The following is a 144,179-nucleotide window of genomic DNA, read 5'->3' on the forward strand; positions in this document are numbered from 1 at the left end:
CAGTAAGACAAACCCTGTATGGTTTCATGACTCTCAGGTATTTAAAGAGTCCATGTCACTGCAATAGCATATGACAGTGCATGTCAGGGACTTGGAGAAGGAAGAAAGTGGAATTATTGTTCACTTGAGATAAATGTTCAGTGAGGCAACATGTGCACACACTCTAGTGTACAACACAAAGTACGTTCTTAGCAACAGAGTATTGTGCAAGTTAAAATGTTAGGAGGACAGATTGCAATCCCATGCCCCTCCTGCACACACATGGATCCACAAACAGGTAAAAAAAGGACTCAAGCAAATTTTTGGAGGTGATGAGTATATTGCATACTATAACTATAGTGATAGTACACTGTTTGTAAGCATAAGTACAAACTTATCAAAATGCATACACTAAACAGATGCATTTTATGCATTAATTATACCTCCATAAAATTAAGAGTGATACAAATCAAATTATTTGACTTTTTTAAACTTCACTCTTCATTTTAACCTTAATTGATAGGTTTCACTTAGCAGGCCCAAAATTGTCTATAAACCATTTTGAAAATGCATTATTTCAAAAAGAAATTGGAGAAGTTATATTCACTGGGATCTGATTTTTCAAGAACTCAACTTCCTCCTTTCCAAAGGCACACATGTATACTTCTTGTCATATCACTGCAAGGTCAAACTTAATATTGAAAACAAAATGTTTAATGTCAATGTTTCTTTTCAAAGGGGAAATTACATTACACAATATTTTATTCATTAATATTGATGAAAAATAATGCATTAAACATAATGTCTCCTCTTCTTCCCTTTCCTTTTTCTTCTTCCTTTCTAGATTCATAAAATAATCAGCTCCAATTGTTTTTGTTGCTTTTTGTTGTTGTTGTTGTTGTTGTTGTTACTGGGGATGGAATTTAGGTCCTTGCACTTGCAAGGCAGGTGGCAGAAGCACTGAGCTAAATCCTCGGCCTCTTCCAATTGGTTTTAATTCATTGCCATCCCCCTGACTCACTTAATACTGAATTATTTTAAGATACCAAATATTCCCTTTGTTTTTAATTCTTTGAAATAGAAATACCATTTTAAATTTAATTTAATCAATTTGGTCTTTTAAAATATTTTAGTAAAAAGAGTGCTGTTTATGTATGAATGCAAAGTATAAAAAACATAGTTATTGACAAAATTATTTTTGTCCTAAATGTATTAGAGTATAATATTTGTCCATTGTAGAATTCTTTATAGATACAATCCTAGATCATTTGCTTGTTTCTCAGTCCGTGGTGCAAGGAGAGGTTGAGATCCACAAATGTTCATTCAGATTACATTGCAGTATTTATATATATGGAGAAAATTTTGATCTTGTCTTTTTCTTCATGTCTTAGTTACTTTCTCATTGCTGGGACAAAATACTAGACACAGACAAGTTAAAACAGGAAAAGTTTATTTTAGCTCAAAGTTTGTAGAAGTTTAAGTCCATAGTCAGCTGGCTCAAAGGCAGGAAAGCATGGCAGAAATCATGGTAGAGGTAAAACCATCCATGGAGTGGTAGGCAGGAGGCAGCAGAAGAGCAAGCTTCCTTTCCTTTTTATTCTATTCTACTATTTTATTCTATTCTAGTCTACTGTTTGCTGCCACCCACAGCTAGGCTGGACTTTCCCATTGTCCACACACAGAGCTGTGTAATCAGTGGTAATCCAGTTACCACAAACATAATCCAGTATCACACACCCATGATTCAGCCTCCTCTCCAAAACCCCACCTATAAGTACATATGTGGGACATCTAGATATGAACCATAACATCATGTTTCTAAATTTTAAGGATATAGTTGCTAGGCTGATACCCATCAGGTTCACTGCACTGATATAGTTAGCATTTAACCTGAAGATAACCATAATAAAAAACTTTACAGATGAATCAAGAACCTCACTGCCATTCTCTCAGGCCCAGAGAGAAAACATTTCTTGAAATGGGAAGTACACCTAGTGTTCTCAGTTAAAAGTTAGTGAAAAATATTTATTTCTTATATATGTTTAGGTGACAGTTATGTCCACTGAAATGAGAACAGTTCAAGAAAGCATTTCTGATTCATATTCTCTTTGGACATCTATTGCTAATCATCTTTCACTTTCTGACAGTTTCTTTAAGTTAGGTAACTAGATTATGAGCAAAATTAGTTTCATCTTGAGAAATGTTTCATTTCATTAAGATAAAATTCAGTACATACAACGATGCCATATGTGTTGCCTTTATATTTAATCTAGCAAAATTATTCTGATTTTCTTTCTTTTCAAATCTTTGGCAGGTTATTCATTACTGCTGCCAAGCATTCCTACGCACGCTTTCTCATGATCTCCAAATCTGCAGTTCTAAATGTATATTTTAACAAATTCTCTATCTACTCTTTATGGAAATTCTCTAAGTGCTTTATGAAGTTCATCCTGTACTTCCAGGTATCATTTTGTTTGAAATTTCTATTGGTTCCTCTTTTATTAAGGTACCAATAACCATGACTATATATATATATTGTCTTCAGGGAGTTACATTCCACATTCTCAATTTCTCCTTCAAAATATTATGTGAAAAGTTACAAAAGTCTATAACTTGGGAAGAATATGGAAAAAACCGATATCTGTCAGCTGTATTTAAGTTTTTACATATTTGTAAGTATGTACTGAAAACATTTCATGTAGAAAGAAGTTGGATGTGCATTCAAGTATCTATAAGTTAGATTTGAAATATCCTTGGAAATCTTTAATATGGACTAGATAATCCAGAGTCAGTAAGTAAACTTTGATGAAACTAAAGAAAAAGAAGTAAAAGCAGCAAATAAATATATGAAAAAATGTTCAGCATCACTGGTCATTCAAGAGATGCAGATGAAAACAACACTGAGATTCCACCTCACCCCTGAAAGAATGGCTGCTATCAAGAAATCAACAAATAACAAATGCTGGCGGGGGTGTGGGGAGAAAGGAACCCTTCTCCATTGTTGGTGGGAGTGCAGACTGGTGCAACCACTGGAAATCAGTATGAAGATACCTCAACAAACTAGGACTAGAGGTCCCATTTGACCCATCTATTCCCCTGCTGGGTATCTTCCCAAAAGAATTAAAAGAATCATAGCATAGTGATATATGTGCACCCATATTTATAGTGGCACAGTTTGTAATAGCTAAAGCTTGGAAACAGCCCATGTTCCCGTCAAATAGAAACTGGATAAAGAACATGTGTGTGTGTGTGTTTTTTAATAAAATGGAGTACTACTCACCCATAAAGAATGAGAAAATAGAGACATTTTTAGCTAAATGGATGCACGTTGAGGCCATACTCTTAAGTGAAGTAATTAGCACACACGTGTAAATACCAAATAGTTTCTCTAGTGTGAGAAACTAAAAGTGTAAATTAGGATTAAAATGATTAAAACAAATGATTGATAATTTGAAATAGGAAAAGATCCAAAGCTGTAGGGGTGGTGGGAGGGGAAGGGGAAAGGAAAGAAGGGAAAGGAAAAATTATGATAAAAGAAAAAAAAATAGAAATGAAATCTATGTAAATAGGGAAGGGTGGAGGGTGTGAAGGGTGCACAGTTAATGGGGAAAAAAATAAGAACCAAGATACATCATGTACCAGTACAAGCACCCAATGATAAATGTAAACGTATTGAATACCTAAAATGTACCAATAAAAGAATTTAAGAAAAAAAAATATGAATACTTTTATAGTGAATTCAGAAACTATGCTTTATATAAGACATCATTTTGTTTCTCTCTTTCTCTCTCTTTTTCATTAGGCAGAGATATAGACACACACAAAATATATATATATCATCAAATATTAACAAGGTTATTGATCTCAGTAAACTATGTTTGTTGGTCTGATTCCTCCATTAACATAGTAACTAAATATATACCTATAGAATGGGTAAGTATGTACCTGTACTTATGAAAATATGCTCATACGGTAACAAGAAAACATGTTAGAATGTTTTCATGAAGAACTGGAAGCCCACGGCTCTATCTTTTGTAACCTGGCTATTTCCTTTTTCCAACCAGTCACAAATTTAACTTGGTCCATTCTAATCCAAGTAGTCATACTTTCAGGGAAAGATCACAGTGACTAAACTGCCATGACTCTGGCAATAATTTGAAGTTTACATCTTCGAATGCATGATTTTTATTTCTAAAGATTAAATTTAATACAGTGGTCTTGGTCTAGCTGTATGCAGTGAGACTGTAATGAAATCTTGATAGTGTGTATGTATTCCAATGATGTTTTAGAAAGGAATCATTTTCTTCCAGTTGCACATCTAATAAAATCATGTAATAAATTCTTTCCTTACTTTACTGACAGGGTCATCTTCCAGAAGATTGAGAATTTAACCAAGAAACTTCAATTTTTACTCAATTCTAACAAAAATAAGTCCTTTTTATTATAAAATTGTAATGAGAAATTTAGGGGAGAAAAGTGCCAACCTTTGGAGCATAGTTAGAAGCACATCTTACTCAAAAGTAGATGAAAAACATTTAAAAAAGACAATGGATTGATTCTGTGGCAACTGAATATAAAAATACACACATTTTAGGAGAACGAATGCAGTAAGGTAGACTAAGAACACCAAAGTTTGGGTATGTCCATTAGTAATGATTCCATCTTTACATTTTGTATAAAACCAAGTTAAAAGTAACACATATCCAAAGGGATTGTTGAATGTTTAAGTGAATTAAAATATATAAAATGTTTAGCACAATACCTGAAAAAAAATCTATGAGATTCTAATCATGAAATTCTATAACTTCACTACATGCTAAGTAGAAGAAAAGAAGTACTATAAAACAAGCAATATAGTAGTTTATGTGTATCTCTAATAAGCATTCATGCATTATTTTAGTATATAAAGACTGATAATAGACTATGGACAAGTATATCAATAGAATAACAATGTGACAGCCTCAATAGGTCTGCTATAAAAATAAGTCATATTTTATTAAAAATATCAAAGATAGCAAGAATATTTATGAATATGGGTACATTTTTGGCAAATTATAAAGAACAGAAGCAACTACTGCATTTGCTTTTAATCTATCAATGAAAACAATTTTCCATCTGTAAATTGAACATCTTCCCTGTAATAAGTGAAGGAAAGGGTAAATGATTTAAAATGTCTCAATAATAAGGATTGTAAATGAGTTTTTATAATTTAAATCATGATTTCATAACCATTGTCAGCAATTGATAGAGTGTTAAAATTAATAGAAAGAGGGTCAGATTAAAATAAATAAATGTTAGTAAACTTTTGAAAAGCAGACTGGTGATATATTTTGGAACCTCCAAGTAATAGGCACTAAAATTTGGCAAAATTGGGTATTAATTACAAGCAAATGGCCCATAAACACATTCATAATTGACAAAGAGCTGGGGTGACAAATTTCTAATAGAGTCTTTCAATTTATTATTTTTTCTTTAATGCTGTTCAAGTTGCCATGGTTTCTTAACTTTCAAGTTTTGTCACATAAAAAGACAAAATTTTATAATAAAAACTACTTGAATTCTCTTTTAAGTGGAATCTTTTATAAACCTGTGAGTGTTATTCGGTTCTTAGCATAGGCAAAATCTCTCAAACTAAACACTTTTTATTATGTATTTAAATGAAACATGATTAATATTAGAAGTAGCTGTTATGGATTAGAAGCAAAATGTCTCCCAAAGTTCTTACATTGAGAGGTGAGGCCTGATGGGAAAGAGAGTGTCACTAGAGATGCAACTTGGAGGGATTTCTTCTAGAGCTCCTCCTCCTTCTTCTTTCTGGTTCCTGGCTGCCCTGATTGAACACCTTTTGCTCTGCCATACCCTCTGCCATTTTGTTTCTTTCTTAGGGCCTTGAAACCAAGTACTGAAACTATGAGACAAAATAAACCTCTCCTCCATTAACTCCTGAGCATTAGGTATCATGCCTTATAGGTAAGAAAATGACTAATACTGGGGTCATTGCTGTGATTCTTCCTGACAATATGGTTTGGAAGCCTTCCTGGATTAGTTTGGAAATGTTTAGAGATGGAAGATACAGAAGTCCTAGAATACTGTAAGCAGAGTTTGATGGAAAAGCCTGGTCAAAGATAAGGAGACCAGCATACTAATAGAAATGCAGACAGTAAAGGCCAGGCTCAGTTTTAGTTCTGAACAAGGATTCCATTGGAATTTTGACCAATAATCTTAAACATTTTTTTCTAGAGGTTACCCATGTCTTTAGACTTTCAGGAGTCTGAGAATATGGGTAGGAGACTAATTAATCTAGCAGAGGTAATTTCAAAGACCAAGATCCAGGCTAGAGCATAGATACTGCTGGTTACTTTTGGCCAGATTTATAGTGAAAATTGGGAACAGATATTTGTGCCAAAAGGTTTCAAAAGAAACAAATCACCTGCAAAATGGGGCTATGGAGAATGTCCTTGAAAATATTAACATTAAAAAGAAGCCAAATGCTTTACATTAGGAGAAGAAGAAAGGTTGAAGGCATCTCAGTAATTAATAAGTCTATATCCTGAAAGGTGATGGGTTGAGATATGCAAAATTATAAAAGAACCTGTGGGCTTCTTGGTCCAGAAGGCCACCTAGGGAATTGTTTCCCAAGAACTTGGCTTACGTTTCTCAGCCATCAAGCCATTTATATAACTCTACACCCATGATGCAAGGGGGTTGGGCTACTGTTCATGATTACCACTGATGGGATCATCCATATGGCACATGGAATGCAAGAGTTATGGGTCAGAAAGACTTTATCCAGATGTCAGAAGAAAGTTATAGTTCAGTGATGACAGTGTGATGTGTAAAGCTGTGAGAGTAAAGTCAAAGTGCAGTGGAGATCCAAGTAATTTGGATATGCCCATAACAGGGGTCATCAGCTATGGAAACCTCCCCAAAGAGAGGTTAATAGGGCTGTAACCCATAGAGGTGGGGACATCCAAGCCCTTTGGAGCTGACATCTCAGCACAACCTGCCAAGATTGGGGCTGAACACAGAACTATGAGGTTTATGTTTGCCCTGCTAGGTTTTGGTCTTGCTTTAGTCCTATTTTCTTCTATCCTTCTATTTCTTTATTTTGTTGAATGTTTATTCTGTGCTATTGCATGGAGAAATATTTAACTTTGATTTTGATTTTTATGGGAACTCAGAGTTAAGAGATTACCTTGTGTGGCAGAGGAGACTTCAGACTTGGACGTCTCAGCAGTGCTGGAACCATCAAAACTTTCATTACTCTTAGAGATAAACCAAATGCTTTGTGCATAATAAGAAGCATATGAGCCACTGGGGAGTAGAGGTGAAATGTTATGTTTTAGATCTAAAATATCCACCAAAATTCTCATGTTTGGAGATGGGCCCTGGTTAGAAAGGTGGGTCATTTACAATGTAATGTGGAAGTCTGCATGCCAGATACAGTGAGTGATGGGCTAGCAGGAGCTAGGTTCCAGCCTCTTGTGCACAACACATAAAGAATTGGAGGTTATACACATGGTGGTAAAGGAAAAAAGGAGTTAAATTTATTGAAGTTAACCAATCTGAACTGGTTTGTGCCAGGAGAAATGGAAAAAAAAAATGACATGAGGAAGGAGAATAATGAAATGGGACTGCAGGGAGAATGGAACTGGGAGTAAACTGGACTTTAGGATTCAAAAATGTGTTCCTAGAGCACCTCTTCCTGGGTCATTCAGACGTTTGATTGACCAAGTGCTGAGTCATCTCAACTGCCTCTACTGCACATCTCCTTCCTGGTAATTGACTTGATTGTCATTGGAAGCATGAGATGCAGTCCATATACATGGCCCATTAATAAATCAATCCCAAGCAAGGAGAGGTCACTGTAGGTCATACTGATGGACATAACACGCAGGTGTCCAACTTCAGTTGGCTCACAAATCCTGCAGACCTGGGGACAGGAAAGAATTTCATGTTTGTCAGGTCTCCCTAGTCCTTGGAGAACAGACAGGTGATTCTCAGCAGAAATGAAAACACTTGTAGAGGTTTTACCCCACATGATCTGTGCAGACAATGTGGCTTAAACTCTCTAGTTAAGAGTTCCTTTCTGGAAGGAGGTTGTTTATACACTCTCCAGCTGCTGCTAAAGGGTAGGTAGGGCTGTTAGCTAGGAGGTTATGGGGCAGATAAAAAAAAAATAGACCTTTGACAACCTACATGGAGGAGGGAGCAATTACTGTATTTTCCTCCGCAGCTCACTCCATTGATAAATTCTGCATATCTTCCTTGAAAGCAGTGTTTTGCACACATAGAGTGTCTCAGCCTTTATAGCTCCCACCCAAGGGATGGAGTTCCTCATCATCTGGATGTGGTAGTTGACAAGACTTTGCAATCACAACTATCTCTGAACCAGAGAAAATAAAGAAGCTGCTTTGAAATACACACACTACTCAATGCTGTCCCTTTGTAATACAATGTGCCAGTGCATGTGATCTGGAAGAGAGAACAAGCAGTTTCAACAGATCCTTTCACAGACTTGGTGCATAGTTGGCAGGAGATAAAAACCAGGTATCAGCATTTTCCTGAGAATATAAGAAACTGAACACATAAAGCATCCCACTGACATTTTCAGTGCAGTTGCTCTTTCTTCACCTCTACTATTTCAATTTGATACATTTTTATATATTCTATCTGTGTTAAAACTTTCAATTAGTTTTTCATCGCTGTCTTGAATTCAATGAAAATACAGTCTATGATTTTGCATATTTTGTTGACTATATCTCATATCTTTTTTTTTTCCATTAGGATAGTTTTCTGGAGACTTTTGTTTTATCTGGTACACATTTTTGTTTTCTTCACTTCTTTCGATAAAGTAACCATCCTTTCCAGTCTGGACAGGCTGGCTTCACTTAGGAGTCAAACCATCCCAATGAGCCTTCTCTGAGATTTTAAGGCCTCTCAAATCTTTGTGCTTGTGTACTGTAATTTTTCTTTGTGGCTGCCTGCACAGGAAGGTGTGACAAACACTTTCAGTGCCTCAAAGAGGGGCAAATTCTGTGGAAGAGAGTGAACTAAAATTGCAGATTTCTTGCATGTAAGGGAAGCTATGTTTTAATAGTTCACCATGGATTCCCATAGCCATAAAACATGTATACATGCAATACACATAGAAGTTACAAAAGAAAAAGAAAGATCACACTTCCAAATTGTTAAGGTACATGCATTTGAGTGGGTATATTTTTGTTTTTCTCAGATCAAAATCTCTGAGTTGAATGTCTGAATTGTAGTATGTCAATGAAAAATGCTCTGCACATGAGTAGAGGGGCAGTAAATTTCATCCAGGACACTTGCAGTAGAGAAGAGAGACTCATCTCTATTCAGCAGAAACAAAAGGCAGGAGAGTCCTAAAGTGCAGGTAGAATGCTAGTTAGCAGGAATGTCTTCCTATCAGTCATGGGCTAAAGACCACTTCCTCATCAACCTTAAGGCTGTGGTCCTGCCCAGGGATCCACATCTCTAAACTCCCAAAGAAAAGCTGCAGTTGAACAGGTAGCCCATAAATCAGTTCTGGAGAAAATCCCCAACCCAGGTGCAGGTGCAAGCAAACACATCTCAAAGTGAACAGAAAGTAACCTTTCCTGATGGACAAATTCACCATGTACTCATCTGCATGGGTCACATCATGGATGAAAGTGTAACAGAGAGAATTATGGATACAGGTGTATGTGGTCAACACAGAGGACTGGACTCAGCATGAACTGTCAAACACATTGGGACAGCTGTCTGGGAGGGACTTGGACTGCCGACCAGAAATGTTGAGGGACCTCAGTCATCCTGGGTCCTATCTTATGTGCATGTGCTTTGGGTCTCTTATGACTTCATGATGGACAGACAGACTTTCACAGTTGTTTAACTGGTTTTCCCAGCCCTAATCTTCTACCTCGTATCCATGCCCTGACGGCCGGAGCCAATTTCTTTTCTGGTGTCTAAGCACACTATTGCCTCAATAAACTTTGCTTGCTTATTCTTTTGCGTCTGTGTGACTTGTCCAAGTCTTTCATGATATACAAAATCCTGGAGCCTTTGGACCCAGAAAAACCCTCTAATGAGCTCTATGGTAACACAGAGGTAGGCTAGTAAAGGAGAACTAACTTCAGGGCGGTTGCTCAATGTGCTCAAACCACATGTGTTCAGTAATTGGGGCCAAACTCTCACGAGGGAAGAGAGAGAGGCACTGTGTTTCTTCATGGTTACATTTCAAGAATGGTTCTCAAGTTCTTGAGAAAGATATTTCCTAGGCTGTAACAGTGGCACAAAGCTAAGAAAGGATTTATTACTCAGAGAAAGAGAGAAAAAATGACAACTGAAAGTTTTCTAAAATATATACTCTTTATGAAAGGAGGTTAAAGGAGTATATTAGAAAGAAATCTGTTTAAATTTAGTGTTGGTCCTAAGATATTTCCTCCCATTCTCTCCTCTTGCACACATGGCTTGCACAACTGTGCCATGATTAGATGGTACTGGTAAGAGAGAGTGGGATGGGAACAAGAAGGAAAGGAAAAAGGAAAAGCCAGGATATGTGTCCCTCTCATTCCAGAAATGAACCGAATTTTCTGTGTCTTTTTTCTTACAGTCCCTCTTTCTGTGTTCCCAGGGTTCTGTATTCTTGCTGGAAACCCCACACTGTTTCTAGTTCCTCCAAACATTCTCCTTCATGACTCAACATCACCACTTTTGTCTCCAATCATGCTGCTAACAGTTATTAATCTCTGAGTTTCCTCACAACCCCTTTCCTCACCCCTTCCCTGCCCTTGTTACTATTTGCCCCATGATAAGTTTACTCCAGTGAACTACCTGCCCCAGACTCTTTCACTGACTTGTTCTTTATCTTTCCTGATGCAGATGTTCATATAATTGTTGTTAACATAAAAGTAAGATCGCCAAAGGGGGGAGGGGGAGGGTTACAAAAATCCAAAAGTACATTTTCATTTTGTGAAACTACAAAGCTATTTGCTACAGTCTATGAAGACTTCTTGCATATATCTATTATATATGTGCCTATAAATTTAGTATTTATAGAAAGAGGGCTATAACTTAATTCTTTAGATGCTGTGGCAGTGATTTAAGAACCCATGCTCAGAATAAAATGATCTGTGTGTTTTGAGGAAGATGCTAAGATGAACTTTTGGGTATCCAAAGCAATATCTGTGAAGGAAAAAGGGAGGAAGCCATGTTGAGCAAACAAATAACTCAAACTGCAATGATGACAGAGACTTAGAAGCTGGTAGGGAAATTGAAAGTGATTACTGCCCTTCAGAATGTTCCTTACCCCAGAGGGTCTGGTCCTTGCATTCAAGCCTTACTCAACAGACACAAGCTGTCCAAAGAAGGGTGAAATGGGTTTCTGTGTCTGAAGCAGACCCAAAGGAAATTGGAAACTACACTCTACATTCCCTTAAACTCCTGCATAGGAAGACAGCCTTTGCTTGAAGGAGGATCACATTATTGCATCTTTCAGTATTCCACAGCTTGGCTTTGAGTCCTAGATCTCATTTTTCCTAATTTTATGATCTTACAAAACTTTATTTAAACAAACATCAGCCTAGATGTTTTTGAGAGACTCTTCCAGAAGTGATTAATATCTAAATCAGTACAGTTTCAGTAAAGCAGATTATATTGTACAGTGTAGCTGGATCTTATCAAATTTAAGACAAAAGACTGAAGTCTCTGGAGAAGGCAGGACTTTGCCTGTGCATTGTTTTTAGATTAAAGACAGCAAATCAACTTCTTTGGAAATTTCCACTGTGAAGCTCATCCCTAAGGATTTCAGGCAGGCTGGAGATACAATCAAATGAACCAATTCTTTAAAATAAATCTCAGTTTTGATATTTTTACACACAGCTATGTGTTTCTTAATGAAGAGGATATATTCTGAGACATGAGTCATTAGTTGATCTCATCATTGTACAAACATCACAGAGAATGCTCAGCCAATAAAAGATGACTCCAACTTCCCTAATGGTGCAATCTCAGGAGTCCGCTATGGAACATGCATTGGTGATTATGACTGTATATTCTCCTGTTTCATTTCTTCTAGGGAATTCTAACTTATACCCTAACTCAGAGTGTTGGTGTATGACTTGAATACATTGCGCTATGGCAGAGTGCCTAGAAAGTAACAAGGAAATAATGTATATTGGTGTCTACTTTGTATCAGAATCTTTCTATTCATTAGTAACTTAAGAATCTATGAATGGATTATTTTAACTATAAAAATAAAGGGTGTTATTAGACAAGAGGAAGGAAATAAGGGAAAGGAACGTAAGGATGGGAGGTAATGGGGAATTAGAGATGAGCAAAATAAATACATTATAGATTTTGGGACCAAGGTGTCGCAAGAGATGAAAATGACCAACATATGTTATGTGCATCTGTCTATGCATCTGTCAGAATTAAACCCATTACTCTATATAACCAATAAAATAGAGTGGAGAAATGGAATAGTTTGGTTGTGGTTTAGTTTTTTGTGGTTCTTACAGATATAGTTCATTATTTTGTTATGAACCATGCATATTTATAATTCTTGAATACTTTGAAGAGTTCATCTAATAAGTATTATGTCTAAATGAAGTAAAAGCTCACTTTACTATTTTTATTGTACTCCTCCAGGCAATTGGTTTTCCTACAAATTGGGAAATGCTTGAAAGTTTATCAAGCAAATTATAGTACAATATTAACCATCTTTTAGTACTAGATGTCTGCAGAACTCACTACACAGGGTTTCAATACATAAAGGTACTTTCAGAATGTTTTACATAGCAAAATCCATTTACTAAAACTTACAGTTCCCCTTGTTTTATGAGGCTCTGAAAAGATGACAGATGTTTCTTAATGTTTCACCCTGGGAATTCACCCTCAAATAAAGTTTTCTACATAGAAAACTATGGATACAGAATCAACTTTTTAGGATGAAATTCTTCCAATTATAACACTACTTATTATGAGGTTCATAAAAAATATTTATACAAAAACAAAATGTACTGGAGTACAATGACTATCTCAAGCTGTCTCTCAACTGTCATGCAGAAACATTACTGTAAAATTACTTTTCAATGCATGAATATTAAATATCTGACTGTATAGAGATATCATGGAGAGATTGTTAACACAAATTTCTCCTTTTTCCCATGCATACTCATCAGAATCTGCAGAAAGAAAGCCTCTACATGTCCCTTTCAATAAGAGATTGTGTTTATTGCACCTTGTGTATTTAAAGATTCACCACACAATATCATTATAAAATAAGACTAAATGTAGGAAATACTTAGACTCATCCATATTCTTAGAAATAAAACTTTAAAAAAAGAACTGTGAATTTTAAATCTTTAATTTCCCGTCTTATTTTTAATAAGAAATATAGTAGTTGGGCATGTTTTGTATATATTTTTATGTATATGCAATGCCAGAAAGCAAGTAATTTTTCTAAGAACAAAAGTTAAATTTATAATATCAACTATGTTATCTTAATTTTGAATCCAGACAAGCCTAGATCAGCATAAATATATTTTCTTTTGTAACTCATTGAAAGATATGATAGCTTTTCAGATTCAATAAAAAATCAACTAATTTAGAAATTTGACCATTTTGATGCGTGTGTACACTTCTGGAAATGTTTGAATTTTTTATATGATATAAATTATATCAAAATGATTAGCTGTCATTTACCTATAGGACTAAAAATCAACAGAAAAAAATTATAATTTGATGTCATGTTTGAGGTACCTTTAAAAATCCTTTTCTTATTACATACAATAAGGGAGGAGTTGAAACCACATTGAAATTATCAAGTGTTTATTAGATTCTGTGATAGTCAATTTTCCAAAGCCATGACAAAATACTTCAGAAAAACAAATTAAAAGATAACAAATTTATTTTGGCTCTTGGTTTCAGGGGTTTTAGTTCATGGTCATCTGGCTCCTTTGTTTTGTTCTGGGCCATGGTGAACCAGAAGGGCATTGTTGGAACACATGTTGGAAGAAATAGTTCACCACATTGGAGACAGGAGAGAGAGTCAGCCATGAACTGTCCAGGGACATAACATACCTTTCACGGACTTGTCCCAGTTGACCTACTATCTCCAGGTTCAGTCTGCCTCCTACCATTTCCATGATATCCCAGTATCCTATTGAGTTAGAATTAATCAGAGCCCCATGATCCAATAATCCCCAAAGCCTCTCCTCAGATCATTGTTGTACTGGGAATATTATTATTATTATTATCATTATTATTATTCTGGGAATATGAGTCTTTAGGTATCATTCTAAATCCAAATCACAACAGGTAACTATGACTTACAAGATATTCTTTGTTAGTATCAGTCACATAGGTTAATAACATTTTCCTCTATGAAATATTTTAAATATTTAATTAAAATAATTAATTCTTTATTTACTATTATTTTTCTTCTGCCTTAAGAATATGCCCACTTACAGACAATAAGGACACTTACTTTCCTACTGTTATTGTAACAAATTATCAGATACTTCTACCCTACAAGAACAAAAATTTATGTTCTTAAAGTTCTAGTGGCCAAAAAGCCAGAATCAGTTTCCTTGCACTAAAGCCAATGCATAGGCAAAGTTTTCCTGCTTCTGGAAGCCTAGGAGGGAGAATCTGTTCTCTTACTTTTCACCCCATCCTCTTCCCTATCTCTGATTCTATCCACACATCCCTTGGCTCATGGCCTCTCACCCAGTCTTTGAAACCAATAGCTCCAGAATGGCAACCATTTGTATGATCAATTATCCCTTTGCTGTGTCTCTTTAGAGAGTAACTTCACTACTGAAAGATCCTGAATTCACCCACATCTGTAAAGCCTCTTTTACCACAGAAGTAATATTCACAGGTGCTAGATGTTAAGATTTGGCCACCTTCAGAGGTCATTTTTAACCTATCATACATCCCACAACTATAGGTTAAACCAAACCAGAGGGATATTTTTCTCTTTCAATAAGTAAAAGTCTAGAATGGGAGATAAAGGCTAGGATGACAAAAGTCCAGTGTTATCCACGAACTAAGCTTATTTCAGTTCCATTCTATAGCAACCCTCTGGAAAGACCCTGCTCCAAATGGCTGCAGGGGGCACTCCGGCATTATAGCTCTTGCACCCATACTCCATGCATTGGAAATGTGGACAGGAAGGGCAAAGAAGTATAAATCCTCTTTCTTTTCCTCTTTGAAGGACTTTTCCAGAAAGACTTCATGGCCCTTCCAAGTCATACCTCCTTGTACAGGTATATAAAAAAACTTGGAATGAAAACATTTAGCTAAATATGTTGCTACCCATATAAATTTGGATTTGGGAAAGAAAATATGGAAAATGGGTGCTAAGATATGCTGCTCAACATCAATATTTATTTGGTTCTTAAGTTATTTTATAAACCTTTATTTTCCCATGACAATAATTAAAATGTATACATTCTTAAGCTACTAATTATTTTTTTCTCTAAAACCATTTGCTTAAATAGCAAAATACAAACTCTTTGCTTTTGAAATATGCCATCTTTAAATGTAATGATACTTCATTTGATTGTGCCTAAAAAAAGAAGTTTAAATATGTGGCAATTATGCTGTATCCAAAAAGCATAGCAGTTGTCATGGTGTCATGCAATACAATCCACAAACACTAAAATTAGAATGCCAGTGCTGGAAAGGAACTATACATGAAGATGACTCACTTCACTTGTCCTTCTGAAAGATGAGGGAAGTATTCTGCCAGGATTTGTGGCAGACATGTAAAATAGTTTGTCCTATTTAGCTTTAGCTTCACCCCCTAAGTAGGCAGCTAAGACCTAAGTATCAAATTCCAGCAGAGGCATAAACAGAGATCTCTCTTGCCTATTTTACTTTTTCTTCTCAAAATATGCTATCAAACGGAAACATATTCATAAATGATGTTATCAAGAAATAATACACAAAATAAGATTTTTGAATCCCTGATAATTTTTTTAAATATTAATTTTTTCAGGTTTTGTGTAGTCTCTTAAAATGCCCGGAAATTAATTTGCTCTTTTCCCCTATGTCATTAGTGCTACTTATCTTGAGTATGAAATCCAAGAATGCTGTTTCTTTAGTATATATTTTTAGACTTCTATAGCTGTTTACACTCAGAATTGCATCTACACAGAATTCCCTCCTGCAGTCCAAAGCACATTGTTTGTTTTGAGGTTTCAGACATCAGAGGGACTTTGAAGTATTCTGCTAACTGCTTTCCTCCTGCCTTTCCCCTCCCTGGCTGCTCTCTTTCTTGAGCTTCTGTGACAGCCTCCACTGTCTAAATGCTGATGTTTATCACAGTTATTTTCCTTTTGCTTTCCTTGCTCTCCCTGGAAGAATTCATTGTCTTGTTTATGACTTTGAAATCTGTGTTCTCCACCCAGTTCTCTATAGTTGAAGCTCCTGCCCTGTAGGTTTAAAGGCCTGTTGAAGTTTTCCACAGCCAGCAACCTGGGTTCCTGAAGCAGAGCCTGTTTAAAGCTGAACTCTCCCCTACAAATCCACCCTTTCCATATTGCTGGTTTACTCACTCAAAAGCGTAGGTAGCAAGGACCCCACTAGACCTTCTCTGCACATCTTCTTGTCTCTGCTCCTCAATGCTACCTCAGCACACCTATAGACTCTATTCCAGAAGCTTAGGGATCCATACCTACCCTGGACCCTCAGGCCACTGTGATTTTTGACTAAAGCAAGCCACTATTTGCACTGGCATCAAGCCCTTGCTTTTTAAAAAATTCATTCAGTTTATTGGTACATTTTAGGTATACAATACGATGACATTCTTCATTGGAAATTTGCACCTTTACATAATGTATCTTGGTTCTTAATTTTTCCCCATTCCCTGCCCTCCCTTCATCTCCTCCACCCTTCCCTATTTACAACGACTTTGTTTCCATTTTTTATTTTTCTCATATTTATTCCTTTTCCTTCTTTCCTTTCTCCTACCCCTCCCACTTCCCCTTCCCCTTTGGACCTTTTCTTGTTTCACATTATCTACTATACATTTTGATCCCACATCTCTCTTCCCACATGGCAGGGTGCTCTAGGAAGAGCTTCTATCTCCTCCTCAAAACTCGTGAATTAAAGTCCAGTTTCTTCGGAATGACTACAAAAGTTAGTCATAAGTCAGGTTTTAAATTTTTCTTCCAGGCACAATGCATTCCTCCACTGTAGGCTCCAGATGTACTAAATATTATTACTAATTTTAAAAGTCTTGAACAAGCCATTTTATGTCCTTTGATCATTCCTATATTGAAAGAACAGATGCTACAGTTACACTTGGCTTAAGACTCGGTTTAAATGTTTCCTCCTTCCTAATTTCTCTGTTAGAAAAAAATAACACACAGACAGACACACACACACACACTTCACTGTCCAATCCACTCTTGTGATACTTTCTCAGGCCTGTTTTTGCCTTAGCTGTGCTCCGGTATTTCTCTATCTTCCTTAGACATGAAGCTTCAAATACAATCTGCAGAGCTGTGCAAATATGTAAAATCAACTTCTCTCTCTCTCGTGTCTTTGAGATCCCTGTTTCTGTGCTGCCGTTGCTCTGGGGAGCAAAGCCGAGAGCCTCTGTCCTCCGCATTCCTAAGACTGGCCTGAGAGGAGGCCTGGGTAAAGGACGCCCTTTAGGGCTGTGGCTTCTTTGACTCAGGAACTGCTGGACATGACCTTGGATGCTTTCCCCACACTGCGTCGCCAGTAGTAAGCCCTGAGGAAACATCAAACCCATATGAGGTCCTTTCTTCAAAATCAGTGCTGGCAATTAGCAATGTCCCAAAGTCATGAGCATCACTGTGAGACAGTAGGAATGTTCTGGATTGCAGGGAATTTGACAGTCTAATAACAATGTAGCTGGTATCTTGATACAATAATTTATATATCAATATAAATTTCCTGACTTTATATTGATATTTTGAATACTCAAAAGCATATTTTTTGGTAAGAAATATTTATTAAAAGTTTCATAATGTTTGAAAATTTTAATCAGAAATATATTTTTAAATATCTATGGAAAAATAAAAAGAATTTTTTACTTTATATTTGAAATGACTTCAAAATAAAAATAAAATGTAAACTGTAAGAAAAAAAGAGACAAAGTAATCTTTGTTGCTAGATGGACTTGAACATAAATTTTACCTCTATCTTTTGAGAATTATGTGAATCTAAAAGTATTTCCCTAAGCTTTATTTGTGATTAAAGAAAGAATTCCCTACCTCACAGCATCATTTTGATGGCTAAATAATTTAAACCATGTTAATTTTGTAAAAACAAAATAAAATATTTTAGGAATTCAATAAGTATTATGTCTCAATTCCAATTCATCATAGAAAGTCTCATTATTCACATATTCATATTAGAAATTAATTTGAAAGTTTTTGTATATTTATGGTGCTTTTAGTCTTGTCTTTCTTAATTTATACTCTGCCTCCTTTCTGTTTCTAAAAAAATGAAGCTTTTATAATGATATCATATAGAAGAAAAGTCACATAAAAATGCTAATTTATATTTTGCAGAAGTATCGTGATATTTGATTTATTATGAATTCTGTTTTGTTAATAAGTGCTTTTATACTAATTATTTTTACTGATTGATATATGAACTGTTTCTCATTTTTGTGATGCACAAGTAGTTGACTATGATATGTGAAACATCTTTTCCTAAGTGTCTCAAGTTAATTGTGACTGCTAATCAATGAAATACAGTTCAAGAAAATTAAATTGTTGATCCTCTTGGCCTCTGTTTTATTTTTGAGAAATAGAATTAGTTTAATAACTCACAAACTTGACTCAATTCACATGGTCACATTTATAAATATTCACAATTGCATACTAGACACAAGAGTATGGACGATTCAGCCTGGGGGTGTGAGTTTTGCCATTTTCTTATGCGGCCATGGAGAGAAAAATGGACATAACTGGGGCTGAGAGACTTCAGGGTAGATGGTAATGATTATCATTCAATTTTTTGCTTTATGTTTTTAGGATCTAACCATGAGAACAACTGAGCAATAAATATTTATAAATTAACAATGAATCACCTATTCTTGATAAATCTATAGCATCATTTTCTGAACAAGAGGATTAATAATAGAAAAAACCTTAAATGTAATAAATATTTTACTGAAAACATTGTTCCAGACATTGTTCAGAGTATATATTTTAGATCAAGGGAGTTTTCTCAACAAGTTCTGTGTGAAATTTGTAAAATACATACACATTCACATTCATTCTATAAAATGACCTGTAATTCTTCAGTTTCATCCCACAATCCAGAAAGGCAGACAACATTGTATAGTATTTAGAGATTATCACTAACCCACCTAATCCCTCAATGGTTATTCTTGATTTATTGATAACCAAGTGATCATTAGTTTCTTCACATTTTAGTCTCTATTTGCATAAATATTATTACTCATATTCCTAAATCCTTCTGTACATTACTTTGTTTCCATTTCATTGATTTAAACACAGTGTTCAAGTTTAGCACTCTAGTGACATGTCTTTATGTTGGTCAAGCTGAGTGAGTAAATGAGTAAGAAGCTCAAAAATTTGCCAGCATTTTTGTTAATCCTGATATGGCTCTCTGGATTATAGTATGCCCGTTTTACCCACAGAAAAATTATTTTATCTAATAGGTACAGTATCCCACATTTTTCTACTAAATATGTTGATGTATATTCTCATTTTTTTCTTATAGAAAGATAAAAAAATCAAAGTACTTGAGACTACTGCTAATGGGTTGCAGTTGGATGTTTCTACACTGAATGCAGTGGTTCAGCTTCATTGCCAATTTTATGGCTTGGGAGTCACATATGAGGTTAGTGGAGTACACTTCTGCATTTATCTGGACGGGTCATGGATATATAGATATACTATATCTAGTCTAGTGGTGGCAAACCTATGACATGCATGTTGTCTGTTTTTCTTTTTAGACAAAAGATATTAAGGTGTGAGTTTTTTTAAACTAAAACCTCAATATTCAGGTCCAATTGTGGCTTGATAATTTGCAATAAATGAGTGGGTTTGGGGTTGTAGTTTGGGGACTCATCTCTAAAGGGTTTGCTATCATCAATCTAGTCTCTCCCTACTTCCTCTCTGGCACTGTTCTCCTGCTCTGCTTTCCTGCATCACAAACTAAGCAGCTTTGTTCCACCAAGCCCTTGCACCACAATGGTGCTGCCTTGGAGCCAGCGGACCATGGACTGAATATCCTAAAGTTGTGAGCCACATTAAACCTCTCCTCGTGTAAGCTGTGGACGTCAGGTACCTTGTCTCAGTGATGGAAAACTGACAGTACATTGAAAAGGTACCAAAATATAACGTGTCTTATTAGAGGGGTTTATGTGTATGAAATAATGCTGAAATGAATTCTTCTATACCCTGTAGTGGAAGAAAACCATTCTATTTTTTAAGTGTCATTTGAGCCTATTTTAATATAGTATGAGTTATCAATGATCATCTTTCTGATACAAACTTTAAGACCTTGTACTATATTATTGACTTTCCTTGAATGTTTGTGCCTTGCTTTTCTTTCTCTTTTATAAAGGTGGCTGAGTTGATCGCTTACATTGCATTGCAGCATTCGGTTTTATGCCTGTTCTTGTCCTTGGCATCCTTTTTGCTTCTTTATGATACCAAGAATAATCCTCTCCTCAGTGGGCTCCTGTGGGGCTGTAGCATCAAAGCTCTCGGTAAAATCTGAACAGTTCAATAATTTTTATTGAGTCTTGATTGAACAGCCCTTAGGGAGCTAAGCACAAAATCAGAGATGGGACAAGTAGTCAAGAGCTGTAATAGCATCAGTCTAAGGACATACAGTACCAGTCCAATGGAACTGGCAACATCTAAAATTTAATAGCTTGGCATCAGTGCATACCTCCTGGTGCCAAATAATGAGGCATGGAGAACAGAAATAAAAATTTCATTGAAATTACATTTCTAGCTTAAATATAAAACTCCTGAAATTATAAAGCACTGTGAATACCCTAAAGTAACATAATTTATTTTTTTAAGTGAATTCTGAACATTCAAAAAATTTTTAAAAGGGGTGCATAAAAAAGATTGAAAAATCGATTGGCACTGCTGAAGTTCCTTCACCACCACAGGCCTTCCTTTGGCTTTCATTTGCAGTCTTACTGCTCTCCTATCACCTCAGTCAAGCTGATGGTCCAGAAAGAGTCTGGGAACCGGACAGCAGTTCCACTTGCAAGAAAGGCAATCAAATAGTCCCTCAAAAAGAAGAATGCTTTGGGTAGTTACTCAGCAATAGAAACTGGTACTAACATTGTCCCTCAGGGACTCTAAAGAAAGCTCACTGAGAGATGCTAGTGGATTTGTCCTTTGTTCTGGCAATATACAATACAAGTTGTGCAAAGCTGCAAAGAAAAATCTTTTTTTGTGGTCAAGCATGAGTGAAAAAATTAGTGCTAAACTTAGTAGAACTGTATTAATTACACAGTATTACGCTTCTTCAAGATTGTGTGAAATATTTGACATTTACTAAATTATTCTTCAAGGTGTTTCATAGATAAAGCATTGAAAATTTTGGGGAAGAAAAGGTAGACTTACTTTTTTAAAAAAACTTCATCGGTATAGTACTACAAAGACCACAAAATTTAAAGATTTTCAAAAGCATTAAACCGAACAATTATCTACCTGCAGTACTCACTTTTGCTAACATATGAGAAAACTAAATCTAAAAAAAAAAAAAAAATGGCACCATGTGTGGTACCATGGGTGTGAGAAAAGGACAATTCCTACAAATATTGCCTTAATGGATAAAGTTACCTCATATTTTACCCTTTGGACAATTCCACTTTAGGAACTGTATTTCCCAATAAAGATATTAAGATATATTACCTGTTGGGAGTAACTATACCTGCTAAACATAAAGACCTACATTCTTTCTAATGAGAAAATTTGGAAGTTCCAAATGTTTATTTTGTATATACTTTATAATCCCCTTCAAGATGTCTAATTTTATCTCTCTGCCTATATATATATTTAATTTGATATTAAATTTTGTGTTTATAAATTAAATTATAAAAAAGAATATATTATGCATATATATTCATAATTTTCACACTTGAAAGATATATATTTATATATGCATATTTTAGAAATAATAATCATGAAATCTACATGAATTAGTACAATAATTTCCTTCCATTTATATATGAACAGTAAGCTTACCTTAGTGATGGGTAGGGATTATGAGGTACTATTTACTGAATTCCTTATACAGAAATGCAAATCACATTGTTCAGGAATCAAAGGTAAGATGTTAGAGAAATTTTGTAGGCTCAGCCTTTAAGGACAACATGCTGTAATTAATACAATGAGAGCTAGATGTCATAAACCTACATGAACAGAAGGATTGTCAGCTCTAGTAGACAGACCTAGAATTAAATATTTCTTCAATTGTTGAAAAGCAAAAACATCCTCTCCCCTAAGAGAGAAATGAAAAATCCTAGGCCCAGGAGGAACATAAAACTGTATATATGACTTTTTTTTCCCCATTTAAATTATAACAAGTAGAAAAAAGAATGCTTTAAATCTCTTTGGAGATCTGTGAATTACTCTGCCATCTTGTCCCTTGATATAATTTATATTTTAACATACATAATCATGTAAGAAAAGAATCTCAAGTAATAATTAATAATTGTGTATTAAGTTCATGCACTCCTTTATCTAAAGGAAATACAAAGAGGCAAATATAAATTATACAGTTAATAACAGGGTTGGAAGTATAGGATGAAGTGCTGAGTGCCCTAGAGAAAGCACCACAGGGTTGCGATGTAATTTAAATAATTCTTGATGAATCAGACACAAGATGACCATGTTGTTTTCCATCAATTTTATTTCCAACAAAGGATAATTACTATTGATGTTAATGGCATACTTGGAAGATGCAAAGAGATATTCAGTAATTTTTCCTGCCACACAGGAAAGCGAAACTGTGGATTGATTTTACAGCATAAAGCAGAGCAATTACCGTGCTGTGATTCCTGGATTTTGGTATGCCACTAGGAATAGTACAGACTGCGCTAATTGTCATTGAACTGAAGGGACCACTGACACAACCATGCAAATAGAATCTGGAGTGGCTGCCTCAGCTACTAAAGGCAAAGGTACGGAACCATGCCAGATGTTTTATGAGGTCACCAACAAATGGCCTTGCCAAATATACATTGATGTATGTAATTGATCAGTAGACTAGAAGATCAGAAATTAGAATGATCTTTTCAGTGAATAAAGGACAAGTTGACGAACCAGGGGAACAGAATTTGTCTGTTTTTACATATCATTTTAATTTGATTTTTAGTTATCAATAGAAGAAACTTCCACTATATTTTCTGCTTGTTTCTTGGTATGTAAAGAGAGAATACAAGTTAAAGAAGAGTGACAATAGGAGAATGTTCTTTTCTTTCATCCCTTCAAAATTTTTCATGTTGAGGAGTGGAAAAATTTTGAAATTTTCTTATATAAAATTTTAAAGAGTAATTAGACGTTCTGTCATATGTCTACAGAATTGATAAGGGGACTCCAAACCAAGGAGAGACACCCGACAAGGACATTAAGAACCTGAAATGCTGAGTGAGAATAGTTTATTTTGGGACACTGAGGTCTCAGCTTATCCAGACTTTTGAAAATATCAATTATCTATTCATTTTTATTTCCTACCAACACCACAGTGACACAATCAGGGATTTTTCTCTTTTTGATATTACATTGCCTGGCTGTTTGAAAATTGCAATCAATATTATGAATCTGAAGTCCATTTAACTACACATGAGATGAAATGGAATAAATTATTACATTTCTACTTAAATTAAAAATGTTATTAGAAATAATTCATCTAAATTCAAATAGTTCTCTAGAAGAAATATATTGAACTATATCAACCTAGGATATTGGAACTACATTCACATCATTTTAAAATTATGGAGATTTTCTTGAGATAAAAACTCTAGATCATTTTATGGATGGAAAGCCAAGGAAAATATGTAACAAGTAGTTCACACTTCCTGTATTTTTTCCATTTCATCTTATGTTACAGATACTTAAGTTTTATCTTCTCATTTTCTAACAAATTGTAATAATGAATCCTGTCTAAGATACAAATTATGGATTCTGTATAGCTATTTTCTGTATAGTTATATGCCAAGATGTGAAAGATTCAGTAATAATATTTTTATCTGAATCAAATGTCAATGTTAGAAAAATAAAAAATAAAAATAAAGAAAAATAAAACTATCATGAAGAACCATTAACTCACTGATAGATTTATGGCATAATTCTGAGTTGATTAATCTAAATTAGATTATACTTAAATATATATAATTATTGAAATATTTTTATTAAAATAGATTATTGGTTAGAAATATATTTAATATCAAAAATGCTATAATTATAGCAATTAAGCTATATTTATAGTTGAGGTTTTATCAGCACTTATAAACATATTTTGAAGGACAGCTATATACCAGTCATTGTGCTAAGATGTAGGAATACAACAAGTAATAAATCAGGCAAATTCTGTGTTCCTGTGTAATCTCTGTTCTAGAAAAAACACATACTAATAAACATAAATGTGTGCGCTGAGTAATTCAGTAAGAGAGAAATACAGCGACAAAGAGCAAATGGAGGAAGCCATGACTGAAAAAGATAACTTGGATTTGTTAGCAGGTCATTTTTAGATTACACAGATATAAAAGTGGAGACAGGGTGACCAGTTACAAGGCTAATAAAAGAATTCAGGTATAATTCACAGGGTAACTCAGGAAGAAAGTTAGATTTAGTAAAACAAGCAAGTGAGCAATTTTGCCCTTTATGCCTTATGTCACTATATTTTGTCTCATTATAGCAAAAGCAATGGGTCCAATAGATCATGGCCTGAAACTTTCAACCCTGAGATACAAAATAATCTTTTCCTCTTTATAAGTTAATTATCTCAGTTTTTTGTTGTAGTGATGGAAAGACAACTAACACAAAATGACATAAGTTGCAAGGAAGTTGTGTCAGATTATGAAGGGAGAAGTTACAATGGTATGTGAAGAAGCATTCATTCATATTTAAGTAATGACACAGGTCTTGGCTGGACGAATCCCTAGACAGTTGAGTGGTTGTCCTTCCAGAAATAGGAGACAGCAAGTTCAAAGGTCCAGAGGCAGAAAGGTAGCATAAGTTTGAGGAACAAGGAGGAGGAATGAGTGAGCCTTGATAAAATTGATTGAATCACAATTGATGGATGCAATTCAATTATCACAAAGACAGGTTGTTTGAAGTACAGAGTTAAGTTTTACTTGTCATGATTGGCTATGCAAATTGAGGTGTTTAAGTACATGAGTGAGACATTTGTGTTTTAAGAGGATCATTCTAGCTACAAAATGAAAATAAACTCTGATGGAAAAGAAAAAACAGGCTATTACTGTAATTTTGGCATGGCATAACTGCGTCTTGGACTAAATTTGTGGTCTTGGAGACAAGAAGTGCTTAGATTCTAGAATTTAAATAAATAAATAAATAAAGTTGGCCTTACTTTCTGATGAAGGATTTAGCGTATTCATTACAATTCAGAATTTTTTTGAGAAAGTAACAATAAATCAAGCATTATTCTAGATATTGGGCACACATCAAAGTAAAACAGAATAAACCTGTCCTCCTAGAGCCCATATTCTGAAAAAAAAAAAATCAGTGGTGACTTAAGAGATATTAATGCTCAGCAATGGAATATGGAAAAGGCTCTTTGGAAGTAGAAGGCTGTAGGTATTGCAGATTTGTCCTCACTCTGAGATGAGTAGGAGGCATGAGGACTTACAAGCCAGGAACCTGAAATCAGAGCAGAGTTCAAAAGGGAAGATGTACATTTGTAGGTGATCAGCTATGGATGACCAGAGGATTCTGAGCATAAAAAAGGTAACCGAAGTGGTGCACACAGATAGAAAATGAGCTCAGGGCTCACCTTCAGAAGCTCCATCAGAGTCTTGGGAAACTAGGATATATCAGTGTGCAAGGGAAGGAAAGCATGACCACTGGTAGCTAGAAGAACAAGACAGTGCTGCTTTCTAGAAACCAAGGGAACCAATTCTTACAAGGATGAAACTCATCGAATGCGTCCACATGTCTACAAAGTTAAGCCAGGTGAAGACTGAATATTTACTGAATGAGGTTCAAAGAAAATATGAAGATAGACATTATAGATGGTGAGAATGGAAGGTTCCTTCCAATAGTTTTACTGTACAATATATAAAATGATTGAAGAAGAACTAAATGCAGCAGAGTGCTTTGTTTATCTTTATTTGGTAAACTTTAGAAAGAATTGTCAGCATAATTTCATGGAAATAATACCATGAGAAAGAAAATTATGATACTCAGGGTAGATGGGAAATTGCTGTCCATCACGTGTTGTTGGCAGTTCTACTTGGCTGTTTCTCATACCCACCCGTTCTTCCCAAGGATGCTGCCCTAATTAAGGACCTTGTCATTTCTCATGGGAGTTAGGAAGTCTTTTGAGCTGTTTAACCAAATCATAGCTCTGTTCTCCGGGTACTTTGCAATGCTGCCCTGTGACTTATCAAAGGTATACCTCTTCAGATTTCTTCCTGGCTTACTGCCCTTCACTGCTTCCACATACATGTTATCATCTTTAGGAACATCTTCTTGGCTTATCCTCAGAGGCTCCCTACAATCTGCCACTGAGCATTTCTCAAGCTTCACTTGTTGCTTCCCAGTCCCTCTAATGTCCCCCACCCCATCAACATTCCAAGTAATCAACAAAGGCAAGGCCGGAACTGCTTGTGCTTTATCCATTCCTCTGTTTGTTCATGTTATTATTTTTTTATACAAAATGGTATTTCTCTCTGCTTTTATTTTGGCCAGATAATGTACTACAATATTTTAAGATAACTGAAGAACAAATAAAATAGTTGACCCCTTATATAAATTTCCTTCTTTGATGAAGTTATAGCACTCTAGAAAAATTGCTATTGTAATGTATGTGGTTGTATAATCAAATATTCCCTTCATTGTCTCTTCATAAATTATGTATTTTTAATAAAAATAACCATATTTTGATCAACGTAGTATCTGTATCTTATAATGTAAGAACTCGGTAATTGGTGAATGCATCAATTAGAAGATCTAAGAGCTACTAAAAAAGTCTTTCCTGGCTAGCCTGAAGCCTCAGTAATATGTCCGAGAGAGAGGAGCTGTGGCCCCATAATACGAGATGAGAAAATTCAGTACTTCTAATTAAGGTCTGTCCATGTTACCATATAAAAATGTACTCTAACAGTTGTAAATTACAGATTAATAGAAAACATCCACATTTTCATTAACATATGTGTTTTGAATTTTGGCTTATAATACATAAAATATAAAAAATGCATATATGCATACATGCATGTTTATAATTTACTGTATTCAATTTATATTTGTTTAAGTAAACAGTTATAGCTAGTAAAACAAAAAGATACTGGAGATACCAAAACTATGATATGAACACGAAAATGCAACTCCCCGAAAGAAAGACACATGCCCCAGACTAGTAAAGTGGATTAAAATGTGATTTTATTTGGAATGAGACAGAGTTTTCTAGACAGGCTAATCATCTGTGTCAACCAGAAACATTAATGTAATTTAGTGAAATGATTCTTTTAATATAGTTAATTTTCTATTCATTTTTTTTGGTTTTCCCAAATGCCATTATGTTAGGTTGTAGATTAAAATGTTTAAAGTTCATTAAAAGAAAACACTCATTCATCATAAATATCATTAAATCATGAAATATTCAGTATCAGAATTCTGAACAAGGAGTGATGGCTCTTAAAATTACTGAACCTTTTTATGAGTCCCCAATTTTCAGCATAATTCCTGTGAGTTTATTGAATTTGTGGAGTTGTTTTGTTATACTTTTTGTTTTCTTTTTAATTCTGTTTCCAATTGAGGTAATATATTTGTACATGTTTGTGGGTTACAGTGTAATGTTTTAATGCATGCATTCATTGTGGAATCAAGGTGTTTAGCATATCCATCTCCACAAATAGTTATCATTTTTTTTGGTGACATTGTTAAAAATATTCCAATTACATTAAAATACAGAGTAAAACATTGCTACCAATAGACTTTGTACTGTACAGAACAGTGACCACACTTACTCCTCCTCCTTAACAATACCATGAAACCCATTGACCTCAATCTGGCCTCTTCACAATTGGTGCAATACTACCTAAGGAAAATAGTTGAAATGATGAAGAAAGAAGAGAGAGAGAATTACAAAAAAAAAAAAAAAATCACAAGAAGAAAGAGAAACAGAAAGAAAGATAGAGACAAAACTTCAATTCGGCCTCTGCTCACCCAGGTGTTCTGTGACTCTATCTCTCTTTGTTAGGGTTTGTATCTCAACTCTCCAAGCCTCATTTGGCACAGGCTCTATTGCCAGCCTGTGACACAGTTCGTGGGTGACAGAACCTTTGGAAGGCTAGGTCTAGTGGAAGGAAGTTAGGTCCTTGGGCTGTGCCCTTGAAGGAGAGATTAGGACTCCCAGTCTTCCCTACCCCCTTCTTTTGCTGGCCACATGCCATGAGGTGAACAGACCTTTGCCACGTGCTTCTGCTAGGATATTCTGCCTTGCCATAGACAGAAATGGGGCTGTGTGCCCATGTACTGCACCCTCCAAAACTGTCAGGGTAGACAAACTCTTTCCTTGTTTAAACTTTTTAGTTTAGGTATTTCTCACAGTGATGTAAAACTTGCTAACACATTTATATAATAGAATCTATTTCAGGAATAAAGATCTATAGAAGGACTGAAAGAGCAAGATTATTAATTTTCCAAAATGGAATTTTATATAGATTAAAAATTATTTTTAAAACATTCATATAGTGTATTTCATTATAAAATTTTAAGAAAGTATAATGAGTTACAATTAATTACATTCTTTCACATTGTGTATAATCTTTTTATCACTACACGTCTTCAGCCCCACTTGGTTTCATATTATGAGATTTAAGTCATTTCTATTTTAATATTTTTACTAGATTCAATACATTCTGTTTTATAATGCTTTCAACTTTTCAATGCAATTAATTATTGCATGTTTTCAGTGTTTATTAAAATATTGATTTAGTTCAAGTCCTATGCAATCAGATTTATAGATTTGTCCATCATTATTATTAGAGAATATGCATAGTTTTGAGTTTGAGTATCTATATTCCCAAATTGTAGAGACAAATGTCATTCCTCCCAACCACCTTCTCCTATTGTTTATTTATGGAGAATAAACCCTTCACCCCTACACCAACCCCAAGTATTCTCTTCTTCCATGGGCAGTGTGTTCAAAGAAAAATAATAGCCACCATTATTTTTAATTAAAACAGGTTAAAATTTTTTTCATGATTTTTGATGTGTTTTATAAATAACTGTTTATGTTTTTCCTCAGTTTTCTAGTTGAGTAATTTTTTAAAAATTATAATTTTTATGAATTTTTATATATTAACACTAATAGCTATGTCTTAATCACTTACTTGGTTTCAAATCACAGAAAAAATTAGACTACATTAAGGAAACATTTTATGGAGTTTGAGCATACATATTTTTCCACACTGTTAAAAATCAGAAATTATACTTAGGTCTTATGAGTATGGAGCCTAAGATTTATAAACTACTACTATAAAGACAATTTAAAAAAATTTCACTCTTTTTCAAACTACATATCTACTTTCTCCCTGATGAGTGATTATTTGTTTTTGAAAAAGCTTCACCACTTCCTCAAGAGCAGAAAATGAACAAAGATATGGATCATCATTCAGTTGTGTTGATAATCAAACACGATTCTGGCTATCCTACTTTGAGTCCATCCCTGGCTCTTACAGTAAGCTGGCACTATCAAGAGAAGGTAGCTGTTGAGGTTTTGGTGGTTGACCACTTTAGAAGAAGTCACTAGGGCAAGCAATTGGTCTTAGGTGGTCTGTTTTACAGATTGGAAACATGTTCCCAGTTTTTATTTATCTTTTGGATTTTCATGTTGTTGTGCTTTTTTCCCTAAAGTTTCCAGTAGAAAGTTTTAAAAATATTACACTAGACTCTTCTAAAATTTTCATTCTTGCTTTTTGAATTATATGTCCTTTTTAAAATTTCCTTTACACTAAAAGATAGTTGAAAATTAATTTTATTCTTTCTATAAAGTTAAAAAGAGGTAAGATGACAGAATAGAAGCATCATTTACGTAAATCTGGAAGTGAGAGTAGTTAACACTTAGAAAGAAGAAACTAAATGACAAATAGAGAAAGAGCTCCAGGAATCAGGAAAGTGGTGACAAGAAAGCTAAAACTCATGGAAAATCTGGAAGGAGACGTGAAGAAAAATAAGTTTAAGTCTGCAATTTCAACTACAGTTCTTATCAGGGAGGGAACTCAACTCAACGAGCACTAAGTAAGCCTGATTGGATGGGTCTCCCCAGTTACAAACAATGAACTGGGAGCTATAGCTGCAGGAGAAACTCATGGTCATTGCAAGCTGTAAGTGACTCCTCTCAATGGCAGGCTAGCTTTGGAGAAGAAATCCACTGTAACAATTGCCATAACTTGGAGTGGTATAACCAGGAGGCATTTTGAGAGTGGGCACATTGTTTTGAGACAGCAATGCTGGGGACCAAAAGTCTTAGAACAATCTCACATTAGGGTTCCGAGGGACACTCTTCTGCAGTGGCTGGATGGGAGACAGCCACAAGGGACAGTTGTAGAAAGGAAAGCTAGTTCCAGACCACCTGAGCCCTTTAAGCAGCAGGGAACTCAGTTTGTGGGTGTCATGATAGTTGGGATCACTTCTCTGTATAATGAGAAGTAGGGCTTGTCCTCCACATTTTTCTGAAATTGCTGAGGTCCAGCCAGAAGATTTTAATTCTCTCTTACTACCTCACTTCAGCCCAGAATTCAGTGATCTGTTTCCATTCCACAATCTCAAATGTGTTGGAATCTACCTCTGCTTTAACCTTTGTCATATCCATGGGTCCATGGCTTGGGGGATGTGGTTTCTAAAGAATATAGGGGACTGCACCATCCCACATGCTGCATAGATATTTGGGGATAGCAGTCTCTCCACTTGTACAGACAGAAAAAAAAAATACAGGAAAATCCTATAGTCCATATAGCCCTAAGGTATGCAACATAGTTCAGATTTGCCTTATTTAGCAAAAACAGTGGGTCACGGATCAGCATTCACACAGTACAAACCTGATAAGTATAAAAGGAGAGCAAATAGGGAGGTCCCATAACCCTCTTGGATACTCTGTGGATTGATAACCACAGGTCCTGGAAAGAAACTTTACTAATCTAAACATTTTGATTTGCAGAGATATTTTTGGATTTTTTTTCCTTTCTGTTTCATTATTTTTTCTTTTGTTTATTTTCCCTCTTTTTTCTTTATAGTTTTGTTTTTTATTTTTCTAATTATCATTTAATTAAATATTTACATCTTTCTTTTTCTTTCTTTTTCTTATTATGCTATTTTACTTTTTATAAAATCATGACTTTTTCCTATTTTCTCATTTTATGTGAACTCTATTTTATTATTATTACTATTTTTTTCAATACTAGAGATAGAGCACAGGTCCTTTACATCAAGCTACATCATTATTCATCCCCCTTTGAACAGGCTCTCATTAAATTACTAAATTGCTAAATTGTCAAGGCTGGGCTTAAAGATATGATCTTCCTGTCTTCACTTCCCAGAGTGATAGGATTACAGGTATGTGTCACCATATCCAGCTAGAATTATTATGTTTAATTTTTTAATCACTATTTACTTGGCTTTATTTTCTATTGTCAATGGTCATTTAGCTATTGCATTGTGTTTTACTGTATTTCAATGTCTAGTGTGTTTTGGTGTAATTAGTAATACTTCAATATTTTTCTCTTCTCCACCTCATATTGGGGATAAAGCCTTCAAAACAAGGATGGTCACTAAAAAGGCCCTTATATCAAAGTGGAAGAGAGATCTTCCATTAGATGCATACATCTCAACACAGAAATGAGAAATATAAAAAAGGCAACATTACATCCGAAAAAGGACTATAGGTTGCTAGTAACTGAATGCAGAGATATTCAGGTGGAAGAATGTTAGGCAAACAATTCGAAAGATTGATTATTAAATAGATAAAATCCTTAAAAGAGCATGTAAAGAAATAGCTGGATAAACTCAGGAAGTGAATACAGGACATGTAAGAGTAACTCAAAACAGAGACAGCTTTATGAAGCAGCACCAAATGGAAGTCTTGAAAAATGGAAAATCTCTGTACATAGAATAAAGAACTAAATACAAATCCCCACTAATACATGGGACAAGCAGAAGTCAGAATTTCAGGGCTTAAAGCCAAGGTTGATGGATTGACAAACTCAGAAAGTAATAAAGAAATTATCAACAAAATACCTGGAAATACTAGGACACATTTAAAAATAAAGAGAGGATTGATGTAGAGCAGGTTACTGAGGTACAGATTAGTGATACAGAAAATCCATTCTGTGTAATTATAACAGAAATTTTCCCAAATTCTTGGAAAGGCATGAGCATGCAGGAATGGAAAACATTTAGAAACCTAAACAGCCTTGATTGCAATACAACCTCCACATTGTGTATTGTAGTTAAAATGCCAGAGGAACACAACAAGAAAAGAATATTGAAAGCTGTGAGAGAGAAATGCCAAATTGCCTATAAAGACAAACTGATCAGAATAACTACACATTTCTCTGTATAAATGTTGCAGACCAAGAGGATATAGGACAATGCATTTCAACTCTTGAAAGAAAATAATTTCCATCTTATGTTACTATATTCAGCAAAGCTCTGCTTCGTAATTGAAGGAGAAGTAAAAACAATACAAGATAAGCATAAACTGAAGGAATTCATGACCACTGAACTAGCACTACAGAAGATAATTCAAGGAATTCTACACATGGAAAGAAAGGGTAGATAGGCAAATGAGAAGAAGAAAATAAACACTAGAAAACAAAATAACAGGACTTATGACATAATTCTGTATTATACTTCAAAAAGTAAATCATCTTAATTCTCCAATTAAAAGACACGGACTGGCAGACTTGATTGGAAAACGGTTTCCAACCTTTTGCTGCCTGCAAGAAATGCACCTCATAAACAAAGACAATAGCTGACTAAATGTAAAAGGATGGAAAATGATAACCCGTACAAAAAAAAATTTTTAAAAAGAAGTAATGACACTCACATCTAAAAACTGACTTCATAACCAAATTGATGAGATAAGAGAAAGAAAGTTACTACATTTTGATAAAGGGAATAAACCACCAAGAAGATAATATATATACATACATATAATGATTATTGGTGCACCAATTTCATCTTTAAAAATTGCACAACATAAATACAATAATAGTTGGTGATGTCAATACTGCATTCTCACTTCTCTTCTTGGATTATTTTTACTTTTTACAGACCAAAAAGTAAATCAGCAAAGAAACATCAAATTTAAATTGCCCCATAGATCAAATGTATAATGAACACTTGTACAGTATTCTATCTACCCACTGCAAATACACATTGTTTTCAGCATCTTATGAAATGTTCTCCAAAATAGATCGTATTTTGTGCCATAATGCAAGTCTTCAACCCTCGCCCACACAATTTTCCTGTATTTTATCTGATTATAGTAGAATGGAACTAAAAATCGAAAAGGAGACCTACAAAAATATGTACACATGGTGATTGGTCAATTCAGTTCTGAATGATCAGTGGGTCATTAAAGAAACTGAGATGGGGAAATTAAAAAAATCCTGGAAGCAAATGAAAATGGAAATATGACATACCAGAATTTCTGGAATACAGAAAAGGCAGTTCTAATAAGATATATATATATATATCCCTATGAATGTGCCTACATCAAACATCAGTGATTGTGTCTTTGTATACTGGTGCAAGCCTGTAATTCCAGCATTCTCGGAGACAAAGGAAGGGGGATCTCAAGTTTAAACCCAGTCTGGGACACTTAGTGCCTTAGTGAGACCTTGTCTCAAAATAAAAAACAAAAAGTGCTGGGGATGTAGCTCAGGGTGAAGGTCATGGGATTAATTCCCAGTACCAACAAAAAAGAGACAGAAAGAAAGAGAGAGAGCTCTCTATGACCTAATAATGCATCTCAAGTTCATAGACAATAAGAACAACCGCAAAGGAAATCCAACAAATACAATAAACAGTAAAGATGACCACTCATACTAATGTGATAGGGACTAGAGGAAGAATACAAAAGAACAATGAAATATAATTTATTCTTTGAGAAGGTAAATAAGATCAATAAACCCTTAACCAACCTAAGTTTCAAAAAGAAAAAAACCTAATTTAATGTTATTATAGGTGTAAAAGGGCATGTTACAACAATTTCTTCTAAAACCCAGAGGATCAATAGGAATTTTATGTCTATGTTCCAATAAATTCATGAATCTAAGACAAATCTTAAATTTGTAAATACACATAACCTTAGAAAATTGAACCAGAAGAAAAAAAAAAGCCTAATAGGTCAATAACAAACAATGCCATTAAAACAATAATCAAAAAAAGAAAGCCTCTTAACAAAGACAAGCCCAGCACTCTGCAGATTCACTGCTGGGTATTAACTGACCTTTGGAGAACACCCACACTTCTCAAACTCGTCCATGAAACATATGAGGAAGGCACATTTCCCAACTCATTTTACCAGACCAACACTGCCCTGATACCAAAGCTAGATATGTGTACAAATACAAGGCAAACTATACACTAATATCATTAATGAGCATAGATGAAAATCTTTAATAGAATATCTACAAACCAAACATATGAAAAAGACCACACAACATAATAAAGACTATTTTATCTCAGGGTTACAGCAGTGGTTCAGCAAATGCAAAACAATATGTGTATAGTGCAACCACATAAGTGCAATCAATGATAAAAACCACACAATCATCTCAATTGGGAAAAAAGCCTTCAAAAAATTTAACATTCCTTAATAATAAAAGCCTTGAAGAGACTAGGCATAAAAAGATCATAATTAGATCCTCAACAAAATAGAGGGTATATATGACAATTCCACGGCCAACATCATAGCAAATGGGGATAAACTGAAAGTATGTCCTCTAAAATCAGGAATGAGCAAGGATATCCACTCTCACCACTTCAGTTCAATATAGTACAGTACTATGAACTTTAACCACAGAATTGGGCAAGCGAATAAAATAAAAGGGATGCAAACAAGAAAGGAATAAGTCCAGTCACCCTTATTTTCAAAGACCTAAGTATAAGACCTGCAAGTTTGAAACTGCTAGAAAAAAACAAAAACTAAAACAAAAAACAGAGGGGAAGCACTTGAAGCCATAGCAAAGGCAAAGGCAGCCTGCCTAGGTCTCCAATAGCACAGGAAATAATAGCAACAATCAACAAATGTAACTACATGAAGCTAAAAGGCTTCTGAAAGCAAAGTAAACAATAAGCAAAGTAAAAAACAGCCTACAGACTATGAAAAAGTCTTTGGCAGCTACTCTTCAGACAGACGATTAATATCTAGAATATGTAAAAACTCAAAACTTGACACCAAAAACAAATAGCCTAATCCATAAAGCAAAGGAACTAACAGACAGTTCTCAAATGAATAAGTACAAAGGTCCAGTAATTATATGAAAAAGATGTTCAATATCTTCAGCCATCAGAGAAATTCAAATACAATTAAATTGAGATTTCATCTCGTTCAAGTCAGAATGGCTACCTTCAAGATTACAAAAAGCAATAAATGCTGACCAGGGTGCAGGGGAAAAGCAATTCTTCTAAAATATTGGTGGAATGAAAATTAGTACAGCCACTATGGAAATCAGTATGGAACTTCTGCCAAAACACTGAAAACAAGCTACTGTATGATCCTCCCTCACTGCTTCTTGGTATATGTGGAAAGGAATTAAAGGGAGCCTACTATAGAGATATCTACATACCCATGTTCATTGTAGCACAATTCACAATAGCCAAGATATGGAACCACCCTAAGTGCCCAATAATGAGGAATGTGAGATAAATGTGGTATATTTACAAAATGGAGTACATTCAGTCATATAAAAAGCAAAACTGTCAATTGCTAGAAAATGGATACAACTGGAGATAATCATGTTAAATAATAAAGCAGACTGAGAAACACAAGTATCATATGTGTCTCTAATAAGCAGTATCTTAAGAAAAAGACATGAAAGTAGAAGGGAGACAACTATTAGAAAAAAGAAGAGAATAACGGTGAGAGGATTGTAAGGGGGCTTTAGAGGGGTTGGGTATGAACATCATGTGTTATATACATTTATGAAAATAACACATTGAAAATCTGTATTTTATGAAATTAATATGCATTTTAAACGTTAAAATATTACCATCTAGTATTTTATCTGATGAAATTGCAAGTCTTAAAAATAGCAAATACATCAAGCCTTAGCTTCAGTTTCATCCTAATTTGAGGGAAAATGCATATGTATCTTGACCAGAGAATATAATTAATGGCTTTCAGAATAATGGAATCCTTTATTCAGAGTTGTAGTTTGGCTATTGAAAAACTATTTCTAGGACACCAGAAAGACAAGACATGAACTGATTACCTCAGGGCCCATCTGTACCTGACTCTGAGTATTGTCATTTCCACAGTACTGCAAGTGAGAACCGAGCATGGTCTTTAGAAAGACTGAGATATGGTGAGGTAAGCCTTTAAGAGAAAACTTAACCGTTGAAGAAGAGCCACAACCAATACAGTTTTACGAAGTGGAAAGAAATCTGTATTGTCTGAAGAGTCAGTTGTGAAGAGAGCACCATTTCCTGCTTGCTCTAACACAATACACCCTTCCCAGTAATCCCCTGGGACTCCAGTTTAGTATCATGCATGAAAGTGGTGTACATATTGAAAGTTATACTCCAAGAAAATGTGCTTAAGGGCAGAGCATAGAATAGAATAAATCAATTCAAGTAGAAACCATATCACGTAGTCCAGCTACTGTGGTAAATTTGGAAGAGATGCAAATTTGTGAATACAGAAGTTTCTAATTGATTTCTAAATATCAAAAGAATTAAAACACTATAATCAATGTAATAATCTGTTACGAGAGAAATGTTTTGTTTCTTTTTAATTTAATCCTCTCTTCAGAAGAATACACAAGAAAAAATATCTCAGTTTGGCACATGGAATTGGCCTACAGCAACCACTAACTAACTCAGTCCTCGTCTTTGATGTGAAACAACTAAGAGAAATGTGCACATTGAAATCCATGTTTGTGGAAGGTTAAACAATGTCTGTTTTTGCAGTGCTCTGTCCTGGTTCCTGCTTCCTCACATCTGGAGGTATATTCGACCTCATGCCTGAATCCATAGCTGATAGAGGTCCTTGAACAATAACTTGTTTTTACCTTTGGGATGATAGACACAGTACTGCATTGATTACTACCTGTTCTCAATAGTACCACGGTTAATTCTGCATATTGTCCAGCTGCTCTGAAGTAATAGTCCACAATTTATCTTTCTCCTTCAGAAGGATTAATATCCCAGAAGGAATCCTTGTAGTAAATCCAGGGAAAAGAGGCCTTGTATAGCAAAATAGCCCAAAGCCGCACCTCTTTTGCGCAGTGGGAGTCAGAAAGTGGTTAGGGTATTCTGCTCTCTCACCAGAGTACGTTAGATTTACCCCATGTAGTATGAGTGGCTGAATCTGGGCACAGCCTCAGTCTTTTCTCTGGGTGTGAGGCCCTGAACAGACACTGCTGAAGGGGAGAGGACAGTCGTGGTCACCCCATGTGGATTCCTTCTGCCCGTCAGTGCAAGGTCAAGAGAACAACACGGAGCCAATGTTGTCTGGCTCTCCCTGCCACTGCTCAGTCTGTCCCCTCCTACAGGCCCCCTCCTTCCCCTTTCTACCATTTCATTTCTCTCCCTTTTCCACTTTTCCTTTCGTATTTCTTCTCTCAACACTGTTAAGAGCCCAGACTCTGACTACACAGGACAGAGCCTACGCCCCTTGTCCACAGATGCGACTCCTCTGGCAATTATAAAGCTGACTGCCCTGTTTTCTCTTCTTTAATTTGTGTTGTTAAAATTTGAGTAAATATGTAAGGTGTTTCTGCATTTTAGAATTCCGCGGAAATGTCTGGCATTCCCACAAAAGCTTGTTTCTCATTGATCCATTACAAATGGTCTTTTCTTGTCATTTTATAATAGTGTACTACAAAAAATCCAACAAAGTACTTTAGCGCACTGGCTACATAGTATAAGGATTACTTATAAAAACATATCCTAATGATATATTTAACTGTGGGATAGTTCTAGACTTGGATGATTTTATTTCTAAGAATGACTTTAAACGTTCTTTTTTTTTTCATTAAGATTATTGGTACATTTTAGGTATAAAATACAGTTACATTCATCATTGGGATCTTGTACTTTACATGATGTATCTTGGTTCTTAGTTTTTCCCCCTTCTCCTGCCCTCCCTATTTACTAAGATTTTGTCTCCTTTTTTTTCCTTTTCTCATATTTTTTTTCTTTTCCCTTCTTTCCTTTCCTCTATCCCTAACCTTCTTATTTCTATACAATTTAGGAAATAACTTTTTATATTCTATAAAATGGTTTTAGGAACTGTGGAAGCCATAGCCCTTTTCTCTCTTCCTGATTTGATGTGTAAATTCACAAGCATTGATTTTATTTCTGTGTCATTATCATTAGCTGCACAGTACAAATGTAAATAAAGCTACAGAGGAGATAGAAACACTGAAGAGAAAGAGTAGATATACAAGAAGGTGAAACATCAGGTTATGTTCCAAACTGTATCAGTGATTGCATGTAATTAACTCCTCATGGCCATTCTTTGGTTTACCACTCTGTATGGCACTTTATATACCTGGGTTATTTGTTCTTACAGCTTTTCTACTCATAGTGGATATTCTGTTAAACAGTTTTAGTCTTTATTTAAAAATTAAGTGTGACTAATATATTATAAATCATGAATGATTTTAATAAAAACCATCATGGTCAATAAAGTATAAATTCAGAAAAGTGTAACTTACTTTTTCAAATTTCACTACCTAAATCTGAGATAAGACACTATAAGAAAAATTTTGGTCATTTTCATGCGGGATTTTTTTGTTGGTATTGTTCCTACTAAACAAGTTTTCAAATGCTTTTGCATGCCATTTATGAGTAACAAAGAAATAATTGCTTTAAGTTAATATGCAATATGTGGCTTGTTTCATTAAGTAACTGAAAACTAATATCTATTCTTCACAGCTAGTACATTTACTTTGTCAACTGTATATGTACACTGAGGACTAAATGAGCATTTAAGAATTAACAGTGGATGGGCTGGGGACTTAGCTCAGTGGTTTTGCCACCTGCTGTGCAAGCGCAAGGACCCGAGTTCGATCCCCTGTACCAATAAAACAAACAAACAAACAAAACAAGAATTAACAGTGAAACATGATTGGGATGATCAAATAAAATTCTAGGGACAGGATATGAAAAGCACATGAAGACTGAAGACCTTCATCCTTTATTCCTTTTGTACTTCTGCAAAGATGCACCAGATTCTTAAGCTGTAAGCATTCAAGAGTCTTGGAAATGAAAAGGCCAACAAAAATGAAGAAGAGCATGATGAAATAATGGGGTGTTATTCAACCTTCACTTCACACTCACAAAACTATGCATTGATTCTGCTTTGTGTTTATTTCAGACACAAAATATTTGACCATGGATAAAGAGTGACAATGGCTATTGAAACATTAACTAAAGGTGTTTTTCTTCTTGTGCTTCTTTCTAATAGTTTGACTTTAAAAATTCTGACATTTCCATCAGAGTAAATAAAAATTTTTAGATAACTATTTCTCATTCAGCGTTAAGATGATAATTTTGGTTTATGTTTCCTTTACGTTTGTTTTGCTAAAGTGAAATAGTTTTATTATAATAACTTTATATTATTAATATTCTACCAGGGAGAAATTGCCTATTACTATCTGAAAGTGATATCACTGTTTTCACATAAAACTTATGAGGATGACATTTAGTGTATGCCCTTTAGAGAATATCATTTTTTGCTACAGAGTGAAAATTTGAACTGGTAAATAATTTTTTGTTGAAAGTCAAAATAGTTAAAATAGGAACCAACAATGAAATGAGTGTTGTTCTTTTTAGCAAAAGCCCATTGTGAAGTTAATAGAGTGAACATTTTTATTACATTTTGACAGTTATCTATACAGTTCAGACTTCATTCTCTAAAAACACATTTTAGCAAAGAACAGTGTAATATTAAATAAGCTCTAAGTGTTTGGGAATACATTCTTTAAACTTTCTACTCATCTCAAAACTATAGCTCATTATGACAAATACACTTTTAAGATATATATATATATATTTATGTCATATATATATGACATATATCCTATGCATATATATCCAAATACTGTAGTATCTGGTACCAAATGGAAACATAAAATGGTCTTGGCATCTCTGTTTTATCAAAATATTAGCTGTTAATTGAATCATCAATTTTTAAATTAAAATTTATTTCACTATCATATCTCCACTACAATTACTGGAACACTGTAGACACATGAATGTGTGTTTCCTGAAGAATAAATTTAACAAGCATTGTAATTTCTCTATATATTTTAGATAATTGCCAGCATTAGTTTACAGCCCTGCCCATCAGAAAATGCTAAGAAATCTGAAGAGTAAAAACTAAAATCAATCTCCATGAAATTTTAGTTCATGTATTATTTTCCATACATATAACAAAAATCACAAGTCTTTAGGTAAATCCATATTGAACTACTATTACCTGGAGACAACTCAAAAATATGTGTTCTGGAAGGAAGCCAGCCAGGAGTTTGAACACTTTGTAGCACAAACTAGTCAGACCTAGAAAAACAAGTACACCATGTTTCCTCTTCTTTGTGAATGTTTAAAGAAAAGTTGATCTGAATATAGAATAGTGGCTTGTAAAGGCTGGAGATGATGGTGGGGAAGATAGAAGGAGGCTAGATATGGGGACCCCAATACTGAAGTTGCAGTGCTCTACAGCATAGTGGTCCACAGCATAGAGTGCTCTACAGCAAAGAGTCCACAGTAACCTATTGGATATTTCAGGAATAGCTTAGATACAAGCTTCAAGACTCCAAACACAAATAAGGAGATAGAAATATTAACTACCCTGACTTGACAGTTTATTTTGTATACAGATAATAAAATAATATGCTGTACCCCATAAATATATACAAGTGTTATGTTAATCAAGTATTCAAAATGTTTTAGGAGATGGAAATATGAACCATATGATTACACACTATGCATATGTGTTGAATTTTCACACTGTAGGCCATTACCTTGTACAATTAAAAAGTTATTATTTAAAGAATTAAAAATAAAGTTTTTTGTAGCCCAGATACAGGAAATTGGCCAGAGTATACCTTGTCCTAAAAAATGTTTGCTGTTGAAATTTTCAGAAGATATGGTGAAGCTGAAGTTCTATTTGGCATAAGATACTAAATAGAGTCAGCAATAAAAAGTGTTGTTTGGACAATATCATGATAACAAGTATGTTATTGTTCAGTAGTAAGGAGCTACGTTTTTACAGGACCCACTGAGAAATTGTGAATTTTTCAAGTTGTTCTTCAGAACTTTGCTACATTCATTTTCTTTTAAGCACCAACAAGTGTAAGCCCAAAGTTACAAACCAGATTTCATTGTTATCTGATATTTCTAAATCTAAAAACCTAGTGGTTTTGAAAATTTAGGTGATAACTGATGCCTAAGTGAGATCATTACTTTCTTGTGAGGTTTTATTTTTCCATATCTATGTCAATCATATATTGAATTAGCTGGTACAGAATACAAACAATGCAATATAGGCCTGAAAGTTCAAGGAGAGCAAGATTTTCCAAAAGGCCCTCAAGTGTTTCCTTAGTCCTTCCCTCACCCTTGTTATGTGTTGTGAACAAGGAAAATCAACTCTTGTCCCCCACCTTAATTTCCAAACTTGGTGTCCCAGAGCTCAGCAATGCTGCTATTTTCAACGACCAGGTCCATACAGGGCGCTAACACGTGTGCTAAAGTGAGATGGGGAACAAGAGTATTGGCGTTGATCATTATGAGAGCAGATTAGAATCTGCAGACAGTATGTGCAGTTAGTACTGTTATGATTAAAAGAAATTATGGAAATTGGAACAAAATTAAAAAGAGTTGCAATGGACTAATAAATCTTATAATTATTAAAACATGTTTCTATGATGAAATGAGAAGAGAGCAAAATAAATTTGGAGGAAAGCAAATGGAAAATGAATGATACAAAACATTTAAGAAAGTAAGAATGAGGAGTATCTACAACCCATGGGGAAGAGAGTAAATTTCCCTACAAGTATGTAAGCATGGTGGAGGGGAGGGGAAAGGGTGAAGAGGTGGCCGCCAGCTTGTATATTTACTGTGAAGTTTAGAAGAAGAAAAATAGAAAATAGAAATATACAGCATATAAATGAGTTTTTAAATGTCAAATTTATAAAAATATGTAGTTTGAGAAATATAGAATCCAAGGACATGCCCGACTCCTTCCTGCGTGAGAACTAATCTGGAACAATGAAGTCTTCCCTCAAAAATGCTTGTATTTATTTTTCCCACAGAGCAGAGGAATTAGGACTCATATAGAAAAATTAAATTAAGTTCAGTCGAGGTGGAAAAAGAAATATTTATTACACACTTGAAATTTTTAAGTAAAATACTTAACCAAGTATCTGTAGTCAACATCTACAATCACGGTTTTCAGAATTTGAGAGGATTTCATTTACCTTCTGCTTTTTAAAAATTTAAAATAAGTCTATTTTCTATGTGTACATAAAAGTCTTACAGTTTGTGCATGTTAGTGGAGTAACTTGTGATGTGTTAAGCCCCATTTATACCCTTAAACTTCTATCATTTATACTTAAAGCATTCAAAATCCTTTCCTTTGCATTTGAAACTTACAGTACATTATTTGTTACCAATTGTTAACAAGCTGTCCAATAGCACACCAGAGCTTCTAAGTCTTCAGTTTTTTACTTGGAACCAAGCTTTCCTGTCCCTACTTCTTCTCTTCTCTGCCCAGCCTCTGGTGATCACCATTGTCCTCTCAACTACAGGATCAACTCTTAGATTCCACTATTGACTGAGATTACAGGTTACTTGCTTTTCTGTGCTTGGCATTCAATCTCCTTCCCCAGTAAGATGTAAGTGCAGCATAGTGTCTGCAACAGGGAGATTTACAAAATAGGTTTATCTTAACAGCGGCCTGGAAACTGTAACACTCCAGTAAATCTCAGGGAAAATTCTAATCTTGCTCTCGGAAAGGGAGAGTAATATGAAAGATCTCCAAACTTTCTTGCCTGCATAACACTTTTCTCCTAAGATATCAATATTTTTCTTATGGAACACATTCTACAAAAAAAATGATATCTTAGACAATCCAGCAATGAAGTGTGATCTTTAAGCTCGTATTCCACAGTTGGCCAAAAAGATGAAAATTTTAGCTGTCTGAAACAGGCTGTTTACACATCAAATGGTTACCTAGATCCCAAAGAAGTTAACAAAATGTACAAGAAGTAAGTTATGTGTTATTTTGTGAAGAAAAACCAGTTGGAGTATGTAAATATGTAATTATACTAATAGAGTTTTATTACATGTTCATGTATGTATGTATGTGTATATACATGTGCATTGAATACATGTGTTTGCTGACTCTCAGTATAGTATGTTTCTACAAAGGACAAAAATTTGCTTTTCTCAAACCTGTAACAACTTCAGTATATTATCCTTTAATAAAAGAATTCAAATTGATATGTTTCCTTGCATCCAAGTACAGATTCAATGAACACTTTTTGAGAACCTATAATACGTTTGCAGCTTTGCTGCAGGGTGATGATGAAACAATGAACAAGACTCAGCTTTTGCCCCCAGTACACTCACACCCAGTGAAATGGCAATTAAAAGATGATTTTTGTCAATTACAGAGATACTTGTCAATGATTATCTCTTTTATAAAGAGATATATAAAGAGATATATCTTTTATTCTATCCTATTTTTTTCCTTTGGTATGGAAAAATGGAATATTTGCCATAAGTTATTCTATTTAGTAATCTCAGTAATATTAGTGTGTTATTTACCTCTAAGGGACTATTTTATAGAAAGAAATAAAGTATTTTGAAACAAGCTAATATTTAGAATTATTGAAGCAGAGGACATTTCTACACTGAAAGTAGAATGACAAATTTATCGATATGCTGCAGGTTGTAGCAACAATTAAACAATCTTTGTAACACTTTCTGTAATGCAGAGAAGATCATCTATAGATATCACCAAATGAGGGACAAATCTATGAACCTTTTCGTAGTTTGGAGACTACCTCAAATATTAGTTTCCTGGTACACAGTCATTTTTAAATATCATCTTTGTTCATATTTAATTCATGTACTACAAACATCACCATTTAAAAGTGTAGAATTCAGAGCTTTTAAAATTGCTACCTTTAACTAATTCTGGAATATTTTGTCATTCTCAACAGAAAGCTGGCATCCATTCTCCCCTTCTATTTTCTGTAACTACCACTAAAATTCTTTCTATCCATATGGTTTTGTTGTTCTGGATACTTAATAAAAGTAGACTAAAAAGTTCTGAAGTATACTTGTACAATATGGTAACTACAGCAATGTATTACCTATTTCAAAAAAGTAGAAGAGGGGCTTTTAATGTTTTTACAGTGAATAAATGCTAAATGTTTAAGGAGATAGATACATTTAACCTACTTTAAACATTATACAACACATATAAGTATCAGAATATCACCTGATACTCCATATAGCCTAAATATTAATAATATTTATCTTTTATGCATCAGTTAAAATGGGTTTAAATTTTAAAATATGTAAAAATAACTAAAAGGAACATCTATATTGCATAATTTTGTAACTAATTTCTTTTACTTAGCATTATAGTTTTTACATTTCTGCCACACAGTAATGTATACTAGTATTATATTACCATTTATCAATGAATAATATTGTACTGTACAAATATGACACACTGTGTATTGTAATGTCCTTTTATTCCCTGGTGGACATATGAATTGTTGCACTTTTTGGCTCACACATCTTCACAAGCTTTTTCATGCACCATCGTTAGAATTATTTTCTTTATGCTTCAGAATTGAAGCACCATTTTCCACACACTCTGAAGCAGGAGGAGCTGCTGGCCATATGTGATTATGCTTAGCTAATGGCAGCAGTGGTCCTCTAGTTCCTATCATTGAAAATTTGTGATACCTTCAAACCTCTTTGGCTTTTTCTCTTAAGTTTATTTTATTTTTAATTTTAAAATTTCCTATTTATGTAATAGAGTGTGATGTTTGATATTATTATTAAATCAGGATATTTAACATTTCTATCACATCCAAAATTTATCATTTGTTTGTGGTGAAAACCAAAGCCCCTAACTCTAGCTATTTTGCAAAATGCAATAGTAACTATAGACGCCTCTTGTGCTAGAGAACACCAGCACTCATGGCTCCTAACTAACTGTAATTCTGCACCTGGGGACCTCCAAACATCTCTGTCCCTACATTCCCTAGCTTCTGGTAAGTACTGTTCTTCCTACTTTATACTTCTATGGGATAAGCTTTTTTAGATTCCATGAATGAGTGAGATCCTGCAGTGTTTGTTGGTGAGTGGCCGAGTTCATTTAATATGATGACTTCCAGGTTTATACATATTGTCACAAATGACAGAGTTTCAAATTTGATATCTGAATAGTATTAAATTATTTCTATGTACCACATTTTCTTTATTTATTCACAAATTGATGGATCCATCTATTGATTCCATGTCTTAGCTATTGTAAATATTACTCCAATATATATGTGGGTAGAGGTGTCTCTTTGATATATTAATTTCATCTTCTTTAGATGTATATCCAGTAGTGAAATTGAAGAATTGGGTAGAGGATCCATTTTTAATTTTTGAAGGAATTTCATAATTGTTTCTGTAATTGCTGTACTAATTTACATGTCTATCATCTGTGTGTATGGGGCCCCATTTCTTCAAATTTAGGCTACCACTTGTTACTTTTGTCTATATTCAAAATGACCATCTTAGTGGGGTGAGATAATACTGCACAATGCTTTTTTGCAGTGTCCTTATGATTGTTGAGTTTGAACAATTTTCATATACATGTTGGGAACAATGTCTTTTACTAATATTTGCATGGGAGGCTGGGCAAGGAGGTCCTGAGATTTGGATCCAGAAGCTGTGAGAATGAAGCTAAACTTGTAATGAATATAGAAATTGGAGATGAAATGTAGAACATCTGCTTATGAGAGCCAAAAGCACTAAGCAGAACCAACCCAAGAGAGAAACCACGTGGGGTGCAACCAGGAAGGCAACAGCATGGAGTCACCAAGCCCACTGGAATTAATATCTCATCCCATGTGCCAGATGCCAGACATAGAACTATAGGATTTAATGGTTTCCTTACTGGTTTTTGGTCTTGCTTTGGTCTGATTCTGTTCTATCCCTTTCATTCTTACTTCTAAAATGGTAATGTTCTTCATGTGCCCTTGCGTTTTGAGATTTAGTACCTTGCCTCATTAATATTTCAGGAGTTCACAAATGAGAGTTTACCTTGAATCTTAAAGGGTATTTTAGACTTGTACTTTTGAGCAATACTGCGAATTTTGAGACTTTGAGTGCATCTATGCTTGTATGCAGTGTTGTTACATTATGTTAGGTAGAATTATGACAGTTTGTTTACTTGGAGAATAATTGTGATTTAAGAGTATGTGTTTAGCTCTCAGATTTACAAGGGGTGGAATGTGGACAGTTAAGCTGGAATTTCCATTCCACTTGATTGCCTCGAGAACCACATAAGGGATTAATAAAGCTCACTTACATGTGTGCCTGGGTGGATCATGAAACTATCACCTTGGAAACTATCTTAAGTTCCTATCTCCTTCCTCTCTGGTGCTTCTCTAGTTTTGTGCTTGTGGCCACCATAAGGCGAGACAGATTCCTCTCTTAGGTCCTTCTGCCAGGATATTTCCATGAGGCCAGTCAACCATGCACTGAGCCCCCCGAAATCATGAGCCAAAATAAGCCGTTCCTCCATTAAGTAGTGTTTCTCAGGAGTTTGGTTCCAGTAATGACAAGCTATGACACATGTCATTTGCAAACATGGACAATTTGACTTGCTTTTAATTGTCTCAACATTGTGTGTTTCAGACAAAGTTCTTTATTTACTTACAAGCACCTGATACTAATAATTGATAAAGAGTAGTAAATTTTGACCCACAGCAGAGAAGAAAATATCATATAAATTATGGAGGTTAGTTTTATCTTATATAATTTAAGTGTCATAATTTGCAAAAAGTACATTTGCAATGTTTTGTACAATTGAGGAATACAGTAATAATAAAAGAGCACCACAACCTTTTAGTGGGAACTCCTTTTTGTTCCTTCAAGTAACCTTCAATATGGCCATAAAACAGAAAGAAGAAATTGAGATTGGGTCCATAACACTCCCAGTTACATATCCATAAAACATATGCTCAAGAACTTTCTGAGATAAAAAAATAATCAAAATTCATATTTCTATCACTAGTAACTAAGGCTGCACTATTATAACTTCAAGAATGTATTTATTAATTTGTTCTTGTTTCCCTTTTCACTTATGCATATAAAATTATCTATTATATACAACACAAATATGCTTTTTGCTTCAACAAATGCTTATTTTTGTGAAGAAAATCAAGCAGGGAAACAGAGCTGGATTTGATATATATGTTAAAAAATAGAGAATCACTGCATGGCCAGCAAAATTTCATTGAGGAACAGATATTTAAGCTGAAATCTGAAAGATACCAGTGAACTAGCCATAGGAAATTTCAAGAGAAAATAATGGTGGAGCATAATGCCAGTGAGGAATCAAGAAGCTGGAATTGGCCTGTTGATTTTTAAAAAAGTCCTGCATGGTTGAAATGTAGCATAAAAAGAGAACAGGTCACAGAATGAATTTAGAGAAGCAGAAGGGAGCATGCAGAGCCTTCTGTAGAACTCAGATTTCTCTACACATGTACTGGAAAGCACTGAAGTATTTTAAATGGGGTGAAAGACTCCACAACTTTTATGAGATAATTTGCACTGCTTTCTGAAGCATAGTTCAGATGGTGGGATGTATTAAAGTAGCTTTTAGAGTCTTCCAAAAATATTATAACAGGGCGAAGGAACATTGGAAATGAAAAATAATAAATGCTCACATCTATTTCAATACTCCTTGAAACAATGCCTCCAAAGTTTTTCTTTCATGTAAGGAACAAAAATTGGACTGTTAAAAAGATTTTCTGGAGAGAGAATCTGTCCTTTAGCTTCACAGTGTTCTCCCAATCTCAGAAGCAATAACGAAGCTGTAGAACTTTTCTCAATGATGTGCAGATCAGCTGGGACTTGGCTGGATGTCCTAGGGCATGGCTTCAAGCTTCTAACAGAGGTCAGGTTTGGTCATTGTCTCTTCCCAGTCCCTTTGAAAGAGCCAGCTACTCAAGAATTTCTCCCCATGGCAGTTGGAAGAAATTCTAGAAGCCAACTCATACCAGTTTCTTTATTCTTTCAGATGGTATAGTTTCCCAAACAAGTCAAATGGACCAGTCCAATATTCATGTGTCAGAGAAATGCACCCTTTAAGTGGGAAATGCATGGACACATGGCTACAGATATAAATACATAACCTTAATATAGACAAAAAATAAAGAATCGAAGAATCAGGATACATATCCACCCTATCACATCTAGTACTCATACCTTTTATATAATGTTTTCTATTATTTCTATAGTTGGAAAGAAAAGACATTATTTCTTTAATATCATATGAGATATGATCAAAACCCATGGTGAATATTTTAATTGAAAAATATATTACATTAAGATACATTGCCACAAGTCCCCTTTTGGTGGGAGTTAATGGTAATTAATTGAACAATTTATTTATTGTAACAAAATTTTTAAAATGTAAACTTTATTTTTATCATATTGCATAGATCCTTAGATACTCAAAACTGTTATCCCAACCTGTTTTCTGAGCAAAAATATAATCTTCCTTTAATCATTCCTTGGTGTGAGAGTACTATTAAAATACTTTGCAGTGTGGCTTAGAAGATGAATTTTCACACTGTGTTTCCCACAGTGTCCAAGTTTCTGTCCAGTCCACAATCTCACATGCAGATCGATGACACCTGATAAATTAGAACTTTTGACCCAGTCTGTCTTTATTTTTGCTGTTTCTTCTGCCTAAAATATTTCATGTCCACTAGTCATCTTGATAAAATTCTGCTTTCTGGGGCCGGGGATTGAGCTCAGTGGTTTCGCCTCCTGCTGCGCAAGTGCAATGAACCGAGTTCGATTCCTAGTACCAAAAAAAGAAAAAAATTAAAATTCTACTTTCTTTTTCAATATCACATTCAACACTCAAATTGCCTTTTATGCTCTTCATCATCCTACAAGCAGGGATAGTAGCTTCTTTAGCTGCATCTCATTTTCTTTTAATTCATTTCTGACGTGGTCAATGGATATGTAATTTCTCTTCATTTCCAGCAGCCTCATGGAGTTCATCCCTTTCAATTACAATTTTTTTCTCATTAATGGCATTAGGGGCCCGGGGATTTAGCTCAATGGTTCCGCAGCCTGCCTCGCAAGCGCAAGGTCCCTAGTTTGATCCCCAGTACAAAAAAAAAAAAGAAAAGAATTAAAATTAATGGCATTAGGAAAGATGTATCCAGGTGTGCACCAATACTAAATAATTTAGTATTCATAAAAGAAAACAGCAGCAAAGAATATTTTAAACATAAATTAGTTACAGATAAGATGAGCAAAAATTGTTGGAAGTCATGAGGCGGCCTTGTTGATCAGATGTTCAAGAAACAATGCTGGGAATGCACAAAGCTACTGGCGGAGGCCAGTTCTTCCCATCTGTTCTATCCGAAAGCCTAGGCAGGGACTGGGAAGCTGCCACTAGGGCCACGTGTCTCATCAATCTGTGCCCCAGCCAAGGCTCAGGCATCAAGAAGCTGGAAGTGTGAGGTGATCATTTCTTCTCTCACCAGCCACACACTGCAGTGGCCATTTAGCGATGGTGCAGAAGAAATGTCCACATTGCTCCTGACTGGCTTGGCAGTAAAAAAGGCTAAACAGAGCAGTGATTTTTATTTCCATTTTCATTTCACCTTTTCAACTCTACACAAGTGTATTTAGTTATAAAAGTCAACTTGCAGTCACAGACCTAATCACAATGGAGTCAAAAAAGTCATTTCTAATTGTTTAAATTGGTGCTTATTACCAAGTACACGATATATCTGATACTTTAGTCCATATTTAATCTCTTTTCACCAAAAATATAGGTGATAATTAATGGATGGATGAGCTCAAATCCTTCAAACACTGCTCCATTTTTATATGCCTGTGTAGAATTGAAGCACTAACAACAGTGAGAAGATAAAATATTCCTCTCCTTGTTTCTTGAGCACCTTCAATTTGACAGAGTGAGGCCACAGCTGGGCTGCTAAACATTTTCATGCTCTTTTCTCTTGTCCTGAGTTAGTCTCCAGTTTTGGAATCTGAATGTTCCTATTTTGTCTCATCTAAAAGCAGTGCTTTTGATCTAGGCTTTATGAGTAGGAGGGAGTAGAAAACAAAGCAAATCGAGACAAATAAACAAAATAAAACAATATACTTAAAGGAGGAATGGAATAGGGTTTGCTTCTTCTCCATTAATTCTGGGATTTATATCCTTAGAGGTCACGACCTTGGAAAAGATCAGGAGTCATCAAAGTAGAGAATATTCTTAGTGATTCATACTTGATAAGCTTTTAATTATTTTGATTAAATTTGAAAGAATGTGAGACCCACTGTTTTAAATAATTTTTAAAATTTTCATTAATACATGTTTACTGTACATAGTGAGTATAGTCTTCATAAGGATAGGGCTCATGATCATAACACCTCTTAGTTCTTCTTAAGGTCCTTTGATTTCACAGAGTAAATGAGCAGTACCCTAATGTCAGCGTCACAGTTGTGGAGAATCAGGCACACAGTGCTTCAGATTGGATTTGCTTTAATGAAATTAGTGATCTTCAGCAATTACTAAAAACATCTATAAATTAATTATTAACTCATAACTGGACATATTACCTATCATGTAGGACACTTGTGAAATCTGAAGGGAATAATGTTCATGAAAAAGTGTGATTATCAGTAGAAAAACAATGAAATATTTTTTTGTTTTTCTCCTTGTCTTTCTTCTCCTCAATATTCATATCTTTAGGCTCAATACAAGTTCAATATAGGGTGCCTAGAACAGAGCACAACACTTCAGTGTGCTTTCACTACCACATCTCTAGAGGAAAGACCACAGCAATAATTTTAATTAGATGTTCCAAAATGATCAATAGATGACTTGATAAGCAATTTATAATCTCAAAGCATATTACATGTAATCAATAGCTAAGGTTCTGCTTAAACTAAAAGTTATAGAAAGATGAATATACTATACTGGAAATAAAACTATACATTGATCTCTATTCTATCCCATTTACTCAGTTTGGTCTTCTGCCTCTACCTGTCAAGATTGTCTTTGTATGGAACCTCTACTTCTCCATTCTTGTCACATTTTAAAATTTCCTGTGATTCACAAATCCTTTTTTGGATACTATGGTTGTCTTCAGCGCAGTTTGCACAAAAACATTTTGTTATGAAAAGTCTGAGGCAGGAATTTGTGCAGTCCACTACAGTCACTTTCCACATGGATAATAAACATTCATACAGATATCCCATTTCATCCAAACATCAATTCCCATAATTATGCTCCTTCATTTCAAAGTTCTCAATCTATGTCACAAAGATGTCATGGTATATTTTGCTCAGTAATTTGCAGAGACACAAATGCATTTAACATTATGAAACACACTATTATCCCATTTGGCAAAAGGCAGAAAATCCAGTAAAATCCTAATTAACAGAATATTGATGTGATTTTGTTACTCACAAGTCTTAGGTACTTTTGATGTGGCAGAGCACAGACTTTTGTGATACAACTGCAAGGGTATAGCAATCAAACTTACCACTTTGCCTCCCATGGCTCTTCCTTATACTGTTGAATCATTTAACTTATCTTTTGAGAAAAATTATTTTTTTCCCTTATTGTTGTAACTCAGTGCCTTGGTTATTGTTTTAACTCAATGTCTTGGTTATTGTTTACATTGCTGAGGCAAAATACTTGATGCCCAAACTTAAAGGAAGAAAGACTTAATCAGCTCACAGTTTGTAAAGGTTTGAATCCATAGTTGGCTGGCTCCAAGACAGGGTAGCATGTGGGGCATCACAGAGGACGAACAGGTCATGGTGGGCAGAAGACATGAAGGAAGAGAAGTAACAAAGTAGCAAAGAAAGCAGCCAGTGACAAGCGACCACAGCAGCCTTTTATTCTGCCCTTTATATTCTGTCCAGACTACCTACCCTTAGGGTGAGAGGCATTCACACCGGAAGATGGGCCTTCCCATTATCCACACCCAAAACTTTTCCAAACCAATCAGTGGACTCATTTAGCAATCACACACCCTTGATCCCACCATCACACAGGCCAGATCCAACCACCTCTGAAAAGCCCCATCTATGACTTCATGAGGCTGTGGGAGGACATCTAGACACAAACCATAACACTCAGGATGTTAAAAATTATATAGCACCACTTCTGATGCTAGTTATAATTATTTGAATATTATTAAGTGACATGAATTTTGAAGTATTGAATTTTATGCTAAGGTTTTTAATGTTAAACAACATTAAGTATTTAATATGTGTTTCATATGCTATCAGTTCTGAATCCTATACAGTAGTATAAAATACAAGTGCAATTCAGAGCAAAATATGGTCCTCTTAATGAGTTTTAAATTAACATTTTGTAGTATAAACTCAGATGGAGCACACTAATCAATACACCCCTCACCATCTATATCTGATGAACAAGATGACCATGTGGCATTTATTTCAGTAGGGTCATAGGAACTTAAAGATCTGGATTTTAGAAGAGAATAAGAGAAGGAGAATTGTTTGCATTCCTCACATCTCAAGCTAAGCTCTAGAATATAGGAAAAACAATTAAAAGCACAACATTAACTGGCTTTTATCGCATTGTATTGTTTTGATTGTTCAATGTTTTTGCCATATGTTAGAACATGATCTTTAAGTCTACTTTTAAGAAAGCCAAGCAGCACTCTGACATACTGAGTATGCCAAAAAAATTAAAAATTCAGAGATGATTTGGCACTTTTAGAAGCACAGTATTATGTGCAAGAAACATGCGACCTTACAGAGAGCTGAAATATTGGATCAGTGCAATGATTAAGAACACTTTATACACTGTTCTGTGACCTTAATGAGATGTGTGCTTCATGTATACCCACCGGGCAACCTCACAAAATGTTCAGAAATAAGCAGGTGAGATTTTAGGTGAATCTGGAGATAACATATGAGTAATGGGGTCAGGAACCAGGAGCATTCTGAATATTGCTGTTAATAAGTGCTGTTAATATGATGTACTATTTATAAACTAGCAAGCAAGGGCAGAAGAAAGAAGGGTTTGATGTTTTCTAAATTATTATTTACCATAAAATAAAACTAAAATTGCTACATTGTTCTTTTAGTTTTCGTCTTCTGGTACCTCTTCTACTTCATATATATATATATATATATATATATATATATATATATATATATAATTTAGTAAATGGGAGGCATGCTAACACTCATTTTTTAACTTGTTAAAATCAGGAGTCATACTGCAATTACTCCTGTTTAAGCTTTGACTATACAGTATTGTAGAAGATTTTATATTCTTATAAATGTAGAATTTATGACATGAAGTTTCTTGAATTTTTAAGCCATTATGATTTACTTAGTTTTTTTTTTTTGTACCAGGAATTTTACTCGGGACCTTGAGCTTGCGAGGCAGGTGCTGGAATCACTGAGCTAAATCCCTGGCCCTTAAATTTTAATAAATATCTTTATTTACATTAAACTATTGCATGTTTATTTCAAATCTACTTTCCATACAAAATGGAAACAGAGAACCTAAGCCATACACAACATAAAAACAGAAATCCAAGCTTTTGCATATCTCAGATTTTATTTAATGTATTTAGAGATACTAAAACTATGCAGTCCAAACTCACTTAGAAACAAAACAATAGACACTTGACAATACACACTGCTTAAATTTTAATTGTATTTATACTTCATGAGATAGTTCTAGGTGCTAAAAAATACTTCTGAGTCTATTATGCTGAATTAAGTAAGAATATGGAACATTATGGGGGATGATTTTAAAAGGCCTGAACTATCTTTAGTAATTAATATCACATTTCAACACTGACAGGTTTTTGGTAGAGAAAAATAGAGTGGTTACCTTTAACTTGTAGATTTTCTAATGTACTGGATCATGTTCTATAACCCTTTTCCCAGAGGGTTGGAAATAGAAATTTTTCCTTTTTTTCATTCCCTGTATTTCTCTATGACCATGCATATTGCCTATTTCTTTTTCTTTTCCAAAGAGCAGCAGCACAGAAATAAGATATAACCCCCTTTTTCTCAATTTCCAATGAAGCCTCAAAAAGCAAGAATTTGCTAAGCAGTAATGTCACAATTTGTAAGGACATGATAAGGCTTTTAAAATATATTTTGATAAATTTGTTAAAATTTTTGATGAATGAAAAAACATAGAAAATTCTAGTAATATTCTCTCAACCCTGAAGAAACTTAAAAGTTCTGATAACAGGTCTTATTACTAAAATATACTATCCTTGAGGAAACAATGTAAAACAGAAGACAGAGAAGAAAAATATACTGGAAGCAAGACAATATGTTAAGAATATATCTGTAGTTCCAATTTGTAAGTCTGTCACCATTTTATGTGTTGGATGATGTATTCAAATTACCAAACCATCTTTTGGTAAGCTATTTTGTTTTCTGATAAATAATATACAATTATATATTAGCCCCAATTTATTAAATTGAATTTAATATTGTTGTACACTATATTTGGAAGACAAAACTCTTAAGAGTAAGAGAAAACATCTATTTGTGTTTTCAGTTGATATTGAAACTAGGGTCTCACACATGCCAGACAAACTCTGTAACATTGAGCTACATCCCCAGGCCCAAGAGTAAAAAACAAAAGTCTAATAAAGTACTAGAAGTTAGGCAATTTTTATTACCAGGATTATGTTTGCAGTGGAAAAATACCTGAACTCAGTTAAACAAGGAGAAGCCATTGCATGCATTGTTTCCAATAGTAAAAAGCATATATTAAAATTTTAAGTTATTAATCAAACTGTGCAAATTGGGAAGTTGAAAACTTTCAGATTTAGCATTAACATACCAAAGCAACTTTATGTCTGTTATTTAAAACATTATATGTTGAATTTCAGATGCACTTTCAAGTAAAAAGATTTTATTTTTATACCAAAATGTCTAACGTTTAATTGTTGTTTAAATAAAACACAAGCAATACAAATTAATCCTATATATATGCTTAATGTAAATATTAAAAGATCTCTCCTTTGTAATATCTTAGTGCTATATTCAGGTTATACTGAACAGAATTAAATTTGAAAAATCTGTTTTTTTTATGATATCCTGTTTTGATGACAGATATTATAGTTTAAAATTCAATTTCTAAAAATGTAGCCAGTGAAATAAGGGGAAAATCATATAAATATTTGAATCAGGTATAGACCTTAAGACAAAGGTCTTCATGTTTAATCTCATTACATATTTACCAATATTGTCTCACAAATGTACTATGCTTCAAATATGACACAGAGAAATTTAGAAATGAATTTGAAGAAAGACAAAAAAAATTGCTGCCTGGAACTTCAAGAAGTTCACTGCTGTCCTGCCTTGTCATAATCAGCAGTGATTAGTTGCTTACAGAGTTTCCTCAGTTAAAAAGTAATAACAGTGGATATTTTTAAAGAAAGAATGATTTAGGAACGAACAGAAGTATGAGGTTAGCAATTTCCACCTGACTCAGAAGTATTTATTTCATTAAACAGTATTGTAGAGCAGATGTGGCCACCACAGGCTCTCCCAGGCGTCCTGTACCGTGTTTCCCACTCAGGGCTGCTAAACCCTCTTGGGGTGAGGCCAATTGCGCTGATGCAGGGCTCAGCAGAGCTGATATCGTGCTTCTATCTCCTGCGCAGTGGCACAGGTTTGGGAGGACCCTGTGCGCGATTTAATGTTCTGCCGTGCCACTTTGGAATCCTTCATATTTTTGCATGAGGAACCCAAGTTTTCATTTTTGCCCGGAGTACCACATATTATGTGGGCGTCCTTGGGCCAGGAAGATGCTCTGCAATCTCTACTGCCGAACTTTCCCGACTCTCACTGCCTTCAGAGCTCATGTGGAGCAGTCGTGCAACAGCCAGCCAGACCATCCATAGCTGAAAGCGCCCCTCTTCCCTTGGTGTACACTTTACACACCTCTGCTCTTGCCTCACACACACAGTCATGGAAAAGTGCTCTGTCTGATAGGAGACCGTGGAAAGAGTGGTGCATAGATTCTTACCTTCCCTCCTTGATGAGGAAATGATTCAAGACTCAGAGTTTCCATCCGACCCTGGCAGAGGCTTCAGCTGTGCCAGCCAACTAGCTGTGTTTTCTGATGACACGAAAGATTTTGGTGACACAGTACCTTCTGTTGTTTTCCCTCCATCAAAGACAAAATTACAACAAATTCAGTTTAAAGATCTTAATTGGCTTTTATTTGATACTCTGGAAGCAGGCAACACCTCATTCTGTAAAACAGAATGAGTGCTCCAATGAGATGAGCTGAGGAATTTGGATCTACAGACAGAAAAGCACAGAGGAAAGCAGAAACAGAGAATAAAAAGAAAAGTGGTCATTTTTTAAAGGTTTAAACAGGAGGAGCTTCCAAAGCTGACACTTTAGGGGGATTTGGCTATTTTCTCTCACATTTCTCAGAAGTTCAGATAAACTAGTTGGTTTTGGCTTGAAACCTTAGTATGAGTAACTCCATTGTGTCTTTTTTAGACTGGTGTTGGAGCTCATTAAAAAACAATGGTTTAGGGCCAGGGATTTAGCTCAGTGGTGTGGCACCTGTCTTGCAAGCGCAAGGTCCTAAGTTCGATCCTCAGTACAAAAAAAAAAAAAAGACACAATGGTTTATGTATTTGTTTATGATGTTTTTGTAGTCCCAGGGATTGAACCCAGGGCCTCTGGCTTGCTTGGCAAATAACAAGTAACAGCAAAAATTCTGCTTCTAGAAATTTATTTATATCCCTGCAATAATTCCCTAGCACACATACAATATTGGGCTTCAAGCTATTTTTAAGGCATCTAAACTAAAGTATTTGGTAAGAGTAGAAATGCTTCAATAATTTTCTGTTTTTAAATACAATATTTAGATATTAATTAAAGTAAATTAATGATGTTGTGGCTTGTGCCTAGATGTCCCCTCAAAGTCTCATGCAGCCTTTATGGAGGTGGCTGTATTTACAGTGTGTGATGCTGGGGTTAAGGGCAGGTGATTACTAAGCCACTACATATGAGTGATTGGTTTGGCACGGCCCTAATCCTGGTAGTCTGGATGGGATAAAAGGGGCAGGACTCTGTTAAGTTCGATTCATGCTTTTGCTGTCTTCCATTGTCATGAGCTGTTTCTCCTTTGTGATGCCCCTCTGCCATGTGTCACTACCTTGGAGACAGCTGACTGTGGACTGAAACCTCTACAAACTTGGAGCCCAATAACCCCTTCCCCTCTAACTTTGGGTGTTGCACTTTCTGTTTCAGCAACTAGAGAAAAGTACCCAATGCAAATGATGATGAAGAATAATTTCTAATCACTACTACTCAGTGATAATAAGTCATATATATTGTCTATAAGTTCACCAAACAGTTCAGTTTCTATTAATGCTACTTGTTTTTTGTTGTTGTTGTTGTTGTTTTTGTTTTTGTTTTTGTTTGTGGTACCAGGGATTGAACTCAGAACCTTGAATTTTTGAGGCAGGCACGGTGCTGCTGAGCTAAATCCCTGGCCCCCAGTGCCACCTGTTTTTCTTCCCCCTATTAGGTTTATTGGTACATTTTCGGTATAAAATACAGTTACATTCATCATTGGGATCTTGTACCTCTACATGAGTATCATGGTTCTTATGTTTCTCCCTTTCCCTTGCCCTCCCTTCACCCCTTCCACTCTTCCCTATTTGCAAAGACCTTGTTTCTATTTTTTTCCTCTTTTCATATTTTTTTCTTTCCCTTTTTTCCTTCCCCTACCCCTCCCAATTCCCCTAGTCTTTTAGACCTTTGCTTCCTGTTACACAATATCAGTTATATATTTTTTAAATTACAATATTAAGATCTAGGAGACATTACCACAGATTTTATAGAATTTAAAAGGATATAGAAAGCATATTGCAAAAATCTTTTTTGAAATAAATTTGACAACTTCTAAGAAGTGCCTTGGAAGACAAATTAATGAAACTAACTCTGGAGGAAATATAAAATTTGAATAGCACCTATTAAAGAAAATATATCCCTAGCTTGAAAACCTACCTATATGACAACAGCAGGCTCATAAACATTTTAACTGATAAATTATATCAAACAATTAAAGCAGAAAAAAGAAGTAACACTTCTCCCCTCATTTTAGGAACTCAACAGTGTGCTAATCCTAAAACTGGATAAAGATAACAGAAGAAAAAAAGTATGAACATAGATAGAAATTTGTTTCACAAAGCAAATTATTGGAAGTCAGATCTGGCAGTATATAGAAAGTGGTTTTGTTATAGGGATGGCAATGTTGGCTCAGCATTGGAAGATCCACCCACAAAAGTCATCATTTAAACAGAGGAAAGGAAAAAGCCATATGATCCAGTCACTAGTTGGAGAAAAAGTATTGGACTAAATTCTACAGCTGTTCATGGTAAAAGCTATCAGGAGCCTAGAAGTAGAACAGAAACTTCTCAACAGATTAAAGACATGTACTCCATACTTCCAGCGACAATGCCTTATATAAATGGAGAAGATACAATGCTTTCTCTTTAAGGTGGGAAACAAGGGCAGATATGCTTACTCTTTATTTGACCATTAAACTTTGAAACCTAGGCCCAACCAAAATAGTCTGGCAATAAGATGACACAACTAGGATAGGATTGGCACTGCAGAAGCATAATCTTTATATGTAGATGAAATGATCATCTACAGAGAAAATACAAAGAAATCTCTAGGAGCCCCTAGAACTTGTACTTGAATTTAGCAGGATTGAAAACACAAGGTATATATAAAAATTCAGGTCTGTGTATACTTGCTATAAATGAAGAACTGGATATTGAAATTTAAAAGTTATATAGGAGTACAAAGAACCTAGAAAAGTTAAAAACAAAAACGAAAACAGTGTTGTAAGATGTTTAGTACCTAATTTTAAGACTTCTTCTAAAGCTACAGTAATCGAGGCAGTGTTGGTGTAAGGAAAGACATATAGATCATTGGAATAAAACAGAAAATCTAGAAATAGAGCCACACATATAGGGTCCACTGAGTTTTGAAAGATTATTTAACATTAGTATTTTATAGAATATAAACTCAATTAAAGAGCCGAGGAAGAGATAGTGTTTGCAGCAAATGACACTAGAACACCTGGTATCCGTATATAAAAAGTTAACCTCAACCCTTTTTTTTCCATACATGAAAATAACTTGAAGGGGTCCATGAACCTAAATAAGAAAGCCTAAAAGTATAAAACTTTAAGAAGAAATTATAAGGGAAAATATTTATGAATTCAGGGTAGGCAAGAACTACCTAGGATACAAAAAACATGATGTACAAGAGAAAAAAATTGATAAGTGAGATTCCACCAAAATTTAGAACTTAAAATGACATCATTAAAATGAAAAGTAGTGCTTAAACAGACCATATTTACAATACATATAACCTATGACCAGAATATATAAAGAATTCTTAGAGCTCATTAATAGACAACCCAATTAAAATGTAGACATAAGAAGATGATAAATAGTATAGCACAAGGAATGGTGTGCAAATCTAGAATCAGAAAAATACTAATCAGTACAATAATAAGATTGAATTATACACTCATTAGGGAGATGAAGTTAAAAGTTTTAAAAGCCTTGTCATGACTTTTTCTTTTTGTTAGATTCTCCCCCTTTGCATTTAATTTGTCACAGCCAATGGATTCATTCTGCTGGGTTTCCTGGGGTTGTGGTCCTCAATGTCTTTTCCTATGGTATTGGCTAAAATTTTTTGGAGTGCCGGTTTGGTATTCATGAAGTTCCTGAGGTGCTCTTTGGCATGAAAGTATCTTATTTCTCCATCAATTTTGAAAGATAGTTTTGCAGGGTACATCAATCTGGGTTGGAGGCTGTTTTCCTTTAGGGCTTGAAATACATCACTCCAAGCTCTTCTTCTTGCCTTGAGGGTTTGCATTGAGAAGTCTGCTGTGATTCTGCTGGGCTTTCCTTTGTATGTGAGTTGTTTCTTTTCTCTCACTGCTTGTAGAATTTTGTTCTTCTGTTGGATTTCTGGAATCCTAACTATTATATGCCTATATGTAGTTTTTTTGGTTTTTTTTTTTTTTTTTTTTTTTTTTTGATTAAGTCTAGCTGGAGTCCTATATGCTTCACTTATCTGTATGTCAAGTTCTTTTCCCCTGCTTGGGAAGTTTTCTGCCATCACTTCTGTGAACAGTTTTTTTATGTCATCTGCACTCTCTCTTTCTTCATTGACTCCAATCAGTCTTATGTTATTCTTCTTTGCATCCTCTAGCAGCCGCTGGATTGATTTCTCATGTTCCCTTACAATTTTAAAGCAATTTTTCTTTTCCTCCTCACTAATTGCAATCTTATCTTCTATATATGAAATTCTATCTTCACATTGGTTCATTCTGATGCGCAGACTTTCAGTGGAGTTTTTCTCTTGGAAATCTGTTTGTATCTGTTTTATGGATTCCATTTGTTTCCTATGTTGGGATTCCATCATGTTCCTCAGATCCTCTATTTTTTTATCTGTGTCCTCTCTAGATTTATTAATCATGTCTTGCACCATGAGCAAAATCTTTGCTGTTACCTGAGTAATTATTTCTTATTTCATTTTTCCCAGATCCTCTTTTGTTGCCAGTTCAGACAGTCCAGGTGATTGAGTATCAGAGTGTTACATCTTGTTTCCCTTTGTTGTTGCTGTAGGTGGTCTGGAAGTCTGTTTTTGAGGCTTTTTTATGTGTCTTCTCATTTCCATGGGGAATGGGGTGCTTCTGGCACCCACGCAGCTCACCTTCTCTGCCCTAGGAGCTTGGGATGGCAGTGGGGGAGCTTCCTTCCAGGTGCTGGGACTGGCTGAGCTTCTCTGCCCTAGGAGCCTTCTCTACCCTCAGTGCCACTTGTTTTTGAAGATGTTGGCTTTGGATACACTAACTCTGGTGCTTTTACCTATTCAAGTAAATTTAATAAATATATGTGCAGATTAATTATACTTCATAAATTTAAAATAGTTTTCATACATTTTGCATTATTTGATGAAAAATGTAAAGTATTAAATAACTTAACTGTCATGTAGCCTTACTGCAATGTATTTGTTTAGCAGAGAAATGTGTATTTACAGTTAATTAGAGGATGTGGGTGATACCTACCATGGTGGCACATGCCTGTATTCCCAGCCACCATGGTGGCTGAGACAGAAGGAGCACAAGTTTAAAGCCAGACTGGGCAACTTAGTAGTGAAATCTTGTCTCAAAATAAAATTGTTAAAACGGAAATATGTGTATCTTAGTGCTAGAGTACTTGTCTCCTGTATATAAATTCTTGGACTCAATCCTCAGAACCAGAAAAAAACACTATTTATTGTATGCAAAAGGCATAAATTTAAATTATCTTCCTGAAAAAGAAAAGAAATTGCCCATTTAGGTAATACATGTAAGAGAGTAAAAATATGAAATTTAAATCTGAACTGAAGTACTGAAATATATGCATATATTGTCAAAAATTTTGATTTTCTTGGTGCCCAAAGTGACATATGTCAATCTAAAAGAAACATTTCACAAACGAATTTCTTTTAGCAACAGCAAACGGATGAATGACATTAAGTAAAATGAAGTGAATGAAATTATGTGATCAACCAGCTTTACCACTGCTCCAGCTCTATTTTTGGGAAACATTCATTCGAAGCACAATATTTTAATAATTTTATCTCTGTTCTCATTCTCTCATGTAAGTTCTTTCCATATGAATTTCAATTCTGAATTCATCCATGGCTCTGTAACTGGAGAGTGGGATGCGTAGAGGGTGACGATTGTTTTAAAGAAGGTCTCTGTGTTCTCTCTTGCATTCCCTGCGTTCCCTAAGCAGTGGATTGGTAAATGTCCTTCCTCTCTGCATCATTTAAAAGGCATGCTTCTTACCCTCCTACACACCTCCTAGTCTCCAAAACACTGGTGTTTTACCTACTTGTTTAAATTTAACAAGTTTTTGTTTGTTTTGAAGTAGGTAACTTGGAAAGATGCCTAGATCAAAAATGAGAAGAAACAGGTTATAAGACCTGTGAGAGTGAAATAGGTCCCAACCTGGATAAACACCTCAATTTGGATAGGTTTTGATTTTCTAATTTAATCTCTGGATATCTTTCTGTCACCATGTATTTTCATAATTGTCATGATCAAAATTCCTGATATATCCTCTGTTGATTTTCTTCAATATAATATATACCATACAAATAGAATTTTTAAAGAAAAATAAACTAATAAAATCTAATCTTATTTTTATAGTCATTCTTAAATTTAGTATTCAAATGATCTTGCTGGAGCCTTCTACTTACCAGAACAATAAAATAGGCATTTCCTCTGCTATTTTGATAGGTTTAAACTTACAAATATTGAATGCTTATGTATGTGATGAAGGACTAGAAATGCAGGCCACCCAAAATTCCCTTCAATATTTTTAGCATTTATAGTGCCGAAAAGGGTGATCCTCGACAGAATATTTAAAAACCAAAAGTAAATCTCTGCATCTGCATGCTTATGCTTTCAATTATTTTATTTTCTCTTTTCTTTTTTTTTGTACTGGGGATCGAACTCAGGACCTTGCAGTTGCAAGGCAGGTACAGTGTCACTCAGCTAAATCCCTGTCCTATTGTTTTCCCATTAATCAATGATCTATTTCTACTAGAATATCTTGTTCCCTTGTTGCTAGGACCCTACCCATGTCAGTGCTCTCCACTCCACTGTTCTCTGCACTCTCCATTACCCCTTCTAGAAGCTGCATAATCAATAAAAAGTGGCAAGCTCCAGGAGACACTGTCTTAGCCAGATAAGAGCTTTGACTGTCCCGGGACCCCCATTTATGCAGTAAAGATCTCTTGTCTTTTGTTATCCTGCTGCCACACCCTTGGTCAGGTGATTGGGGGTCTGGCCAGCTTTCAATACAGGATATTTCAGTCTTTAGTTGCTGTCTTAGTTACCTTTCTGTTGCTGGGTTGAAATACCAGGCACACATAACTTAGAGGAACAGAAGTTTATTATGAGTCAGTTTCAGTTCATAGTGACCTGGCTCCAAGGCAGAAAGAGGTTGGCAGAAGGGCCCGGCAGCAGAATGCTGTTCCACTCATGGGAGCCAGGAGGTGGAGAGAAATGGAAAAGCCTGAGACAGGAACTTACAGGTGCAGGTCTTGCCCACCTGGACTCACCTCCAGCCAGGCCCCAACTTGTGAAATCACTGAAGAATGCAGTGCTCTCATGATCGAATCACCTTGCAAACACACAAGGATTTGGGGAGCTATTTTAGATTTGAAACATAACTGTCACTTTCTTTTATTTTCTATAGAATAATATTTTATTGACCATGGAGAAATTATCAAAGTCTCAAGTCTTCACAATTTTTAAAAGTGACTATTCCTCATTATTATTGACAGTGTCCACCTGGATATTTGATCAGTGCAAGATTCCTCTGGGCACCACTTCTGCACACCCAGCAGCGCACCTTCATCTGCATGGGAATCTCTATCAGCCTCATCCTAAGGCTTTTACACATGGGCTTTGTAAGCTGTGCTTTGTCTTATGCTACCACAATTTTTGTCACCTGCACCATGAAATTATCTTTAAATATAAACATAACTCTGGGGAATACCAAGCCTGGATGACATTAATTCTCATACAAATTTGGTGATAACAAAAGTCCAGATCTAGAATCAGGTCTTATCCTTCTGGTCACACCTAAATTGCCTGTGAATTTATAGTCAATGTGTAGCTTGCATGATGAGTGTGGTAATAGCTTTTAATGTTCAGAGCTCCCATTCCCATCTTGAGGTTAGGTTTGTGCCATAATTATGCTCTGTATCTTTTCAGTAGAACAATTCCTCAAATAGTTATTTGGGGGAGGTTAAGATTGCCACTCTTTGATTTTTGAATTTGTAGAGTTTCCAGTGAAAGAACTCCACATTTGTATCTTTGTCTTAGGTGGAATATTATTAAAGTTTCTTTTCCAGTATCTCATTAGAGGCTACTTTTCTCTGAAATTCACATGGGAGTTGAGTTTGAGGTGATGAAGGGAGATGTGAGTGCCACACATTGTGTAAGAAATGAAAATATTAGAACATTAAAGATAATGTGACTTTTCATCAACAAAAATAAATTTAGAGAAATAGAGAATTGAGATCAGGAATATATTATACTTGAATCAGATATTGATTCATTTTTTGTTATTTTCATTCATTTATTATTTTCTTTGATGCCATCACAAAATCAGCAACAGGAGATAATGTTTTAACGTGTTTTTTTTTTCCTAACAGTCAATGGAATGTTTGTCCTAAGGTTAAAAGAAAAATCAAAGAATATTCATCATAATTAAATGCTACTGAATAAAGAGAATGGATCTGAATGTAGAAACAATAAATGTTGGGCTGGGGATTTAGCTCAGTGGCTCCACCACCTTCTTTGCAAGCACAAGGTTCTGAGTTTAATCCCTGGTACGAAAAAGAAACAATAAATGTCTAAAGAAAGCAAAATAAATGAAGAGTCACAGTACCAGTTTACACACACTGTAAGTAAGGCAGAATACTTTGGTATTTAGTTACTGTATAATTTATAGAATAATTCTATTTTCATGTTCTGAATTTTATTACTTTCCATTTACTCAATTGTTAAGGAATTCTAAAAGCAGAATTGCATTTACTCTGGAACCAGATGAGAAGAGGACATACTGGGTCTTAAGAGAAGAAAGCATACATATAATGTCTGATTTCAGTAGTATGTCCATGATACCTGTAAAATGCTACTTAAGGAATAAAACAGTCTATGTTTCCTTGTTTCACAAAAGCAAAGCTGCTGCGTGTTATCTCGTTTACAATTGTGCCCTTGAATATTTTAAAACAAACAAAAAATAGAACAGCAGAAAGGAAGGGAGACAGAACACTGCTTGTAAGTAAATATAGGACATTTTAAGGTGATTATTATTCAAAAATCATAAACCATGATGATGAGAAAATGTCAAAATTAATGGCAGAATCAAATGAAATAGATCCCTAGAGGACAAAGACCAATCTTTTCCCTATAGGCTGCCAATTTTATTCAGCTTGCAATTGTTCTAAAAATCAGTAAAGTATATGACCAAAGCTAAAAAATAGGCTAGAACTTTTAGCTATTTAATTTGCTAGAAATTATATTTTAAATGATAACCACAAATGTTTCTTTGGAAAATTGATGTTTCTACTTGGGTAAATTGACAAGGGTTAGTACAAGTATATTAAGATTTATTAGCCAATGAAATTTGAAATATGAAGGAAAGAAACTTTACTGATGAAAAGAAAGTTAAATATTTCATTTACAGTATCACAGTAGTCTTAAAAATATTTCACTTACATATAAACAATTTTTATTAGTGATATTTATCTGTACAACTGCAAAAATGTTTTTATAAAAAATATATTTATGAGATTTAAAAATAAATCTCTGAAAGTTGCTGTGCAGAAATGAACGTAATGAAGATAAGATTCTGTAGAATATGATGCACACCTTATTTCTTTCCATTCCTTTTCCCCTTCACTCCTTCCCAGCCACTTCTCTCTTTCCATTGTTCTTTTCTTCTTCTAACCTCATTGTTCCTCCTTTTTCTTTTGAAATTCAGAATCCATTGATAAACTTTACTGGATTAATTTCAGTGTTCTGAACTAGTGACCCCAAATAACATAAAGTTTTGTGTTTACCTTTGAGTAACACAGTACTGTGGTGGAGAAAATTTGCAGAAGATTATAACAGTCTGTGTTTAATATAATTCCCTGACATAAGCTATGGGACACAGTAAACTGAAGAATGGTGAGGCCCGAAATGTTCTGGGAATGGTTACTTCAGGTGACTGAACCTGGCTCCCCATGCCCATCTAGGCAGGGAAGGAAGGCTTTGAGGTAACACTGCATATGTCCCGAGAGTTACAAAGAGCTCCACTGGTTGAAAATATTGAAAGACTAGGAACTAATGATCAACGAATATGAAATGAGAGACACAGATTAGACTAGATATGGAAGACAATTAAACAACTTTGAAGTTTTTAAAGAAGAAAATGCATTTATTGACTGAATGAAGCAAATGAATTCAGTTAAACAGAGTTAAAAGGACAAATCCTGTGGGTCCACCTCTGCTTTCTTCCTTTATAAAATGTCAATTGCTCAACACACATTTTCTTGCTAAATGATAAATTGTAAACTCAGGAAAAAAGCCTGAAAATAAATCTTCACTATGATCACTATATCACCAATGGCATTTTGCCTAATGCAGGATACAGTTGGATACTTATTTATTAAATGAAAATAAATAAAATAAACATATTACTTTAGTCTGCACCTCTAAGAGATTTGTAAATATCTATCACAGCTAAAATTTTGATAGCGTGGATGACATCAGTAATGTCAAAGGCAAAATTTTTAAGACCGCCCCCCCAAGATTTTCATCTCCTAACTCCGCCAAGCATGAATCCAAACATAAGCCCCACATGCTCACCTACTGCACCTCTGTCTCCACCCAACACTAATGCTGTGAAAGGATTCGGCAGATATAATTATGGCCTCTAATCAGCTCTTAAATGGGAGATTATTCTGGATTACCCAAGGGATACAAATGTACCCCAGGGTCCCCAAAACCAGAAGAGGAAGGCAGAGTCGATAGAGATCCGATCAGCGCAGATGTTGAGCAGAGCCCGAGGCGCATTTCCTACGCGGACCCCACGGGGAAAACGTTGTGCAGTGAGGAAGAGCAAAGCCTGGCACCTGGTTGACACGCTGCATGCGCACACCTCAGCCTTACAGCCCGAGGGGCTGAGTCTGGCCGTCCTCCTGAAGAATTTGCCAGGAACCCCTTACGTGTCTCCAGGGGCAACACAGCCAGGCCCTCACACTTTTGTAGGTCGTGCGGAATCGGAGTGAAGGAGCCACATAAGCCGTGCCGTGCCCAGACTTATGTCTCACAGAAACAAGGATAACTAGTGAGTTTTATGTTAAGCTCCAAATCTGTAATACTTTGTTACAACCACAATAGAGAACAGGAATAAGTATCATAAAATTCTTTTCAAAGTTTTATGGAAAAGTAAATTTTAAATAAAATATCTGATGTATAAATTTTCCCTCATTTCTATACATATTAGATAAAATTGAGATGGGAAAAATATTCAACTGAGAATTTTTCCCTCAGGACTCATAGATCACTGTTATTCTTCCATTTTAGCATTTTGAGCATCAAATTTCATCATGGATGTATGGCTAATATGAATATTAGAGGGGCAAAGGAGGTGGTAGAAATCTATTTACTTTGGGAAAGAGGTTAAAAATAGGAAAGCCTGTCTGTATGACTCAGTTGTATTGGTGAAATACAAGAGCTCCCAGGTTAAAATAGATATTAGTATGGAATTTAAGCAGTTTGAGAACTGGAAATACTTGACAATGGCATTTAACAAGATTGCTGAAATTTCTGAAGCATGACAGTGTGAGCCATACATTTACCCATTCTTCTAGCTGTAATCTTTTCCATCCCAGAAAATGCAGTACACATAATTTTAAGAATTCTCAGCAAATAAAAGATTGTGAATGTATGTTTGGGGCAAGAAACGCATGATTTTCTAGAAAAAGAAAATTAAATTATCTGATCTAAATTATTTTATGACATCAAAGTATAAACAAACACGAAGCTAGGATTCAACTTCTAATGCTTCACATACAAAAATTCTGACATCTAAATAATTTATGAAAATCTGCAAAACAATACAAATTCGAAAGTGGACCCCACCTACCGTCCTCACACTGATGCGAGAGATGCCGCCTGAGTGCCTCAGTCCGGGCAAAGCGCTGTCCGAAGCTTCCATGAGATTTGCCGAGACCGTGGCAAGCACCCCACGCGCTGCCCCAGGTCCCACACATCTTTCCAAATCATTGCAAAAGTTACATGGCTTGAACATAGCAAACCTATATTATTTACAAATTATCTTGTCCTCTGTCTTCTTAGAACCCTGTCGTAATTCAGTTTGGTGTCATTTTTTCCAACGTGCTTGTGAACACGAGGGCACTTTCAGCTGCATGTCCTGCACGCGTTTACACTCTCTCAGGGCCACCTTTATCCCCAAGACCTCGCAGAACGCTGGGCGTTGCTCTGAACAGGACCTAGAGGAACAACTTTTTACATTTCTGCAGGAGGAAACCCTCACTTTCCATTCTCAAGATACATATTGTTCTGGAGCAAAATAATAGTGCAGATACTCACTTTGGTCCTTTCTTGCTTAGCAAGGGACAGTAGACAGAAATGGTTCAACAATTGGCCATGGGACACTGGGTTCTTCATATACGGAGGACTAGGATTTAAATCTGTAATTATCCTGAAGAAAGGAAAGTATGACTGCCCTGTCCTGGAAGATACAAGTGGTCCATTGAAGAGCAAAAAATGTATCTCTAGGCTCTTATTTAACATATAGGATTAAATATGAGACAGAACAAAAATGAAATTAACAGATGTATAAAGGTGAAATTTTTAGTAATAAATAGTACAAAAAAGGGAAGATGGCAAATAAATATTCAAGAAGAACATTAAAAGTGAGTATGAAAATTTAGAGAAAGAGTTTTGGAATTAGATGGTTATGAAAAAGCATGAGCACATTTTAATTCTCAGCATAGGAATAATTTTTATATACTTTAAAAAATTAAATTTATGGTTTGAATTCAATATATTCCATAATTTGTATCCAACTGATGTGGGTTTTTAAATTTCCATTTCACTTATAGGTTTTTAATTTGGGCTGCAAAAATCTGCTCTCACACAAAACTTAGACCTATCAAAAGAATTTTCTTTATTCTTATATCTGTTATTGCATTCCTAGTCTATTACACATCTTGAGTATTGTTGATAGAGCTTTAGTACACATTGATATGTAGGCATTTCTTCTATGCACTTACTATATTTCCTTCCCATATACACCCAGTACTTATATACTTGTATGAAACACTAATTCTATTTTTAGTTTTTGAGGAACTTCCTTTTTATAGTTTTTCACAGTGGGCATACTAATTTTCATTCCCACTAACAGTGTATAAGGGTTATTTCTTCACAATATCCTCTCAAAATTTGACATTTATTTTACATTGTTGATAGTCATCTAAGCAAGGTGAGAAGAAATCTTAATATAGGTGTGATTTGTATTTTCCTGATGATTAAAGATATTGAGCTTTCATATATTTATTGGATATTTATACTTTTTTGAGAAATGCTTATGATCTTTTGCCTGCGCTTATTGTGTTAATCTTTTCTTTTGTTGTTATATACCTATATATATGTGTGTGTGTATATATGTATATGTATATATAGGTGTACATATATAACTAATGAACATTCTAGTGTCCTTTTTATTTCTTTCTTCAGTATTTTATAATTTTCATTATAAAAGTCACTCACATCCTTAGGGTTAGTCTGAGTTTTGTTGTCATTGTAGGTATTTTTTTAAACTGTTGCTATTGTGAATGGGATTACTTTCCTGCTTTGTTTTTCAGAGTGTTCACTATTGCTGCATACAAAAGCTACTGATTTTTGTAAGTAGAAATTTTGTCTTACTACTTCAAGGAATTTGTTTATAAGTTCTGAGTCTTTTGGTGGAAATGTTAGGATTCTCTAAGTATAGAATCATGTCATTTGCAAAAAGGGAGGATTTGACTTCCTCCTTTCCTATTTATATCACAGTTAGTTTTTTTTCTTACATAATTATTCTGGCTAAGATTTCAACTACTGTACTGAATAAGAATGGTAAAAGTTATGTGGGTGAAACACTCATATAAATCAGACTTCCAAAGAGCTTACACCCTTGAGTATATAAAATCAATGTTTTTACAGCATGCATTAACTTTACACCGTATTGGAGCATTCACCTCATTACTCTTGGTTTAATAAAAAGGTTTTATATTCTATAATAGAAAAGTATACTTATTTTGCTGTATTTTTGTATTTCCACCATTTGAGTTATTTTGCAGTTTCATAAAATGCTAAAATGTTTACACTTTTGTTTTGAATTTGTTTAAAATTTTATATTATAAATATGAATATATAGTCACATAATATATTCATGTACTTTCAAGTGTAATATGATATGTATTGTATGATATTTTCATATATAATCATAATCAAACATATCAGTAAAAGGGTGTTCATCATTAACTCTACCATTCTGGCTCTGTGATATTGGACTTCTAGCTACTATAATTATGAAAAAGATGTTTTTGCCTTAGCCACCCAATCTAAGGTAATTCGTCATAGTATCTTGAACTATTAAATTACTCATGGATGAAATCTGAATGAACAATGTGCCCCGCAAGCACCTAGCATAAACATTTAAGTATTATTCAATAGCTTCCATTTTTCCTTACAAAAAACTTTTAATCTTTGTGTAGCATTTCCCAGAGAGGTTGGTTATTTTCATTTCATTGCTAACTCCACAAAGTAACATACCAAAACCTTCCATGTTAGTCATTAATCCTCAGTTTTGAATTTCAGATACCTCTCACTACATTCCTTCATTGGTAAGTGATGATGACGATGGTACCTATATACCATGGACCATGTACCTAGGGACCATGTAAAACACTTATCATAACATCTGGCTCACAATCATTTCTCAGTAATAATTGTCAGTTGCCTATTGTATGTGGATGCACTGATAGAATTAATACTAATTCAGTCAATACAGCTGAAAACCTGCAAGCATACCTCTAAGCCATAGTAATCCTGAACTAACAATGACTCTGCAAGTCTTTTGGGAAGAAATGAAATGAATATTCTGAAAACATATTGGTTTTGAGGGTCCAGTTGTTTGGAGGGATTTTCCATGGTCTTATCTACTATACTTGAACTAATAGGAAAAAAATTTCTATCTGAAGGAAGTCATTGTGAAATTTTTCCCAGGTTTACTAAAGAAGATTATTGTTTGTGAATTAAATAAACATTAAAATGATCCTTTTAACTGACACCTAATACACAGTATCTGAAAAGAGGAGCATCTCTTATTCATTTGCCTTTATAGAACATTACCATAATTTAAGTTTTTCATGGAGCTTAAGCCTCATGAGTGATAAGTCAACTTGCAGAGTATATCAAAGAGATATAAGCAAAGATGTGTCTATCAAAGTTTTCTCCTAGTTTAATTAGTATAATGCACCATTTTTTTCTTTGATATACTGCATATTTACATGTGTAGGTTCACAGATAAGCAAAATTAATCACAAAACTACTTACAACACCAATAAAGGTATATTTACATTGAAAACTACTAGAAAATATTATGATTAGTGAAAATTAATAGAAATTAGACTTTATAAAGGAACTGTATAGAAAATTTTTTTTAATTATATCATCCTGATTATAATTTGAAATCTGGAGACCTACACTGGGAGTCAGCTCAAACTATGGACTTTTGTTAACTGATTTATGCAATATTTGAATTAAAAGAAATATAAAAATTATGAAGAAGCAATTTCTGCTTTCCAGAATTTCGTTATATAGTAAGAGAAATAAGTCAATTCCAAAACGTTTATAATTAAACTTGTGCAAAAAGAAAATTTTAGCTAAAGTCCAAGTCACATTGAAATTGTGTTAAATTAGCAGCCAGTAGGAAATATATTAAAAAATCAAATGCTGTTTGAAAAGAACCCATAGAGCAAGGGGTGGGAGACATAGACAAGAGAGACGACACAGAGAAGGGCAGAGCCCGGTGGAGAACGAAACTCTTTAGGAAGAGTCCTAACAGCACACGCAGCTGACACTAAAAGCTCAACTCTTAGAGAAGCCTCAGTGTCCAGTGAAGTTGTAAGAGCATGGTTTTTACTTCACCTCCCATTCATATTTGCTAAAACCTTTCACACCCAACTCATAAAGGATTTAATATAAAAATGGTCACCAATTAATTTTCACAGAAAAACCTATTATAGTATAATGTTTAGGTTGCTTGGAAAATTCTTTACTAGCACTGCATTACTTCTCACTAAAGCAAAAAAATTTACACATAAAATTGTCAATATATAATTAATAATCAAACACTTAAAAGCAAGTAACACTGAACCAGACACGGTGGGCTTCATGAAAGAACTCTTGACTGAAATGCTCTTATTGTCATATTCTGTTGGGTTTTTAAAGTATTATTTTCAAACAATTCTAATTTTTTGCCTGTTTATTGCTCTTTGATATGTTTCTTCTTTAACTATACAAGCTATATTTCATTACTTTTAGAAATGTAATTATTGCATACCAGTTAATCTCATTTTTTGTTACTTTAATATATTTATATACAAAAATATAATCCATCAACAAAGTATCATGAAACATAGAAAAATGTTTACATACTACAAATTAAAAGCAAGTAGCAATACTTTTGAAACTACTGAGTTTACCACCCTAATCAAATCATTCTTTTCTTGCTAATCTATATTGTGTATTGCGTATTCCTTTTCTCTACAGAAATATATTATGATTTTTAATACTTTGGAAATGCTTTGTGTACATGGCATCATAACTTCATAATGGCAACGTCTTTGGCAACCTGTGCCCTTATTCAATTTCGCATTTGTTAATTATGCTATTTTGATGCATGTAGCTATTTCCCCTCATTTTCAACCTGATAAATTTCATTTCGTAAATATAACAATGTATGCATGTTTTCCTATTGAGGCATGTACAGTTACTTTTTCATAGTTTTCTGTTCTAAAATATCACTATGTAACAGTTAAACTGGATTGGGATCTTGTCTATCTTCAGAGCCTCCTGGAGCACACTTTGTGCCTGGGTGGACCATGGAAGTGTGACCTCGCATGCTATCATCAGCCCTGTCCCCTTCCTCTCTGGCACTGTTCCTCTGGTTCCTGGCTGCTGTGAGCTGAGCAGCACTGTTCCACCATGGCCTTCTGCCAGGATGTTTCTGTCTTGGAACCAGCCGGCCATGGACTGCATCCTGTGATGCTGTGAGCACATGTCACCCCTTCCTTCTTTAACTTGCGTATGCAGTGTACCTGCCAAAAGCTGCTAATGCATGGATGCTTCCAGTACAACTGATGGAAAATATTGTTTCTCAGGTATTTGTTCAAAAATTAAATTGTGTTATTATATATTTTTATATAATTTAGAATTGATGAATTTCTCAATTTTGTGTATTATAGAGTGTCTCTCTATTCAATAGAACTCCAGTAAAAATTCATTACGAGTCAAGTTTTGTTTATATAGTTCTTCCTCTTTATTTGCAGATTTTGTATTTACAAATTCATTGCACACTAAATTTTATCTGTAGCCCCCAAATCACTATTACTGGTGATTTCATTATCATTTTTGGACATGTGTCGAACAGCAAACATTTTTCTCCTTATGTGCACTTTCCCAACTGAGTTCTCATCTGAGATTTTATACTGTAAAGGAAAGTGTTCTTTGGATACATGTTTTCTCCATTTTTGTGCTGCTTTTCAATGATTTGCCTGTCTAATACAGTCTCTGATGATCACACTAATCACTCCTAAAAGGGCTGTCTAGTGTCCAAAAATTCAAGAAGCATGTGATATGTTATGAAGAAATTAGACATCATGAAGCAAATGTGTTTGTTAAAGAAGCTTTTCCAGCCATGAGTCACAGTGTTGCTGGCTGTGAGTCCAGTGTTAAAAAATCAATAATATAAATATTAAAAGAGGAAATAAATAGAAACACACATAAAACAAGGTTATATATTGATCAGCTGAAGAAACACCATGATCAGAGGCTCTCAGGAGTCTCTATTTCCCTTATCAGTGATGGTTTAACATTTGCTAACTCAGTGTTTGAGGACTCTTTAATCTACTTTGAAAAAATTAGAATCATCTGGTTTTTTTCATTTTTTTTGTAATAAGGTATCTTAGCTTGCCTATCCCAGTACACATTTTACCAATTTACCATTGTTTTAATAATTATTGCTTTGAAATAGACCTATTAATTCATGAGGGAAATTTTTGAAGTTATTAATCTTCAGTAGCATCTTGCCTATTTTTGTTCCGTTACATTTATAGGTAAATTTTATAGGTAAATTCTACTTTTTAAGTCCTAAGAAAACAGGTGATTAACATAATATTCAATATATAGGACATGATATTTGATATATGATATACAATATATACTGTAACTATTTTATAATGATCAAATTTTGTCTTTTGGTGGGTAGGTCTTTTTAATGCATCATCAATAAAATTTCTTGAAAGCTTTTCATTTTTGGAAAGATGTAAACTAAAGTAAAGCACCAGAACTTATTTCTCCCAAATGCCTACAACTTTGTTGCTGTTGATCAACCTTTCTACTTTGCCAATACAATGAATAAAATGAATGGCAATGTACTGTATATTTCCAAATAATAAGGAAAAATTATTTTTAATGTTTCATCAAGAGAAATGGTGGGTATTTAGGTAATAGATGTGGCAACCACCTTGATATGATCATTACACACATTCAAACATCATGCTGTATCTCATAACTTAAAATAGAAATATTGTCTCAATTAAAAATAAAATAGAATCAAAATTAAGAAATAAAGTAGGATACTTTATATTTTTTAGATTTACCTTAATTTTATTTTATATTAATTTTATTGATACTCTTTTGATATACATAATAGTGACATTCATCATAAGGAATTTGTACTTGTACAATTTGTATTATTATACCTGTGCAATGTATAACGTATCTTGATTCTTTTTTCTCCATTCCCTTCCCTCCCTTCAACCCCACTTCCCTTCCTTCTTTACAAAAGCTTTGTTTCCATTTTTTCCTTCTATTCTCTATTTTTCCTTTTCCCTTTTTGCCATTCCCCTTCCCTTGTTTCCCTTCCTATTTGAATATTTTCTTCCTACTTCCCAATATCTATCATCTATTTTGATCCTTATTAAACATATTTAAACATGGGTCCAATTTATTTCACTTAAAAATATGGTCTCAAGGTGCATCAATTTACCTAAAAGTATCTCTAGTTTATCCTTCTTTATGACAGAGTGGTACTCCATTGTATATAAAAATCACATTTTTTTTCCCATTGACCTGTTGATGAGCACATGGGCTGTTTCCAAGATGTACCTATTACAAATTGTGCTGCTATAAATATAGGTGAGCATATATCATTGTGCTATGATGCTTTTAACTCTTTCTGGAAGATACCAGGGAGGGGAATCACTGGGTCAAATGGAACCTCTAGTTTTAGTTTTTTGAGGAATCACCATACTGATTTCTATATTGATTGTACCAATTTACACTCCCACCCACAGTGGAGAAGGGTTCCTTTTTCCCACAGCCTCACCAGCCTTTGTTACTGGTTGATTTCTTGATGATAGCCATTATTTCTGGAGTGAGGTAGAATCTCAGTGTTGTTTTAATTAGCATTTCTCAAATAATCAGTGATGTTGAATTTTTTTTTTAATTTTTTGCTGTTTGTACTTTATCTGAGAATTGTCTGTTCATGTCAGATGCTCATTTTTGGGGTCTTTAACTTTGGGTGGGCCTGATTATTTTGAGTTCTTTATATATTGAAGATACCAGTCATTTGTCTGACAAAAAGCTGGTAAATATTTTTCTTATTCTATGGGTTGTTAGTTCGCTCTGTTGGTGATTTCTTTTGATGTGCTGAAACTTTTTAATATGATGAAATCCCTGTGTTAATTTTTAAAAATATTTCCTGTGTGATCAGATTTTGTTCATAAAGCCTTTACCTACACCTATGTCTTTAAGAGTTGTACCTACTTTGTCTTCCAGCAGATTAGCTGTTTCTGTTTTAATATTTAGATCTTTTATCCATTGCAATTTTAGTTTGATACACAGTGAGAGATATGAGTGTAATTTAACCTAAAGTTTTGTCATTCACAGAATCATGTTTTTTCATTTGTTGCTTATGGAACAGGAAGTCTTGGATGTTGACCTTATAGATTTGCTTAATTCTTCTCTTTTTCTATATCTTTAAAAAATTTTAACCCTAGATTCAAATATGTCACCTCAAAATGACTTTTTTCTTGTTTTCTTCAAATTCTCAATACCTACATTTTATTTCTTTTCTTACTAAGTTGGTGTATATTGCAATTATGCAAGGAAATTTATTGCTCTTGTCTCATTTCTATTTAAACATTATGATTCTGTTTTTTACATTAATTATGAAGAAAAATATGAACTTTTATAGTTCCATTAAATTATTTTCAGAACACTGCCTTTAATATTCAACTGAAGAATTTTACCATTAATATTAGTTGAGTTTAAGAGCTTTAATACTTTTATTGACATCCAATATCTGTATATATTTGTGAGGTGAAATGCGGTTTTGCTTAATGTATACACTGAGTAGTTATCAACTCAGAGTAGTTACCATATCGATTTTCTAAAGCTTTTATTATTTCTTTATGGTGAGTACATTCAAACTCCCCTCTTCTAATTATACTGAGATACAGGATACCTTATTGTGAATTACACACACTCTGGTGTCCTCAAGTGCTAGACCTTACTCCTCCCTTGTAAGTGTGACATTGTACCCGGTGTCTGACTTCTTCCTCTATGCCCTGGTTAAGACAATGAATTTGTTTATCCCTTTATTTTCTAAACATTATAAATTCAATTTCTGCTTTGCTCTATATCCTTACAGTTAGTTTTATTACTATATTTTGTTTTGGTTCTCTTCTTATTATTTAGAATTGTTGCATTGAATGTGATTTTTCAGAAATTTGTGTAAATATAAACAGGATATCTTTGTCATGTTTTCTTCATATTTTTACCAATTCTGGAAAATTATCACATAATTCTTCTTAAATAGTGGCTTTTGATAGTGTTTCTACTCCTCTTTTTCTTTCTACTTTGATTGCACATGTACTAAACCTTAACAACCTATTGTCCATATTTTCTGTTTTATATTTTTCTATCTCTTACTTTGTGTAGACTAGCCCAGTAATTTTCTTAACATTTTTAGACAATTTCGTATGTTTTTATTACTTTGTGTACTCATGATTTAACACATCTTAATCTTTCTTTTTAATTTTAATTTTCAAAATTTTTATTTTAGTTTTAATTGACAATGGTTTTACATGAATACATTATGCAATTATTAAATCAAGTTTATTAACATATGAATCACCTTGCACACTTATTTCTTTATTTGTAAGCATTTGATGCGCTTCAATCAATGGCTTGAATGTGCTTTTTCCTCCAAGGGATCATATGTTGGAGGTTTGGTTTCCAATGCGAGCATGTGAGGAATCATGGAGCCTTTAGGAGGTGTCCCTAGGGGAGTATCCAGGTCGTTTGTCCTCCGGAGGGATTAATGTGTTTCTCCCGGGCCGTCACCAGCCCGTTATGGAATCGTTGTGGGACAGTGAGCTTGCCCTGACTCCCGCTCTGTCTGCTATTCACGCTGTGGCCTGTGCCTCTCACACAGTCCCACATAGTCCCTGCCCAGGGTGTGCCCCAGCTGCCAGGCTGAAACCACAGCCTGTATTACCGTGCACCATATTAGTAGACTTCCTTCCTCTCAAACTGTCCTCTAAATGAAACTCTTCTGTACAAGTCAGGTGTTTTCTCAGTGTAACGAAAAAAATGGAGCAAGATATAAATAATCATTTTATATTCCATATTTACCAATGTCAACATCCTTGTACTTTCCCTTCCAATTTTAGCTGATCTATGTTCATGATATCTTACCTCTTTGTATTTGTAGTAATTTTCACTGCTCATAATTCATTATTCAAGACGCTCATATTTGACTAAACTTATACAAGGACACTTTAGGAGTTATATTACAGATGCTTATTTCCAGAAACTAAAGGGTGCAGCAACCAATAATCATTTAATTAAGTAAGAGTATCAATATTTCTCTGATAATGTATGTAGTAGGCTAAATAACAATTGCTGCCACAAAATATATCTACATCATGATCCCTGAAATCTGAGTTTTACTTTGACTAGTGAAGAGTAATTATAGCTGTAATTAAGTATATTGAAAGCAACTTAATTTCCTCATTATATAAATGCATCCTAAATTCACTCACATGTACTCTTATTAGATGAATATATTGGGTGATTTTGTTTTGTTTTGTTTTAATAAATTTTATTTTATTTTATCCTATTCCCCCCTCCAGCCCCCTTCTCTCCCTATGTATAGAAGTTTTATTTCCATTTTCTCCTTCTATTTTCACTTTTTCCTTGTCCCTTCCCTTCTCCCTCCCTCTTCACTATTCCCCTTCCCATTTGAACACTTTCTTCCCATTTCCCAACATCCATTATACATGTCAGTCCTCATTTCCACTTTCAGTTTCTCACATCAGAGAAACAACGAGGTGTTTAAACATGTGTGTCTTATTTATTTTACCTAAGAGTATGGTCTCAAGGTCCACCCATTTAGATATAAATGTCTGAAGCTCATCCTTCTTTGTGGCAGAGTAGTACTTCATTGTATTAAAAGGTACATCATCCACTCCTCTGTTGATAGACGCTTGGGCTGTTTCCAAGATTTAGCTATTATAAACTGTGCTGCTATAAACATGGGTGTGCACACATCACCAGGCTATGATGCTTTTAATTATTTGGGAAAGATACCAAGAAGAGGTATAGCTGGGTCAAATGGAACCTCTAAATTTTAGTTTTTTGAAGAACCTCCACACTGATTTCCACAGTGGCTGCACCAGTCTACACTCCCACCAATAGTGAAGAAGGGTTCTTTTTTCCCCACACCCCCACCAGCATTTGTTATTGGTTGATTTCTTGATAGTAGCCTTTCTTTCTGGGGTGAGGTGGAATCTCCATGTTGTTTTCATCTGCATCTCTCTAATGACCAGTGATGTTGAGCATTTTACTACACAGAGAAAAGAAAAAAAAACAATGTGACTCTAAATGCAGAGATTGGAGTGATGCAACTACAAACCATGACTTGCCTGCTCCCCCAGAAAGCTAGAAAGAAATAGGAATGGATTCTTCTCCCTCACAATCCGGAGAATGAATGGCTGTAACATACTAACTTCACACCATGACAGTAAATTTGGATTTCAGGTTCTGGTGGGTAAGAAAATGAATTTCTATGTGGTAATCAATACATTTGTCACAACTGACAATAGTAGCCTCAGGAAAATAATATAAATTTGTGTACTGTAAAGTACAGTGCTGAAAAAACAAGTGTTTTTAAAAATGTGGCAGTGGAATTGAAATTGAGTAAGTGGTAAAGGCTGGAATAATTGTGAGGAGCATGAGTTGAAAAGCTTATGCTGCTTTAAAATACTGCTTTTAGAAATATGGATGTTAAAGAATCTGCCCCAGATTGGTCAGGAAGGTGAAGACCCATGACAGTTCAGCTTTCCTTACATTAGAAAATATAAGGGCAATGATGAGGAATGTGTTTTCAAAAACAGAAAGCAAGATAATCCTTGTAGTGGCAGAAAGTTTGGCTAAACTTTGTCTCGTAACTGTGTAGAAAGGAGAACATATAATGATGAGATTACCAAGGTTGCTTTCTGAAGGTGGAGCAAAATGTGGTGAAAAAAAGGTGGAGTAAAATGTGGAGAAAATATAAATTGAGAAAAGTTTTAAATTAAAAGGAATCAACAGTTAAATTAAAAAATATTCTATACAGTTTGAAAAATATTTTAACATTAATAAATCACTATTAGGAGAGCATATTTTTAAGAGAAGACTAAATGTCTTCATGGTCATTTTCCTTGTTTGCATTAGCTGTATGACTCATGGATTCACTCTTTCTTCTCAGTAGGAGCCAAGAATAGATATGGAGATTCGCCACCAAAAGAGCTGCAGAGAACACGCTTCTTTAAGTGCATGAAAATGCAGAATGAGAGGACAAGTTTTCTTGAAAATATTATATTAGCACAGATTGCATAGCTTGGACTGAAAAGATCAGGGAGAAGAAAATGGAAGGAGAATGTAGAGCCCCCACAGTCCTGTGGAGTCACATAACAGTAAACATGTGGCTCCCCTCAGAGAAAAGAAGGGCCACTCCACTCTCAGAGGGATGGGCCAGATCATGGGCTCTGGGCTCTTCAGAGTGTACAGTCTTGATTCACAGAGAATAACGATGAATTTTGCCTTTTCAGATCTTTATATTGCTGGGTGATTCTTTTATTCTTTCTATGCTCTCTCTTTTGGAATAGGACTGCCAATTACTATTATGCTGTGGCTGTTCCATTCTAATATTTTGGCCCCAGAAAACTTATTTTCCAGTCTCACAGGTCCATAGACAAAGAGAAGTTTTGTCCCCAAATGAATCATATTCAGAATACCACTGACTTCCCATTCAGATAATGATATATAATTTTATGATCTGTGACTCTCTACCTGATGACATGTAAATGAGAATTGGGACCTCATGCAGTGCTGTATGAGACTTTTGTGGATGTTGGAGGCGACTGTTTTGCCTGGAAGTCTTCAGGGCCCTGAGGAAAGACTCCGGGGGGTTGAAAAATGCCCCCCCCCGAATGATAACTATGTCTCAATTCCCAATCCCTGAAAATGTTACTTTATGTGGAATGAAAATGAGATTTTGGAGATGTGAATTATACCTGGACATGGAGGAATGTTCCTTATTATCCAGATGTGCTCTGAAAATAATCATTAAGGAGAGAAACACAAGGAGATCTGACATGCAGCAAAGAGGGAAAGTCAATGTGAACAGAGGCAGAGGTGGCAGTGATGTGGTCATAAGCCGAGGGTTGCCGCGGTCACTGGAAGCCCAGACATTAGGAAGGGATTCTCCCTGAGTCTCCAGATTAGGCAAACCCTTCCATACAGCTTGATTTCAGCCCCATTGATGCAACCTTTAGGCCTCCTTTTTTAAGAATTATAAAAGAATAATTTCCTCTTGATTTTTAGCCACCAATTTGTGGTAATTTGTTACAGTAGCCTCAGAGCACAATTGTAATTCAAACAAGCCTTATTTGCATTATGAGGAGGCTTGCAGTTAGATATCCTTGGGGAACATTTTATTATTGCTTTTTTTATTAATATTTTTCTATTTCATAGTGTACAGTTTTCACTGATGCCCTTTACTAGCTTCATATTTAAACAGCCATTATTCTATGTTGCTCTATGGAGGATGCAGGTGTCAAACAGGAAGAAGTCTCAGATTTATGTCCCCAAATGCATAAAGACCAAATTTCAGTCTTTTTGGTCTTTGCAAAAGCTGCTGATCTCCAAAAATCTAGGGCCGTATTCTGAGAATTTGTTACCAGAAGGCTAGGATTCAATACTTTGGTGTTATTCTAAAGTTAGCTTATTCCCCCCACCTAGGAAATTATCTTTCCTTCTTATGAGACTTCAGCAATGTAAATACATTACATTTGCTTTAATTTATCCATTTTCTATGACATTACATTTGAGTATGTCTAATCCAGAATTCTGGAGAAGTGGAATATATTTTCTCTTCCTTAAAGTACAATTCCTCTTCCTTAAAGGAGATTAGGGTATAATTTATCACTTTAACAATGATATAATTTAATGGAATATTTAATTTCCTTAGCAAAAATATTTAAATTTACAACTGAATTTTCAGCAAATGAAATTTTGAGATTCAAGATTATTTTGGCATTATAATTATAACACTTAAGAGAGCATTATATAGCTAGGTAATCCAAAGAAAAGTATATCACTGGACATTGTTTTATGACACAACTATTAACAAATATGTATCAAATAAAATACTAGATTATGGTGTAACTAAAGTGGGCATTTTTGATGGAAGTGAGACAATTTGGGATTGTCATAATAATATCTTTTCAAACAATCTATATGTTCATTTACTTGTTATGCTAATAAAAATAAAATATAAGTGTCATGTACTACGATAAAATTTAGGGATATCATGGGACATAAAATGCATTATTTTAGTGAAGGAGTTTACAATTCAATGCAGGTATTCCAAATTTCTTATTTTATGCAAGTAGATGGTAGTACTTATTTATTAGTTTTCCAAGCTTGGACGTTTTATTTTTTTTTACTATCCCTAAATGTACATTTTTCTTTCCCACTCAAGAAAGCCCTTGAACATAACAGAATGGAAATAAATTTCTGGCTCAAACATTAAAGAATTAATGATCTTAACTAACTGAAGACTTCAGGTGATTAAAATATATATTCTACAAAATATTTATTTAGCACAGTATGACTATTTGCTCACAAAGAATTATGTATCTGGAAAAGATCTCTGAGATCATCTAGCTCAACGATCTACTTTTAGAAATGAGAAAACCAAAGCTTAATAATATTTGTCTAAAATTTATAGCTTTATCCTGCTGCAGAATTCTATTTCAAGAAGTTTGGATCTAAATAAAACAGTTATATTTATTAATTTTGCAGATGACAGAAAGCAAAGAAAGACATAATACAATAGATAGTGGTAACAAAATTAAAACTCAGAAATTTCTTGACTGACATATAGAACTCAAGAGGACAATGTTTGACAAGAAAATGTAAATTTATTCTGTTAATTTAAAAAAAATTACAGAAGTACAAAAAATTATAAAGAACTGACCTCTTTCACTGTCATGCTTGTCAAAAAGTGGGAGAATTTTAGTCTTTCATTGAATATGAGTCAGTAAATTAAGTGACTTTCCTGTGTTGAATATATTTGTCAAAACACAGCTTCCACCATCAGAAGGGAACCATGGAAAATCTTTCTCTGAGGAGCACATCAGACAATTTGCTTCTTGACTCACAGCATTAGAGAGGCCCTGACACACTGCTTAACTTTCTGAGAAGCTTATCAATAATGAGGAAATGTCAGGCAGTTTCAAGATATTTAGGTAATAAAAGGAGTAATATATAGTTATCCTTGAAAATATTCATTGTCAAGGTAACATAAGGAGTGTTGTCAAATAATAAAGGGGATTGAAGCACAAGGGGATTTTATTATATTCTCTTTCTGTTAAAAAGGCAGAAAAAACTAATGGAGAATTCTGATTAGAAGTCAGAAAGCCTGGGGTTTAGTCTCAGCCTTCAATCGTGGGATATGGCATCTTAGAAAAGCCACAGCCTCTATCAACCATGGTTTTATCTGTAAATCAGAACCCAAAAGACATATGTCCAAGATGGTCGGAATGAGAATATTCTGCAGATTATACAGTGTATTAGGGGCATGTGAGTTCATGCTAAGTCTAAGATGATTTTATAGAAGAGAATAAGTATTTTTTTATTAAATTCTTTTATTGGTACATTATAGGTACACAACACAATTACATTTCTCATTGGGAATTGTACCTTTACATAATGCATCTTGGTTCTTATTTTTTTCCCATTCCTAGCCCTCCCTTCACCCCCTCCACCCTTCCCTATTTACAAAGACTTTATTTCCATTTTTTCCATTTCTCATCATTTTTCCTTTCCCTTCTTTCCTTGCCCCTGCCCCTCCCACCTCCCCTTTGGACCTTTTCTTCCTATTTTACATTTTTGATTATTCATTCTAATCATTGGTACATTTTAGGTATACAATATAATGACATTCATCATTGGAAATTTACACCTTTACATAGTCTCTCTTGGTTCTTATTTTTCACCCTTCCCCAGCCCTCCCTTCAAACCCTCCATTCCTCCCTATTTACAAAGATTTTGTTCCTATTTTTCCATTTTCTCATATTAATCCCATTCCCTTCTATCCTTTCCTCTAGCCCTCCCACTTCCTTCCCTTTTGCCCCTTTTCTTCCTATTTCACATTACCTATTATACATTTTAGTCCTTATTTACACTTCCAGTTTCTCACACCAGAGAAACTATTCAGAATTTATTCATGTGTGTCCTATTTATTTCACTTAAGAGTATTGCCTCAATGTGCATCCACTTAGCTATAAATGTCTCTAATTTCCCATTTGTCATGGCTGAGTAGTACTCCATTTTATAAAAAAACCACATTTTCTTTATCCAGTCTCCAGTTGATGGGCATTTGGGCTGCTTCCAAGTTTTAGCTATTACAAACAGTGCTGCTATGAACATGGGTGCACCTATATCACTGTGGTATGATTCTTTTAATTCTTTGGGGAAGATCCTCAGCAGTGAAATAGTGGGGTCAAATGGGACTTCCAGTCCTAGTTCTTTGAGGTATCTCCATACTGATTTCCACAGTGGTTGTATCAGTCTACACTCCCACCAGCAGTGGAGGAGGGTTCCTCTTTCCCCACATGCCCACCAGCATTTGTTATTGGTTGATTTCATGATAGCAGCCATTCTTTCTGGAGTGAAGTGGAATCTCAGTGTTGTTTTCATTTGCATCTCTCGAATGACCAGTGATGTTGAACATTTTTTCATGTATTTATTTGCTATTTCTACTTCTTTGACTGAGAAATATCTGTTCATTTCAGATGCCCATTTTTGGATTGGGTCTTTAAATTTGGGAGGTCTGATCTTTTTAAGTTCTTTATAGATTCAAGATAGCAGACCTTTGTCTGAGGAAGAGCAGGTGAAGATTTTTTCCCACATTGTGGGTTGTCTCTTCACACTGCTGATGGTTTCTCTTGCTGTGCAGAAGCCTTTTAACAAGAAGAGATCCCACTTGTTGGTTGTTTGTGCCAGTTCACAGGCAACTGAGGTTTTGTTCATAAAATCTGTTCCTACACCAATGTCTTCAAGGGTTCTACCTAACCTCTGTTCCAACTGGTTCAGAGTTTCTATTTCAATATTTAGATCTTTAATCCATTTTGATTTTAGTTTAGTGCATGGTGGGAGATACAGGTCTAGTTTTAATCTCTGGCAAGTTGAAGCCCAATTTTTCCAGCACCATTTATTAAAGAGGCTATCTTTCCTCCAGTGAGGGTGTTTGGCTCCTTTATCAAAGATGAGATGGCTGAGTGTGTCTGGCATTGTTTCTGCATGTTCTAATCTGGTCCACTGGTCCTCAAGTCTGTTTCTTTGCCAGTACCATGCTCTTTTTATCACAGTAGCTTTGTAGTAGAGTGGCAGGTTGGGGATTGTGATACCCCCTGCTGTGTCCGTGTTACCTAGAATTGCTTTTGCTATTCTGGGTCTCTTCTTGTTCCAGATGAATTTTTGGATTGTTTTCTCAAGGTCTATGAAGTATGCTGCTGGAATCTCAATTGGAATTGCATTAAAACTATATAGTAGTTTTTGAAGTATGGCCATTTTCACTATATTAATCCTTCCTACCCAGGAGCAGGGGATGTCTGTCCATTTTCTGATATCATCTTCAATCCTCTTTTCAGAGTGCCATAGTTTTCAGAGAAGAGGTCTTTGATTTCTTTCATTAAGTTGATTCCTAGGTATTTCAGTTTTTTGGATGCTATTGTGAAAAGAATTATTTGCCCTATTTCTCTCTCAGTGAGTCTGTCATTGGTGTAGAGGAAAGCTACTGATTTTTTGTGTGTTGGCTTTGTAAACAGTTACTTTACTGAATTTGGTTATTAAGTCTAGAAGACTTTTGGTGGAGTTCTTGGGGTCTTCTATATAGAGTATCATGTCACCTACAAATACTGACAGTTTGACTTCTTCATTACCTATCTTTATTCCTTTTATTTCTTTCTCTTGTCTAATTGCCATGGCTAATGTTGCCAGAACTATATTGAACAAGAGTGGTGATAGTGGACATCCTTGTCTTGTTCCTGATTTTAGTGTGAAGGATTTCATTTTTGACCATTTAATATGATATTGGCTGTTAGTTTTTCATAGGTGGCTTCTATCAGTTTAAGGTAGAGACCATCTATTCCAATTTTTTGTAGGGTTTTTATCTTAAATGTATGTTGGATTTTGTCAAATGCTTTTTCTGCATCTATGGAGATAATCATATGGTTTTTGTCCTTGACTCTACTGATATAGTGTATTACATTGATTGACTTTCATATATTGAACCATCCCTGCATCCCTGGGATGAATCCCACTTGATCAGGGTGTATGATCTTCTTGATGATCTTCTGCAATCTGTTTGCCACTATCTTATTAAGGATTTTTGCATCTATGTTCATTAGTGAGATTGGCCTATAGTTCTCTTTTTCAGTTGGGTCTTTCTCTGCTTTGGGGATCAAGGTGATGCTTGCTTCCAGGAATGAATTTGGGAGTACTGCTTCCCTTTCAATTTCATTGAAGAGTTTAAACAGTAGTGGCAGTAGTTTCTCTCTAAATGTCTTGTAGAATTCAGCAGTGAAGACATCAGGGCCCGGGATTTTCTTAGTTGATAAGTTTTTAATTCCATTTTCAATTTCATTGGTTGATATTGGGTTGTTCAGAATTTTTAGGTCTTCTTCGTTCAACTTTGTTAATTCATATGTATCTCGGAATCTGTCCATTTCTTCTGTGTTGTTGATCTTATTGGCATATAGCTTCTGGAAGTAGGTATTGATGATCCTCTGGATTTCTGCTGGGTCTGTTGTAATTTCACCCTTTTCAATCCTAATTGCATGAATTTGGACATTTTCTTTCCTTTTTCTGACAAGGTTGGCTAAAGGTTTGTCAATTTTGTTGATTTTTTGAAGAACCAACTCTTGGCTTCATTGATTTTTTGCATCGTTCTCTTAGTCTCCATTGTATTGATTTCTCCTCTTATCTTTATAATTTCCTCCCTTGTATGAGCTTTGGGGTTGTCCTGCTCTTCTTTTTCTAGAAGCTTGAGGTTCAGAATCAGGTTGTTTAATTGGGCTCATTCTGTTTTCCTAATATGCATATTCACTGCTATGAATTTGTCTCGTAAGACTGCTTTCATTGTGTCCCATAGATTCTGATATGCTGTATTGTCATTGCCATTTAATTGAAGGAACTGTCTGATTTCTTCTTTAATTTCCTCTGTGACTCACTGGCTATTAAGAAATGTTTTATTCAGTTTTCACGTGTTTATGAAACTTTTTGAGTTTCTTTTACTATGGATATCCAATTTCATCGCACTATGGTCTGATAATATATACGGGGGATAATTTCAATTCCTTTGCACTTACTTAAACATGTTCTGTGTGTGAGTATGTGGTCTATTTTGGAGAATGACCCATGTGCAGCTGAGAAGAATGTGTATTCTGATTTTGTGGGGTGGAAGACTCTGTATACATCTGTTAAGTTCATTTGTTCAAGAGTTTGATTGAGTTCTAGTATTTCATTACTTATTTTTAGTCTAGTTGATCTATCTATTTGTGACAGTTGGGTGTTGAGGTCCCCCACTACAATTGTATTAGTGCATATATGGCTTTTCATGTCCGTTAGTATTTGTTCTATATAGTTGGGTGCACTAGTGTTTGGTGTATAGATAGTTATGATTGTCATCTCTTCCTCTTGGATTGTTCCCTTTACAAGGATGTAGTGTCCTTCTTCATCTCTCTTAATCAGTGTTGGTTTGAAATCTACTTGATCTGCCAAGAGGATAGCTACTCCTGCTTTTTTTCGGGTTTCCGACACATGGAGTATTGTTTTCCACCCTTTAACTTTCAGTCTATGAGTTTCCCTTTGAATTAAGTGTGTTTCTTGTATGAAGCATATTGTTGGATTTTGCTTCTTGACCCATTCTGCCAGTCTATTTCTTTTGATTGGTGAATTGAGACCATTAACATTGATGGTTATAACTGAAATGTATTGACTTGTCATTGCCATGACTTTTCTTTTTGTTGGCTTCTCCCCCTTTCCATTTAATTTCTTGTCATGCCAGATGGGTTCATTTTGCTTTGCTTCCTGGGGTTGTGATCCTCAATGTCTATTCCTAGGATATTGTGTAAAATTCTTTGGAGTGCTGGTTTGGTATTCACAAGGTTCCCAAGGTGCTCTTTGTAATGAAAGTATCTTATTTCTCCATCCATTTTGAAAGATAGTTTTGCAGGGTACATCAATGTGGGTTGGAGGTTGTTTTCTTTTAGGGCTTGCAACACGTCACTCCAAGCTCTTTTTGCCTTGATGATTTGTGTTGAGAAGTCTGATGTGATTCTGATGGGTTTTCCTTTGTATGTGATTTGTTTCTTTTCTCTGACTGCTTGGAGAACTTTGTTCTTCTGTTGTGTTTCTGGAATCTTAACAATTATATGCCTATGTGTAGATTTTTTGATCAAGGCTATTTGGAGTCCTATATGCCTCACTTATCTGTATGTCAAGCTCTTTTCCCCTGCTTGGGAAGATTTCTGCCATTATTTCTGTGAAGAGATTTTTTATGTCATCTCCACTCTCTCCTGTTTCTTCATTGAGCCCAATCAGTCTTATGTTATTCTTCTTTGCATCATCTAGCAGCTGCTGGATTGATTTCTCATGTTCCCTTATAATTTTGAAGCAATTTTTCTTTCCTGGTCACTAATTGCAATCTTATCTTCTATATCTGAAATTCTGTCCTCACATTGGCTCATTCTGCTGTGCAGACTTTCAAAGGAGTTTTTCATGTCCTGGAAATCTATTTGCATCTGTTCTATGGATTCCATTTGTTTCTTTTGTTGGGATTCCATCATGTTCCTGACCTCCTCTCCAGATTTATTAATCATGTCTTGCACTAGGGGCACAATTTCTCCTGTTATCTGAGAAATTATTTCTGATTTCATTTTTCCCAGATCCCCTTTTGTTGCCAGTTCAGTGGGTCCAGGTGGTTGAGTATCAGAGTGTTCCATCTTATTTCCCTTTGGGGTTGCTGTAGGTGATCTGGAAGTCTGGTTTTGAGACTTATTTATGTGCTTTCTCATTTTGAGTGGGGCAAGGGGCTGTTAGCATCTGCATGGATTACCTCCTCTGAGCTGGGAGAAGTGGGTCAGGGGCCAGGAGCAGCGGTAGGGATGGTGACCCAAAAGCCCTTTCCTGTGGGCTGGGAGCAGTGGGAGTGATGGTGACCAGGAAGCCCCTTCCTCTGGACTAGCAGCAGTGGGATGGTGGCTCAGAAGCCCCTTCCTCTGGGCCAGGAGCAGTGGGACAGAAGGTGGCCCAAAAGCCCTTCCCTCTGGGCTGAGAGAAGCAGGAGGGATGGTGACCAGGAAGCCCCTTCCTCTGGACCAGGAGCAGTGGGACTCAGTACCTTGGTCTGGTGGTCTGGTGTCCTCTGCGTCTTTGTAGTGTGGAACCAGGTGGCTACCTGTCTGCAGCAGGGTGATTTGGCATCTTCTGTGTGACTCAGGACCTCGGTAGGGCATAATAAGTACATATTTCACAAAATAACTCCAAATATTTTTTGGACCAATGGCTCTTTTAACAGGTGATCTTGATTCTGATATTGATCACCCAGATTTCTCAGATCAAAAAAATTGTTTTGTTCACTGCTTATTTTGATCATAGCCAGTCTTCTAACCATTTTACTTTTTATTTGTGAAGACTGGTAATCATAGAAATTCAATTACTGTTTTGGGTGAAAATCTGTTCATGGTAACAATATTTGTTTGAATTTGATGATCCTTACTGTTAAAACCATTTTTATTAATTGTGGTTTGTCAAATTTATTTGGTAGTTAGTTATAATTGGAATAGGCAATCTCTGTTTTGTTCAGAAATCATCAGATAGTAGATTTTTATGCGTTATTTATTATTTGTGTATATTAAAATGTTATGTGAACCTTTACTGAAATATTTAGGAGTTTAGGATTTTTTGAAAGAGATGATGTGTATCTTTGAAAAATGTTGAACATTTATACATTATAGGTTGCTACTCCAACCACATGTGTTAGTTGTTAGTTACTTCTCTCATTGCTGAGACAAAATACCCAATGCCCAACATTAAAGAAGGAATGGTTCATTTTAAATCACAGTTTGTAAAGGTTTCAGCCCATGGTCAGCTGGCTGCAGGGCAGGGTGGCCTGGCAGAGGGCACAAAAGAGAAACAGGCAGAAGGAATGAGAAACAGCAGTGAGCCTGCCTTTTCCTTTCATCCGCTACCAGCTCCAAGCCTTTTGGGGTGCTGCTCCCTCCCACCGAGGCTTCTGTCTTCAGTAAACCCATTCAGCCACACTCAGCACCATGCTACCATGCTACTCCAGAACAGTGGACTCATTTAGTACCACACCACCTTAATCCCAGTATCACCCCTTATTCCACATTCACACACTCTAGATCCAACCCCCTCCAAAAAGCCCCACCTATGAGCACATAAAGATTTGGGGGATAATGACACAAGCCATAACAGTTTAATAATTTTTTAGAGAAATTAAATATTCTCTTCATATAAAAATATGAATAAAACATGGACATGAAGTTTTTTTAATAAAACTGTGAGGCAGCATACTATATGTCCCATGAGCACTGATTATTTGATGCCAATGTACTAGCTTTTTACAGTGACAGCCACAGTGCACTCTAAATATTTTTTAAATAATTATAATTCCATAAAATGTTATCTTCCCCCAAAATTCAAAAGTTGAAACTCCATCTTCCAGTATGATTATATGTGGAAAGGAAATATTTGGCTGTTAATTCAGTTTAGATGAAATCAGGAAGATGAGACCCATATTATGGGATTAAAATATTTATAAGAAAAGGAAAGAGACATGTTGTAGTCTTTTCCTTTTTTCCCCCATGCCTCAATGTGTGAGGGAAAGGGAACAACTCATCTATGTGAAACCAATATGCCTTTCACAAGTAACCCAATTGTCTAATGAAATGGTCTTGTACCTTGAGGTTGCATTCCACAGCTTCCAAACTGGTGAAAAATACGTGTCTACTATAAAAATCACAGTTTATCATACATTTCCAGAGCAAACCATGTAGACTCAGAAAATGATCAATAAATATATACGTCTATCGGTCTATTAGAGCTGGGTCTCTATCTGTAATACGTATATGTCTCATTTAGTCCCTCTCTCTCTCTCTCTCTCTCTCTCTCTCTCTCTCTCTCTCTCTCTCGATGGGAACTGGACCTGGGGCCTTGCACACACTAGACGTATTCAACCTACCTACCCCCCACCCTATTATTTTTGAGTTCTTAGTAAGATTATAATTTCATGAGGGAAGTGCTGTGTTGAGATTAGCTATTTTGCTTCTATTTTTTTTTTACCACCACATACTATTCCTTTTTCCTTCCTCTTTTCTTCTTCCCTTTAAGCCTCTCTCCCTTCCTTCATTTCTCCTTTCTTGTTATTTTTCTGATTTTTATAAAAATTAATTTTATTGCTGCACCTTGCAGGATACAATGATTACATTGTCAGTTGGGAGTTGGTACATGTACATAACATATCTTATTTTTTACCCCCCATCTTTTGGTACCCTGACCTTTTGCAAAAGAGCTATCATCTTTTTCTTCTTAACTATCTTTTATTTTGCTCTTTATCTATAATTTGAGTATTTTATATAAGAGAAACCATGTAATATTTAAACTTGTGTGTCTGATTTATTTTACTTAAAATCATGGTCTCAAGGTGCATCCACTTTTCCCACAAATGACCCGTTTATCCTTCTTTATGGAAGAGCAGTGCCCCATTGTTCCATTGTGTATAAATGTCACATTTTCTTTATCCATTCACCTCTTGATGGATATATAGGCTGCTTCCAAGATTCAGTTATTATGACTCATGCCACTATAAACATGGATATGTGTGCATCACTGTAATATGATGTCTTAAACTCTTTTGGGAAGATATCAAAACTTGAATAGCTGAGTCAAATGGAATTTCTAGTTTTACTTTTTTGAGGAATCGCCATATAGATTTCCATACTGGCAGTACTAGTTTATATTTCCATTCAACAGTGCAGAAGTGTTCCTTATTCCCCACAGCCTCACCAGCTTATGTATCTGATTTCTTGATGATAGTCATTTTTTCTAAAGTAAGGTGGTATCTCAGTTTATTTTAAATGGCATTTCTCAAATGGCCAGGAAGTGTTGAACATTTTTGAGTACTTCTTCAAGAACCATTTGTATTTTTTCTGGGAAGTGTCTATTCTTTCTAGTTGCCCATTTTCTGATTGGATCTTTTATTTTGGGGGTATCTAATTGTTTTTGAATACTTTATATAATGTAGATGTTAGTTATTTGTCCAAACAATACCTGACAGCATTTTGTTACCACTCTATAAGCTGTCTCTTCATTCTATTGCTGGTTTACTTTGTTACACCATTCTTGTTATTATTTTTCCTTCCATTGGGCTTCTGTTCAGAATTTTCTTTCCTATGCTTATGTCTTCAAGAGTTTCAATACTTTTATTTACCATCAGATGAAGTGTTTCTATTCAACATTAAGATATTTAATCCATTTTGATTTTAAGTTAGTATATGGTGAGAAATATGGTTCTAGATTCAATTTTCTGTGTGTGGATAGCCAATTTTTCCAGCACCACTAGTGAAAGAGACTATCTTTCCAAGGAATGTGTGTTTTTGGCCCTTTCATCATAGATCAGATAGCCGAATGTTCCTGGGCTTGTTTCTGAATCTTCTGCTCTGTTCCCTTGATGCACATGTCTGTTTTTGTGTCAATGCCATGCTGCTTTTATTCCAGCACCTTTGTAGTACAACATGAAATCAGGGATTATGATGCTTCCCGCTTTGCCTTCACTGCCCAAGTTTGCTATTCTGTGGCTCTTTTATATTTCTTTTAGCATCTTTTAGTTCCACATGAATTTTCGAATTGTTCTTTTTTGTTTGTTTTTCTAGTTCTGTAAGGAATGCTCTTGGCATTTTTTTTTTTTTTTTTTGTACCAGGGATCGAACTCACATCCTTGCACTTGCAAGGCAGGTGGGGAAACCACTGAGCTAGATCCCTGGGCCTGCTCTTGGTATTTTAATGTGCATTGAATTAAATCTGCATATCAGTTTAGGAAGTATGGCCATATTGCAATCTTCATTCTGCCAGTCTAGGAACAAGAAATGTCTTTCCATTTTTTTAATGTTCTCTTCAATCTCCTTTTTCAGAGTACTATAGATTTTATTGCACAGAACTTTCCTTGGTTAAATTAATTCCTAAGTATTTAACCTTTGTTGATGCTATTGTGAATTGTTTTCCTAATATTTTTCTCAGTGAGTTCAATATTAGTATACAGTGATGTTATAAATTTTTGTGTGTTGATTCCATATCCTACTACACTACTTTGGATATTATTTCTAGAAGATTTTTGATGGAATAGTTTTGGTTCTTCTACATAGAAGATTCTGTCATCTGCAAATAATGATAACTTCACTTTTCCTTTACTATATTTTATTTAATTTTCTTGCCTGATTGCTCTGGCTAATGTTTCACACACAATATATTGAATAGGAGTGGTGTTAGTGGACATCTTTTTTTCCCCCTGATTTTAGAAGGAAAGCTTTCAGCTTCACACCATTTAATATAAAGTTGGCTGTGGGTTTGCCATAAAGGGCCTTTATCAGACTGAGGTAAGATCCCATATCTTCTTTTTTTTGGTTTTTATCATGAATATGTGGGCTTTTCATCAAAGTCTTTTTCTGTATCTACTGAAATGATTATGTGATTTTTGCTCTTGCTTCTGTTTCTATGATGTATTATATTTATTAATCTTTGTATGTTGAACCATATCTGAATTCCTGGGATGGAATCTGATTACCAAGCAATCATCTTGGACTGGATTTTATTTGCCAGTACTTTGTTGAAGATATTTGTATCTATATTCAGAAAATAGATTGGCTCCTTTTTGTTTGGGTCCTTTTCTGGTTTTAGAATTGGGGTAATGCTAGATTCCAGACATGACATTGGGATTACTCTTCTTTTCATTTCATTAAAGATTTTCAGAAGTGCTGGGGATAGGTCTTTTTTGAAATTTTTGCAGAATTTAGCAGTGAATCCACTGTGTCCTGAGATTTTACAGGTAGTAGTATGTTTTTATTGCTGCTTTGATTTCATTTCCTGTTTTTGAATTATGCAGAGGTTTGGTCTTCTTGGTTTTGTTTTGATAATTTGTATGTGTCCAGAAATCTATCTGTTTTTTTCCTCTATTCTCCAGTTTACTGAGTACAGGTTCTCAAAGTAGTCACTTACTAGTAATCTTCTGGATTTCTATGGTATCCATTACGATTTCATATTTTCATTTCTAAATGCATTGATTTAGTTCTTTTCTTTCCTTTTCTGGTAGGATTGGCTCACAGTTTCTGTATTTTGTTTATTTCTTCAAAGTACCTGGGCTTCGATTCCTTGATTTTTTTTTTTTGTACTTTTAGTTTTAATGTTAATTTCTACTCTGATATTTATCATTTCTTTTCTTGTACTAGATTTGGATTTGGGTTGTTGTTGAATCTCTAAGAACTTGAGGTGCATCTGTAGGTTATTTATTCGGGCTCACTCTGCTTTTCTGTTATGGGCATTTGCAGCTCTGAACATCCCCTTTAGGACTGGTTTCATTGTGTAGCATCAGTTCTGGTATGCTGTACTTGCATTATAATTTGATTCTAGGAATTATCTAATCTATCTTCTATGACCCATTGATTATTCTAGAGGATATTATTTAATTTCCTTGTGTTTGCATAATTTCTCTGGTTTCTTTTGGCACTGATTTCTAGTTTCATTGCACTGTGATCTGATAATGCACATGTTATAATTTCAATTCCTTTGCATTTACATAAGTGTATTTTATATGATTTCATATGATCTATTTTGAAAAAAGTTCCATGTGCTGTTGAGAAGAATATATATTTGGCTGTTGTGAGGTGGAGCACTGTAGATATCTGTTAAGTCCATTTTTTCAAAAGTTTAGTTCAACTCATATTTTCTGTTGATTTTTTTTGTCTAGTTGATTTGTCTGTTTGCGACAGTGGCCTATTGAGTTCCCCAAATATAACTGTGTTGATGTTTGTATAAACAGTGTTTTTTATGTTCCATATTGTTTGTTTTATGCAGTTGGGTACACCTGTGTCCAGTGCATAGAGTTAGTTTATAATTGATATCTTCCTCTTGAATCATTCCATTAACCAATATGTAGTGAATTTCTTTGACTTGTCTGATTATTTGATTAGTTTTGGCTTCAAGGGCACTTTAACTGAAAATAGGTTAGTTACCCTGGCTTGATTTTGTGTTCCTGTTGCATGGAATATTGTTTTCCAACCTTTGATAACTTTACTCTATGAATTTATTTTTGAGTTAAATATGTTTCTTACACACAGAATATTGCTCAGTTTTGTTTTTTGATCCATTCTGCCAAGCTGTGTCTTTTGATTGGGCAATTGAAACCATTCATAATGATAGTTAATACTGACATGTACGACAATCTTGTCAATGCATTTTTTCCTGTTACTGATTTCTTTCTTTTTTCCCCCTTTTTGGCTAATTGGTCATCCTTCCTAGTGTACTCTTTGGTACTGTTGGCTTCATTGAGTCTCTTTAGGATATCCTTGAGAGTTTTTCAAGGGCTTAGTTTCACGGTCATGAGTTCCTTCAGATGCTTTTTGTCATAGAAATACTTTATTTCTCCACCAACTCTGAAAGATAATTTTTCAGGAAATATCAGTCTGGGTTGGAAGAGGTTTTCTTTAAGGGCTAGAAGCACTTTATATCAGGCTTTCCTGGCCCTTAAGATTTGTGTTGAGAAGTCTGCTATAATTCTAATGGTTTTAACTTTATAAATGCTTCATTGCTTTTCTCTAACAGTTTTTAAGATTCTGTCCTTGTGTCCTTGTGTTGGAATGTGACGATTTTGACTTTGACATATCATGAAGAAGTTCTTTTTTGATTGTGGCTCTTTGGGATTCTATATGCCTCACTCATCTGTATGCTCAATTCTCTTCCCATATTGGACATGTGGTGTTATTTCTATAAATAGCTTTTTGATGCCATTTTTGCCTTCTTGTGATGTTTTTGCTAATGACAATTAATCTTAGATTAGTCTTCTTTAGATTAGTCATCTAGGAGCAGTTAAATCTATTTTTCATGTTTTACTGTTGTCTTCAGTGTAACTACAACTTGTCACCAACGTCAGCCCTGTATTCTAGTTCTGACACTCTGTCCTCACGTTCCTCACTTCTGCTGCCTATATTTTCAATAGTCTTTTGAACTTCCTGGCTTTCTGTTTGGTCCCTCCTCCTGGTGGGGACTGCCCTGAGGTAGGCAGTTTTGTACATCGTGCCCTTCTGCCATGATGTTCCTGCCTTGGAGCCAGACAACTATAGCATTATGGTTTGTATCTCCATGGCCCTCAGTGCCTCATGCATTCAGAGGTATGGAGGATTTGGAGGATGATTGAACTGTGAGGAACATGGAACTACCTTCCCATCGAGAAGGGCTCTGCTCAGCAGAGTCAGGCCCCTGCCTCTGTGCCCTACAAGAGGGTGGCTCCCCGCTCAGCAACTCCTGTTTCTCCCTGCTTCCTGGTTGCCATAGCAGGAAGGTTTTCTCCACTATCTTCTTCCACCATGCCTTCCTGTCTTGGAGCCAGCCAACTATGGACTAAAAGTATTATCTGGAATTAACCTTTCCTCCTTTAAATTGCTGTATTTGACAGGTACTCTGTCCCAGTGAGGAGAAAGTGACTCAGACATATGAACTGATATCTTTGAAACTGTGACCTATATAAACATCTCCTCTTTCAAGTTGTAGGTGTTTGGTGTTTTTTCCAGCCAAGTAACAGCCTACTCAAGCAAATAATATGCAACAATAGTACTTTCAGACAGAATGGATCATCTGCTTTACATTTCAAAACACCCAAGTCAACACACAAAGAAAATAAGTAACATATTCTTAAATATCTTGCAAACAGTTATTTTTATGTTAAACAATCACACAGCTTTTTCTTTATGGAATTATCTGTGTATCTGTACTTTTTTCTATTTTAAGATATGCACAATTTTTTGTGTAATGTATAAATGTTGATGTGGAAATAAAACATTTATGAACATTACAGTACAGCATTTTAAAAATTGCCAAATTATAGATGAACTATCATAAACTAATTATGTTTTGTTTCAGTAAACATGGGTGGAATAATGGAAAAGTATGATGAAAGAGTTTTCACAACTGGATGCAAAACAGACTATGCATGATCAAAGATTAAGAACATTGCAATTAAACTATTCTGAGACAGTATTAAGAAGTGAAAAATGTAGATAATAAAGAAAGAACCAGCAAAAAGGAATAAAAATTAAAACTAAGGAAACAATATTTTATTAATATTATTAATTAATATTAATACATTAATATATTAATATATAATATACAGTGATATATTATTAATACTATTATTTTATTAGTTTAATATTTTATTTATACTTTGAAGGTATTTAATTATATTAATATTGCAGCCCTTAGGCAAAATACAACTACATTTCTTTCTTGCCTGTCAACTCTTCTCTTCACTAAAATAATGAGCACATCATTTTATACTGTCTTATGCTACTTAATTTACCTCATGAGTAGGAAGATTTAGTAAAAACAAGATAAATACATTAAAAATCACCTGCATATTTACATTGCTATCTATCTCTTCCTGTGAGCATGGCATAAACAGAATAAATTATGACATCTTTCAAATATATCTAATATAATTTTAAAGGTATTTGCTTAGTAGATTTTTAGTAGATTTTGTTGTGGCCCTCAGTTACAAATGGAAAAATTGAACTTTAATAGAACATTGCAAAAATTTACAGAACTGGTAAATTGCACACAACTAGAATACATAGCCATGCTGTTTGGCTTGGGAATTCTCACCATACGATTCTTTTGGTGTTCTCTGAATGGCCAAATGCTCCATAAGCAAGAGAACTGGTGAGAGGCTCCAACACAGCACCTGTACAGTATAAGAGTTTCCTTCATTTTCTTGTGCATAGGTCCAGTAGAGAGGTTCTAAAGTGTAGCGTGTAAGAGTGAAGCCTCCAAAACTAGACTATTTTGGTCCAAATCCTGGTTTCTTATGTAAAGCAAATTAATTAACTTTTTTGCTTTTCTGTGTTTAATTTCATCCTGCATAAAATAAAGTCAAATATAGAATCTGTAGATGAAAATAATTGAAATAAGGTAAGAAAATTTTATCTATGTCTATATCGACCTATAAAGCAGAGCTTGGTCTGATTACCCTTTAATATTTTCAAAGTTTACTTAGCACATGATAAATACTTTATATATTTTAAGTTAAAATATTGGGCTGCACATGTCACTGTTGATACATCTGGGAGCAAAACCTATTTTTATAATATGTAAATAATGCAAATGCTCAAATATCCATAAGCATTTGGTTGTCTCCACCCCACCCAAAAGAACGAGTCAGAGCAGCTCAAATGCTGATGGTAGTAAAAAAATAAGTGACTCACTTCAACCTTTGCATAGTATTTCAACTGAGTAGTGAAATTTCATTCCTGGCTTATATCTAGCTTCATTTCCCACATCCTTAGGGATATAGAACCCATTACAAATTTTGAACATTTGTACTGAATCATGTATTTGGCTTTATAAGTTGCTATACACAGATAAAGATACAATTCATCATTACTTCAGGTCTTGTTGGATCCTAATGTGTCCCTGTAACAAGTATTTCACATATAAAATGATGGCTAATATTTTTAAATCTTAAAATGAAAAGTGAGGAAAGTAGGAACTCAGTGTGTAAGTTTGGAATTGAATCTATGTCTAAAGTTGTACATTGATGGCTACTAGATTTGGGCTCCAGTCACTGTAAACCCATTCTGTTCCATGGAGCAAACATTAATTAATTTTTGTTGCATGGTCACGAAGTTTACACTTCAGACAGGAGAATCAATGTTAAAATTTAATGATGGTCCATATTCCCATGAAAATATACTGATAGTATTTAAATATTAATTTAAAAATATTTATAATGCATAATAAGAAAAATCAATTAAACAATTTACAAGCACTTTTGGAAAAATTAATCCAATAAAATATTTAAAAATTGTGCCTATGTACTGTAACATAAAAGAAGTAAAGATTTAAGGTAAGAGCTTTATTTCACACATCAGAAGTATTTGAACTACAGAAATGCAAATTAATGTGCATGGTCCAGGAAGTTTTTGTTTTTATTCTGAACACACTTTAGCCTCAGGTTCTGAACATTTATGCTGATAAATTCTTTAAAATCTGAATTATTATTTTCTCATATTTTATATCTCACAATACTGGGCAAAATAATTTGTGCATAGAAATTACTTAGCAATTCTAGTTCAATTAAATTTAAAGACTTTTGACCAGCTATGATAATACTATCTGCTCATCTATCAAATTCATTGTTTGAAAATCATAACTCTATAACTGCTTGTAACCTCAGTGCTTTCATGTGAATAGAAACGTGAATTAGCATACCTACTCTTGGATCTCACTAGCTTCTTGTGAATATATAAGTTCGGCAGCCCGATTAACCCATCAAAAAACATTGAAGAGAAATCTTTCATTTTTCATTCTCAAGTCCAACTTTTTCCAACTCCTGTGATTTGAAAATTGCTGAGTAAATACATGGAAGCACTACAGAAAGCAAAGTCCAGTTTGTTTTTACTTTCAGAAGTATACTTCTTAGATGTTCAGCCTAATTAATGTGTGATTGGACTATATTAATTTTCAGCAACTATAATATACCTTTGTATAAATTATGACATTAATACTTGATGAGAATGTAGTTATTTTAATTATTAAACATTATTGAAAGGAAGTTAATGATCATGGGAATTTTTCTTGGAAATATTATGGATACCAATTGCTTATGAAAGATTCCATAAGTCCAGAAATAATGAAGCGGCACATTTATCAAAGGAGATTTACTCATATCTCTCCAAAATAAAATATCTAACACTAACATCTAAAACAGCTTTAGCATCTTTCCTGTAGAAAGATAAGAATATAGATGTTCATTTCTTCTATGATTTGTGTCTGTTTGACTACAATTCTATAATTCTCTCCATTGTCATTATCAAAGAGGATGTTCATGTTTCCTTACTTGATTTGTTCAATTTAAAGATAAGTATGATTAAAGGAATCATTAATTTCCCAACTCTAGCAAAAACATATTGCTGTAACACTAAAGGAAACTGGATTTTTTAAATTATCTAAATGATCTTTGAATATGAGAACCATATAAAATCTTAATGAATTCTTTTCTTGGGACATGAATTAAAAATGCAGCAGGAACAGCTAGAAAATGTCTATTCTTAATAAATAAGGACATCCTAATAAAAATCATGAAAATAGTGACTTGAGAGATCCTTAAAGTCCACAAAATATTTCCAAATGAACTCATTTTCTCATTTTAAGGCAAATCAAAGAGATCAGTTTTAATCTTAGGGAGACTGCAAGTTTGCTAGTATTTTGCAATAAGAAAATAAACAGACCTTGGTGGTTCATATGAAATATCTTGAAACTTCTGTTTAATAGAGATTTATAATGCAAAATAGATGTCTTAGAAAAAATGATAGGAAAATGAAAGAGATCATAAATGTTGGATGGAAAATTTATATCAGCAAAATTGTTATAGGCCTATCACATAAGCAATTCTTTCTTCTTGTCCAGTCTTTATAAATCTATTATAGCTAAAAAGGAAAAGAAAACTTGCACTTTTATATTAAATAAAAGCACATAATGGAAAGTACTGAAGATGTAACTTTAATGTTTAGTTTTGCATGAATAAATCAATTGCCATAATGATAATTGTAATATACACAAACAAAGGAGTTCAAAACCCAGCCCCAATTCATATGTACATTCCTTCAGTCTGAATACAATCTACAAATATCAATGAAAACTAAACCTAGAGGTCTTTATCTTTAGTTTAGTTTTTCTTTTTTGGGGAAAAAGTACTATATTTGTCCCTGGCAAGGAAAATTAAAATCTCACTTTTAGTAATGGCTATTCACTTTAGATTTTTCCATTAAGGTACTGTTCAAGAATCCAGGAAATTGATTAATGATCAAGGCAAAAACAAAAACAAAAAAATTAAATAAAGCACACCAGGGAAACTGAACTTGATTAACACCAAGAGATAAGACTGAAAATGCAATCTGCTATTTTTTTCTTCACTTAATAAATGTCATTCTTTCCCAAAGGGGTAGTATTTTAATGTGCTCTACACTGAAATTCAACCAAACATTCCTAGTACTTTCTGAATGTTTATTTTTTAAAAAGTGAACACAACACTTTTTTCCAAACACATAAAATATTATAATTCCTTGCATATATTTTATTTCACCAGTCTGTAGATCTGAAGTCAGACTACCCCATGCCCGTGAGTGCTGTGGAGAGTTAGGCCAGTTACATGCTGAGCTCTTTCTCTCTTTTCCTACCAATGCCCTGTAGGAGTCACCATTTAGGCACTGCTGCTTTTAAAGATGGGGATGGCACTACAAAAACCCTAGATTTGACCCACAACTTTTGTAAATGGGGAGGAGAGGAAGGATTGAAAAGAGAAGAAGGGAATGGAAAAAAGAAAAATGAAGAAATATTATGTAGAGGTACAAATTCTTTATGAGGCATGTGATCTTTATGTATGACAAACATGCACTAATAATAAAAGTAAATAAAAAATAGATCTGAGAAAAGCAACAGAGCTTATTGAGACTTTAGATCTCCATTTTCACATCTTTCTGGAGCCATTAATGACCTAGCAGAACTGGACTTTATGCCATCTGCATCCAATCTTATCTCCTTCTATAACCATTTAATCCAAGTAAATAATTTCATTTATCTTGTATTGTTGAAAATAAACTTTGCTGAGAAAAATCAGCAGACGTTTGTGAAGGCTTAACCATTCCTATAAATAGTTATAGAGAATAAGAGCAGTGAATAGAATCATTTCCATTCAACAGATAGTGTGCGTGTGTGTGTGTGTGTGCGTGTGCATGTGTGTGTGCGGTGTGTATGTGTGTGTACCTTGCTTCATTTATTTTGATACTTCAAACTTTTAAGTCTCAAGTACTTCCAACAAGCTCAAGGTGATTTTACAGATACAATACACTCCTGAAATATTTAATTATTCAAAATCTACATTTAACCTCTCACAGTCGTTGCTGGGCCAATGACCTCTGCCACAACTACTCAGCTCCACTGTTGTAAAGCAAAACAGTCTTAGTCTGTAAGTAAATGATCAGAATCCCAGCTTTAGTCCAGTGTTTTAGGTAGCATGTCAACCTCTACTTTAACTCATAAGTGTAATAGAGACATAGAATTTTAAAGTAAATTCACTCCCATAAATATTTCCATAGACCAATAGTATTCTCATATAATTTCAGGCAATTATTATTGCTCATGACTGCTTAAAGCAACACTCTTGTCTGTGAATTTTGTCCAAAATAGCTCAGCATATTTTTTGAAATAAGAATTGTGTTTGAATTTAAGTGGTTTATTGTTCCATATTGGAAATCTTATTTCTTATTTCTTTTTCATAATAGTGAGAAATTGTACCATTAAAATATTTATATTTAGAGTTAACAGTTGCATGCTCACAAAATAAGCACCATCAATAATTTTCACTTTGATGCTTTTTATGATAATACACTGTAATTGGATTCAGCAGTAAATCCAAACACAGCTCTGAGGCATTGATTTTCCAAGCAATTCTGTCAAAATTATACAGGAAGAAATGAAGCAGTGATTTCATGAGGCATACCCTGGGATTATTTTTAAAAATGCTTATTGCATAAAAGACACTAAGATGTAGATAGTTTATTTCTCTCAGCAGTCTTGGCAATAGTCCCTGTGCTGTTAACAAGTATAGCTGTCATACCTTTATTGACCAAGAGTCTAATTTACTTTCCCGAATTTAAACAAATAAGTGCCAGAACTATGTTACCAAAAAGTTAGAAATATTCTGAGTCTTCTCTAACACTGTTTCCATGTCACTCTCAAAATATACCACCCACTATTTCATGAGTTGTGGAAAATTAGAATTAAAATTAAAGTAAGAATTAATTCATTAAATTTAATTTGCTGAAATTTGTCAAGATTGTGCATGACTCTCTAATTGGCTAACTCAGTAACTCTCTTTAATTTAAAAAGTTAAATACACATTTTCCAATTATCTTTAATATTGTTTGAAAACGGGTGCATATCATGAAATAACTAATAACACTTAGGTACTACTTACATTTGAGGGAAAACAGGTTTTCCATAAAACTCAGCTCTAAGAAAGCTCATTACAATTTTGCTCATAACAAAAATGTTGAAAATAAACACATTATCTAAATTCAAAACTGAAGAGATTAAGTTAGAACCTAATTCGTTAACTGTTTTAATACTTTCACTACTAGAGAAGAAAATTCAGTGGCATGGAATTCAGTAAAGATGCAATGTTAATGGAAGTATGATTTCATATATCTTTTACTTTCCCAGAAGAAATTGTGAGTAATCTAAATGTATGTAGCTGGAACTTCATAGTGTTATATTAAATATCCACTATTGAGAGTCTTAAAAGCTAGCAAAAAAGAGTTGAAGAATTTCAATCTTCCATGTAACCAATTTCCTAAAAAGAATTATTAAGCTAAGAAATTACAATCAATAGTAACAAATATTTGTATGTTTTTTAATATTTGTTACGTGTAGTATCCGTGTGACTTTTTTGACCATGTGAAAATCACGATTCTCACACTGTGTAGATGAGAGAATTAAATATTCGAGATATTACCAAACTTTGTAAAAAAAAAAAAATCAGTAAAGGCAGAGCCTCCATTTAAACTTAAGCCTTCTGCTTCAAACTTCCTACTCTTTCAAAATTACTCAAAGATATCTCCCGTACAACTTTGGCATGTGCTCAGAAGATCATTTGATCCATAACTTTTGATACTTTATAATATTAAAAAAGAAATGGGGATTTATTTTGGAATAGTTGAAATTATATTCATTTGTATCATAAAATATTCACCTTGGAAAAGTGTAGGATTCTAGCAAGTATGTCCTTACTGGAATCCATTGCTCAGTTATTATTTTATCCAAACTTTGCATCACCTCCGTACTTTTTATATTTGTGTAACCATTAAAACTGCATGTATGTTTTTTATTCAACTAACACTTTTACTTATAAGTTAATTTTATATCAAATGAGTTGATGGAATGAAAAGAAACCGCTTAGTTACATAGAGCAGAAGGACAACAGTGCTGAATTCAGACCAAGCACTGTGGAACTGCCACTGGTCTCAGTCACGGCAGGGAGAATGAGCGTTTGAGCCTTCTTCAGAGCCTGACCACGTGTCACACAGAAGCAGAAATTCAAACAGGAAATGACTGAGGCCTTCAAGATGGCAGCCAAGTACTTGAGACCTCACACTCAGGACCCCACGTGTGGGTCAACTGGTCGCAGACTCGGGAAGCTCTGGTCAAACGAATAAGATCAAATCAAAGGCAATAATACTCTGAGAGAAAATTCCCTAGCACAAGCAACACACAAAATTACCCACCATTTAGCCTGTTTCTTAATTACAGCATTTCTGCATAGTGAGCATGCACGCGACACTCACAGATTTTCTTTGCACAAACAGCACTTCGCTAATCTTAGAAAGCCTGGAGGCAATTTTCAGATTGTTTTCACTTGTGATACATTTGGACGAGATTCCCGTTTCTTTTCTTGTATGACTAGAAATTTATGTGAGCCTTTTATCATCCCCTCACTTAGCTTTATTTTGATAATCCATTTTACTTAGCAATACCTAAAATCCTCTAAATTTATGCTCTTGTTTAAAGAATATTTTTTTCTGCGAACGCACGAAGAAGCAAATGAGAGTCTGTCCACGTTTCCACACTTCTTCAGCTGGACAAAGACTAGAGTCGTCATAGGAATTTCTAAAATAGCAATGTCTTTATCCTTTTATCCTTTACTTTTCCTCTTCCAATTTTTTCTTCATCAATTCATTGGATTGGTTTTGTTTGTTTTTTTAGTCCACAATAGCTGTAATACTTTCTTTTTAAAAATAGAAACAGTATAGCAGAGAACTTAAGGATTCAGATTTATGGCCTGTTTAAATTTAAATCTTGGCTCCCTGAATTACTTCTATTTCTAACCTCAGTAACTTGATGACTCATTTCCCTCATCTGTGAAATCAGTATAATTATTTTGCCTATCTGATCAGATTATTATGAGAAGGAAATGACTTTGCATATGTAAAGCCCTTAGAAAGATTCCTACACCATCAAAAAGTTCTGGGCTTCCCCAAATTGCTCAGAAGTTTCACAGGTAGGCTAAAATTTGAGGATACTTTACATTATCTTATAGACATAATTATCTACTTCAATTTTGACCAAGAACAATGTCAATGAATGTGTAACATATGTGGAAATGAGCATGTAAAAAAAAGTTTACTTTATCAAGTTTACCAGTGTCAATGAATACTCAAATTACTAGACTACCAAAGGTTGAAAAAAAATACTGTTATATTTTGTGCATTTACTTTTTAGCAAGATATTATAACTTGGAAGTTTTTTTTTAAAGATTATACTATTAAATGTCTTGTAATATGGCTGAAAATATCATGTAACAACTTTTGCTCACTGAATATGATTGATCATCTCAATGGTAAATCACAAAAAAGGATACTTAGCCATAATTGGAAAGAATGTTTTAAATATTCCATCTTGACCATCAGAATCTCTTCCAACTTTTCATTATTCAGACCAAGTATTGTCATGAAAATGAATTCATCAATGTAACAGAGATAAATGAGCCAACACACAGCAGGCAGGACAGTCTTCCGGTTCTGTGGAGAGAAATTGTCTCATTGTCCTATTATATCAGTGACAAAGATGTCTGGGCTTTATGAGCTTCGCTTTCCATTTAGTCTTTTTAAAATATTAATGACACAATGATTTAACCTCAAAAGTAGATTCAGGAAAGTGCTTAGAAAGCACTTCCAAGGTTGAAGCCTGCAGATAAAACTAATCAAATTATCTAAAAGATTAGGGTATTTCATGCAAGCAAGTAGGTTAATAAAGATATTATTAATGTTAACCTTAAAATGTGAGTTAAATAAGGCAATTTAGAGAGTCAAAATATTCATATTTTACCCATAAAATCATGTACTAGGGAAGCATGTAGTAATTAATTAAAACATACTTTTTACATGCATCATACCTTGTAAAGGTATGCTTTAGTCATAGCTTGAAGTCAAAAGTATTCTAGCTTGAAGTCGAACTCTAAGCCATTCAGTTTCATATATGTGGCTAACTTAAAAATAGTACAATGAATCTTTATGGGTTCTCCTTTCCTAAAAACACCAATGAACCTTTTGGTGGAAAACTGAAAGACACTGGGCACAGGTCCAGTGCATTTCTTTTGGAGGAAAGCCTTGGCTTCAGAGGAAAGAATGACCCTCAGCGTATCATGGTATCTAGCATAATGCACATCAGATCTCACATCTGGGAACTTTTGTTCAGGTCTCAAAGGAGTAAAAAGCGCTTTACTGTGTACTCTTAGGTAGACTCTATGGTGAGGGTGTGACTTTAGTGTGTGCTGAAAAGCTCTTGTGTTGAGATCTTAGGCCCCTTTGTGTAATGTTGGGTCTGCTAGGGCCTGTGGTGGTGAGAGTACTAGGAGATAATCAGGTTATAGGGCATTGCCCAGGACGAATAAAAGCTTCTCTCCCAGTGTGAGTCCACTTGTGTGAAAAATGAGTTATTAGGAGAAGAGGCATCCTGACCCCTCACTTCCCTTTCGCTTCTGCTTCCCATCTCACCAGCGACCTCTTCCACATGTCCTGGGCCTTTGTGCCGTTCTGTACCTGAGAACCTCATGTGTGCCACACATAGCAAGCACTGCACCCCTAAAACCCCAAGACTGTGAGTTCGATAAAGCGCCTCATAAAGTGCCCAGACTCACCATTTTGCTACCCCAACAGTAAAAGGCCTAGCACAGGATACAACATGACCCTTTTGGAAAGCTGTTTAAAGACAAATGAGTAATTGCGAAAGGAAAAGAAATGACTTTGCCTGGAAGTTTCTGTTGCTATACTAAAATACTACAGAATTCATAACTTTTTGGCTTTTTATTTTATGTGAAAATAATTTATATAGAGAGAAATTTACATCTCAGAGTTCTGGAGGCTGGAAATACAAGGTCAAGGCCCTAGCAGATTCTCCAGCTGGTGAGGCTCAACTTTCTGGTTCATTCATTTCTCTCAGTCCTAACACGACATAAAAGACATCAATAGTCTCCCAAATATCATCATAAAGACATCACCCTCCTCCAAGAGGAGTCTGCCCTCTCAGAGTAATCACTGACTAAAGTTTCTACCTCCTCACGTCATCACATGTGAGGTTAGGATGTCAGCATATGAATTTTTATAGGCCTAGTGTATTGCAAATATAAAAATGCCCACTTAATTTTGTGCAATCAAAAGTGTAGATACTACAGAACACCTTGGTAGTTTGCCACCTTGAACTGAAGCTTCCAGACCTCTGTAATAAACTTAATAGAGAAAAGAGAGAAACTATTATAAATGGAAAAAATGGCATTTCTTGTAAGGCACTTTAGATCAGCTATGACATGCATGTTTGAAGAAGCAAAAGAAATGACACAGACAGAATTAAGGGAAAGAATAGAAATATTTTCATAAACAGAATATTAATAAATATGATTTTAAAAAGGAGAGTATCAAATGTGAATGCTTGAGTTGAAAATTATAATAACTTGAATAAAAAGGTTACCATGGAGGCATGAGGGATTTGAGCTGATAAAAGAAAAAGAATTTAAAATCTCAGATATGTCATTGGAGATCATTCAGCAGTTCTGTCAGTAACCTGTAAGAAACCTTCAAGTACATGAATACAACATGCCTGAAGTGACCAAATGATGAGAGAATACTAAAAGATGTTCTTCAAATATTTGGAAGTCAAAAACCTTTCCAAATGAGTTGGAAAATATTAATATTCACATAGAGCTCATAAAACTCCTAGTGGAGCAAACTCAGAGTTTAAACCTACATACTTTGAAACATCATAATCAAACTGTTGAAAAGCAATACAGAATTTTAAAAATAGCAATAGAAAAATGACTCATCAGTTATAGGAGACTTCAGTAAGTTTAGCACAGACACAAGAGCAATAGCTGGAGAGATGATATTACAATTGTCAGGGTAGGAAAAAAAAATACTGACAGCTAAGAATTTTAAGCCCACTAAAAACTATCCTTCAAAACTAAAAGATAAACCTAGATAATATCAGTCAAAGAAAAACTGAAAGTAACCAGAGCAAGATGAGAGGCCCTACAATAAATAGTAAAGCAGCAGGTCATATCTTAATGAAACGATGTTAATAAGGAACTTGAATCCACACCAAGAAATAAAGTTCAGCGTAAAAGTAACTCTATAAGTGTAAAAGATGATATACCTGAATTTTTTGTTTAGAGCATTTTCTCTACCACATGGTTTTTATGACAAGTCCATACAGCAATAATTGTGAAGTTGTCTCAACTGTAATAGAAAGGCTGATTTAGGAAATGGAGCTATATTGATAAAGGGTTTTATTGCATTTAAATTAAGTTAGTGTAAAACTAAACTGTAATACTTTGTTTCATTGTAATTCCCAGAGCAAGCAGTAAGAAAATGATTTAAAATATAGTGAAAGAAACCAACAGAGAATTAAAATTACTACTATTAAATGTGTATAATGAGATAGAGGAACAGAGGAGCAAAATCACACAGACCTGAAAAGAGCAAATAGGAAGTACACGTCTGTGAATTCCAACTTATTAGTATTTGCCTTAAATGTAAGTGGATTAAAGATTCCCATCAAAACTCTGAATTAAAGAAAAAATTTCCCAAACTCTGCAGGATTTAATTAAATGGGGTGATCAAAGTATATGACGAATGTTTCAATACAAAGGTCACTACAGTTCATCCAGGGCAAATCTCTCACTCAGCTTTCAGCATGCACCCTCACCCTGGTAACTCTCAAGCAGTTCTAGGGGCCTCTTTGTAAACGTCTTTAGGGTTTATGACAAAAACTGTGGTGAATGTGGCTGCCCATGTCACCCAATGGAAAAGCAGTCTCATTTTTAAAAAAATTCACTATCTTCACCCACCTTATGCACCAGGTCTGCCATCCTGTCGCCTTCAGCTCTTCCTCAAAGTCAAAATGACCATGGAAGGTAAACATTTTGATTTTTTTTATGACTCCCAGTTAGCTCGATTGCACAATTACATGTAAGTAATGTGAGCCCAAGCCTGCAACCATCCCCTGGCAACAGGCCACCTGGAAGAGAAGCGGGCAAGGGCACCCCCTGTTGGCTCTGTCCCCTCCAGAACTCTCCTAGTTGTTGCAGTTGGCACCAGCTATGTTGCATTCAAAACAATTGGACCCAAGTGTCTACCTCACACTCTATGTTCATTCTTCTCTGCCTGGCCCAATCACTAGCTCAAATGTTATTCCTCAGATCTGCCAAACCATCGCATTCTGCAACCCTTCCAGATGATTAGGTCATTATTGCTTAGAAGCGAGTATATACTTTTGCTTCAGCCCACTTTTTCTACACAAAGTGATTGACAATTCTTCTAATTGCAGCAGATATTTACCCTTTTTCACCATCCTTAACAAAAGTAGCTGCAGGACAGCCACTGCTCATTTTGTGTTGCAACTCTGTGCACCAGTCTTCAGCCTTCCCTCCTTAGTCAGCCTGCAGTACAGGTGTCTTCTGAACCTGCAGAATGAACTGGATAGAGATGTGTATTGGAGTCCTGTGACTTATCTAACAAAACACCTCAACTTTGTTTTCTTAAAATAATAGAAGTTTGTTTTCTTAATATTTCTTCAGGCCAGAGGTCCGAAATCTAGCTAATTAGGCTGAAACTAAGCTATTCTCCTGGGCATATGTCCACAGCAAGTTCCAGGGGGAATCCCATTCCTTATGTCTTTCAGCTTGGAATGGACACCTCCATTGACTGGGTCACAGCTGCATCATGCCCATCTGCACCTCCACATTGCCCTCTCTCCTTTGTCAGGTCTTGCTCTGCCTCTCTGTGAAGAAGTCACGTTATGTGAAATGTAGTAATGTATTTCCAGCTCTCTATTTGCTACTCATTAGAATATCATTATAAAAGACTACCATGAGAAATGGAACATTTAAAATACAACCATTCTTGGCCACATGTTAATTCCCACATATACCTACTAATGTGAAAAATTTATTGATTCCATTGTTAGTCTTAAGACAGGTAGATAATTGTAGAGACAAGCATATGAATTACAAGGTGAAAAGTACAGAAATTTGGCCAGTTTTACAGAAGCAGAAGTATGTGTATTTTATTCAATAATTGCTTATTAAAATCTGCTCCTTTAAACAAGGAACAATTATAAGTACAAAGGTGAAGAACACACCAGTTGTTTTTAATGATTTATAATAATTTATAGTATATAAGTATGTAATGAAGAATACATAATATTTCCTGGTGTTTTGAATGATACTGGGCTCTATAATCTTTGGGGAAAACACACAAACCACTACTGCAGAATATACATGAAGCAATAAAATCCTCTCTGTACATGTGCAGTGCTAAGTATTGCAGTAGGCATTGAGAATCTTAGTGGTGCACGTGCCTCAAATTTCATATCGTCCAGAGACAACTGATCACTGTGGAGGACACATCAATGGTTATTATGGGCTCAGTGTAGACTGAGTGTAGACTGTGTGTAGGTGTATGAGTGTGTATATGTGTGTGTCACATGCACCGTGTATGTAAAAAATAACAGAAAAAATGAAAGGCAGTGTCAGAGAGTCTTAAAATTTAAAAAAATTTTCAAATGTATTTATTTTAAAAAGCAAATTAACCGTTATATTCATCTGCTTTAAAAATGGAGATAGTATCCTTTTAGTTTCTGTTTAGACTCTTATTAAGTTTGCTATAAATTAAGCATGTGTTAACTCATATTTATGCAAGAAAGAAAAGAGGTTTAAAAATCCATTTAATTATTAATAATGTATAATTGTTACATTCAAATTGGCAATAACTGAGAAAAAAATCTTTGTAGTTTTGTTTCAAAAAATAATTTTTTTTCTGATTGTACTTTAAACACAAAACTATTTAGAAAAATTAAAACAGGGCAATAAGTTTAGCATTGAACTAAACCCTGACATTGAACCATGAATCAAACACACACTCTCTAAATCCAGCCACATCTGAAAAAGCCTAATGCTCATATGTATGTATGTGCATAAAACCTCCTGGGAACCCTTGAAATGTTACCAGAAACCTCTGCAGTAGGTTCCAGTCTCCTACCCAGTATATGACACATGCCCAAGGAGAAAAAAAAAAGCTAAAAGACAGAACTAAGAGAGACAGAAAGCAGGGTACTGGGAAGACCAATCCCACTGCAACCCACAAAGTCACTGGTCCATCCAACCCACAAAGGCACTGGTCCATCCAACCCACTGATTTTATTGGCAATCAAATGGGGTAAATGCAAGCTGCATGCAGTTGCTATGGAAATTAATGTAAACAAGGCACACAAAGGACAAGACAATGCATTCTTGAATTAGGAACAGAATAGACAAAATATATGGTTGTAATTAGAACTTTGTCCTTCTAGTAAGAAGGGTTTAGTTGTGGGAATGGAATTTGGGTGAGACTTACTATGACCTTGGCATGTAAGCTTTGGCCAGACTCACTTCTAAAAACAAGCCAATTGAAAATAAATAAATAAATAAAATGAAAAATAAAAACAAGCCAATTGTGGGGTTAACTCTTCACAGCCTGCAATGCTTACAGCCTGCTTTGGGCACAATCAATATTGCCTTCTCCCTTGCTTTAATTAATTACTTTTATATTTGAAAGAGTAAGCAAAAACAAGCATCAAGATATATCATGTACAGGTACAAGTACCCAGTGATTAGATGTGGTCATAATGTATTCCTAAAATGTACCAATAAATTTAAGGAATAAAAAGTGTTAATCTGGAGTGGATTGATTTCCTTTCAAACATGGATTATCCAGAGTTTAGTCCTATTACAAATTAAATATAACAAAAAAAATAGATTATTAAAATTATTTTGAAGGTATTTGCTACACTTTCTTCATTTATATTTAAATAAAACTTCCCATAGTTGAGTAAGACTTGCCAATGATCTGAATTAATTGCTGCTTTATAACTGACAAGATATGTATAATACTAAATAAACACTAAATATTCATGCTACTATCAATGATATGCCAGAGTTCGTACGTTAGATTTCTTCTCATAATATAGAGCTTTATGCACACAATTGCTCATCTTTTACTTTTAAAATTATTTTATACTAGTTTTCATTACCATTGTTTATTAAAATTTTATAAATTTGTTTAATCTTCATCAAAACAAAATTTTCAAGAATAGAAATAACATTTCAGTCTTTCATGATTAATAGACATAAAGTTGAATTGTTGATATAAAGGGACACATTTTTACTATGTGAAAACCAAAAGCAATGTTCAGCATAGACTCGGCATATTAACAATTATTTCATTTGTAGAAATTAAGTCAGGATCAATGTGCCTAATTTCCATGCCAGAGTTTTTCCTTTTGTTTATTGCAATAGGCTCATAGCGGATCCGCACTCTATAAGGTAATATCCAAGGGTTCTCCAAACTCAGAACATAGGTATTTGCTACCTTTTGCTAACTGCAAAACTCTTTTTCTAGATACTTGCATCGTGTGCTTCCTCATTTACATCAGCATCCTGTTTATAGCATCTTTTTCTGCTACTGATATATTAGTGTTTATTAACCACACTGAATATTGAGTCCCTTGTATGTTTTCATCCATGCAGAAAGCATACTTTGTCCTTGACTCATGTGACTCTGCTCTGCAGCCGACCTCCTGCTGGTTGACCTTCTTCCTCTTCTCCACAGTCTCACTCCCATCTGGGGGCCCCGGCCTCCAGGACACTCCAGCCCCTCAGTCTTTGCTACTTTATCCATAACATTTGTAACTAGAGGTCAGAATACACCACACAGTTTTATTTCTTATTGTCTGGTCCCTTCCACATTAGGGCAAACTTTAACAGTAAGATTTCCACTATTCTGTTAACCCAGTAAATCCATTGCCTAGATCTGGGTCTCCTTTCTAATGCAAAGCTGTTACTTACGTTTTGTTCAAGTTTAAATGAATACATAATGTAAACAAATCCTGACTTTTCCTCCTCATTACTTCACTAGTACAAATTTACTTTTACTTTTTATACTGCTTTAAATTTCAGTGGTTTTTAAGTAATTTCTAATTATAATACTTGTATATGGAGATTTTACATAGTTTAATTTACATACATTCAAGGTGCAAATTTTTAATCATTCAATCATTCATAACTTTATTTTCCTTATTTTTGAAAATGTGATGAACACTCAGAGCATAAGATGTACTGTTTTCTAAAGCAGGAAAAATTATATACCAAATAAATTTTTATTTTAGATTACTTAAAACAAATTTATTATTTTATTTTCTTCAAAAACATGGAGAATGTCCTCCTAATTGCATCATTATTTTATTTTGGCCCACTAACTAAGTATTTATATTAGTGGCTCTTGAGTAATATTAACTTGATAATGATTTATGTTAAATTAATCTCTTTTAAAACTTATTAATTTTTATAATTTTCACATAAATTAGCAATGAATATAGTAATGATTTACTCAAGTGGCACTTTGTTGTTTTAGGGGAGAAAATTATGAATTATTTTAACTTTAAAGATAGAAGCTTTGAAACTGTTCCTACAATGGTGTATAATTATTTTTATATTTGAGAAAACTTTCTACCTTAAAGGAACTATACCTTATGCTGGTGTGCTAAGTGTTCGGCTTTATTTTGATAATGCATCTCATTTTATTTGCATTGTTTTCCTATTGTCTAATGCTATAATGTTGGATCTAGGACAGGAGTTGCATTGAAGTAGAATTCAGATGACAGGAAGATGCAAGAGCTGAGGTGATGGCCACACCTGTGATCCGACCACTCTGGGAAGCTGAGGTGGGAGGGTGGCACATCCCAGGCCAGACTGGGAAACTTAGAGAATAAAATATTTTGAAAGGGCTGGTGTACATCTCAGACCAAAGGCCCTGGGGTTAAGCTCAGCACCACTAACTGGCTAGCTAAATAGATACCTAAACAAAGGAAAGATTTATATTATCCAGTGAAGTTCTTATGACAATGACCATTGGAAAAAACTACTCTAATATTGGACTTTCCTTCTTCTGAATCCTAGCTGTTAGAACATTAGTTTCTAATTTGATGAAACTATCATTCCACCACTTAAATATTACTGGTTGAAATTTAGCTTATAGAAATAACTTTTAATTTATAACAAATACCTTAGTAATATTTTTAGCTAAATTTCAGTTCTGAGATTTATTACCAAATGCTATGACAAATTATATGGAATAGATTTAAACTGAAGTACATGTTACTAAGTATATACTTATTTGCACAAATTTTATGCCAATATTTGCTGAGTAAATTATATTATAAGATATTAAGAATTTTTATATTTCCCTATAATGATGCACTTATTTAAATATATGTGATTAGTTTGGTGTAACCTGCAGCCATGTTAGTGAAGAAAAGAGAATTTAGTACATGATGGAATATGCTGACGAGGTAGGGCCTGATATTTAAGGGGAGATTCCTCGGAAGTTTTGTGAAGGGAACAACAAAGAATATGAGGTTCTAAAGGACAATGTTAAGAATAAATGCCAAAAATACTTTTCAGACATAGAATCATTTCATAATTATTCCTTGTGATACTGATTTTGGAGGTGGTAATATTGTTAACTAAGATAAACAAAATGAGCTCATCTGATGTTATTTCATAGCTCTGAAGATGAAACTTCAGCAATGACATATATTTTAAAAACAAGCTAAACTGGGCTGAATCCTCAGAATTGTAGAATTAAGCTGTGCATAGAATTGTCTAATTTTTATTTTAAGTGATAGAACAGTACATCTTAAATCTATTTATGGCTTTCAATTATCAAGGCACAGGACAGAAATTTGAATTGAAAAACAGCTTTCCTAATGTCATGGAAATAGATTACTTAAAAACAAACAAACAAAAAAAAAACTTGTGTCATCAAAAACAAACCTCAACAAGGAACATGACTTGAGAATTTGCAGAAAGACTTCAAAAGGTCATGTTTTCAAATGATTTTAATAGAAATGTCTGAAAAATTGATCCCAGGAAACAAGTCTTATTCTGCTTAGTGTATGTGAGTGAGTTTGAGTAGATAACAAAGGCAAAGTTTCATTATAACTCCCATCGTGCATGGCGCCCTCTCCTATAGAGGCTGAGTCTTCCCTGTGGAACTAGCTTTTGTTTTCTGTTGGTCAACTCCAATTTCTGGCCTGTAATTTTAGTTGCTTTTCCCTTTGGCCAGCCTTCCTGTTGGAGAAGGTGGTTATCATGTCTACTTCTGAGTTGCCTTAAGGCTCCCTGATTAAATTAAAAACCCTCCCATTATTTTAAGCAGAATGCCTACATTACAATCCCTTCATTTTTAAAATGTGCTTCTAATTTTTGATCAGACCCTATCTATATGGTATCTTCCATATCCTATACACCCAGGAAAGACAGTTTGAGTATTCACCAACTTTAATTATTCTTAAAACAATACATATTTTGATAAAATATTGTGAGTATTGCAAAATTCAAATAAAAACAGACGTAGAAAAATTGGCTTACACTTTTGGAATTAATGTCTGCAGTTTTTATAGCTTTCCAGGGGAAAAATATCCTGGAATTAGGCAGGGCTTTAAGCATAGTTTGAAATAAACTGTTTCCAAGTCTCTGTGAATACTACCTTCTGAAATCTTACTGAGATTTTCCAAACCTGGAACTGTGAGACTTATCCTGGAATGTTTTGTCACCTGGAATTAGACAGACATCCCCCCATCATTTAATTGTGAAAATGACAGTCATTTTATCTTTTGTGTCCACTAGAGAAGCCACCCCAAATAGACAGAGGCACACACCACCTTCTGATTTTCGACTTGCTCTACCTTTTGGGAAAATTAAGCTGGAAGTCCACTGCCGAGGGTACCTGAGAAATGTCCCTGTTGCAGAGAGCACCTTTGCAGTATGTTTAGACTGGGGGATGCCAAAGATGGAACTCCAAGCCATGCAGCCCAAAATGGGACAGTGTGGTCAGCTAAGAGCAGAAGCCAATGGTAAAGCCAAATGCAATATGGTATCAAAGCCCTAAGTAAGAGGTGATTTGATGGCAGGCTGCTTACACACATTCTTCCAGCACTGAGGGTCAGTTGTCCTCCATCACAGGAGTAAATGCAACCTGAGGAAGAAAGGTAGGAGAAGAGATACCTTGGCTTCTGTGCTTCTCTTGCATCGGAACACTTGCTAAACCTTCATATTGGTCAAACTCAGCTGGAAAGTCCAAGTTGTGATCTAATTATAATATAAATACTTAAGTAAAATTTAGTACAATACAAGACACATTGCTATTTATCCTCCTCCAATTGCTCTTCCCTGGCCTCCAACATATTTATAGCATGTTTTTACTACTCTGTGAAACAATTCTAGAGTGCTCTTTCATGGATGTCTTTAGATGTGCTATCCTGACTGTGTCGCTGTCTTTAATTCACTTCAAACATTTACGTTTCTTGGTCATTGTGACACTGGTTAAGAGCCAGAAGTTACAGAGTGCCTTATCCAGTAAACAGACAAATGTGGAAGCAGCCTGGTGTTTTGGAGCCAGCCTGTCCTCAGAGGCCCCATTCAGTGTTTTGATCATCTCCAAAAGACACCCACAGCAGAGACCTCTGGAACTTCTTCACAAGGTGCCGAAACTGATGGCATATGTGTGTTCAAAGTGAATGGAAGTTTTTACAAGGAGATTAATGGCAATGTGTCTTTTATTGTAATAGATTTTTAATTTAAAAGTTCACTGTATATTTTGATCTACCCTTGTATGCACCACTTAAGCACAAGTCATCCTTTTCCCATTCTGTAACAGGTCTGACTACTTCTGCATTTGGAATCTGTGACAGGACAGCTAAAGCAGGAATAATCCAAAGTGCACTTCCATTATTTTCACATTCCAAATAAATGCTTTTCTCCCTTGTTTTTTTTTGGTACTGGGGATCAAACTCCAGTCCTTGCACTTGTGCAGCAGGTGGCGAAACCACTAAGCTAAATCCCCTGCCTTTATTTTGTTGGTTTGTTTAACTTTTTAAAAATAATTTTACTGAGATACAATTCCTGCACCGTAACATTTACCTTTATCAAATCTAACATACAGTGATTTTATTACGGTAACCAAATTAGGAGACCTCCACCACAATCTACTTTCAGAACATTTTCAACAGCCCAGAATAAATTTTGTAGTAATTAGCAGTCACTTAAAATTTGTTCCTCCAACTTCACAGCACCACTAATTTTCGTGCTTTGGATTCTTCTACATATATGGAAACTTGTTATTAATGAAATCATATGCTACATATTCAGTGGTACCTGGGTTCATAAACTTAATTCTTGCCACTATTCTGATCACAAACCAAATTGGACGAAAACTGAAACAGATTCAACAGTTAGGTTCATTGTTGAGCTTGTGGGGAATTTGATTTGTTTCTTGTCCAATTCCATTTGTGACCAGAATTACTGAAAGAACTAAGTTTGCCAACTGAGTTACCACTATGTAGTCTTTTGTCATAAAGTTATTAGAAAGAATTCCACCCATATTGTTTTTATTATTATTTCTTGTTTTTGTTACTATTTTTTTGTTTTCTACATTGTTACTCATGATAATTCAGGTGGGCATTTATTTGAGGATACATATTTTCATTTAACATGGGTATATTTATAAGTATGGAAATGATGGGTCGTATACTAACACTATGCTTAACATTTTGAGGACCTCCAAAACTATTTGCTAAAACAGACATACCATTTTATAATTCCCATACCAATAGTCAAAGATTTCAATTTCTCTACATCCATGTCAATAGCATTTAGGGTTGTCTTTTTTATTTTAATCACCTAGTGAGTCTAATGCAGTATCTCTTTTGATTTGGATTTGGATTTCCCTAAAAACTAATGATACTAAAGATACTTATTGGACATTTGTAAATCTTTCCTTCATAAATGTGTATGCATATCCCAAAGTAGATCAAAGAATTAAAAGTTAAAAAAAAAAGCACTTAGCCTGCTGAAAGATAAAATGCTCAAAACTCATGAAGTCATAGGCATAAGGAAGGACTTCCTGAACAGAACCCAGAATGCATAGGAAATAGTCGTACCGAGAACAAACAAATGGGAGTATATCAACTTAAAAAGCTCTATGCAACAAAAGAAACAACCGAAAGAGTGAAAAATCAACATACAGAATGGGAAAAATTTTCCAGCTATTCTTCAGACGGTGGAGTAATATCTAGAATATATAAAAAAATTAAAAAATTAGACTCCTCAAAATAAAAGATCAATCCAAAAAATGGGCAAGTGAAACAAATATACTTCACAGAAGAAGTATAAATGGCCAGAAAATACATGAAGAAATAAATGTTCGACATTGCTGGCTAATAGAGAAATGAAAATTAAAACAACACTGAGATTTCCTCTTATACCAGAAAGAATGGCCATCATCAAGAAATCAAATCACAACAATTGTTTATAAGGCTCTAGCAAAACGAACCCTTCTACACTGTTGGTTGTACAACATTCTTACTACAACCACTATGGAAATCAGTATGGAGATTCCTCAAAAACTAATGCTAGAAATTCCATTTGATTCAGCTGTTGCCTTCTGAGTCTCTTCCCAAAAGAGTTAGACTTCATATTTCAATGGCACATGCATAACCATGATTACAGCAGGACAATTCCTAATAGTTAAATCTTGGAAACAGCCTATATGTCCATCAATAGATGAATGGATAAAGAAAATATGAGTGTTTTTCTGCCATAGAGAAATATAAACTTGAGTCATTTGTAGAAAAATGGATGTACTTTGAGATTATAATGTTAAGTGAAATAAATGAGACACATAAGGTTAAATATTACATGGTTTCTCTTATATGAAAAACACAAATTATAAATAAAAAGCTAAATTAAAAGATAGATAATAAGAATTAAGGAGATAGAATTTCTGAAACAGGAAAGGGATCAAGAGATGGATGGAGGGGTGAGGGAGAGAAGAGAAAAGGAATAAAAAAGAAATGAATGTTATGTATTTGTATCAACTCTACACAAGTAATGTGAACATTATGTACTGCAAATCTGTACTAATAAAAAAATTAAAATGGGGATTTTAGTTTTTTGTTAGATTGCTGGATATATATATGCATATGTGAACTCTTAACCTAAACAAGTTTTGCTATTATTTCCTTCTAGTAATTAAGTCATTGCAGGATTTTATGATATCTTCAAAGCATAAAAATTTAAATTTTGATGGTCATATTTATCGCTTGTCTGTATTTTTGAAATACTGTAAAATAAAGCATTGCTTAACTCACATCAGAAAAATTTGATCCTTGATTTTGTTACAAAAGTTGTAAAGACATGCTTGTCTTTTCTCTAATTTTTGGCAGAAAGGTTTTAATATTTTATTAATAAGTATGATGATGTTAACTATACGTTTATGTCAACACACTATCATATTGAGGATATTCCCTTCTATTCCTAGTTTTCTGACTGATTTTATCTTGCAAAGTTTTTTAAATTTTTCCAATATTTGTATGCATCTATTCATATAATTTTTGTATTTTATTCTACTGAAATGTATTTTGCATTGATTGGTTTTAAAATATTAAACTATCTTTCCTTTCCTTCCTAAAACCCATTTGATCACGCTATACAGTCCTGTTTAGCATGTAGTTGGACTTTATTTGGTAAAATAATTTTTTTTTTTTAAGATAAGGTCTTCCTGTGTTGCCTCAGTTGGCCTCAAACTTCTGGATTCAAGCGATCCTCCCGTCTCAGCCTCTTAAGAATCTGGGAATAAGCAAGAGCAGAAAGCAGCATTGATTGTAAAGCAGAAGCAAAAAGCTTCCAGGCAAAAGGGCTCCAAAAAGTGTTGCCAAAGAGACTCTTTTTTGTTTTTTTGAGGTTTTTATACCCAAAGTTGACTATAACTCAGCCAAATTGGGGTCACCCTATGGGTTACCGTCAGGAAAGAAGTCTGATGCATAAGTGGGCCCACGGAGCTGGGGGCACGGAGCAGTACTCTTGCAAGCGCCAATAATTGTAACTTTAAACAGAGGAAGGACATTCTTTAGAGAGAGGTGAATATCTTGTTTCAGGGCAACACCTATCTAATGAGGCCTTTGCTTATGGAGCTGCAGGTGTCCTGGCCTCGGTCACCTCGCGTCCTTCACCAAAGCTTTCTGTGAGTCCCTCACGGCTGGCGCCTTTCCCTGTCTTCCTGTCCCATCCGTGGAACCACTTTCTCCAGAGCGCTTCCACACTGCCTCCCCTCACGGACTGTGAATTTCAAAACCCACAAACGGGACCTTTCTAGGGGTTTCAAAGTGGTCAAACAATGACAGCTCCTGGTGTCTGGAGGAGCTGCGTGTCAGTTTTGTCCCTACAATAGCTGCTGAGGGGCTGGTATTGAAACCATGGAGAGCTCTGGGCTGCAGGCTGTCAGAGCTGAGGGGGATAAGTGAGGTGCAGGTGGAACCGACCCGGTGAAAATGCCAGGAAGGTCTCTGTACTGAAGAGAGGGGCCATGTCATTCCCTGTTAATTTCTACCTGCCAGAGGAATCTGAGATAACGTGAAGCTGTTTCTCCATAATGTGAAGCTGCTCCACTTTTGTGGGAAAAGAAGGAAAGAAAGGAAGAAAGGAAGAAAGGAGGGAAGGAAGGAAGGAAGGAAGGAAGGAAGGAAGGAAGGAAGGAAAGGAAGAAAGTCTGTGTCTTTCAGTATAAAGGATTAATTTTATTTTTTTTAAATATGCAAACAGAGAGTTATATATAAAAACAGTATTTTTCTTTTTTTTGCTAAATACATTTTTTCAAAACAGGTTATGGTAATTTATAACTTGTTAGTTTAAATTGTTTCAGTAGTTAAAACTTATCTAAATGGAAAATTGTACTTTTCTATTTTTTGAAGTTTTAATTTTTTTTAAATCTGGCATTAATGGGAAGCAATATGAAATGACAAACAGTAACTGGTAAGTGCACTGTCTCTTTTCCCCAAAAGAAAAGTATCATGCATTCATGAACTTTGCTTTTAACATCTGAAACACTGTCTTTGCACATATGCCATAAAGCTATTAATTATGATTTTTAGAAAAGCATGATTCACATATAATTATACATTACTACAATTTACTATTATGTTTCTCTATTTCAAAGAATTCCTATTGCTTCATGCAAATCTTTACAAATCAATAGTTGAGTGAAAATGAATCAGTAATTTTATGTTAGCTCATTCATTGCCCTAACAAAATAAAAAATAATCAAGAATATTTTTAATTGAAGTGCTATTTTATGCCTTTTCCATACACTACAATTGAAATCACTATAACCAAGTTGTATGAATGTTTGCCCTGGTTGCTGATTCTATTCTAAGAGTACAATGCCAGGTGAGCTTGAAACATCATTTCTGGCAAAGGTTTCTGTCAGATATCGCGGGTCTTTGCTTCTCTGAGAAAATGTCTCTGTAAGTTGTCCAGCGGTCCTCCTGCCTCAGCCTCCTGTGTAGCTGGGACTGCGGGTGTGTGCCACTACCCTCATGCTCTATCTTTACCATTGTTTATAAAAATTTCCCAGTGTGTTATATGATTATCAGCCCAATAAGTCTTCTTAAGTCCCACTTCCTGTATGTCACACAACACTGTCTATCCATAGAATGTAAATTACAACATTAGAAAACACTTGTGAGGCGTAGCCTTCAGCTCATACTTTGAGTTATCTTATTGCTAAAATTTTGTGCAAGCCTTTGTAATCTAATATTATGACCACAGATAAAAACCAATGTCTTTCTAGTGGTCATTCTTAAGTATAAACTTTCCAAAAAGATGTTTCCAGAGAAAAATGTGATGAAAGGAGAAATGGAGCAGGTGGGGAACATGAGACACTGATTTTAAAGAATTGACCCATACGAATGTGCAGACTAGAAAATCTAAAATCTGCTGCGGGGCTGGCATGATGGATCCCAGGAAAAGTCCTCGGCTGGCAGGATACTCATTTCCTTGAAGCTGTCCAGACTTCTCTTTAAGCCTTTGAATTGAGTAAGTCTGCCCCTATTACAGAAGGCAGTGGAATTGGCTGATACATATGTGTGTCTCTTCCTTAAAGATACATTTACAGCAATGTGTGAACACACATGGCCAAATACCTAGGTCCAGTAGCCAACCCAAGTTGGTGTATAAAATGTACTGTAGCAGAAACGAGAGCATAAATACTTTGAAACTGTAAGGTCTCTGTATTTTGATTGTTTTACAGGCTCTTACTTCTAAATTCAATGTCTTCCCTTTCCACTACTTAATTATCATTTGTATTCACTTTTAATTTTTCTAATTAATTTATTTTCTTTTTTGATTGACATAATATTTGTACATATTTAAGAGATATAATGTGATCCTTAGATTCATGAATACTTTGGATAATGATCAGCTCAGGGTATTTAGCATATCTATCCCCTTAAACTTTCATCATTTCCTTAGGAAGACTACATTTATTCTCCTCTTTTCTATGTCTTTTGAAATGTAGAATGTTTTCCTGTTCAATAGATTCACCCTGATCAGCTATGTAGCATCACAATGCATTCCTTCTAAACAGAACATGTACAAGTGGATAATTAATCCCTATTCTCCCCAATATGGGATGACCAGGAGCCCGTCCTCAACTTGTACAAGATCATGGTTCTTTAAGATGATGTAGAGGAGTGAGATCCTACAGTGTTTTCTGTGCCTCACTTATTCCATGTAATACAACATCCTCCAGACCCATCCATACTGGAACACATGAGCATTGTTCTGACTCTATGAGTCATAGTTAGGGGAGACCTGACTGGAGAAGGTAAGCTGGAGTGGTTCTTTGGAGAACAACATTTGTGGGTATCTCGAGGAAGACCACTCATTTGAAAATAGAGATTGAACAGAAATGAATACACATTTTACTTTGTTCAAATTAGTTGTTAGGGAGGTAATTCTCCGGACCTTTGGCTATTCTTGCTATTAGTTTTATCTTATTTCTTGCTTTTTACATTTCTGATTACATATGATTAGATTGCATGACATTCATGATGCTAATAAAGAGGAAATTTAAAATGTCAGTTTACCCAACCAGTATATTTCAGTAACATGCATTCTTTTACATTTTAATTGTCCATCATATTTTCTCTCAAGGAGTGATGGCTGGAATTTAAGAATGATATTTTCTGCAGCTCTGGGGAAGGGCAAACCAGTAGCAGGTGACATAATCATGAGAATTTGGCACTAAGGTTTCATATGGTTTGAGAGGAGATAGGTAAAATGTCACATGGTGAATTTACAATTATTATCAATAAAGTAAAATAAATACTTATCATAGATATACGTCATCAAAAGGAGTCACTGAATTACCAATATCAAAACATATTCGGTCTTCTAGATTTGAATATAACCAAGCATCTGCTAGAACACTGAACATATATTTTAGTGTGTAGAAAGAGAAATTAAATCCTTAAAAAGCTTGTTTCAGATTTTATAGTATTTTCTTTGAAACCATACACTAAAAGTTTTGGTATCTCTAAATGAGGAACTTTGAGTCTATGAAAGCTCTAGGATTTTTGTTTCATAATTATGTTTCATAGAAAATAAAATGAAAAAAGACGAATAATATTTGCAAGCAAAATAATCTTAGGCATGTAAAGTATTAGTATAATCAAAATTAGGGGAAATGTTCTTTTAAATTTGACTTAAAATTTATGTATTTTAATAATTAAGAGACTCTGTTCCACTGCCTGCCTTGCAAGTGCAAGGTCCTGAGTTCAATCCCAGGTACCCAAAAAACAAAACAAAAGACAAAGAAAAAAAAATTAAGAGACTCTAGCTAATTTATGTAATATTCTTGTACTTAACTCTAAGATGCTTTGTGCTTCTTTGTGTTTTTTCAAGTCTCTATTTTTTAAAGTATTTGTCCTGAATTTTTACATTTGGTTATTATAGATTTTTATTCAGTATTTTGTTTATAAAAACATGGTGCTTAATGAACTGACTAGGAAATATTAATTTCATTTGATTACCGCACTCATATTTAAGTGGCTTGTCTTCAGTTATAAGAAGTACCATTTTCCGTTATTGTAAAGTTATCCTGCATGCTTTTCTGGGAATATGAATTTTGTGATTCTAGCAGATTAATTTCCAGGAACCAATGCAATATAAGTTTTCCTTGACAAGTGAGAAATAACTTCATAATTTTTGAGACCATATTCAATCCAGCATTTTAAATTGCCTGACAAAGCTGTCAAACACTTTCTCCTATTCCAAATGAATGATAATTATAAGTTAAGATATTCCAATTTATTATACATAATGAGTAAGCAAATAAGACTACTAAAGGTTAGGCTAAATGGATATTTTAAGATATTCATCAACAATTCAGATATGGAGAGCTTAAAGAAGGTTACAAATAATATTAACCTTCCTTCTCAGTAGCAACTATTAATAGTTTTTTGTTATTTCTTTGTTTAGTTTTTTGAGACTGTCAGTTGCATAGCTCAGGCTGGGCTTGAACTTGCTGTGTACACAGGCTGCTCTTGAACTCAAGCTCTTTCTGCCCCAACTTTCTAAGTGCTGGAATTACAGGAGACTAGTGTTTTGTATTTTGAATTATCATATATCATTTTTCCATTTAAGCACTGTGGTGGTTTTTAAATTTTACATTAAATTTGTTTGCTTTTGTATGTGATTCCTGTAGATTTTGAGGTTTTTGAGACATTGTGAAAAATACTGAGCTAGAGAGCCATATTAGGTCAATAAATGATTATAATACGAAGATGAAATGAATGTGAACATACTTCTAGGTTTAAGGGGAAGGGATTAAAGAGGAGATGTTGGAGATGGATAGATACAGTGAGGTTAGTGTTGAGATGACCCCATCATGGGTGTTGAGATGTAGCATTTGTCCTACCTACCACCTTCTTCTGAGAGGAGACTTAACCAGAGTCAGGGCGGAGCTGCAGTGGCTTCTGGGAGAGGCCCTTACTGGGAGAGAACCTGTTTCACATAGGTTGTGTTCTGGAATGAGGTAAGTTCTGGAAGGAAGCAAGGTAAATGATCTGTAGGTGTTTGAAAAATACATAGAAAGCTTAGACTGAGTTAAAAACAAAGAAAAAGGGATAGGCCACACTTCAGGGTCTATGCAGTTCAAGAGGACAATGAGGCTTCTGTAATAGTCACCTTTGAAAGTACACAAAATGAAACACAAAGAAGAAAGCAGAAGAAACCTTGACATTTCAAGAAAGTCTGTGAAATAAAAACAAATTTTAAAATATCTATCAAATTTTGTGTTTTTTCTCAGTATTTGAGAGTTTTAATATCTTACATTTTATTTATTTAATTATTTTTTGGTACTGGGGATCGAACTCGAGTCCTTGAACTTGCAAGGCAGGCGACGAAACTACTGAGCTAAATCTCTGGCCCAGTATCTTACACTTTAGATCCATATTAAAATTGCTTAATAAGCCAAATGAACTTCCAGCATTCATTATTTGATTTGTGTTAATAGTCCACTGACAAAATATATATTAAAATAACTCTAAAATAAAGCAAATGAAATATAATGTAGTGGGGTTACAAGTGAGTAACATTTCTCCTTTCTAGACAATAAATTAGTATATAAATATTTATTCTAAAACCAGTAGCCAAACCCTTGAGTGCAATTATAAAATATAACATTAATTTGAATATTTTTTATTTAGTGGATATTAAAAGTATTGAAGTGCTTAAAACCATGAGAACTTACTTTTTAATAACTAATGGATCTTTGTTTACTTGATATCAAAATACAGTCTAACAACTGGCAATATTTATCTCAGCATTGAATGATGATATTTACTTGATGGCCATGGTGTGTGTGTGTTGGCTTTTTTAAAATCTTGAATCAGTATCTACAGTGAAGTTTCAGGCATGTACATATATATATATGATATAAATGTGATATATATGAATATATATATTCATACACCAGATTCTGTCAATAATATTAAAATTAGTAAATTTTCAAATGACTTTGTGTTTCTTACTAGTTATTTCAATTTAGCAAAATGACTATCGAAATTCTTACCTCATACCACACACACATTTTGCTATTTCATGACCAAAGTGAATGCTTCCAGATTATGAATTCCTTGAAGGAAAAGATTATGTTATTGTATCTTCACAAATGCTAAAAACAAATATTATAATGCCCAGCATATAAATCTGTTAACAATAAAGTGATGGAAATCTATATGATGATTTTCTCTTTAACACTTAATACACATTTCACTATCAAAATTAATAATATTTACACAAAAGTTGAGATTTATCAAAAGGCTAAGTTTAGCAAATCAGGAATCTTCATCTTAGTTACTTTATACTTAAAATAAGGTCTGGGAAAAATTCCAGAGAGAAGACTTGTACATGTATGCATTTCCCCATACCTGCTACTGACTCAGCTTAGTTATCTTTTTACCATAGCCTCGAACTCTTACTGAGGCAATGTGACCACCTCTGATAAATTAACACCGATCTGGCTTCCTCATTTCTATAGAGCAGGATTCTCTCAAATAATCCTTTAGAATTGTGGCTTCTGCTGCTGAGAACCAGCCAAAGAGGAAAAAAGTGTGACAGAAACAAACGCATTACTTTTCTACTCAGAATTAAGGGAATGGGAAAAGAATTAGGGCAAAAATGGACTTCAGAAAGAACCGCACCTGAAGATAGGTTATATAAAAAATTCATTGTGCCAGTGTAGTAACTGCTCTCTGTGAAGGATGTATTGCTAAGTGGGTGTCAAAAAGGGGATGAGAAAATGACACTAAGTTCCTATCAAACTTTTGAGAAATCCTTAGTAGTACTGTGAGCTACAATCATGCTCTGGAGAACAGCAAAAACTGATTCTAGTTAGTTGGGCATCATATAAATAAATTTGTTTCACATTCCTGTGCCCAATATCTTGCTGTCTTTGTCTGCCATTTAGTTTGTATTCGATTAAATGTGCTTCATAAATCTATGATTTAATTATGTCAGTGTGGGTGTTTGGAGTATGCTGGCATTATTCATGATGCAAAGATAAAATTTCAATAAAATAAAGTTTATTTGAAAGGGGCAACAAGTATACAATTTTCTAAGCTTCAAATTATATACAGATTCACAGCTGATACATAATTATTAAAATCATGGAAACTGCAGCCTATACTACCTAAGCCAGTATTCAAATTTTCTAGATATTTTAAGATAAGAACACTTAATTAACATATTATTAATTAAGTAATGTTTTAGCTGTTTTCAGATATAGAAATGACTCCACATTGAACAAAAACCTAAAGCTAGAAATGGTGATTAAAAAGATATGGGCTTCTGCCTTTCTCTCAGCATAAAAACAAAATTTCTTCAAAATTTGAGTTTAACTTTTCTTTTTATGAGTGTAATAAACTAGATAATTAACAAATACTTAAAGAAAGGCTTCAAATATTTAGCAACATTTACTTAAATACAAAACTGAACTTAATGCTTCATAGTTGCCAAACAGGAGTTTAATGGTGAAAGAAAATATTAAAAATATAGTACAAGCTACAATAACTAACAATGGTGAACAATGTAACAATCTATCTGTAATTGAATGTAAAATCATCAGAGGCTATTTATTGTGTCTACATCAAGTATCACTATGACCAAAATATATTTAGTTAAATACAGTAGTTTTGGGAGATATCAGATCTGAGTACCATATTAAGGATAGTTATATTCTACAGATATTATGAGAAGAATATTAATAGCATTGTGTAATTGACCCCAAGTGTTTATTTTCTCATGTACAATATTAGAGAATACATTTCTGATAATACCATTATTAGATGAATGTACTCTTGGTAACTTTGAGCTGTAAAATAACAAGATTTGCCCATTCTTGGTATCACTTATAATCTCTCTGTACATGAAAAGTCAGTATTTCCAGTCTTTTCCAATTATCTAAGAACAAATCTAAAGAATCTCATTAATTTATTGTTATATTGAGAGTATGGACAATATAAAAAAATGTTCTCCTCTAGATTCAGGCTTCTCAGGTTTTTATTTGTTTGTTTGGTTGTTTGTTTGTTTATTGCATTACTGGGTTGTAAATCTAGGGGGTTCACACCAAGCTACATACACAGCTCCCTCTTTCTCTTTTCTTCTTTTTTATTTCTTTTTCTTATTTCTCTTTCTATCTTTCTTTGTAATTTTTATTGTGGATAAAAAAAACAATGAAGATATAGGACTTATGAAAAAAAAACTGAAAGGATCATAGAAATGGCATTTTATACATTTTATTTATTATCTGCTTGGTTTTAGTTATGTAAAAGACAAGCAGGAGAAGGAGGGGCTGGTTCAAAAAATTCCCCAAATGCCTTGTGATGTCACTTCCTGTAGAGTCATTTACCCAGTGTCTCCTGTCCAGCCATAGAGCTGTCCTTAAATGAAGACTGCTTGCGCACGCAGCCTACTCCTAGTGCATCGACAATGCAACTGTCAGTGCTTTTATCCCACGAATTCTTCACCTGAGTCATGACATCTTGCAGGCTGGCTCCGCAAAGTTATTATTCAGTCAAGTGTTCAACACTTAGGAGACAGGAGCATGATCAAAAATGACAATGACAGTGAAGATTGATTTCCCACACAAAAGTGACGAAAAACTGCAAACTACAAAATTTAGAAAATGTTTCTTTATTTTACACGAGTGCATTTAAGTACATTTGTTACAACACACAATGTATTGAATTATGAAATTCATATTGACAAATATTAGTCTGCTCTCTGTCAAGTGCTCTCCGGAGTATGCACTCCGATTACCCCTTAGGCCCTAATTCACAGTTCAGCTGTTTCCTTAGGCCTTTACTCCAGTGAAAGACACCCACTTGGGTATTTACAAATACTTAATTGTAACTTATATTATCAATTTAAGTATCAACATTGACAATACTATTTCTTTATATTTAATTATATATTAATATGCCTTTTATAATTCAATACATGTATCATGTGTTGCAGGAGAAGTACTAAATGTGGCCTCCCAGCCTAGGATCTTAAGTGGGGCTTCTTTTTGGTGTAGGGCTTATATTACAGGGATCATGAAAAGTCATACTAATGCTTGTTTTCCAGTTGTCTTATTTTCAGAGAAATGAGGTATTTATTCTGTTTCTTCCTCCATTGGAGACATCTCAGCTAGCAGCTAGCACGTTGAAAATGAAACTCCTGATTTATTTTTCCAAATTTTCTCCTTTCCAGTCTACTTCATCTTTCTAAGTGCTAATTGACCTTTTTAGTTTTCAACCCATAAGCCCTATGATTACCATTGTATCTCTCTTACTTTGCAACTTCTATCTAATTTTTTTTTTTGGCCAAGTGTGATATCTTTACTTTCAGAATATGTTCCAGACAAAAGAGTTCTGCCATACAATCACTGTTATTACCATGATCCACGCTCCTTCACTTTTTCTCCAATTTATTGCAGTGGTCTAAATTTTCTTTTAAATTATCTTTCGTTTCATCTATTCTCAGAACACTGGTAGTTTTGAAGCATCAGTGTGGTCCTGCCGTTCTTTGCTGAGAACGCTGGACAGCTCCTTTTGCTCCCTGTCCTTCTTTATAGCGGCCCCTCATTCGCCTCATTTTCTGCACCTCAAGGACAGTGGTTCCTTGAGGATCTTTAAAATCTCTAATCACATTTTCTTCTTTAAGCGACTTTGTTCTTTTCTCTAACTTTACGGTTCTACCTGATTCTTTCACGTTTCGACTGAGATGTTACCTCAGTAAGGACATCTTTCCTTGATTTTGTATTTAAACTATCAATCCCTGTACCATTCTATATTTCTTATTTGACTTAGATTTTTACTATATTCTGCAATATTCTACTATTTTGCCACTCAGCCTATTACATAAATCTTTTTCTACCATCCGCGGTAAGAATATACACTCCAAGAGGACAAAGCTGTGTTTTACTCATTCTATTGTTTTCAGCTAGGATTGAGCCAAGTATGATGCAGAAAACAAGTTTTGATTAATGGATCATGAATAAGTATTTTTAAAAATTAATTACCCATGAGTAGGAAGAAAAGTAGCTGCTGATCTATTTGTTTCTACTGATATAGTTAAATTTTTCTTTTCACTTTCTGTTTACTCCATAAAAATGTACCTTTTTACTTTGATATTCCTCTCAGTTTTCCTGGAACTTACAAAAATATCTCAATTGTCTTTGTTACATAAAATTGAATAAGTCTGACCTTTTCCTGACCTAAAACTTTTTTAATCAGTCAATTTGCAGCACTAGAATCTATCACAGTCGATTATTTTACTTATATATATTAACATTCTGTTTGTATTACCACAACTATAAGCATAATATTTATTCTAGTATATTTTGTATAAAGTCAAAGGAAATGAAGCAAGAGTTTAGGTCTTAATTTTAAAAAAGGGAAATATGAATAATTTTTCTTAAACATAATGGTTTGTCCTCAATAATAATGACTGCCTTATATTTAAAAAAACCTGAGTGGACTTTTAAGAATTAAATCATCATAATACAAGTAGTTTTGTCTGTTCCTTACTTTATGATGCATAACTCTACAGATTGAATCTCAGAAAGTAGGAAAAGGCAATACTTGGTTTGAGCATCCACTGTCAATCCAGTTCGGAAGTGAAGGAGCAGCCTCAGAGCTCTCAGAGGGGGAAGATGTTATCTCTTTACTCCATGCCCTGTAAAGGAATGAGTAAGACTGGGCCCGAGGCTCCCGGGAGAAGTAGTCAATATTTTACAGCACGCTATAGGACAGTCACCCAGCCAGGGCGCAGCTGCTTCCAGGTATGGAAAACTCACTATTGCAGTCATTAATCCCCAACAGCCATTAATTAGGTCACCATCGGAGAGCTGGGATTTGTCCTTAGCTGCATGGTTTCAACTTCAGAGGACACAAAGGATGCTGTCTCTTACATGAGATGAGGAAAGAGAAATGTTAAGCATGGTGACTTTGCTTAGCTTGATGGGATCTGCAGGTTACTTCTAAATCTCAGGTCTTGTGTGAGAAGAGGTACTCTGACAACATGAGAGGATTGAAAAACAAATTGTAAGGATGCCCTGAAAAACTGGCTTGAGGAAGAAAAATAAGACTGTGGAAATTTCTCTAATGACTGAAAATAGAATAATTATAGAATAATGATTTTATTAAAATAAAATAATTACAAAAGAATGTATTTTAAAAGAATGAAATTTCTTTATGTAGAAATCATACTCTTATTTCTCCTACCATTTTAATGGGAGGTGCTACATAATAAATTTTCATTTTTCAATTTTTAAGGTTGAGGTATTGTATTGCTTTCTTCATTTTCTTATTTTTTTCTGATTCGGTAGAAAAATCCTTCACTACATGAAATATTATTATTGGTATGGTATTTCTTACTAATATTCTATTGTGGGTTGTGGCTATTTGAGTCATTTAGAAGTTCATACTCATTTAAGTTATGTGAATTTATTTGTGAAATCTTTTATCTGTTCATTGTTGTGTATGCTTTGCTCACATCTGATTGGCGAACAAGACTGAGGTAGGATACAGAACGAGGATAATTAAACAACAGCTGTGCAGCAAGAATTGAGAAAGCAGACAGAGCAAGGACTATGTTAAAATATCAGAAAACCAAAAGTTTCCTCTGGCCCCCAGAGATACCTAAGAACATATAAAACCAAAAATATATGACCCTAGCAAGCATCCAACATCATGTGGGCTGCGATTTTGGTACAACCCCACCTTGGCTTTGGATAATGTGACACTTCTAAAAATCTGGTAGGTGGAACGAATCAGGTCACCTGCTGGGCTATGACTCCTATAAATCTCCCACTTCATTTCCTCCCATAATCCAAGGACTTAAAAGATTCAGTATCTGCCCCTATTTGGGCCATTAGCTCTTCTCACTGGACGGCTCCCACTCTGAGGAGTGTACTTTTGCTTTCAATAAATCTTACTGTTGTTATTCAGTCCTTTGTTTGAGTCACCAAGAATGTGGAAACAACTTCCCTGAGAATCCCTGTCCAGTAATAAAATCATTACATGAAAAATCACATTTTTTATTAGCCTTAAAAATGCCCTCCTGAATAGGTTTGAATATAAAAACTATATCATTATCATAATATAATTTAAAAATATTGTAAGCACTTTTTAAAAACAGAGATTCTAAAAGCTGAGTTTAAATTGGCTTCATGACCAGGTTGAATAGGATTCACGTGGTTGCACAGGTAAATCAATTAAGAATGAGACTGGTATTTTGAAGTGAAAAGAGCTAGTACAGCAGATTCTCCCTTTTGTCCACTTCAAATTACCAGAAAATGTTTTCATATTTGTTTTCAGTTTTTAAGGTGAGAAAAATTTTAGACAATTAGCAAGTCTAAACCAGGTCAGAATTATTCTCTACAGGGTAGTGATTCAGCTCAAAAAGGTATCAGGTCCAAATTCAAAAGATACAGAATGTTCAAATATATATCTCACCTAGGCAAAACTGATTGAAATTTGGTACAATCCTTATAAATCTGGGAGGCACAAAAGAACTCAAGAGAAAAATAGATTATAAAATCATTTTAAAAACCCTGAAATTGAAAAATTCAAGGGGTATAGTACTTACTGACCCTTTTGGTTGAGGGAGATGAAGATATAGAGAAGTGGTGGTCTAGTTAATAATGAAGCTTAACCAACAAAAATGCAAATCAGATAAAAATATTCAAGGAAATAGCAACTGTTGTACAAAAAAATGTTTAGCATTTTGTAGTGCTGTGAACATAGAATTTAAAGCATAATTTCCCAAATTTAAAAATATTTTCAAAGCCATAGAGAAGAAAGAAAACAGCTTTATTATGGAATAAGTATTAAGCCAGATATGAACATATTTCAGATAATGGTATCTTTGATCCTGAGATGGTAAAAAAAAGACCAGGCCAAATCCTACAAGCACACAGAGATTCACAGAGGCAGTGCTTTTTTGCGGAGGGGCAGTCCTTCAGTGGAATTGAGGCTTCTTCTGAAAGTGTCAGCATTGATCAAGAGAGCCATCAAGCTGCTTGCAGAAGCAAGGGAGTGGCGGATTTTTACTGGATGGCTGGGTTGTGCTAAAATCCAGTGGATCTCATTGGGCAGTTTCATGGTTCTAAAGGACGTTTCTTTTCGTGATGGATTTGAGTCCTGAGTGGTCAGAGTCAACTTGTCCTACAAGCTGCTGAAGTTTTATGTAGCTGGCAACATCATCTTGCACAAAACAGTCCAGACTTGAGAGTCAGGGCCCTTAGGGAAACCAAAAAAGAGGGAAGAAAAAGTAAAGGAAAAGGCATACTAGCTCCCATGGGAAAGAGTGACATTAACCCTGTGTTACAGTCTCCGACAACTTGGCTAAGGGTAAAGCAACATAGAGGACAGACATACATACAGATGCAAAGGCTTCATTCCACCTCAGCTGTCCATGGAGTGTCTGCAGACTCCAGGGAAGCTAAGTGTAATCAGCCAAAGTGGCCTTGAAGTTTATATGACATAACCCAGGCAACTGCTATGATACCTTGTTATCTATGGCATAATTAGCAGGAAACTAATAATCTGTTTCCCAAATGTGTAACCTCCAAAATTAGTTTAAATTGACTAAGAGCAAGTGAAACTAGAGGAATTGCCTAGGATTTTTACTTAGAAATATTTTTCTCACTTTGTGTAAACATATTGTTTGTAGTTTTAACAGAGTCTTACGACCGGTCAGCTAAAATGATCACAAGGGTAGCAGAACAATGTGCTAAGCTACAAAGGTCACAGTTTTACTGTGCCCAGGAGCCTATTTTGTTGCTTAACCTTCGGTCTCATAGCAGTGGTCCCTGAGTCTCTCAAATAGTTTACAAAGATTAAGGAAAGTTTATCATTTTTATATAGTCAACCAGACACAGTCCTTTGGATACATGTTTCCAAAACACAAAATTACTAGCCCTCAAGTAAGAGGATTGGACAGAAAAATATGTCACACAAAGCTCACCTTAAATGTACCTATGAATTATTATGATCCCTGTGTTTGTTAAGTGGCCAATTCAAAAGAAAAATAGGCTTCTTACATCATTATGAAAAGATAGTTTTGCAATGTGCAACTAGAAACTCACTTAAATTAGGCTCCAGCCTAAACTGGAAAGTAGAAAACCGGGGAGAGATGAAGTCACTGGGTGCCGGAATGCATGGCTGCTGTGAGGAGGTGCTCAACTTGATCTTTAGTAATCAATCGATTAATCAATGAAAGGAAGAAACCAGAAGATAGAGTCTTTAATCTTTTTGGATGATTGCATCGAAGAGACAATTCTCATGTTTGAGGAAGATATTCTACGTCTTTAATCTGGCAAAAGGGTTATTTAGTTGTTTAAAATATTTGTCTACATTTTAGAAAGAGAAAGAATTTATAATGGCAAGCTTTCTATAGTCAATGCTCTAGAAAAAGGCAAGAGAGGAAGTCTTTCTTTTCCTGTTTTTTCCTTCCTCCTTCTCCACTCTCCCTCCCTTACTGCCTTCCTTCCTTCACTTCCTTTCCTTTCTCTGGCTTAATTATACTGGCTTTATTAATAATTCTAAAAAGCTAAATTTCCTTCAACTGGAAAAGGCATAAAAATTATATAGTTATGTGGAAGATTATGTACTTCCAATAAATTTAATGAACTGGAACCAGAGAAATGAGAACAATTGCTGAGATGAGAAAAAATGTAAAGGAAATTTCTGAAATGAATGATGGAAATATTTTATTCCAACTAGAGAATGAAGACTCTCATTTTTAATTTATGTTAAGGACATATTCTTTGTCCTTACATAGAAATATCGATTTGCTATTACCAATAATTCTTTCTGGATATTGGGATATGATTTGGGGTATGTGTATGATAAGAATATCCAATGTGTATATTTTATATTTTTACTTAATGTATAATTTTAAAAACAAATAAATGCATCAAAATTGTTGCAAACAGGTCCTCACTTGAAATTAACAGAATTAGAATCTGAGAGATAAATTCTAGAAATATGATTCATCAAAATTCTTCAACTTTTTAACCCCATCTTTGAGACTTTTCATATTTTGTTATTTAATATGACTGATTAAATCATTTGTTAAACATATAAAATCCCTGTTACAAAATCTACACTTATGCTAGGTGTCCAGTAATAAAACTGAAAATCAATTTCTGGATTGTTATGGCTGATTTCCCCTCAAAGCCTCACATGGTCATAGCGGGTTTCGAAGGTGGCTGGATTAGTGTATGTGATACTGCAATTAAGGATGTGATGCTAGGATTCAGGGTGCCCCACTGTCGATGTGGGTGGCACTATCCAAAAGGCAGGTGGCCTGGCCGAAATATAAAGGGACAGAAAGAAGCTGCTCTGCTACTTTGCTCCTGCTGCTGCTACTGCTGCTGTTTGCTTTGTTGTCTTCTGATTGCCCTGCCTTGCCACGGACTGTTTCTCCCCTGAGATGCCCCTCTGCTGTGCCACCCTGCCTTGTAGCCAGTTGGCTATAGACTGAAACCTCTACAAACTCTGAGCCAAAATAAACCCTTCCTCTTTTAACTCTGAGTGTTGAGTATTTTGTCTTAGTAACTAGAAAGGTATTTAAGCTATAGATCAAAGAATCCACAATCTGATAGTAGAAACAATCATGGAAAGGAACACAATGGTATAATCACTGAAATTATAAGAAACATTTGAAGGGATCTCTGAGGGACTCCAATATACAATACGTACTCCAAGAGAGTGGAAAATGCATTTAAAAAAAGGGTGCCTTTGGATTCTGAGAAAAGGGTAGATTTTACTAGATATTCATGGGAAAAAAGAAGAGTATTCTGATAGGGAAAATTTAGACCTAAAGAGGTTCTGAGGGTGTTATTTCTCTCATTTATCAATTACCAACAGAGAATCCAAGAATGTGACAATGTCTTGTCAAAGGAAAATCTCTACTTGCTGATTCTATTCTTAAAAACCATGTTCATTATTTTAATGAATTACATTTATATATTCCTAAGTTATTTTAATTAAAATTTCCTTTAGGAAGATTCTGAATAATTCTCATAATTTTGAAAACTCTTGAGTGGTGTTAAAAGGAGAACATTCCATTAAATTGAGTCAACAAATCATGCAGTTGGGATTTTTGATGTTTTAAGAAAAACCAAAGGTCATTTTGAGTTTGTTACAACAAGAAACAGATACACCAAGGTAATATTTTGATTGAGCATTAAAATTTGTTGATTTTATATACATATTTTGCAGTGCTTTACAATTTTTTTAAGATGCATTGAATGGATGAGGTTTATTTTCTATTTTTCCTCCATCTTGCCCTCCTTTTTATTTTTCCCTTCTTCTATAATTCATATATATATATAGTATATATGTGTATATAGTTTAACTCTATATAGTATTTAGTATTGTTTATATATAGTTTAATTGTATATAGTTTAAGTATTTTAATAAAATATAATTTCTCTTTTATATTGTTATTTGATAGAATAATTAAAACAGTATTCATATAATGCTTAATTTAAGAAATTATTTCTGTCAGTAATATTACAGCTTCAGAGGAGATATTTATGAACATCTCTGATTTTATTTTCTCATAAGCTATAATATGGGATCAGTCTTATTTTCTATAGTGTACCCTGGTATAATATGCTTTGTCATTTCTATAACAGAGAAAAACAGAAATATTTCATATCTGGCTCATGCATAGAAGTTTTTGCTGATGTATTACATATTGTTTATGTGTACATATTTTTATTCATTTCCATGATTTTAATCAGTTTTATAATGCTGATTGCCATTTTTAACAAAAAGGTAACAATAAATACCTGTACATAGAGGAAACATGGAAGGAAAAGTAAATTATCATATGATGAATTAAGAATCACCAAGTGGCAATGACCATTTCAGTTTCTCATTATGATAAAGTTGATCAAAAGCAAACACCAAGTGGATATTAAAAATTTCAAAAAATAGCTGGTTCTCTGAAGTATCCTATCATCATGTTAGAAAGCAGAACTTATTTCTCCACCTAAAATTGACAAGAAATATGAAGTGCTAAACTATTTTTTGTCTGAAATAATTTTACTTTTAATTTTCATTAGTCTCATATATTCTAGTATAATATGTTTCATTTGACACTGTCTTTCACGTGTAAAACGAAAATTAAAACATTGTTATATTAATATTGGAGTTATTTAAGGGACTCTAATGTAGTTGTTAATGCATGCTTTATTATTTTTTTCTTTATATTGCTTACTTCCAATGATAATATGTCTGAGGATCTGAATGTATGAGCATGCCAATAAAAGAGCTAATCAGCTGTTCATCACATTGTGTTTCTTTTTGTCTTGGTGGACAATTTTTTGCCATTTTTGCATATCTCTTCAACTACGCACAATGAGTGGAAGTGAGACACTTTTGGAAAAAGACTTTAAGAAAGACTATTGCTTTGAGGAGGCCTACCTTCCCTTTCAGCTGGCTTGCTGTGGAAGACAAAGGAAAAATGGAGATGTAAGATGGAAACCCATACCATGTCCTAAATCACCACGTAGAAGAGAACTGCCCACCTACAAAAGAGCAGAAACCTTTACCTAGTGCTTGACGGGGAATCAAACTCATATCACACTTGGATCATTTTCCATTTGTGGATTTCTTTAGTTTTCCCTATTAAAGATATGCACTTAAATGGCTCAAATTTGAATTATGTAGCAGTTGACAAAAATCTAGATGGGATAATTTGATCAAACTTTTGGAAAATTTCTTGATTCAATTTCTGATGTTCTCACTCCAGTGATACTAATTGAAATAGAAGAATTTTAAGGTTAATTTTCCCCTTTTAAAAGATATAATTTTATAAAATACTATAAGTCATTTGGGAAACTGAAAAGAAAGCATAGGAAAACACTTTTCATCAGATTCTCCCATGTGAGAAATTGTTTCTAGCACTCTACATGTAAGTTTAAGATTTGTAAATAATGAAGCTAAGGGTTGTACTGAAATAAGAAAATAAGCTCATTTATTTAAGTGAAGAATTTTGTGTACAAGTACCAATGATGCATTATCGTTGTTCATGTTGATTAGCTAAGGCTATGTTAACTGAAATAAATAATTTTGTTAGCACAAAAAGACAAATGATTTCAGTTGTGGTTAACAGGCAGAAATTGGTTTTGCGAGGTTCAGAACTTTCTGTAAAGATGAGCACAGTTATAAAATAGTACTGGAAGAGATATGTTTTATTCAGGCTCTTAGAAGGGATAGATAAACAAAATAATTGCTGAAAAAGAAACATGTTTAAAAGCAAAATGTGTATTTCAAATTACAGATTTTAATAAGAGAGATTATATTTAATATGAAAGCAATTTATACACAAAGATATATAAAGTATATTTGGCATAAATTAAAAGCATGGGCATGTCATTTTAAGTTAACATTATAAATCCAAGAAACTATACATTAAAAGTATGATTAATCCAAAATTTTTGCTATGCATTTACATATATGACTACTTCCTCAAAGTAAATATGATAGTTGATGTTTTATAATGTCTAAATGAGAAACACTCCTGTGAAGTGGTCATTTTTGTCTCTAGAAAATCTTTCAGTTGGATTTGTTTCCAGGGGCTGTTAGACTGAAGCTGGGCCTGGCTGTGGACTTAACCGGGGACTGAAGATCATGTCAGACTAATTGTAATTTTAAAATATTTGTAGTTTAAAATATTTTCATGTGACTGATTCTGACACACAAAAAATGACCATAGAAATGTATCTTAGCTACTATTTTATCTGGTGAAGCCAAAAAATAAAATAATTAATGAAAAACTTGCAAGTCCTAATGAAGGCAGCAGCTATGTTTAGTTTAGTTGCTCCTTTAGAGGAGTTTTCTCTTCATTCTATGCTTAGCACAAAATCCAAGCAAATTATTTCAAGACTAGAGGCATGTGTGTGAGTGAGTAGAACGGCATGAAATGTGCTCTTCCATTGTCATGCAATTTTAAAAATCAAAGAAGATTTCATTTGTGTTTCTCTATATGAAATTCAATGGGACAGAATAAATTTTGAAAAATAAAGAAAAAAATAGTTAAAGTGAATGAATTAGTATACCATAATTCAAAATTGTGAGTTAATGTTCAGTTTCACTAAAAAATACAAGCCTGATTTAGAAGTAAGGGTGGTAATGCAGTAGTAATTCTGAATAGTAATATACAGAAATATTCCATATTGTTCAAACCTTATGCATGTGCTGTTTTCTTTCCACAGTCACTACTAAATTAGATGCATAATACTCACCTGTGTATTTGAAACTGGAGCACAGATTAAAGTTATATGGTGTGCTAAAGTAGAAAACCCCAAAACTCTGCCACGCTTGTATTCCAGTATTTAACTGATAATTTATAAAATGGTAAAAAAATATGTTAATTAAAATGTGTATTTATAAATATATATATACATTTCCATTTAGCACATATGTGAATCATATTTTGACACAAACACATATGTGCCTTGTGTATATATAGTGTATATACAGAAATATGTAAATATATATTCATCTATTATGATACTATAACAAAATATTTGAGGCAGGCTAACTTTATGAAACAAAGAACTTTATGGTGCTCACAGTTGAGAAGCTTGAAGTCCACAGAGCACAGACCCTGCTGTAGGGAAGACCCCCCATCAAGTTTAGGGAGGATATGTGGAAGGAAGCCAATGATCACCAAGCAGAAGCTGAGCACAACTGAGGGCACACCCCCTCCTAACAACTTCCTCTCCAAAGAACTCAGAGTACTGGGGGAGCTGTCTTACACCTAGCCTCAGAGTGATCTAAACAATGCAGGCTAGGGCAGCTGCTTTCAACATACACAGGAGACACAGGCGACTTCCTGCACAGCCTGCAGTGTCAAATAAGGGTAAAGAGCATTTGCTCTTCTTCTTTCTCCCTTTGCCAGTCACACAACTATCTGTCTATGTATAGAAATGTGCCTTCACACAGATACACACACACACACACACACACACACTGCCAGCCTACAGAATATCTAAGTAAACTTGCCAAAGATGATACCTCTTAGTGGTAGTGGATGAAACCCTATGAGAACGTGCCTTAGTGAACAACTGGAGGCTTTCTATAAAGAGGAAAATGGCCCTCTGTGCACAGGAGCATAGTGCCCCAGTATAACTCATCCTTAGACATTCCTCCTTTGGGGACTTTGGAAATTAGGTAAGTGGCACAATCATAGCCAGACACACAGAACCATAGTATGAAGCTCACTCATCTCTTATTTTATGGTCAATGGTATAAGCCACAAAGACAGGAGGTACCAGGGTGGAAAACTGTTAAGTCAGGGCCTCCACCTAGTCCCACTGACTTGTCCTTGCACCGAAACAGTTCACCACCCTTCTCAGACAGCAACAGTATTTTTGTAGGTGAAGTCTATTGGGTGTGGGGAGGCCTTGGCTGTCTCAGGTGCCTCTATGTCCTCCTTCTGACTTCATAACTCAGCTCAGTATTACTGTCTTTGTATTTCTATCTCCTCTCTCTGCTCTTTCCCTGCTCCTTGACTACTTCACTTAGTCGTTCACAGAGGTGTTTACAATATGCAATGGAAAATGAGAATCATTTTAATAAATGTTATTTGGAAAACTAGATTACATGAGTAAAATAATTAAATAGTACACTAACATACCATATGCAAAAATCAACTCGAATGAAATTTAGAAATTAAATATATGATCCAAGACCATAAAACCAGCACAAGGTGGGGAAACTCTTTGACACTGGCCTTGGTAATAGTTTTGTCTTGTTTTTTTACATAAAATATCAAAATCACAAGAAACAAAATGAAAAATATCTACAACAAAACAAGTAGAACTATATTAAACTAAAAAAAACTTCTTTATAATAGAAAAAACATTCAACAAAACCAAAATCAGGAATACAGAATGAGAGAAAATATTTGAAATTTATAAATCTGATAAACAGCTCATATTCAAAATCTAAGGAACTCATACAACTCAATAAACAAATAAAATTGGGCAAAGGTACAAAATAGACATTTTTCCTAAGAAGAGATGCAAATATATCCAGTAGATACATAAATATAGGTTCAATATCACTAATATCAAAACCACAATTAAATATTATTGCCCACTTGTTATGATGGCTATTACCAAAGGATAAAGACAAGGATTAGGGAGAATGGAGTAAAAGGGCAATACTTGCACACTGTGTGTGGAAATGTAACTTAGTAACATCCATGAAGAAAAGCAGTATGGAGGACCTTAAAAATAAAGTATAAAGTCTTTGCCTACATCAATGTCTTCAAGAGTTCTAGCAGATTTAGTGTTTCTGTTTTAATATTTAGATCTTTCATCCATTTTTATTTTAGTTTAGTACATGATGAGAGATATGGGTCTAGTTTTACTCTTTGGCATGTGAACACAACTTCCCAGCACCATTTGTTAAAGAGGCTATCTTTCCTCCAGTGAGGGTGTTTGGCTCCTTTGTCAAAGATAAAATAGCTGAGTGTTTCTGGAGTTGTTTCTACATCTTCTAATCTGTTCCATTGATCCTCAGGTCTGTTTTATTGCCATTACCATGGTGGTTTTATCACAGTGACTTCGTAGTGTAATTTTAGATCAGGGATTGTGATGCCCTCTGCCTTGCCTTTGCAGCTCAGAATTACTTTTTCTATTTTAAATCTCTTCTAGTTCCAAATGAATTTTAGGTTTGTTTTCTCTAATTCTGTGAGAGGGGAATCTCATCTTATTAAAAAGTTTTTGAACAGCAAGAGAAACCAAGAGTGAAGAGACAGCCCACAGTGTGGGAAATAATCTTTGCCAGCTATTCCTTGGACAAAGGACTGCTATCTAGAAAATAAAAAGAACTAAAAAAATCAGAACCCAATCCAAAAAATGGGCATCTGAGATGAATAGAACCTTCTCTGATTAAAAAAGCAGAAACAGAAAATAAATATATGAAAATTTTTCAACATCACTGGTCTTTTGAGAAATATAAATTAAAACAAGACTGAGATTTCATCTCAATCCAAAAAAGAATGGCTATTATCAAGAAATCAACCAATAGCAAAGGCTAGAGGGGCTTTGGGGAAAAAGGAACCCTTCTGCACTGTTTATGGGAGTGAGACTGTTCAGCCACTAAGGAAATCACTGTGAAGATTCCTCAGAAAACAAGGATTATAGGTCCCATTTGACCTGGCTATTCTGTTCTTACTATCTTCCCAAAAGAATTGAAAGCATCATACCACAATGATATATACATACCCATGTTTATAGTGGCATGGTTTGTAATAGCTAAATCTTGGCAAAAGCCCAGATCTCAAGTGCCCATCAACTGATGAATGGATGAAGATATAGGTTTTTTATACAATAGAGTATTACTCTGCCGTAAATAAGGATAAGCTTGAGACATTTCTAGGTAAATGGATGGACCTTGAAACCATACTCTTAAGTGAAATAAATAGGACACACATGTGTAAATACCAAAGAGTTTCTCTGGTATGAGAAACTAAAAATGGAAATTAGGACCAAAATGAGTAATACATATTGAGAAAATGTTTAAAAGAAAATGTTCAAATAAGAACAAGGGAGGAGGGAGGGGGAAAGGAAGGACAAGAGTAAAAGAGAGAATGGAAGGAAAAAATGGAAATGAAGCTTTTGTAAAAGAGAAGAAGAGGGATCAAAGAGTAGACGGGAAAAAAGAAGCAAGATATATCATGCACAGGCACAAATTCCCTATCATAAATGTTACCATTATGTATAACTAAAATGTACCGATAAATGTTTTGCAAAATAAATAAATTATATATACATATATACATATACATGCACACATATATTATAGCATCCATTACTGGATATTTTTGCTCACTGCCACATTATCCACAGTAGCCAAGCTATGGAAACAATCAACATACCAGTAACAAAATGTTGGATAAGGAAACTCAGCTTTAAAAAAGAAGAAAACCTCTCATGTACAACAACATTGGTGAACACAGAACACATTATACTAAGTGAAATAAGATAGACACAAATAGCGATAAGAATTGCACAGCAGTGCTCACATGTGGAATCTACAATATGTAATGCAGAGAAACTGAGGGTGGAACAGTGGTTTCAGGGTTGGAGAGTGGGCACTCCGGGAAGGTTTGCTCAGAGTGGAAAGACTTAAAGTCATAAAATGGGCAATTTCTAGGTGTCCAATGCATAGCATGGGCAGACAGAATTAACAATATGTACGGGAGATAAATACAAGGGGTGACAAATGTGCTAAATGCCTTTAAATGTCTTGATTGTGATTATGGAAGACACACATATGGAAATGCCCTATTTTATGTCACATATATCTTTGTATTGACAAGTGTACATTACTAAAGTTGAAAAATCATAAATAAAATAATGTCATAAAAGTGGAAAAAGAGAAATTGAAATAAAGCAAAAGTACATTGCTAAATAATACAAAACCCCTAAAAACATGAAGCCAAAGACCTGTGCTCCAAACCTTTACACATGGGAATTGAAAACTTCTAGTTAACTGGCCTAAAATAAAAACGAATGATTTCTCAATAAAAAACTATTCAGCACTGATTCAAATGGAATTCTGAAGCA

Source organism: Heterocephalus glaber, unplaced genomic scaffold (genome assembly GCF_053883595.1).
Source record: "Heterocephalus glaber isolate CG9 unplaced genomic scaffold, H.glaber_assembly_v1.0 deba00000594, whole genome shotgun sequence".
Classification (NCBI taxonomy): Eukaryota; Metazoa; Chordata; class Mammalia; order Rodentia; family Bathyergidae; genus Heterocephalus; species Heterocephalus glaber.